General features: G+C 37.6%; 1 protein-coding gene across 3 annotated transcripts; it reads right to left on the bottom strand.

Annotated features, from left to right (window-relative positions):
* Window positions 1-24,056: 24,056 nt before the first annotated feature.
* Window positions 24,057-100,217, bottom strand: KLHL4 (kelch like family member 4). Of its 3 annotated transcripts, none has more exons than XM_018070863.3 (12): window positions 100,127-100,217; window positions 60,446-60,860; window positions 41,797-41,967; window positions 41,219-41,355; window positions 40,507-40,703; window positions 37,500-37,712; window positions 36,310-36,496; window positions 32,877-33,101; window positions 30,860-31,022; window positions 27,841-28,053; window positions 26,375-26,546; window positions 24,057-25,678 (listed from the first exon to the last, which is right to left on the bottom strand). In XM_018070863.3, exons 2-12 carry the CDS (start codon window positions 60,481-60,483, stop codon window positions 25,619-25,621), a joined length of 1,776 nt encoding a protein of 591 aa, XP_017926352.1. In that variant the 5' UTR covers window positions 60,484-60,860; window positions 100,127-100,217; the 3' UTR covers window positions 24,057-25,618. The 3 variants fall into 3 exon arrangements, with proteins under 3 accessions (XP_017926352.1, XP_017926351.1, XP_017926350.1); XM_018070862.3 differs by lacking the exon at window positions 100,127-100,217 and adding an exon at window positions 61,502-61,597 and having other exon boundaries at window positions 36,328-36,496; XM_018070861.3 differs by lacking the exon at window positions 100,127-100,217 and adding an exon at window positions 61,502-61,597.
* Window positions 100,218-144,179: the final 43,962 nt, after the last annotated feature.

Consider the following 144,179-nt stretch of genomic DNA (forward strand, 5'->3'; position numbering starts at 1 on the left):
CAGAAGAACATTTAACAGTGGGTTCTACTCAAAGAGAGAAGTCCTTTGCATATAAATGCAGATGTTATGAAATGTAGAGGAAAAGCATGTTTTAGTCAGGAAGTAAATTGCTTGATACTTGGAAGATTTGTTCACTAAACATCAGGGGAAATACATTCTGGGAAAAAAAAGATATAGAGTTACTTATAGTCATCTTTCAAAGGTATCACACACAAGATAGCCATAGGTACCAGAAACTTCCATGTCCAGCAGAAATGGTTGTTTCCACCTCTAGCAAAACAATCGTTCACAAGAGACCTTTTTGTCCACTTTAGAAATATTATTTCTTTCCTTAAGCTTGTGGTTTATGAGAGGAAAGATTGTATGTGGTTAAACAGATACATCGAGAACATAATCAGAGAATGATCTGTGATCCAATGTTTTGCTGTCTGAGATTCCTGACTTTCCCTATTCCCTTCATTTAGGGCTTTCAGAGTCTTGGACTTCAGCTTAAGCTCCCATCCAAAGCTGGGGGTTTTGTTTTCTCCAAGCCCAACATAAGAATCTGCAGCTGTTTCTCTTTGCTAAATCTCCCAGAAAGGGTTGTTAAAAGGATTATGATTCATAGTCCCTCTGCTGTGCTTCGTGGACTCATCACTGATTTCCAATAAAGAGAAGGATGGGCAAGGGAATATTCTGGAAAGGGATTGCTGTTGTGTGTTTTAATTAGTGACAGAAGAGTGGGAAGAAAAGGTAGAGCTGGAACCAAAGAATTCCTAGAGGTTATTTTCCATGTTGTGATTTGAATTTGTAAATTCTTTTTGATTTTGTAGTTGTTATGCAATTAACCAAGGCACTTCACAAGCTCAGCACATGGAAATTGTCTGCAGTTCTCACTGTCTATGGAGAGAGTGACTGTGTTTTCACAGGGAAACCATAATAGCTCAGAGAGCATATAATGATTTCTCCGTAATGCTTCCAAAGGATAACTGATTTCAGATTTGCAAATTAGAAGTTATCTTCTGGATTGCCCTGCTGAATGTGAAAATAAGCTGATTTTGAGCATTTCATGTCACTAAATTCATCATGATTACAGCTCTTACTGACTGACTGCGTGTTTAGTTAAATGAGTTATTTGTTATATTTGACTGAAATTAGCGTCAAATTGTGACCCACTCGGTGTAAAAGGAAAGCTGCCTGCCAGGAAGGTGCTCACATGCCAACTGCATCTCAAATGCAGGTTCTGCATATGAAATTTAAGCTTTGATCCATTCTGCAATGCAGCTTCAGCAATTTGCATTCCCTGTGGAACTGATCTGAATTGATTAGAGGTAAATCTATAGGTTGTCTACTCACTGAGTAAATTATCACCTCAGTGGCCTGGTTTGTAGATCCCAAAGACCTTCTACTGCTCATCATGGTACCAACAGCACTGATTCTACAGCAACTGTGCAAAACAAGTTTCAAGTTATTTTAAAGAATTTTTATCTGGGCTTTTTGCCTGTGTTAAAAAAGAAAGCAGGGAAATTCAGTCCATTATACAACACTGAAAGATAATCAGATATTATAAAGGAAAACAGGAATAGACTTATTTACAGAAAGGTATTTAGAAGAGCAACTTCTTAGGTAGAGGCATGAGGGATGAACAGGAGCGTAGTAGGCATTTGAGATTAAGGCTATTCAAGATTATTGAAAACGTTAGTGTCGCTTTCCTGCTCTTAGAGGTAGCTGAGATTGTTCACACAGAGCATTCTAGCAGAAATTATTTGGAATAAACAGTTCTGTATTTATCACTTGCTAATAAAATATACATTTAAATAATTAGAGAACACTGTCTCAAAGAAAAATGTAAATAGGCACTAGCTATCAGTTAAACTTGTTGAGAGAGAAACAGGAGATGATTCATGCAGAAACTTTTGTAGGTGTTTCATTTTGTAGCCGTTCCTGTTGCTGGAATTTCAGAGAACGTAGAGTTTTGTTAGCAGAAAAAGATGAAGAGTTTGTACATATGGTAAATGTGTAGATCAGGGAACACATCACAGAAATAAAGCCTGTTTGTCACTGAAACCTTGTGCAAATCTGCACACAGGAGCAAGACATATACTGTCCAGGAAACAAAACGTGTCCTCTTTTCAATATGGTTGTTATCTCCAAGGGAAAGTGAGTTATGGTGTAACCAGGGGATTTCAACTAAAGGCATGAAGTCACTGTATAAGCTAAAGCACATTAAAGTTCTTCACGGTGCAAGGGCAAGCAGTAATCCCCAAAGAGTGCTTCCAAAGAACTGCAATATCCATTACTTTAGAGCAGTCTCCCTTCCATAAAAACAGATTTATAAAGTGAAATGTCATTTCCTTGTGTAATTCTTTTAAAATATATTTTAAAACAGTCAACTTCTAACAAGTCACGCCCTCAGCATAATTAACAAGTCACCTTTTTTAGCATCTGACTGTTGCAGACCTGCTGCATTAAATCCAGTTTGATACGTGCTTTTCTGACAACAGAAGTGGAAATGTAGGGGTTGTATAACCACAGAATGTGGGGCTGAGGGAAATCTTGGGAATCATTTATGCCTGAACTCTCAGTGCCATGTAGCCCTCAATACTTCCCAGCCTTTAGCAAAACTTCCTCACAGATTACATCACAACTGACCTGGAGATCCTTCAGGAAAGAGAGACCTGTATCTGCAGAGCGTCTCAAAATGACTGGGTGGATACATTCCTGCAGGGAATCTTTGTGATAATGCTTAAAAACAATTGATCTTTTTCATCTGGGTCATATATTAAGCAAAACATGGGGAAACTATTAAATCAGGCATTTACTAAAAGGCCCCCAGAATTAGTTTAAAAATTGAGTAATTAGACCCATGCTGCGATGGCATTACTTGGCTGATATTGCTTCCAAATGCAGCCCAGTTTCACTGCAGCACTTTCATTAGTTGCTCTATGAAAATTAGCTGGGAAAGAATGCCACATGTTTTCAATTATATTTTAATAGAAAAGAACAAGTTATTTTCTTCAAGACTGTAAGAGTTAGAAGGAGAATATGTAGCGTGCATAAAATCAGCTTTGCAATCATTTTCGTCTGCAGAAGATTGGTTTGCAATAATTTATCTTTGTGAAGGGCTTATAATCAGCCAGATTTTGGATTTACATAAGGTTAGAGTTATTTTTAAAAGTACCTGCAATACAAAGTACAGCCTAGCACCTTTTGATGAGCACTATTAGCTAAATTCTGTACCCTGGATGGGAGATGCAAAGAGACTCTAATGAGAAAGATACTATAAAAACAAATTAACTGATGTCAGTGACTGACAGCAGCTAAAAAAGATTCCATCTTAAATATATTTACTTTGGTACCACCTGAAATATTGAAAGACATAGCAGTTAAATTGTGTTAATATTCAAATTTTTAAAAATAAAACTAATGAAAAATCCTATGGAAAAATAACCAATTACCAGAAATACTTGTGCGTCTTTAACTGTCTAGGGAGGTTTAAATAAAAAAAAATTATATTTCTTTATTTATAAGTGTTAAATGACTGTTTTGTGGATTTTCTTAATTAGATTGGGAATTGTTCAATTTCTAATGTGATTTACTGTCTGTGATTCTATACAATTTCAAATCATTACTCTGTTCTATACCTGTTTGCAGTACAGGAGCTAGATGAGATTTGAAGTTAGACAACAAGTGAAAAGCTGTTCCTGTCCAGGCTGTATCCACATGAACTTTGATAGGTCTCTACCCTTTCATAACAAGTTCATGAAATTTAGTGTCAGCACTGGAATGCACAAGACTCCTATGAGTGGCAGGCCAGTGGTGAGTCTGTAAAATTTGACAGCATCACCTGCAGATGTTTGTCCCATCCCACAGCTGACCTAACAAACAGCAGGATCATTTCTACATAATCACAGTATTATTTTATATTTTCATATATAGCGTGAAATTCAGTTGTGTACCAAAAATAATTCAGCGGATAACCTTTATACTACCTCATTTCCAATAGTTATCACCTCTTGTTCTCTATTTCTCTGCATCACAAATTTCTGTAATCCTTTCTGGTTGGCGGCATCAAAACAGTGGAAATGTTTTCTCACTCTTAAGCACTCAGATAGAAATATTGCCATTTCAAATGAATTGTGCATTCTGTGTCCAGAAATTTTGCTGTACCACTTGAATTAATTGTGAAAAGTGGTTGCTTGATTATCCCATTATTAACAAAAGGGAAAAAGAGAGAAAAATGCAGCACTTACTCAGGAGGAATCACTGGAATACACAGGGAGATGCAGCCACCTTTTACTGTATTGCAGCCCTTGTGTCAAAACATCCAAGGATAATAAACTTCAGCACTTAAGTAAAGTTGACAGATTACACACTTCTGTTGGCACTCAGATGCTGCAGAGCATCCATTGACCTGGGAAAAGTGTGTGTGGGGAAAGAGCACCCCCTGCAAAATGAAATGGGAAGGGCAGAGTTTAATGGCTGCAGTATCAGAAAAGGCAATGATATTTTTTCAACTTGAAGAATTATTAGATGTCAAAACAGAAGTATAAGATTGGTCATCTACTGGAGATAGGAATCTGTTGTTTTAAGAGGAAAGTAGACAGGCTCACTTGCTCAAAACATAACTGGGCAAAATCTTCTGATTTCAGGACAAGGAGAAATAAATCCAAGTACTGCAGAGCCTTACAACCAAAGAAGAAATGGACAAATAATTTCACTTTTGAAATCTTTTTGATAACTTCAGTGGTTTGGACTTACCTGGAAAGATCTTAGTGCTAACAAATATTCACATTGTTTTGTTTTGAGAGACATGTTCCTGTAATGTACAACTAGCCTAGATAAAGAAAAAAATTTAAAAAGCTGGTTTTTCCAGGGACAAAACAAAAGTATAGACATTTGTTTGTGTGTATGTGTATGTGTCAACACACAGACACACATATCACAATTAATAATAATGTTCTATCATTTCTGTTCTGCAGCAACTGTTGCTACTCCAGAAATTATTCCATTACTGCCTTTGTTACAAGGTGGTGTATTTTGGAAAAGTACCTGTGATTGTTAGTGCTGGTTGTAAATTAGCCTCTCTAACACGGTTTTGTCAGAGAAGTAAAGGCACATTTGGGCTTTTCCTTGCTGCCCCACGAGCTTCTGCTCCTCAGTTTTGGGCTCCTGTGTGGCCACCCCCCCTCAATGTGGGTAGAGTTGACACAGCTCGATGTGCTGAGTGTCCAACACTGCCCCTCCCAGTAGCCTGTTCCCACCTTTCCCCTCCATCCTCCCCACCCAAATGGCCATCCCTGCCCAAGGGGATCCTGTGGGGGGTGGCACCTACTCACTTCCGTGGCTTTCACTAACCTGTTCCAACCAATAATTTAAAAATATGTAGATATCAAATCATTTAATTCTACCATCATTTAGTAACTTCTTTTGAGGAAGTCTCATCCCCTAAAGTGAATATCTGCAAAAAAGTATGTGGTGAAACATATGTGGAGGAAGGTGATTACTGATAATAACCTTGTCTGGTTCCCTGTCAACATTCAAGTATTTCGTCAGAAACTTGCTGGAATTTTGTTAGCTCTCACTTGAAATAACTCAATGGATCTTTTTCCCTTGTGGACTGTTGAGGAAGAATTCCACACTATAGAAAGTCAACATACCCTTTTTGTTTAATGTCATTGAATACATGAACTATGGCTACAAATATTTCCCAGCTTGGAAAGTCTTTAAAACACTTCCACTGTTGTCATTGTATTTTTGTCCATTATTAACTTTTAAAGGAGTTCAGTATTTTCTTTCATGATTATCTTTATTGCTCCCTCACTGTGAGCTCTTTTTTTTTTACAATTCTTCCCAGTGCATGTCTTGTTTTCTTTTTTTATTTGTAGATTTCTTAGTTGTTTGAAAATTTCAAACGTATTTACTTTAAAACTATTGAAAAATTTCCACCATAATCCTTCTCTGTAAGCACTGACATTATAATTACTCCTCTCAATGCTGTTAATCAGAATATAAATGCAGACTTGTATGCATCTACATGTATATATAGGTAAAAGGAGGTGTTTGGAAGAAATTTTAAGAACTAATTAAATATTACTGATTTGATTATTTCTAAATGGACATACCTTTCCTTTCATGTTTAGATTTTATATCCTGGAAAACATTACAATAATCCTGTGAGATTATTTTGTGGAGTTGTAAAGGTGCCTTGCCTTTAGGGATCCTTTTTTTTGTTTGGGGGCATGTGTGTCTTATATCTTAACTTGTATATAGGCATAACTGAGTAAAGGCTTTTGATTTTAAATTTGAATAGTTCTGCAGTCCTGTGGAAGTGACTTCTGTGCTGGAAGTCTGGCAGTAAAAGTTCTTTCTTTCATGGTTGTAATTAATTTTTTTTAGGTAATTCCATGAAGTAAGATCTGGAGCTGCTTGAAGCTTTGAAGATATTGATATTAGGAAATTTTGAACCTGAATACTGTCAGAGCGAGCACTTCCTGCGTAGTTGCAGTGCTGTGCCTTGCTGACAGTGCCCAGTGTTTTAGTGCCGGCTCCTATCACCTTTTCTTCAATGTTCTTTGGAGTTAAGCATTAGTACAGTTTTTGCTGAGAGTGACAGAGACAATGGATGGGCTTCGTTCCTGTTCCCTTTGGCCACCAGGTAACAGGAGAGAGCAGAGAGGTGCCCTACAGTTATTAGATCCTTCTCTTCTTTCTGATGGATACTCTGACAAATGGTGGTAAACTCTGAAAGCTCATTTTATCTCTGCTTACATCTCGCCTTGTTCCACCTAGGCAGCACTTATTTAATTCCAGAGCCAATTTTACCTTAATATTGGGCAAACCTTAAAGGATTCTTTGTGCTCTTACCTAATAGAGCTGCTGGGACAGGCACTGACAGAGGGTTGTTGTTGCTCCAGTCTCACCAAATCCATCAGTTCCTTCCCAATTGCTACGAGTCCGAAATGAAGAACAGCAAATTGCTTTTGTTTCTCTCGCTATTTCTTGGTATTGGAACAGGAATGATTTATGAACCTCAGTGTGTAACACTATGGAGCAAATACCTGCAGAAAAGTCCTTTAGTTGCTGCTGTTGTTGTACCTTTGGCCTGTGATGGAGCCTCAGGGTCTATTGTGTCCCGTCCTGCTAATGCCTAAATCTGGGTGAATCAAGCTAACAGTGGTATTGATCTTTCTTAATTATTACTTCTGAATTAAATACTTTAAATTAATAACAAACTGAATAATCAGGAGTTGTAAAAGCGAAGGCTTTTTCAGTCAGTAGAATTGCAACATAAAATATTATATCAAAAAACATGAAAATTAATATTTGATAAAACAAAATAAAGTGAACCTTTCTCTCCAAATTTAAAAAAAAATTAAACAAAGGCAACAGCTGGAATAAAAAGAACAAAGCAGAAAGAATCCTGGTACCAGCTAAAATATCTGAAGTCTTAGTAAAAACAAAACCTGTAGTTTTATCAGTGTTGCCATCGTTTTACCGAATACTTTAGTATTTTAGCTTATGCCACCATCTACTGGTCACAAGCTGAAAGTGTTCAGTTCACTCTCCTGCAGATTCCACAAGGTTTTCATGTCTGTTTCAGGTCTGTTCTTGACCTGGGCTTTAGGAATAGATTTTTAAAACTTCATTTTGCATTGACGTAAAGTGAAAATTGCAAAGAGTTACAAAAATTGTTTCTTGATCAGGCAGGTGGTTCTGAAAACTTCAGCCACTAATATTTCCCATATGCAATTTGGGAGCTGGTGGTTGTCACTTGTTGCTGGACACTTTGATGGTAATTTTGAAAGTTTTAATTAGTGTCTTGAGTGTGTATTTCAGGTTGACAATTCATAGGAATTATACTTTGGCATTAAATCACATAGTGCAAATGCCACATCTAAAGAAAAGGGTTCTGGTGTTAATCTATTTTGCCCTTACCTTCTGGTTTTTCAATAAAATGAAATAGAGAAATGCCAAAACATATATCTCAGAATGTCAAGCCTTTAGATAAATTTCTGCAGAATTCCCAGTCCGTTACTATGAATTTGTGGGTTTGGCAAGCATTTTCACTCACTGCATGTGAGAAATTGGACGATACAGTAGCAAGTTCTGCACGACTGGGGAGGGAATTAGGTAATTCTGGTGATGTATGGATGTATTTCTTGTAAGCTCTGAAGCTCACACACACATACACACACCCCCATGCAAATATAAGTGCCTGTGATGCAATGTCACTTCATCCTTTTGACTGGTGGCCCAGAGAGTCTTCCCCAGCTTTGGCTGTTACTGCCTTTCCTTTTCCTCCCTTCCAGAGACAGACCTTCCTTTCCAGAAGGAGAAACAGAATGAAACCAGTAATCAACCTTCTGGAAAATTTCCACCAGCAAAGCAGTTTGTTAGCCAGAATGAGGTACTAATTGTGGCAGGAATTTCTCTGTAAAATTTGCCTTCCTGTACTGCTTCTCCACGGGTTCAGCATGATCAGAGGATGTTCCTTTGCCCAGCACAAGTCCTGGGTGCTATTCCTGTGCACAACCTGGAACATTTGTCCTGTAGACTCTGATATTCCTGAAGAGTTTGAGCACTAGGCTTGAGTTTGAAACAGCCCCTTCCCTTCTCGTGAGACGATGTGAGCAGCTTTACAGCTCTCACTGGAGTTCAAGAGTGGGTTAAATTGCCACCACACACAGAACCACTCTGGCTTCAGAAGGCCCTCTTGAACTTGAGTCAGTAATTCATTAAAGGAAATGGAAGCCTTTATTACAGACTTTAATTTCCATGCAGCTCTAACCACAAATGAGTGTGTGAGAGTCCATTCAGGACCACGCATGAGTGGCTCCTCCGCCTCTCGCGGCTCCGTCCCTTGGCCTGTGCCCTGGCAATTTGTGAAGTGACAGCAGCCCACGAGCCTGTTATCACTGTGGCAGCCTCCCATAATAGTTTCTATAGTGATAACTTCAGGGCTCCATGGTAATGGACACAGCCAATTAATTTCCTGTCTATCCTTTTTCCTTGCTTAGCTTTCCTAATGCCAAAACTAAATGTCAAGTAGGAAAATCTGTTTTGTCCCTCTAGCCTAGAAACAGTAGAAAAGCAGAAAATCTAAGCCAAACATTACGTCTCTGGAGATTTCACATATGACTAATTACAATTTGGAAGCATATATGCTTTTAATTAAGCTCTATTTTTTAACAGACAGAGCATACTGAGCAGTGCAGTGGTGAGAACCCTTAGGATGTCAGGCTGTGAATTCCACTGTAGAAGTTGATCTGATGAAAGTGGAGGGGGGATATCTCCTCCGTGCTGTCTTTTGCAGGCTTTACCTCAGGGAGAAAATAATCTGGTGTCAGGTCTTCAAGGAGCTGGAGGACATTCCTGCAGTCACACACCTTGCTGGCAATTTGTCCCGTGGTGAATCATGACGATTTGGCATGATAATGTCCTGTCCAGTAACAATTCTGAGACTCTGCAGTGGGAAATCAAATCAGTCTGATGCTGAGCCAGATTTGTAGCTGAATTGTTATTCCTTGTGATAACTGCTATTGCTTCCTATTTGTCACTGCACAGGGCTGTCCATGCATCACTCTGACAGGTGCTCTTTATGGCAGTGTGTCTGGAACTAGGTCAAGGAGGTTGATGGGTAATTTGTGCTTGGAAGACCAGAAAGCAGGAAAATGGGAAGGGAGGTGATTTTGAGTGGTTCTGTCCAACAGTTCATTGATCTACTGGTGGGGATTATGATAAAACATTTTCACAGACACAAAACTGCCAGCCCCACTTACTGTGTTTTTTGTAAAAAATCCCTATTCATGACTTGAAAATAATATTTTTTTTAACTTTCTTTCAAAGAAAATTCAATACTGAATATAGAAAGCTGTCGAGATTTTTAATCACTTGGTTAAGTTCAAGGATGTTTTTTCTGAAAAAGGCATCAAGATATATTAAAAAAAAAAAGAATATTGCTTCATTATTATGAATTTAAGCATTCATTATGGCTACAATAAAAGTAGAGAGATCAGGGAGTATGTGGAAATGGCATTAATGACCCTTAACAGGGTCTGCCCTATCAGGCTGATTTATATGTGTGAATGATTTGCATATAAGTGACAATGATAATTGTTCACTAGTAATTTTGGAATGAAATAAGCAGTATTCATACAATTAAAGCTTTAAGTATGCAGTTGATGAAGTGGGATCAGTTTGCGAAGCCCTCTTGTTTAAAGTGATCAGATCTGAAGAATGAAATCTTTCATCAAATGATTGGTGGGATCATTTGGAATGGCAGCAGAGGTGACTGGAATTTGCAGTGGGAAGCAATGAAATGCAGGTTTGGGAGCTGATGGATACTCTCAAACACTACCTTGCCTGGAGGGCTGCCCAGTGACCAGCCATGGCTTTGTTTACATAATACCTTTGCTACCACCTGGGCCCTAATCCCCAGGAAGCCTTGGGTAAATACACAGGGCTCTCCCAAAACTTCAGTCACTGATCTTCAGCCCTCAGGGCAGACAGTCAGGGCACCCTGCATTTAAATGATATGAACCTAAAAGGAGTCATTCTTTACATGCTAGCAGGAGCATCAGCTGATTTTGTGCTTATTCCTGGGAAAGTCAATGAAGCAGAAACTCACTGGCCTGGCACTTCTTGCAGGGCTGGGCATCAACACAGACAGTGGGTTTAACTGTTCACAAAAAGCTCCTCTCCTTTCCTATTTCTTTTTCCCATCTCAACCCATAGTACAGGTTGTGAATTAAAAATTCTACAGGTCAGAAGATGGTCTTATGAAGATGGACCAATATCTTGTACTGAGAGTGATTACAATTCAGAATGATTCACGAAGATAAAAGAAGCAAATACTTTTTGTCCCCAGCAAGCTTTTAAATTTTCTTTTTCTTTCATTGGCTGCCACAGTAATGAAGTGTTTTTACCAAGCAAATAAGGCAAACAACCCTGAAACGCTGCTAATGAATTTCTAAATACATAAAGAACTTGATCAAAAGTGTGCTATAAATATAAAGAAACATTCTATGACAATTTTGTTTTGTCTTTCATACTGCATTTTTGCTCCTGGGGAAACTCTAGACAGAAGAAAAGCACAAAATCCTCAGAATCCTCAGAGGCTCCCAGTGTGCAGGAATGGATTGAACCAGGATTTGCTCTGTTATTGTCGTGTGTCATCACTCTGTTGGGAGCTTCAGAGTCCAGGTGTGCTTCCCAGCCCCACTGCAACGTGACAAAAGGTGGCAGGGTGTTTGCTGGAGGTGCCTATTCCTCTTTGGAGCCCTTTGATCCTCTTGGGAGCCCTTTCCCAAATAGCCTTTGCAAAGCTTCTGCGAGCAGATCGTGTTTAACCTGAGACATGGGTTTGAAAAACACAAGGCTAGAAACCTCTCAGGCAGTCCTAGACCCAGGCTTTAGGGATGCCCCCTCTGTAAGAACTGAGTGCTGAGTTCATGCTCATCTCTATCACCTGAGAAGTTTTAAGATTGAAAATATATATATCTATTTAAAATAGGAGCTTGCACTAATGAAACAACATGAGAGCAGATAAAATGCATTAACAGACTGCACTGAAAAAGTCTCTTAAGCTGCTTTCACATCTTGGTTTGTTTGCATTCACCTTTCTGCAGGTTAAACTTAAATCTCCTCTCAGTTTTCTAGTGTTCAAAGCATCTTTTTTCAACAGAAAAGAAGAGATAGGTGTGTGGAGAAGAAATAATGATGCATCTTTTGAGCTGGCCTGACCCGGAATGCACCAGCCTCTCACTTTACAGCTATAAAATCTTCTTCCCTCTTTCCTCCATATCTCTGCTTCAAGACGGAGTCATGTCCTTCCCCTGTCTTCTAGGAGGTCTTTGATTACCATGTCCAGTTTGTTTAACATATCCAGACAGGTTGTTTCTTCTTTCACAGGTTTTCAGAAATACATAGGTAGAACTAACTAATAACACCCTTGTACTGACTCTTCTCAGAATCACACAAAGACCAAAGATGAGATCATAAATGTTGACATTTTTCTTCTGAGAGATTTCCTTCCTCTCCTCTACATGCTTTTAAATATTTGATTACCTCAAACAGTCCCTATGTACCATGCCTGTGAGGCTGTCACACACATGGAAGTGCAAACCTTCACAGTGTCATGAAAATAATCACAAAAAAAAAAAAAGAAATTTCCTTGTGTTTTGGTTAAAAAACCTGTGTCCTTTTAAGACATATTAAGGGTAGCTTGCTAATTATCTCATGCTGTGTTTTGGTACAAGAGAAACGAATTCATGAATTATTTTTTTTCACGTTAAATTCACAAAACTATCAGTGAAAGACAGAGTTGGGGAGCAATTGGTCAAATAGTATTATCTCCCTTCCCAGAAAATTATCTAGACATTCTCAGATTCTGAAAAAAAAATGGATATCCTGAATTATTATTACATCATCTACAGATGCGTTTTTATCAGAAATTAGAAGTTATTATAAGTTTAGAATAGCTCATGGAAAATTAAAAAGAAAATTGTGTTACACAAGAATTTTTTTTCAATTGTCTCCTAAGTACATTTGTACATACATATTTCTTTATGTGTTTCTATCAAGTATCAGTTCACTGAACCGTGATTTATTTGTATGTATTTTCACTTGAGATATTCTGATCTAATAAATCTTTCAGAAGTGTTGGAATTAGAAGTAATCAAAGGTTTAATTTTCAATCTTAACATAAACTTTTCCTTCTAATCACCAAGAGTTTCAGAATCATGGTTATCCTTTGAACAGAATCAACATTTCCCGAAAGAAAAGCTTCAGAAATTATTATGAAGGAACCATAGGGCATATTCTGAATAAGGTATGTGGAATGAATTAATCTCTCTCAAACTTTGGTGACCAGAAACTATTTTATTATATCTAAGACATATAGTATAATGCCTGTCAGAACAGAACATAAATTCCTTTGACATAAAATTACAGTGTTTAATGAAAATAAGCTACAGATGGATGGAAACTTCTACTGAATCCTCTGTCAACCCCTGGCAATTCTGAGAATAGCTGGCAACAATAAATATAGAGAAAAAGTGAAGAACTCTTACTCAATTTTACACATCATTTACTGTTCCTGCACCAATTTCCTTTTAAAAATGGACATTTTCCAATGTCACATACAGTGGTTTGGAGGAAAAAAGTTAGTTTGTGAGCTGTTCAAAGTGAGCAGCTTGGGCAATATTGGGCCCACCAATCAATAGCTTATCTTCTCCAATACATGAGAATTGATATCATTTATTTTTAGCCCTATTATTTATTACAGGACACATATGGAAACCTTCTGTTTCATAGAGCAACTCAATAAATAGCCTTCATTTTATTTGTCACATAAAGATTTTACCAGTGAGACAAAGCTTGTGCCCAAGTTGGCTTATTTTAAAAACATTTATCTTATAAGGAAATGTCAGGTAGTTTTTGAGTACATGAAGTATGTTTTTGTGTGTCTGCTAAACCTTCCTTTCATAGGCATAATCTTTAGACACTCACTCCCTGTTAAAGCTACTGGTGTGTTAACCACCTGCTAGTTCCCAGAGTGCTTGAGGTGTATTCCTAAATATAATTCCATATTTATAGTATAGCTGGTTGAATCCTATTATGTGGGAAGGAAAGCCAAAAGTCTGACTTTCATATGCCTACATTTTTCAGAGCCATAAAATTAAATGTATATGAGAATATACTCATATATAATGAGTATATTGGGTTTTTCACCCAGACTGCTTAGGGTGAGGACTCAAAGACAGCATTTTACAATGCAGCTAAATGCATTTCATTGCTTCTAATACCAGACATTTGGAATGTCTTAATACTGAAATCATCTCCATTTTTCACTTGTTATCTCTTAAGGTCAAAATGTCAGGGGGAAAAAGAAGGAAGGTCTTAATCTGGGTGCATATTAATCACCTGTATTGTGTTCTAGTTCTCATAGAACTGCTTGAAGCTTTCCTGAGATGTTGATATTTGTATTTCAACTCATTTAGTATATTTTTATTCTTTTAAAAGTTCCAGTAATGCCAACTTGATATGTGTATCAGTATACACTTTGTGAAATTGTTGAGCAGTCTTGGTATTCTGAGCTTGAGAAAAATCCTCTGCCATGTCTGTCTTTGTGGAGGGACATGTGGGTCAATAATTATTGAAAACAAAATCAAACTGCTGCTTGACAGGTGGGCTTTGAAAAGCAATGTTGGTGATAAATATAAACATCAATAGATATCTCACCATTGATTCACAGTCTTTGTTAGCAGCAAAACACCTTTGCATGAAGCCCAAGAGGATTTTTTTACAGTTTGGCTTTGTCAGGTTGCAAAATATATTTACATATGACATTTATTTGAAGATTTAGAAAGCTGAGAAAGGTGAAATATTCTTTTGGATTTAGCTTACTTTCTGTTTGTTGATTAGATTTCCGTTTCTGTAGTACATTTTTGGGCAGCAGAGGGGGGAGGGTAAGGGGTTTTTAATAGTTATTCATTTTTTCACCATCTCCTCCTTTTTAAAGTGTCAACACAACTGCAGTTTAGTCTTCCTAAAAATATTGTAGAAAAATAAAAGATACTGAATCACCTTACTGTTTGATGACCAGAGCATGTTAATATGTCACAACCTAGAATTTAAATCTCTACAGAACACTTGGAATATTTTGAGATCAGAACTGATTTTAAGTCTTCTCACCAGATCATTCCTTTAGTAACCAACACACCTGCTACAGACACAGATCTACTATGGAAGTTTCTTTTATCTATTTAGTTATTTTTGCCATTCAAAGTTATCTTGGATTTTTTTCCATCCCCTCTTTTTTTTTTTTCTCTTCTTCCTCCCATATGATTTTGCAAGTGAATTACTCTAAAAGCTGAAAATCAAATTAGTTTTCTTGCTTCAAGATGTTTAATTGATTGTTGTTGGGGGGTTTTATTAAAAATTTAAAAATCGTATGAAAATTTGTTTGTATGAAAATTGGTTTGTATGAAAATTTGTTCTTACGAGTGTTTCCAAAATACTTGATGAATTGATGACAGATTTTAATTCACAGATTACATGTGCACATCATATTTACAGCATCAGGCTCTTGGGTAGAAAATATTGCACATTGCCCAACTGATTTTGTTCATCAACGTGTTTTCATCAAGGTTTTTGGTTCATTTATATTCCTAAGAAAGGAACAGTGGAACTGAACCATGGTTTTGTCTTTCAAAAAAATAGCAAATTTAAAGCAGTTGATTGAGTTTCATTCTCAGTGTGCAGTTCCACAGAGGACTGAGACTGGAATTCCAAAGCTCGGTTGTTTCTGCGACTTTTCAAAAATTTGCCATGAAGGAGGGAAGCATTAGCTGAGCACTGAGATTCTGACTGTGCTGTAATTTATGCCACTAGAAGGTCTGCAGGAGCATCAGTGAGCTACTGCTAAGTGCTAAGGTCAGTTGTGCATTTCATACTTCAGCTGCAGAGGCAGAATTTTATTGCTTTTCACAGTCATGGTGCACTGAAAATGTGCTTTATGATGCTACAGCCAATTAATTGAGGTACATTACCTAGAAACCAAAAAGGTCACACGTGGAACATAATTGACACCTCATAACCCCTATTAATGATTACCGAAATGCAAATTAGTGCCTTTCAGTACCCAACGAATAGCATAACCCTTCTCCAGCTTTGAATTATGCTTCCATTTGCTTACAATCTTTACTGTTTAAAATGTTTAATTTACCTTTTTTTAAAAGTAACCTAAGGCTACGTTAAAAGTTATACACTATATAAATTATGCTATTCATAGGAAGTCTATTAAGCTGCAATTATTTTTCTGTGCAATAGGCAGAAAGAACTGATACAAATCACACGTGCAATGCTTCAGTAACCTCCCTTCGAGGCTACATGTGCTAAAACCTTTATGGGGTTGCAGAAAAATGTTTATCCTTATGAAGACAGACTTGTAAATCTAACAGAATTCCATGTGCTAAATGATAAATTATAGGTTTATTTAGAGGTGTTGTTATGTTATTACTGTGTACAAAAGGAGAAATCCCAATACAGAGGATGGGGAGATGTTGACTTAGTTACTGAGCTTGCTCCATTCTTTATGTCCAGTCATATGTGGCCACTTATAAGGTTGGTGCACCAGAGGTCAGATCCTACTGTTTTTACTCTAATATTGTGGTTTATTGGTACGTTCTGGGGTTTGTATTAAAACCTGTATCATCACAGCATGACATCATGATATGTCATCACTGAACTGTGAGATTTCCTTCCCTTGTAGGCTGTAGCATTTTTAGAGCTGACCAAGACCAAAGAAACATTCTTTGTGGAGTGTGAAAATTCTTTGCAATAGAGTTTCATTTTAATTTTTTTAATATCTTGCTGTTGTTCCATCTGAAACTTAGAACCTCTGCTGCTTTCCTGAAGTAAAGACTCTGAAAATAGAGAACTTTGGTTTTGCTTGGGCCAGCTTTGTCTGGTGTATCTTTGTGTCTTTCACAGGCAGTGCAGGTTTGATTCCTTTTCTCCTGCATTCCCAGTGATGCCATTAGACTCCAGCAGACCTAAATGTAGTCCCCAAGCACCTTTTTCATGGGCCTGTTGGCACTGCAGACACAGTGAAACAAATGTAAAGACCAACGTGGCCTTTCTTGAACTTTCTCAATATTTCCCAAGAACCTCTAAGGACCGATCAGCCCCATCCAGCTCTCCAGCCTGACTTCACTGTCAGTAATTAAAGAATATGGATTATAGACTGACCAAATTATTCACAGAATTTAAAAAAGACAAGCATATTTTTGTGTTGAAACACACTTAACTCTTTCTGAACAGTGCCTTGCTGGTTCTACATGTGGTAAGAACTCACTGCACCAGTCTTCAGTTCCAGTGAACTGAATAACCAACCAACAGTGCTGAGAAAATCCCCCATTGGGACTGTAAAGATCATCTTCAGCAGTTGCTGACCTTTCCAAATTTTACCTTGCAGAAGCATTTCAGAACAGGGCCATTGATTTATTCTCTTTTGCCAGATGACTGGTATGTTGATTTATAAAGTCATTTGATGGAAGAATTGTTTTCTAAGAGTGTCTAAACTGCAGGGTTGTGCTGGAAAGAATTTGTTGGTTGGAGTTTTAAAAATTGCATGTATATTTAAGAGTTTAAAGCAGGCATAGCCTGCTTTAGCCTTCCTTTGTAGCTGTTTATCTTAGAATGTAATCTGAATATTAGAGGTGAACGATGCAGAACCGTCACCTCAAGTGTTGGTAAATAGGCCAGAACTCCACCATAGCTCATTTGCCATTTGGTTCATTGTGTTCTTTTCCCCCTTATTTAGAAGTCATGAGAACATGAAAGTGTCATGAAAGCATCAGTTAAGGCCCTTCAATCATCTGTTGCTAAATGAAATAAAAACCTCTTGGCATTTAGTCACTCTGCATTTTAACTCCATTGCTGTATCTGCGTGTTAGACAATTGAAACGTGAATATATACACAATTTTCATCTCTAAGATACCAAGTATAAGGTGAAACACATTCCAAACACCATGTTGCTTTCTGATCTGACAAAATGATTTAGTTTGCAGGAAGAAAACAGGAAAAAAATCGGTAGCAAATACTCCTGTATACACTTAGAGCTTCATTGCTTCTACTTTCCTTCAGTCCTTTTTACTTCTTGTAGTAAATCATTAAATGAGATTTTTATATTGTATTTTATTATATTTAAAAGATGAAATGAAATTTGACAAGTTCCTCAGAGAATTTCTAATCCATCCACTCTAGTTTATTTTTGTTTGGGTTTTTTTTTACCTATTCTGTACTGTCTCTTTCGGCTCTCAACCTCTTCTCTGAAATCTTTCTCAGTTTTACAGAATATTGTTAATGAAGTGTGTACAACACTGCTTGGGAAAAATGTGCCATAGTGATTTTTCTTTATTTTTGCTGCATGTTTGATTCCATCTAGCAGCTGCAGGCCCCAGTTTTCACAAAAGAACCTGATTACTGAGCCTGATTAAAATGAATTTTTCTTTATATGGCACTCTGTTTTCCCCAACTGAATCATTCCAGCACATGTTTTTCTGAGTGTCATGTAATACTTAAGGGTGTAAAGACACAATCATCACAAGACTTTTTATTTACTATTGTTCAATACAAACAGTATAGAGTGAAAGAAACTAATGAGGTCTTTGATAATCAATTCTTATCAGAAACGCCTTGGGCAGAATGTGGTTTTTCAATTATCATCAGTTGTTCAGTAGCTGTACATTGGCTTTTTTTTATTTTCATCTAGAAGTGCTGATTTTATCTTTATTTTAAGAAAGATTAACTTACATTTGAATGCTTGAAATTAAAACTGCTCCTAGTTGGACTGATTTCTTGACAACTGGAAATATTTTCTCATGCATGGTTTCACATGTGAGGAGTGTAACATAACCACTGAGCTAAAGCTGTAGGAGGAAAACTCCAAGATAGGAAAGGCAAGTAATTATTGTGTAGGGGTTTAGGGAATCTGAGGGCAGGTTTTTTGTTTTTAAGATATTTTTGTATGTATTTTTTGAGAATAAAGGAGTGGGTAATGCACAGAATAGTCCCTAGGGAAAAGATGCTTCCAAATTTTAGAAGAAAGCTCCTGTTTAGTGATGGGAGGGAGGGAAGGACTGGTTATGTAAAGAGCTGCATCCAAATATTCTTTCCAGCTTTTGAAAGAGACCAGTTGGAGACTGAGCAGTTTGGGCAGCTGAGACAATAAATCCATTTGGATTTTTGACTCTCTTTCCATCTCTACCTCAGAAATAAAGAGGTTTACTTTAGGGGTTTCTTTTGTCCCACAGTTGTAATTACTGAGACAATGTCTCTGGTGGGAAGTGGGTGTCCTGAAAAAGCAAAACCAAATTTTGCCATGTAATACTGGTAGTTCATAACAGATTATTGATATATTTGTGGTGTTTCTGCTTCTCTAGATAGAGGCAAAACTCTCTGAGCTCAGACTTACCCTGAGTTGACAGAAATCAGTCAGGAACAGTTATCCCTTCAATTAAAGTATGCAGAGGAAAGGGTTGGTTTCAAGTGATGTAATACTTCACTTTCCCCAACATTTTTTAAATTATTATGTATATTTAGAGCTATCTTATAAATTGCATAAAGCTGGTTGTAAACTGCTCTCTATTTTCAGTAAGAAATATTTCATAAGCTGTAATTTTTTAATGTTGTGCTTCAGAACCTCTTTCTGAATTCTGGAAGCAGTATCACTAGACTATATATTAACTTGAGGTGACAGGGACAAGTATACATGAAAGCAAGTTGCATCTCAGTGTTTTACAGAGAGATGAGATGAGATTGTTTAATCCTGGAAAAGTTGCATCCAATATCTGGGAGGAGTCCCTGCTGCAGAGGAAAGATGATGTCCTGCTTTTTTTCCTTGTAGAAAGACATGTTAGGACTGTATGAAATTTCATTGTATTTCGTGTTAAGCTTGTTGTTTTTACTTCTGGCTCCCTTTCATAACTATCCTAATATGGAAAATGGGGAAACAGAAGAAAAAACACGTTATATTTACAGTCTTAACATCCATGTAGGTATCTTGTATGTTTTCTAAAAGGCAGAGTTTTATAGATTATACCCCATGTCAAGGACTGCATCTTAAATATGTCTGGGTGGTCAGGGGAGGGTGGTTTGGCTAATTGATGGGGCTAATGAACCAGTTGGAAAATACAGGTTTCTCTTCCACCATCTGCCCCTACATTTGGGTTTTCACCCTGAACCTCTGCAGCCAAAGGAAAGGGTTTCATGATTTGCACTCAGGGAAATGAAAAAAAAGCAATTTTTGATTTCAATGTGCCAAAACCCCAGGACAGGCACGGGACTAGTGATAACAGCTGTGGTTTTGGGAATATTTACAGAAGGGGTTTTGGTGTGACTCAGTAACTTTTATTCCAAAACTGCTCTTAGGAGGTCAGCAGTGTCTGTGTTTGTGCACGTGGTGAAAATTTACATAAGGCAGTTCCACTGACAAGTGTAGTGGGCTCCTGAGAGTAATAAACAGTTGATTTATATTTCAAAGATAAATATTACTACAAGGTAGACCCGTGTTCTCTTAGAAAGAGCCAGGATTCTCTAAAAATTGTCACACAGCACCACCTTCTGAGCAGCCCCTGAATGGCAACTGAGCTCATTCAGGGTTTCACTGTACACTCAAGCAATAGGAGCAAACTTCGGTGCTCAAAACCTGACTTTCCAAGCACTACATGATGAGAAAAGTTGTATCCTACTTGCTGAGGAAGAGCACTCGAATTATTAAGATGTGGGGGTGTGTTTAAGACGTTCATTTCTGCCTTGACTGAAAAGTTCATGGGCAAACCTCAATTAACCCTGAGGGAATTCACAATGAGAAATCCTATGTAGAAAATGTAGTGTGTGTGACCCTCTCAATCAAATGATCTCATGTTACTGCACCAAGTAAAGAAATGTTGGACAAGTTCCAATAATATTGAGTATAGGCCATTCGGCCCTTGGTTTATGCAATTCTAAAATATCTGGCACTGACCAGTTGAGACTGTGGTTTAGCAAAACTGCTTTATGCAAGAAATTAAAAATTATACTCTACATTTTGCCTATTTTATTTTTGTTCCTCTTTTATGCATTAATTTTATTATTAAAAATGTTTTCTGGGTAATATCTTTGGTGATACCTTTGGCAATACCTTACAGGGATATTGCAATTTTGCATAAATTATTTGGTCTAAACCTTAGAGTATTTTCTTACAATTCATGTAAACTGAGGCTTTATTGGACCTTGACTTAAATTAAAACAGATTTTCTCTCATTAAAAAGAAGAAGGGGAACAAAAAGTTTCTTATATTAAACTTCCTAACACACTTTCAGATATATTTTTTTTAATATTAACTGTAAAAGATGAATCTATACTTAAAATATCATATTTAAAAGATCATTCCTGGGCAATCATTCCCAAGTGAGTAGTCCAAGCAATGAGTGATGGATATATTTTCTTAGTCATGTATGGTTGGCTGGTGAATTTATTACCGTCCTCTTCTCTACATTCCATAAGTATTCGTGTACAAGAGGACAAGTTTTTTAGTTATCTTTGCATATTTAAAGTTGCAGTGGAGCAAAAAGTCCCCAGGGATGTAGATCTGAGGAAGAAAAGGTGTGGAGCCTTTAAGGACTCTGTGTGTGAATGATGTAGTGGAGCTTTACTGAAAAGCAGGAGTGGTTGAACACAGCACTTTGCTGTCAGGTTTCTTTGGCAGGAGAGGAGGTCAGAAGGGATTTCAGAGATAAAAAGAATACAGCTTTACTGGGGGAAAAAAATGCAGACCTGCCTCTTTCTGTGAGGAAGTGCAGTGGAACAATTTCTGCTCTGATAAAATTCCCCCCTTTCCTTGTAAGAAGAGATGGGGAGTAAGAGGTGAGGCTCAAATACCAACTGCAGGTACTCTCAGCATACAATCTGTTAGAAATGCTACCTCATTGTGACCACTACAGAAATTCAGTTTAACCTCTTCAGCAATTAACTCTAATTAATAAGAAAATTCACCGTGGGAAGGACTCACTCTTAAATGTACAAATAAATTCATTGCAGTTTATTTAACATGCAAATTTTGTGATGTCTGAGGTCAGAGAAAATGAGGTAATTTCAGTGAACTATGTTGCTTTTGAGGAGTCAGATACTGAAACCCAGGTATTTAGGATCTATTCAGCATCATGCACCTCATCTCTGAGTCTGGGGTCGTGTGGGAAGCCAAGAAATGACATCGTGTGATGACATTGTACAGAAACACACATGTAGGAAGAGACAGGATTAGCCCCACGTGACACTTTACTGATTCCCTTCCAGGAAATTACCTTGGACAATCCTTCCAGACACAAAAACCAAATGTCCCTTTTTGTGTTAAAAGATTCTTTTCACTCTTAGAATTGTTAGGGTTGGAAAGGACCTTAAAGATCTCTTGTTGCAATTCAACCAATTGAGCCTGTACTGCAGAAAAGCTGGTTTTGTAAGTTCCTCAGCCAAGAAGGGACAAAAAGAGAAGGTAGCAACCAAAACTATTGATTGGGGAGCTCAAATATGCTTCAAATTTCTATGTATCTTGTTGGCTTAGTGAAGAGAGTATCCAGAACAGTCTTAGCTTGTTAACTAATCTGTGTGTTGAAATAACTGGGCCCAAATCCTTCCCTAATATATTTATTCTATATAAGAGAAACAATTTATTTTTTCTGTGACAGCTGTAAATAGCTCTAGTAGAGTTTTCCTGCCTTGTAACTGTGTTATGAGGAATGCTCCAGTTGCAGTGCTGAAAGTATCACTGATAAAGGGATTTTTCTGGGCTAGTTGGTTCTTATGCTCTTGGCCTAAATATCTCCAACTGGTAGATAGAGACATGACAGTGGTTAAGCTGCATCTTTAATCTTTTCTAGAACTGATTTTGCAGGTAAGTGGTGTCCCTGCTCCCCACACATTGTGTTATATAAAGTATCATTGCTGGTGCAGTTCATGTAGAGATCACCCAGACCAAAGAGGAAAAAAGGTGTTATAAGGACCAGGACTTAAAAGGCAAGAAAATACAATGGGCAAATAAGATTGGGGCTCAAATCTTCTTTGGGCCAAGATTTGGGCAAAGAAGAAATAGCACAGATAATATCATTGTTCCAGCAAGAGTCCTGATAAGAAACCCAGAGCAGTGCAAGGTTGGGATGAGAGGGGATGGCTCCCTCTGGGAATGGGTGCCCCTGGGAATGGCTCCCTGTCACCCTGTCAAACCAGCCAGATGTGCTGCAGCTGTCAGGGGTCCACTGAGCAAAGATGCTGCACAACTATTGCACCCACTCACGTTTGGAGAACCAGGAAATGGGAAGGCAGGACACCTCATCAGAGAATATCTCCAGCACTTCCTCTCACCTAATAATGTCTAAACATCTTCCAATTCTCTCCACTTTTCTTGTTTTTCATCTCCCTGTTAGGTGTCTGATTTCCTTTTGTGGATTGCTAGTTTCCTTTCACGTGATTTTTCACTGTTGTACAAATAATAAGGGAAAAAAAACAAAAACCTTAAACAAATTTCAGTACTAAAACCACCAAGGAACTTTTTTCTGTAAAAAATTCAATCATGTCACTTCGTTGCTTGAATTCAAATATCTGCTCAAATTTTACGTTTATGTTTTCTAACACTTAATATTTCATCTTGTCATAGTTCTTGTCAGGGTTTCATCCTAAAATAGATTATTTTGAATTAATTCATGTTTTGAGTGTGAAATATTCCTCTTACTCTTTACATGTTGAAATGAAGTTTAATATCAACAGCTTCAAACAGCCTGTGCACAACCTGATTCCCAGCTGGTATTTCCAGACTCCCAGTGTCTATTTTGATGTGTCTCTTGCATGTATCTTGACATTAGTTGTACATTGTTTGTATAATTTGTGTTTTAGAGTCTTAAAAATGGGCATTTGATATCAGGGCTTTCCAAACAAGAGTAGAATATATGATGTTGCACTGGTTCCTGGCAGCAGGGATGTGCTCTTATAGGAGAACAGGAGAAAAGCAGGATTTAGAGCCTGAGTGGCAAATAATAGTGACCCTCTCTCTCTGTCCATACAAATCCTTATTTCTATGAAAGGGTGCACGTGGCTGTTGCATGATTGAAGCAGGATGGCAGCAAAGAGAGAAAAAATGATGGATTTTTTATTAATAATGCTAAAAGTTAATGTTTGCTGCAAAAAGGTGTTCTAAGTAGGGGGTTGGACAGGATGAGGGAGAGAGAAATTTAACATCCATCCTGAATTCCCAAAGGTCTTACTGTGGGGATTCACTGTCAGTTTGGTGGTTGGGTCCTTGTGTTTGCTTCAGATTTGATTTAATGGGAAATCAAAGTGCCTTCCTTCTCTGATGGGAATTCTGGAACCCATGACCCACGAGCTGGCTTAGGGTTTGTTCCCCATTTGGTCAGTAGGGGTTTTTATGGATCTTTTGCTCTTTTAAAGTACAAAATGAGATTGATCCCTCTCTGTTTCCTGGTTTTGAAAGGATGAAAAAAAAAACCACAACGTTGTTAAAATGTAGTCTAAATTTTCTTAGCAGAGAAAGTAAATTTTATTTGAATGTAGCATGCTATATATAAACATAATTCATTTTTAAAGTTAAAAATGTTCTTCCTTTTATAAATATGCTTATGACATTTCATCTTTAGAGGCATTCAATAGGCTTAATACTATAAAGTCTTTAAAATAGCATATTGCTGAATTCTGATAACACAGTATTCTATCAGGAAAGTTACTCTACACATTCAAAGATTTTTCATCTCTGTCCTGAATTTTCTGACAAAAGAACAACATAACAAACACTAAGGTGGATACTGACCAAGTATTGTGCTTTACAGCATAGAATATCTTACATACATTCTTTTTCTAAAATACACTTTCAGCATTTGAAATTATATATATATAAAATGAAATTAATGCAAAACAAATCAAAACCTTCCTTAGAAATTGGCACACAAAAAGAAAATATCATGCATGTGGAATATCATGTGGTGTTTTCTCGTTTAATCTTGATTCTTAGCATTCCCCTAATTTCAGATAAAACATAAACATGTTTATCTAAGTGGTATATAATGTCACACAGTGGATGTGGTTTTTTCCTTACCATATTTCTACTGTACATGAGAGAAAGCTGGTAATCTTCAGCTGAGGTCAAAGATTGTCATATCAATATGATATAAAAATTTCATTTTGTAAGTTATATTCAAGGAATGTAATTATGTGATTGTTTTAAAGTTTAATGCATGGTTATTATCCCAAGAATAGTCAAATTAGTTCAGCACATACTGACAGATGGTTGTGGGCAAAGAGAAATCCAGGAATAACCTGACACCCAGAACAGCATTAAAATATCACATATCTGTGCACAGTGAAAATATTTTAAATTATATCAGCATTGTGTTTTGACAAAAGAGATTTCTTTCTGTTGGCACATATTTAATAGCATGAAGGTACCTTAGCCCTACTATTTCTTAACTTGCATTATTCAATTCAATATACTGCTAAAAATGGATATTTTGTACACAGTACTACCAAAGCTGGATGGTAAATAACAACCAATTCTATGCTTCTCTGATTTGATCTTAAAGTTAATTTAGTAGTTTTATTTCTGAATATAGAAATTAAGCTGCTCTGTAGAGAATATTCTGTTGCCAGTGATATTTATGAGCAAATATTTCCTTCTGTGCAGTTCTCTGCTGAATGTGTTTCTCAGTCATTTTCATTTGCTTAAAATATAAAAGCTCTTTTTATAAACATTTTCATTCCTGCCAACATAGAAAGGAAAAAAAGTTTATGAAATCTTATACACCTGTTTCTCACTTTACTACTGCATTTTATAAATAACAGATACACTTTTTTAACAAACAGGAACCATTTGAACATGTTACTGGATTTTTTGTTTTAGGCATAATAAAATAATTCAGTTATGCAGAACTGTTCAATTTTTGTGATGCAGGAAGACACTTTTGTGCTCTAATAGATGGCTCAGTTATTGTCTGTTGCAGAGGGTTACTGAGATGTGTGTAGTCTGTGCTGCTCTCTGGAAATGTTTCTTCTGAAACTCCACTCACTTTAGTTTTGGGATATTTATAGTCCTCAGGGCAACTTCACCACAACAACACATGCTCCAGCCCTTCCAATGTTGACAGGAACTTCCTAAAAATGGAAAGAGAAAAGAAAAACAAAAAGGAGGAAACATAGGACTGAAGAAGAAATTACTTCCAGGTTATAAGGAAAACAATTTGTTTATTCAAATTGATGTAATACTAAAAAAAAATTAGATTTACACAGGGCTCTAAAAAACACTATTTGGGCTTTTTGACAAAATTCAGTAAGTGCTGAGAGTTACAGGAGTGTAGGGTGGTGGTGTTGCTGTTAACATGTGTAAAAGACCTTCTTGTTCTATGCTCCAAAACAACAGACTGTGTGGCTACAAAAATACCTAAAACTACAAAGCGTTAGATATTTCCTCCTGGTCTCAATTGTGACAATCATAAATATGAAAATTTGAAAGTGTCTCCAGGAGACACCACTTATGGCAAACACACACCAGCTCCAGCCATGGCAAATTTAAGCACTTAAAGCCCCAAATGATTTGTGCAACAGGATTCACTCACCCATGTACAGCCTCCACAGCCTCCACCCCTTAGTCTGAAAAGTTTTATCCAATTCTTTCACAAGACAGGCAATGACATTTAATTCAAGCCCAATGCAGTATTACTGCATCCTGATATGTCATTTTTCTCAACACCAGTGATAACTTTGCAACTTAGTTTTGTCGGTTATTTGGACAGAATTATTCCTTGCTGCAGGAGGAATTCCTGCTATTTCCGAGGTGATTCTTCCCATTACCTCTGTCCACTCGTTGTTCTGGGCATCGTAGGACTCCACAGTGTCCAGGTAGGTGTGGCCATCGTACCCCCCCACGGCATATAACCTGTCCCCCAGAGGGCAGATCCCAACTGCATCCCGAGGGACACTCAGGGGGGCCACTGTTGTCCAAGCATCTGTTTTAGGATCATACCTAGAAATTTTTGATGATCAAATGTAGATAAATACATCATAAAAACACATTTGAAATTTAAATTATTTTTATTTGCTTATTTTCTCCTGTATTGCAGTTCAGTTTATACTGGGAACTAGTAGAATCGTTATGTGAGTCAATATTTAATTCGGCCACTAGAGGGGTCTTCAAGCCCATGGAAAATGCCCATGTTTTCACTTTTTGCTCTGCAGTCTCTCCATTTCAATCCCATTAAGCAATCAATACATTTTAAGCATAAATGGGACCCGAGGGAATGATAACATGGCCACCAGTTGAGTCAGCGAAGTTAATTTCAATATATTATTTTTCCTTCTTCCATAAAGCTTTTGGTTTTCTCTTTCTTGTCAGAGCTAATGTTTTCAGAAAATTTCACTGCAAAAGAAGTTAAGCACCTCGTATAGTGGACCTAAGTTTGTCACACAAAATGCATGGCAGGATCTTACATCAGTGTGGATTTTATTTCTGATCTACTCAGTCAACTTCCAATGTCAATTGAAGTGAATTCCAGGGTAGTTCCTGTTTTACACCATCTAACTGAGAACAGAATCCACTTTATTCACACCAGGGGGTTGGATGCTCTCTCAGTTTTCATCTTTTGTCCCCAAATGACACAGGAGTGTCAGTGGATACCCCTGGCCCGTTGAGAGCCAGAGGAGTTGCCCTCACTCATCCTGTTCCCTTCTCACCCAGGACTCAAGTGTTCTCTATCCTCCTACAATGTGCCACGTGCCAAAGCAACATTTAAAACACAACACTTCCCAAAAGAAATGTCCAGAATTTGCATTTTTCTTAAGACTCTTCTCATCAGTCTCCTCATCAGAAAATACCTGTGTAGTGAGTACTCCCTGTTCAGCCTGTGATAATAATTTTACTGTAAAATTTACCATCAATATCAGCAAATTATTGGAGGAAAACACAACTGTAAAGCATTTAACTCTTACAATATAGGGTACACTGGGTTTAGGTTGGTTTTGGCACTTTCTATTGAGGAATAGAAAGATCACATGTTGAGTTTTTTTTAATACTTAAGTTGCCTTTGCCTGGTTCTTGGTCAGCTGAAGCAAAAGGGGGGAGTTGAGGGGAATTTGCTTCTGAGGTTTAATTCTTTTGTTCTCACTACAGTATTGGAAACCAGTCGTTCTGCTCCAAATATTGTTTTTAAAAAGCAGGATATGTTTTTTTGCACACATAGCATTCCAATTGTGAAGAGGTTTTATTCTATATTTCCTTCCTGGAATGTAAAAAAAAAAAAAAAACAAAAAACATTCCTTACCTTTCTACGCAGTCGGAAAGTCGGGAGCAGTGGTTGGAAGCAGGTGCATCGTGACCTCCCACAGCATATAAGAACCCATTGTAGGTTGCAACACCGACTCCACCTCTTCTCTTGGACATGGGGGCACATAAACTCCACTTGTTTGTATGTGGGTCAAAACATTCCATGGACTTCAGGCAGGAGCTCCCATCTCGTCCTCCAACAGCGTAGAGTCTGGGATAAAAACACAAACAGGCAAACAGCTTTAGTCTTCAGCCTCTTATTTTAATAGGAACTTTATTGGGTTAAATTCATTCAGAACACTTTCAAATTGTCATTATCCCCATTATTTGCTCTCCAACAGCTACGCTCTGGAACTTTCTTTGTAAAAGTTTTTTGCTATTTGAACTGAGTTATGTTCTCCATTTTCTGTGCAAATGGTCAAGCAGTCACATGTGAAAATTAAGCTTAAAAATGCATGTCAGCTTCTTTAAAAGTGAGGCACAGAAGGAACTGAATTGAAAGACACTACATATGCTTGAAATATATGGATAATATTCCTTGGCATGGGCTCATGGAGTATTTGACATCTTAGTGTCACACTAAGTGTTTTTCCTGTGCTGTTAATACATAAAAGAACTTAAATGATAAGAATAGATCTCAAAAACATATATCAAAATTATATTAAATATGTTTTCCCCAAAGTTTGTATTTAAGAAAAACTGCTGGACAGGAAGTACCATCCAGGCACCATCTTGTCTGTTCAGTCCAAAGACACTTAGCAAACCACTGGAGATGTAAACAAATGATTCCTACAACAGGTAGGAATTAATTGTGGAAACCCACATTATGAAACATGGGGGGGTTGTGGCTTTCTGTCAATGAATTTTACAAGGCCTTAATTTTTTTGTGGTTTCAAGGTGTCCAGGATGCTGCTGGACTGTGATAGGATGTAACAGTAGATGTGTTCAGATGTGCTGGTTTTTATGTTCCCTTTCAAACACTGGTTATTATTTTCTGCCATTAAATTGAATTTACTCATTACAACTACTTAGAGACCTGGGGAACAGTGGACTGGCCCAGAATAAGTCACCTAAACCAGATCATCTGAATTTTCCTTCAGAAGTTCCTGTTTCATTCCAGTGACTGAAAAAACTTTTAAACCACTCTGCTCCATATTTTAACTAGAAGATTCTTGACCACTGCTAGAATAATACAAAATTCCCAGCTCTCTCTCCCGATGTTCAGTTGATAAAATTGAGTTTGGTTGTGCAGTTTGTTGCCTGATCCATACAAAACTTGAGGCTTTTATTTGTTTTCTTTTCACATCATGCCATTAGATACTGACTGCTTGTTTACACAGCTTTCACAGGGAGAGGAAGTTGCTGTATATACAAACAGATTGGTTGAGTTTCTTTGTTTTCTCTAATGTGTCTATAAATATGGTATTGTTTCCCCTTCTCTAAGGAAAAGCCTAAATATAACATTATTGCCTGATGTTCTCAATGAACCACTAATTGATCCAAAAGTGCTGCTCCACAGAAACGTAAAGCCTTTTCTGGTGGAGCTGAATAGAAAAAGTCTTAGGGCAACAGGAAAAGGAGAAGCATTCTGCCTGGTTAGACCACTGAGTGATGGACATTTGATCTCCTGGTATGCCAGAAATGACATCACTAGACTAACAGACGTGATTTCAGCCAGGCTGGAGACAGCTTTGTATCGGGAATGATTGAGAACAGAGTCAAGCTTGGGCTGGATTTCCTCTTTGACAAAGAGGTTTCCTGCATGTTGCTGTGGAAGGTACCAACAGTTTCTGGTGGAGTTTCTGCTGAGAACATTTCCTCTGAGGTACAGCAGGGACTTGGAAAGGTGGTTCTGCTTCTCTTGGACTTGGGAGTTAAAGATTTGAGTCATGCCCTGTTTGAATGCAGAATCCTGACCTGTATGTCAAGAAGTTTTGCATTTACAAATATCCCTTTGCTGACAACTCTGTTTCTGCTCTTTATCCTCCTCTTTCTCTGGAATTTACAGTGATCAGGGAAGCCAGTGAAAGATGTTCAAAGTAAATGCAATTCTCTGCCTGTATCTGTGGCATTCCTGACCCCTACAAACTGTCATTGCTAAGAGCTTCCCACAGATTTAAATAAGAAGGAAGGTTGGTTCAAGCCATCTTTTCTAACATAGGGGTCTTTCACAAGGCTTTTGTATTTCCAGTACGAGACTGTGCTACTGAAGAAGAAAAATAGAATTTTGATAGGCATTGATTTGGAAATTGTTCTTCCTCACTCTGAAACACAACTACATTCAAATAAGGATTTACAACAAGGTGTAACACTGTTCAGTACAGGTTGCACAGTAGATTCACACAGATGTCTGCTACCATACAGAAGTGCTTGAAAGGCTTTAGCATCTTAAGAGAGTGTTTAAATACATTAACACACATTTTCAGTGTATTTAACAGAGGAAGAACAAATCTGGGTAGGATAAGATTTACAGAGAGCTGTTTATTCCATACCTAATTAATAAACTTGTCTTCCTTCCCTTAAACACACCATACAGCCTTAACATTTTAAAAATTATTCTTGACTGTGAATTTGTATCTAAAAGTTGTAGATGCATGCAGGAGATGCAAAATGACAGAGGAATGACTTCATTTCTGTACACGTTCTTTCAAGTGGCACTTCCTTAGACACTCTGGTTTCAAAGTGTAAATATAAATTTGGAATATTTTTTAAAGTAGCTGATTCTGTATCCCCATAAGTTATGTTCTAGGTAAAACTCTGATATGCATGTAATAACATTTTCACATTGCTGTAACTTAAAAGGTCTGAAATATGTTTAAAACATGACTACAAGTTGGAAATCAATTTACCATGCAGCAGAGGAAAAACCTTTCCTCTCTTATTTCAGTGCATTGTGTTTTCTCTTTGTTTTCTTGAGGCCATTAATTACTATAAGATGGAAAAGCAAATTGAAGAGACTGCATTTCCAAGGAAGGAAGCAAGTGAAAATGCAAAGAGAGGTTTTCCTGTTGACATACTTGCTGTTTAATGCTGCAACCCCCACGGTGCTCCTGGGGGTCGACATGCTGGCCACATAATTCCACTGCCGTGCCTGGGGGTCCCATCTCTCCACAGTGTTGAGGTAACTCCACCCATCGTGGCCACCAACAGCATACATTGGTCCTTCAAGCATTGCTACTCCTTAAAAGATAGAATTAGGGACAAGTTATCTCATCATTTCAGTGACCAGTAGTGTCTTCATACTTCAATCCCCTGTGCGCAGATAAGCAACTGCAGCTGGTATTAAACTATCTGAAAGCTGCCTTTTCACTTGGCAGAATAAACAAAGATAAAATACTTCGTGTTTTCTAAATAACCATTATCTTTTGCCAAAAGATTAGAGGAAAGCTGCTTTAGTTCTGATGTTCTCTTGGACTTTTATCTCTTTCGCTTCTGCTGACCTTGTTCTGAAACAAATTTGAGACCCTAAATGAGAAACTATGCTATTCATTTAAAGAAAGGCAAAATTTGAGTCAGGCAATGAAAAACATGCCCAAAACCAATGATTTGTCCTAATTCTGAGCCTGCTGAAGCTCTGTAGTCCTGCCAGCACAAAGCCTGAGTGGGTGGGTGGCTGGCTGTCCTTGCCAGCAAAAGGACCATAACACATTAATGCCTTTAAGAGGAGTACACTTTTGGATAAAAGCTGGTTGGTGTCTGCTGTCCTTGAGGCCCAGGAGAGTGAACTTGGCTGTGTCTGCAAAGCTCTGTGTGGACATATCCTGTGCCATTGTGCTTCTCCAGAGAGAAGGGCTTTGGTGCCTCCCCTTTGGGAGCTGCTGCTGCTGCCCTGCTGTTTGTTCCCTTTGTTAGGTAAGGCAAAATGTTGGAGTCTGGCTGCTTAAAAGTTTTCTAAATCTGTCTTTCAGGCCTAAATATACATGTCCTGATTTTTTCAAAAGCTCTAACTCTCCCCAGAATCACACTGAAGTTAATAGGGGCTGTGAGTGTGAGGGAGCTTTGCAAACTAGGCTGATGCACAAAGAGAAGCCAAGCTTTGGACACTCAAATTTACTGCCCTGACCTACTTGTTGAGTAGAATTTTGTCCCTGAAGTTGGTAATTGTAAAGATTTCGATGAAAATTATTTAATCTGTTTTGTCTTCTTTCCCTTTGCTACCTACCAGTATTTGGTTTTATAAATTTTGTGGACTAGCTGTTAAGAACCCTACATTACACTTACCCCACCAAGAAGTGGAGAAGGTGATGTAGGCCACAAGGGTTTACCAAATAATTCTGGGTCAATCTTTCTCTATTATTCAATAAAATATTCCATGTCATTTGAACTTATAAATGATTTCTGTAAACTTTAAAGAACCCAGCTTTTTCATAAGAACTGTGATATATAAATCCTTCAGAAATCATCATATTCTCTCCATTAGTCTCCTCAACTGTAAACTTGGCCTTATTTTTTATAGTTCCAGAAATAAATTCTAGATTTCATATTCATAGTATTCCTTCATTCTGAATCATAATAAGGATTATTGTGCACTAAAGACCCACAGATACTAAGCTGTGGCAGAACTCTGTAAAACTTCTTGTAATTACAACATTAAAACTGGTGAAGTCGTACTTATTTCCATGCTGCAATGTTTTCTTCACTGTGGGCAATGTGGACCTGAATTACACAGGTGCTTGGTACATATGAGCTTACCTCAAGTCATAATTGAAAAAATAATTAAAATCAGGTTGTTATAGTATTGTAAATGTATCTTTTGACCATTAAATCATGTGAAGAGTTGATTATTTTCATTATTGCTTAGCTTTTGGAGTTTTCTACAAGCAAAACTAACTCTGGAAAACCAGTGTCAGGTGAATACTAATTAATATCACTGTCATAAAATATGATGATAGACAACTCTGTCTTTGAAAAATGTCTTTCACAAATATTTCTGCATGTTATTCAAGGCTTTAAAAAGTTATTCCAGCAGCGTTTGTGTCAACCAAAATCCATTTGTCTGTGCACTGTAAGGCATTTGCAAAGAGCACCTCTTACCTAGGCCGTGCCTGTGTGTGGACATGGGAGGCATTATGGTCCAAGCTTTGGTGACAGGGTTGAAACATTCCACAATGTTGGAAGTTTTCAGCCCATCTCTGCCTCCCACGATATAGAGCTTGTTGTCAATCACTGCCACCCCGAACTGCAGCCGTCTGCCGTTCATGGTGCCAATTTGTATCCAGCTGTTAGTCCTGAGGTCGTACTTCTCAATTGTAGTGGTACCTGTCAGAGATAAAAGTATTATGGGATAGCCGTGAGGGGAGCTGTGCCCAGCAGTCAGCACAGCACAAAATATGATTAAATTACAAAATATGGAAATTCTGTGTGTGGAATTTTACTGTCACTCCCCGGGAACTTCAGTTCTCATGTGAACCTAGTGAGGAAGAAGCTTTAATTGCATGCAGACAAGATGGGGAAATCTATGAGAATATGCTGGGGCAAGAAGATGGAGAATTAAGTTATGGCAATTTTTTGTAGCATTGAAAACTTCAGAGACAAGTTAAATCTGTTATTAATTTAAATATAATGAGAGTAGGGATTTTGTGATTTGGTTTTGGGATTTTTTTAATATTCCTTATGAATATGGTATCTCACAACAGTCTACTCTTTAACCTAAGAGTTTAGGCATTTGTGCCTAAACCATTACTGATATTAGGATTAGATATTAGGAAAAAGTTCTTTACTGTGAGAGTGGCAAGAGACTGGAATAGGTGTCCCAGGGAAGTTGTGGATTACCCATTCCTGAGGGTGTTTAAGGCCAGGTTGAACAGGGCCCTGGTCTAGTGGAAGGTGTCCCTCCCCATGGCAGGAGGTTGGAACTGGGTGATCTTCAAAGTCCCTTCCAACTCAAACTCTTCTGTGATTCTATGATCTCCAAATCAGAAAAGGTTTGTATCTGTCTGTCTGAGGAACTGGACATGCATCTTCAGTAATGGGTTGGGTATTTTCCCTTTCCTGATGGAGTCAGGCAGAGCTGTGTGCGAGTACACGTGTTGTTCCCACAGGTGTCCTCCCTGAGGTTCCCCTTTGCAGCAGCCCTGCAGTAGCTGCTTGTCTGCTGTAACATATAAGCTGTATTTTCCATTTCTTCAGGCCACTGAACTTCCAGTAATGCCTTCACAAGGCACCAGGTCCCTGCCATTCAGAACTGATGCTTTCCCATGCACTGGCTCCCATCATCACCCAGCAGCTGTAATTGCTCCTCTGAGAGCTGAGAGAGCCCAGCAGGGACAGGGCTGAGTCAGATCCCAGGCACGAGAGGCAATTCCCAGGGGCACATCCAGTGCACCCTGGAGCTCAAATTCAGCTCAACCAAAGGCAACCAGACAAGGAAAATAGGTTTTCTGATTTCCTGTTCTTTGACTGGGATTTGAGACGAGAAAAGTAGTATTTTGAAGATAACAATAGGCAGTTAGTGGCTAAAAAATTATTTACAACAACAAAACAACCATGCAATAAAGCTGAAATAAAAAGATAGTGTTTGGTTTAGAGATCTGTTAGAGATCACTTGCTAAACTCCAGAAATATCTGATATGTCATGATATCTTTTCTCTCTTCTACGTGCTTTTGCACATGAATAAACTGGAAAAGAAACTACCAACTCCATCTGCAATAAAAGAAAGTTCTACTTTTTCCCCTTTCCTGTCATCCTTTATTCTGAGCTGTTGGATTTCTTTGACTGTTCTTTCCATCCTGTTAGTCTGTTTGCTCCTCTTCGCTTTGATTCCTTCTCATTTATTCTATGCTAATGTGAGAGTGCCCCAAAGTTCTCCACTTCAAAGGAAATATCTCACACACTAACTCAAAAACAGGAGAAATGCAGTAAGGTATAAATGTGTTCAGACATACCCTGTGGGCTGTAAATTTTACAGAGGCTGGAAGATTTGAAAGTTTCAAAACTTAATGTGGTTCAGGCACATCCACATTTTTCAAAATTCCAGCCCAAAAGTAAGTCTTTGATCTTCTTTTGATCATTTGAATTTGAGATTTGACTTCACATACCACCTGAGATAAGCACAAAGCCTGGCATTGCCTGGAACACCCAACCTGGTGTGTCTGCCTTTATCACAGACAGCGTGTTATTGCCAGAGGTGGAAGTTGCTCCTCCTCAGAGCTGTTTTTCCAGTGCATCCCAGTCTCTTTAGTCGCTGTTTCCTCTATCCTACAATCCAGGACAGGCTCAAAGTGTGAGTCAGAGCTGTAGAGGACAGCAGGGAGGAGAGGAAGTGCTGTTCATCCTACCCATCAAAAGGCAAAAGTTCAAACAATTGGCTTTATTCCAAGGTAAGGAGTAAAAGAGGCACCAACAGGAAGTGCAGATGTTGACTGAAATAGCCCTTTCTTTGCACAGCCTTAACTAAGAAAAGCCCATTAGAAAATATGACTCTTATTTTGGTAGAATTTAGCTTAAAGATTACTTTATTTATTCCTAAATACTCAGTATCACTAATGAATCTCCACTAATTGCTCCAGTTAACTTCACTTTGCTAAATTGTCCTAGGAATTAGTGGTTTTTCTGTTGTGGTGGTTCTGAATGTGTATTTCACACTTTATTTGATTGCATGGAGATAGTGAGGCAGCTCTGCAAGATCTCAGATGGGAAAAACCTATCGTCAGCAGCTTTTTGCAAACCATGAAATGGATTAACTTCTTTGTGATTCTATTAAAAGTGAACTCACACAGCTAAAAGTAATACTGTTCAGCAAGCTGCAAGACTTTAAACTAATTACAGGTCTCTGGCTCCAAGCTCTGGGTTTGAAGTTAAGGTTCCTGGAGAAAATTATTTAATATTCTGCCTTCTAAAGAGAATAGTTCAATGTGTAAAGCTGTAACCTGATTGCAGTTGTGAAAATCAAATCATAAAAACTGGAATACAATTATAGTATTTACCTTTCAACTACAAACCTGAAAAAAAAGCTGTGTATGAAGTCTTGAAGAAAAGCTGCAAATATTGTTCCACTCATGAAAAATGCAAGTCTTTCCATTTATATTTTACAATAAGGATTGATAAGCATTAGCTGAGTTCTCTGTAGTTTAGTTATGCTTATTGGATTTATTGTTTTTCTTCTTTAAAAGTTTTTCCTGCCTTCTGACTTTGTCAGAAAATAGACCACAGGGTTCAGCATTAAATTCATCTTGAAATATTTTCAACTATATGCACAAATTCCTACAAAACTTTATTTTAAAATCACCACCTGAATCAGACTTCTCTAGTCTGCACTTCAAGATATATATATCATTTACAAACCTCAGATTCTTGCAAGGAGAAAGAACTTCTAATACTAAGGATGCTGTTTTGTGATTTGCTTTTTCCTCTTTTTCGTCCCTAAATTGCTGCTTCATGAAGGGAAATATTCAAACAATTGTCATATATTCTCTGGATATCTGTAATACAGTTAATTAATACAATGACACTGAGTCCTGAACTTACCTTTAGTGGCATCCATACCTCCCACAGCATAGAGTGCACCCACGGTAGATTTTCTAGGCTTGGTGCGAGGACTCTGCATCATGGACCGTCTTTCTGGTAGCAGGTGGTACTTCATGGCCTCCATGAGAAGTTTCTGACACTCAAGGTCGTCTGCAAACATTGGACTATTTTCTAGATCGGCCAGTAACTAAGGGGTGAAAAGTGAGGATCTTGACATAGATTAAATCATTAAAATTGCAGGTATTTCAGCAGTAAAAGTATTGGTAGCTTGAAATACTCGTTTTAAGTTCATCACTCGAGCTTTGCTGGAAACTCTCCTTTAATGAAGCAAAACTATATAAAGGTGGAGGGGGAAGATCTTTGAGTATGATGTCTTTGTTTAATTTTTTTCCTACCTCTTTCTTTTAACTTTTAAAAAGAGTTAAAATTACAAATGTAGTACTGCATCCTCTGAATGCAGAACTCGTCTTGGTGTGAGTAAGCAAGTCTAAGACAGAGTGCTGGGCATCTCTGTGAGTATTAGAAGATACAATTTGTATTTAAAATTAAGTGTGTACAGTACTTTTTTACTTTATCCAAAGTAGAATATTTGCAGCTTCAGTCCAACCATTTCTCCTTTCTCCAGTCATGGAGATTCATAAAGTGGCTGTAGTGACCTTACTGGCAGTCTTGAAATTCCTGAATGTCTTTCTGATGAGTTATAAAAATTCTTCTGTGACACAGATACTTTAGTGACACCTTTCTATAAAACAGTATGTCCACCTCTGGAACTTCATTGCTGAAATGTCTCTTTCAGTCTGAAGGGACAAGTAATGTCAGTGCTCAGAATAGTCAGCAATAATTTAGGCCCTTTTACATTTGTATTGTCACTTTCTATGGCAATAAAGAAATAAGCAGTGGGTTTTATTTGTCCTGCAGTTTGATAAATCTAAATAGTTATCTTTGCATGGTATTTAAGTCGCTGTGTTATTAGAGGAAAACTATTATTATTGCTACCCAACAAAGAAAAACTGCTTTTGGAACACACTGACATTTTTAGAGGTAATTCTGAGCCAAGTAATTACACTCGCATCGTGGGATTTCTCTTTACCTGTGTTTAAAATTATAAATATATAGATTATGCAGTTTAAAAAAAAAAAAAAGAGAGAAGAAAAAGGCCACCAAAAAACTCCAGCCCTTCATATTCATACCTGGGGTGGAAGCAGGGGCAGTCTAATGTAGGAAAGAAGCATTCCCAGGTCTCGTTGCCGGTTTTCCAAGTCGTGCCTCACCCACATCATCAGTGCCTGGAATATGGCTTCTTCATCTGGCACGTTGATGTCATCACTAGACAAGAGCTTTGCAATTTCATTAGCTGGGAGCAAAAGAAATTCCTGGTTTTTTATTACTTCTATGAAGTGCTCCTAAAAATAGAAGAAGATTTCAATGCACTGATGATTTTCACACATAGAAATAGCTTTTTCTAAGATAATGTAGGCTTTGCATATATTTCATTCCTGTTCCATTTCACAGTATAGGGAAGTGCAATATATAAATGTCCTTCTGCCATTTAAGGGAGATCTTGGTTGTTTTTTGCTGCCTTACTCTTGCAGAACTGAAGAGTAATGTTCATTTCCACACTACCATGCTATAGTTGTGTTTGTCAGGCTTCTTGTCAGTGTGTCCTGGCTTAGGGATTTGGGACTGGCAGGTTTGTCCATCAATATGATCTTAATATGCAGCTTTTGAACATATAATGTGTATTTTAAGAATGAATGCCAAGTGGGCATTCAAAGAACTGTGTACCCTCTATTCAAAGGATTTGGGCCAATTACATTGAAACCTTCCAATCTTTTTGGAACGAGCTGTGCCAGCTGTTGACTGTAAGATCTGCTCTTAGTAGCAGAAAATACAGCAACTTACTGTTCTAAGTACTGTTTGGGCAATAAAATTTGGAAAAGTCCCAACAAAGAGCTCTCTTAACTAATGCTATGATAAAAGTCACCAGCTCCAGAAATGGCCATGTGTATTTAATCCCCAGAGTTTACAAAGAATTATTTTTCATAAAAACAGTATATTGTAGAGTTGAGTTACAACAATATTAGAGTTGATATTAACATTTATTTAGTGTGCTTACTTTTCTAATTCAAAGGCAAAAAAGAAATTTGGTGAAGAGAGATGGTGGCTTAAGTTACTTGCAAAAAAATGAATATAGGAACTCATGTCTGCATTTCAAATATAATTTCTATTTCTGCACCTGGGATTAATATATCTTCTTTGGGAACCAGATTGAAATAGGGCAGATGAAGAAATTTTAGTGATTGATGTGCTGTTTGTTTTCAGTGGTTTCTTTGCTTTCTGTATCTCTTCGAAGATGTAAATACAGAAGTGATTAAAGGAGATGTCAACTTTGCTCTACTGTGCATATCCTGCTTTAATATTTTGTGACATTCAGAGAATAGGGACAGGAAGGCCAGTCCATTCTTAGTTACAAATATAGCACAAGATGTTTATCATAACCAGCTCTGTCTGCACAAAAAGAGACCAGGCAGGAAACTGTTAATACTTCACATCAGTGGTCAAAGTGGTTGAAGGGGAAGGCCTCCATTGTGTCTGGTTTTGTTGAATGGGTCTGGTGTTTATAGCTCATCATCTTCTAAAAATGTACCAGTCTCTATATTTACAGTACAACTTTCCCTAAGGTACACATTTTCAAGTGGTTGAGGTTGACATGAGACAAAACAGAATGTTTTATTTATCCTCCTCCACAACACTTGTGTGTTTATGCATTGTGATCTCTTATTCTCCAAAGTTATTTGTAATTTCGCTTCAAGGGTTTGAAAGAAAATTTTCTTTACATTTATTTCAGATTTCAGGTGCAGATTTCCTCTTCTGTCTCTAAGCTGTCAGGAGCTGCAAACTTGGTGGGTGGGCTTATGGCACACAAGGTCCTGTTTCATGGCAGCATTCTTGGTCTGTGTTGCATGAAAGGTGCAGGAGGTGGTTCTAGAGGTGGTAGAAGTTGATTTCAGGAAGAAGCAATATAAGGCTTATGCACAGTGCTGCTGAGTGTCATAGATTCATCCTGATCCTTCACACTAGAGAGTTCTTACAGACCCAACCGCCATTTCTGTGACACCCTGTTTCAAAGAATAGTAAAGGTTTGACTCCCAGGAAAGACTGGAGGATCCAAAGGGTTAAAAAAAATAGGAACAAAAAAGGATCTCTTATTAAGTTATTAGGTTGTTAAGTCTTAGCATATGATTTTATTTCAGCTTTGCAGAAATCTGACCCATCAATTTTAAATGCTTACAGCTGACACTCGTGCTGGGGCTGCTGGGGGAAGAGAGGCAACAGTAAAGGGGGGAAGTTTCTCATTTTGGCTGGTATAAAAAGGTGTGGAGCTGCAAGGACAACACTGTTATGGACAGGCTGAGTGAACATCTATCTTAAATGCTTTTTCTCAAATCTTAAAATATAAAAAGAGAGTAGATTGCTGCTAAACAAACCATTCATTACTGTGACAGGAAAGAGGACAACCAGTGCCCTCAACCCCCACACACCACTCACTTACTGCAGCATGTGGACGTGTACAATCTCTTGCTGGAGAGCACTGCATATTATGGAGCCTCTAAACTTGTTTTGACATACTGCACTAATATTTCAAGCATAAAGCTGCCATGTGTCTCCTAACAAGTAGTTCTTTTTATATCTATTTAGCTGTAGCAGTTGCTATTCTTCTTGTGTTTGAAGCTGTGATAGCACATCTTGTTGCCCTGAATATTTATCCCTCGATTTGGTTTCACAGCAAGTTATCTCGCTTTTCTGTTTCCCACGCTCTGAATATTCATTTCTTGCTTTGAGCCAGAGGAGGATTATGTTCCAGTCAAGGATGTGCTGCTTTTTAACATTCCAAATCTTTCCAATACGTTCTTTATTTTGACTTTTTTTACATCTGTCTCACCTTAAAATCAGCTTTAGAATTTTCTTTGTGTGGAATAAAGAGCGTAAGAATGGTCCATTGCTGTTTGACTCTAGAAAATAGCCATTTTAAGGCCCCTATTACATTTTTTGGCAGAAATAGGTACCACTCAGACTGCAAATTAAAGTTTGCTAAGTATGCCTTTACACAAGGCAAAATTCTGGAAAGGGAAACAACAGAAGTGAATATTTCTTTCCCTAATTATAATTGGAAAGCAACCAGCTTGTTCCCCTTACCATAGTGTACGTGTGTGCCACCTTCAGGAGCTCTGTGCAGCCCTGGGCATCTCCAAAGGAGCGGATCCCCAGGCAGTTGGAAGGATGGAGCTGCTTCATGAGGAAGTTGCAGCACACCTCAATAACCTGGGAGAGCTGGAGAAGGCACGCTGCAGACAGCAAACTTTCTATAGTGTCTTCTTTTAACTCCAGGATACCTGTGCAGTTTCCATACAGGGGGGAAAAAAAATTAAAATGTTAAGTGATTTTCGTTGTATTTTCATTATTTGGAAGTTTGTCTCTCCCCAGTTCTTCTCTGGAAAGAAGTGTCCTGTGGTTCACAAATTCATTTTCCTTTCTTGCTGAAGGATCCTCTAAACATATGTTTTAACAGACTTACAGGATTTGGTGGATTTTGAATACAGCAACTGGAACTTTTTTGTTGGAATTTTAACAGTGTTAGATCTGATTAGGTTGAAAAAAAACCTAAGTAAAAAAAAAAATAAAGGTGATTAGAGAAAAACCTTTCCCAAAATGGGGCTCTGGGTAATGTGGTCTAGTAAAGGGTGTCCCTGCCCACAGTAGGGCATTGGAACCAGATGACCTTTAAGGTCCCTTCCAACCCAAACTATTCTATGAAAATTCGTATATTAATTCATAAAAATATATGTAATAAGTTTGTATAAGTTCAGAACCAGAAGCTGGGAGATCCCAGGGAGGGAGGCAGAATTACCTGTGTAGGCGTAGCGCACCAGAGCTTTCAGTGCCTCGGGATCCACTCCCTCCATCTTGATCTCCTCCTGCTTTGCTTCTCTCACATCGTTAGTGAACATGGCAGCAAAGTAATCAGACACTGCACTTAGAACCAGCCTGGAAATAGAGCAGTTTGGGACAGCAAATGACATCCTAATCTCAATAGCAGGCAGAAAATTCAGTGTTGTTATGTCATAAATAGTGTGCACAACAGAAACATTATATTTAGCGTAGTATTCAAGTCTTACAGCAGCAAGTAATAAAGTTAAGAGAGTAATTAGTAATCTAATTTTCTCCCAAAGTGCTTGTTCAGGCAGATTTTCTTCACTGATCTTGCTGTAGTGTGACAGCAGCAAGAAGGGAAGACAGACAATGCCAGCGGTTTGTACTTGAGTTTCTTTCTAATGAAAATAAGAGGTATGAAACGTTGATTACATCAGATTGTTCCACACCAGTTAGTTGATGTCCTAATTATAGCAACTGCTCACTCATAGCTAAGCAGGGAAGGCATCAGCTGGAGATGTCATGAAGCCACATCACCCATCCTGGGGGACGTACCTGTGCGCTGGAATCTTCTGGTCGCCGGCGATGAGCAGCACGTCACAGAGCTGCTTCTGCTGCAGGTAACTCTCCATCTTGCGGAACGTTTGCTCGGCGTGGTTCGTGCACTGGAAATACTCATCGGAGCCATTGGAGGGCATTCCCAGGGAGCTGCTGGTCGTGGACAGCCTGCCAGGGACAGAGGCACTATAAAGGCTCGTTGCGTTGATTTTTGTTCAAAAGGCAGCACAGCAATCATTAAAATTATAAAGCACTCCTGATTCTGGTCTTACCGTGCCGTCTTCCACCTTTTTCTGCTTCATGTCTAGAAGTTTTCATTCATAAGGCTGCACATAAACTGTAGTTTACTACACTTATCTGTAGTAGGTTGTTCCACTGACTTATTTTAACAGTTTTGCATCAGTGATCATTCACAAACAGAACACATCAAAACCAAACCTATTTTCCTGTGGTACTAAAAGCTAAAATATCTTTTGGTAGGAAATATTGGATATTACATGTCCCTGGGTCTTATTTCTCTTTCTCTTCTTACTTTGTGCATTAAATTACATTACTAAATAACAACAAAGCTAAAGATAATTTCAGGAGGAGCATATAATTCTAGACAAATCACCAAACTAGAGGTTGATGGAATCAGTTCATTGTATGGCCTTTACTATCTGAATGTAAATAATGAAGACAAAGTTCTCTGCCTTTCATGGAAATGTGCAATATAAATATATTCCTCCCACTCTAGAATTCTGTTAGCTCTTCCATTTATAAATACTCATCTTATTCTCTTCCAAACACGATTCCTTACTGCTTTTTAGTATGGATTGGATTGCAGATTGAAACACCTTTTTGACATTCTCCTAGAAAAATATTTCTCTTTCTATTGATCTGTTTTTAGTAAAATAATAATGTATTTTTGATATAAATGCATTATATCACATGCATGTATATCACACATCTTGAAAATGTTGCAATATTCAACACTATTTTAGCTAAAGATTATTTAGACAAACATGTTGTATTTAATTCAAATGTAAAGCACCTGTATTTTTTAAATTTCCAAGCCCAACTAGGATATAATGGCAGCTGGTTGACTAAATTTCCTGATTGTCTTTGATACTATAAATGCAACTTCATAAGTGATTAGAAAAGATCTCTTAATGAAATTAATGTATTAAATTTAGCAGAATATTGGATTACATCCACAATTGAACATCTAGTTCAGAAAACAGAGGAAAAAAATGGTAAATAAAGGGGGTAAATCAGGTTGAATCAGTATTATACTTTTAATTACAAATACATTAAGATAGACCAAATCAGAGCTAGAAACTCACTGTCTTTCTTTTGAAGCTCTTTATTAGCAATTTCAAACCCATTTTATTTTGCTTTATTTTTAAAGAAAAAGGGGCACACCAAGTTCACCTATAATGTGTTTCCTTTGTACTTTGTGGCTTACAAAAATTAATTTGTCTCAGTGTGTTTAATGACTCTACTTTCTTATTTGTTTTTCTTCAATGCTTCATTGAAAATGAAGAAGCTGCAAAATTGGATTATATGCTCATTAGTTTTGCATCAGCTACTTGATGCCAAATTCATACTCTGTAACATTCTTGTTTTGCTATTTTTCTCTTAAGTTTTCTGTAATGATTCTCAGAAAATTATTTTTCTAAAAAATATCTCTTTCAGATTGATTATATCCACTCCTAAGTGTTGTATCTAAGCCTTGATGTTTGCAGAAATCAACTAAAATAATACTCAACCGTCCCTATTGCAACTAGACAGGACTAGTTGTGTGAAATCAATAATTCCCAATAGTCTGTATATATCTGTGGTTAGAGAATCATTTTTAGGGGCCTGAAAGTTTAATTATTTCATTTAGTCCTGGGTACTTTTTTCACATGTTTTGTAGAGTCACATTTAACTACAGCAGAAATACCACCAATATAATGAATTATTTCAAAGGCAATGGTCTTCAGAGACTGAAAAATACTGGAAGCAAAAGAAAGTGCTCAATTAATATTAATAGATATTAATATTATAATTGCTGGTTTATCTTCAGCAGCTGGTTCAAAATGGTAGGTAAAATATATTATGGAAGGGGAAAATCAAATTCAAAGATAAATATTTATTCTCCTTAGTGTATGACTGTCAAACTCAAATATTGACCTTCAGAATGTGGTAGTGGGTACCAGTGAACTAAAGAAGTCAGAGATTAAAGTATCTTAAAGAAAGAAGCCAGGAAATGTATCCTTGAGTTTTTATGTTGAATTTTATTAGTGGATGTAGCACAAAGACAGGCAAGGGAGCTCCAAGTGGGCAGGCAGGAATCCCTTTGCCTGTCAGATCCTGTTCTGTGTGGGATGGATTAATGTGCTGGGAATGGCACGTTAAGAGGACTCAAGGTTTCCTACTCAGAAAGGAATCAGGTGGCAGGTAGAGAAATGTCTGTTTCTGTGAAATGTGTACAAGTTTGGACAAACAAAATCTGAATAAATATGAAGAATAAAAGTTTCCTACAGTACATTAGCAGTATGATGACCGAAGAATTAGTTATCCACACAATCAAGAGGGAAAATTATCAATGAATTGCTCTGAAGAATCAGGAACCCAAATTTCTTAATGTCATTTTTGAGTTAGTGTTCACTAGAACATGGAGTTGTGACAACACCATCAGCACTGGTAATAATGGCTTAAAATGTGGTTTAGCCTAGAGAGAGAAATCTATATTTAGATTATTCCAAAGTAGCCAAGTTCTATGAATTTCATTTTAGGTAGAGAGCCAAGTGAAATAATTTCAGAGTTTTCCTGTAAGGATTTGTGAAGGATAGTGAAAATACGGTCCCATTTTTAAAAAGCAACATGGATTTTTGAAACAGATGATACAAACTGAAAACTTGAAGGGATACTCAAAAAGCATTAAGCATCTAGATGATAAGAGGGACATAAATACTAGCCAGCATGGCTGGTCAGAATGAATCATGTCAGAACATTGTAGGTATTTTTTATACAAAATACCAAAGCTTACTGGGGAAAAAAAAGGAGTTGTCAAAAGTCATCTCGCCTTTTGGATGACTCCTGACACTATTTCACATGACATTTTCAAAATCGAGCTGGGATGGCATGTTTTAAGTGTAACAAATATAAGAGGGATGAATAACTTGTTTATCCATGCTTGAAATTTCTCAGGGATTCACTTCCAAAGGCAGACAGAGTGCTGAAAGAATTCCAGGCAAATCCTGCTCCTGATGCTGCTTCATAGTTTTATTACAGAAAATCATATGATAGAAACAGAGTTTAGTTGTTACATGGATATATGATAGCAACACATTTAAATTCAGAGAGACATATTTGCCTTTGCCTCATTGACCTTTAGGTAAATTTTTACTTTCCCAAGACCTGCTCCCACCTGTGTGTGAGTGTGTAATTACTTAAATGAAACACAGGTGAAGAAATGAGAGGTAACTGAGATTACACTGAACCTTGAGCAAGCTGGGACTCAGAAGTCGTGTGAGGAGGTAAAATTTCACCTTTTCTTAAGTCAGAATTAATGTAATGAGTTTTTTGATTCATTCTAGGCCTACAATTCTTTAAGTTTCTGAATTATGTAAAATTTATCTTCTGTCTTTGTGAAGTACTCTTCATTAACCAGCAGAGCACTCTTCTTTAATCAGTCTATAAAGGATAAATTCACATTTCCTCATTATTTAATTAGAACGTGATAAAACATAAATGCCATTTATTTGCCATGTCCTTTTTTAAATTCAGTATGTTCTAAAGTGCCTCATTCGGTGTGACTGGGGCCAAAACCAGAAATTAAACCTGATGATAAGGAAGCTTAGAAGCCTAATATGGCAGGAAAACTGGGTGATTTGTTGGAGTGTTTTAATTTTGTTTTTGTTGATAAGGCTATTATTTATGTTTTTACGGTGACCACTTCTCTTCTTGGATATTTGTTGAATGGGTATTTGTTGAATGTATCTTTTTAACCTGCTATGATGTTTGTGAAATTCACTTTGATCAGATAACAGTTCAGTTACTGGTGTCACTTCCAGATTTGGGGTTGGGGTCACCTTCCCTCTGCACTGTCAATCCCACCAGCAGCACATGGGTACCAGTGAGGGACATGAGACACCCTCCAGACTTTATCACAGCTGGAAGCTTCAATGTGACTCCAGCAGTGTGGGGCACTGTTTGTGCTTTAGCTGTGACAAGGCCTGAGAAAAAACTGCACCTTCATCAATTCAGTTTGTTTGTGCAGCAATATATACAATGCAACTCATCATTTTCCTTTTCTCTCATTTATTTTTGCCTATATAAGAAAAGTGCAGCCCCCCCCCAGACAGCTCTGTCTGTGCAGCTGTGTGAGCTCTGACCCTCTGTCTGCTGGGCAATGTCGTGGGGCTGGAGACTCAGAGATGTTTTGCTACATCAGTGATAGAGCTGCAACATCTGTTAGAGACAAACCAGCAGCTAGCTGAGAAATAAAATATTCCAGTTAGGAAGCCATTTCTGAACACAGGAAAAGCAGTGGTATAGTTGATGCACCTCTATTAATTGGTGCTGATAAAATTGTACCACATCAGTAATTGTCCCAAACTCTGCCTTGACATTTCTACTGCATTTGTCTCCTTTATTATTTACTCACTGCAGTGTGAAGGTTTTAGGGTACAGGCAAAAAACTTTGACCCAGAAGAGTGTGGGAAATTGTACTGTGTGTTGACAACTGATTTAACCATTTCCTGTAGAAGCCAGAAGTGTTTCCCTGCATGGTAAGATTGTGTGTCTGGCATGGTGAATCAATATCAAGTCATTGTACACTGGAATTTACCATGCAAGGAATGTAAACCCTGAGGAATACTTATTGTCTTGGTTAGCAGAGATTCCAACAGCACAACAGCAGTCATCACTGCAGTGCATGATTTCCACTTTCACATTTGTATGACATGAGTGTGTTGGAGGAAAATTAAAAGTCATGAAGTAGAAATTCAGTAAGGCTGAGCACTTCTTGCTCAACTTCCTTGTAGCCAGTGATAATCTTTCTAAAGAACAAAAAAAATGACGTGACCAGAAGGCATGATATAGCACTATTTGGAGCTGTCAAAATGTACAAAATGAAAAATAATGGCTAAATGCTGGATAGGAGCCTTTGGCATTTTTAGTTAGAGGACATAGAAAACAAAATACAAGCCAATGGCAGAAAAACTTTGGTTTTCACTCCAAGCCTGACTATTGACAGATGAAGCTAATTAACTCTGAGTTTCTTACTTCATTAAGCACCTTTCAGAAAGACTCCTGATGGGAGAGATTGTGGGGAAGAAGGCCTGCTTTATGCTCTCCCCTTTTACTGCTGTTGGCTAAAATGGAACAAAGGGAAGCTTGAGAGATACATTAAATGTACCCCCACCAGCTGAAGGCACCACTTCAGGTTTTACTCTGTGACACTTACACAGTCATGTAAAATTCTATGGGCTTGTCCCAAAATATCTCCTCACCTGTTTCAGCTGATCTGTACCTCATTCAAGGCTAAACACTGCTGCAATGGGGGGAAAATGTGATTTTTAACCTACTCAACCAGTGTGCTCTGTCCTAATTACAGATTTATTAGAAAAGAGTGACAGAGGTGTGTAAAGGTCTGCTCAGCCTCACAGGTAGAAAGAACATGTGAGAGGTAAATGAAGTGTTCTATTCTACCAGGTTTTGTTTGCTACGTAATTTTATCTGTGGTCAATTCCTTCCTTCTCCTATTTGTGTAATTGTATCCTGTGTTTCCCTCTGTTACAGCCAAATATTTCTATGTGTTCATAGATACAGACAACCTGATAAGTATCCTCCAGCTCATTGTTACCTTCTTGTTTTCTGTCTCAGAAAACATAAATATAAGTCTGGGAAGATAATTGAATAACTTACGCTATTGTATTCATTTCTGGCTCAGTTGAGGGGATTTTCTTTCAAATCAGTACAATCCAACCAAAATTCAGTGAATGCCCTTCCATATTTACTGGAAGGAATTGTTAATGTTATATAGACTATTGTGCTTTATCTTTTCTTCTTACCCTTTGTCACTGACCTTCACTTTTTTTACTACCTGAGAATATTCATTATTATGTGCATTTTTGCTAATGTCAGGAATTAATATCCACTGAACATCTATTGTTCTTGCTCAGAAAAGTAAGTTTTTGAGACAGTAACTTACAGAAATTTTTTAGTGAGGAAACTTCTGTTCATGAGTCCACAGCACCTTTCTAAGACAGAAGGAGAATTGTCTTTGCCACCTTTACAGATGGGATTTTAGGTCTGCTTTTATTTGACAATATCAAGTGTATTTAACACTGTTTCTGACAACATGTCTTAGTAAAACCTGTATTCTTAATGCCATTAGTGGCATTTATCCAAAAATAGTGATAACTGTTCCAAGGAGCCAGGTCTGTGTCAGCCTCAGCTCACTGAAATTGAATTGGAACAAAAACATGAAATCTAAATACAAGTCATACACTAAATCAAAAGAAAAATAAAGGCTGAAAGTCTGTTATTGATATGAATTGTGGAAAATATTGTTTATAGTATTATTATGACAGACTTTTTTCTGGAGTGGTATTCATTATTCTAGGCTGGAGAGAGGCAAAATTGCATTGTAATGTGATCTTGCAGAAAATAACAGAGCAACTTCATTGCATTTATTCAATAAAATATGTCTTACAGCTTTGCTGAGGTTGTAGTATAGCAATAACTAAATGAAGCATGTGATAATATGCTATAATATCTAGTCTGGAGAGAAGACACAAATCTTCCCTTAGATTGGTTTTCTGCCTCCTGAAGGAGGAATTGATTATTTAGGCTGCTTGCAACCTGTGTTGTTTCAGTGAAAATATGTTGCAAGATATGCCTCAGGCTGTTCCCATGTTTTAGGATCTCCATCCTTAGAGGGTTATCAAGACCCAACTGGACAAAGTTCAGGGCAACCTGGGCTGATATCACAGCTGGCTGTGCTTTGGGCAGGGGTTGGGCTGAGATCCTGAGATCCCTTCCAGCCTGAATTTTCCTATGATCCTATGGTCATGGGAATCCCAAAAATTTAAAATCTGAATGAAGGTATTAATAAATTTAATGAGGATTTCAAATCTAAAGGAAAAAGTCTTTAAGTAGTTAAGGCAAACACTTATCTGTTCCCATCTCAATGTTTTAAGGGTGGTCTGAAAGCACTGATGCTCCTTTCTGTGGAAATTATTATGCTCCAGTTTCTCCTTTGGAAAGTTTCTGATACAGTTTTCTCTTATGGTTGTAGGAAACTACTAATAGTTATTTAATCTTTGTGCAATATCATATGTTCTATTGTGTTACCACTGGCTCTGTTTCCCCCAGCAAGATGAAATGAGAGCTAATCAAATATTTTAGAGGTACTCAGCCTTTCCTGCCACCTTTTGCTAAAAAGTGTCTTCTGAGAACCTCTTCATTGAATAAAATTGATTTTCCCTCCAAATTCAATGTGAAATTCAATTATTAAATTGAACAGGCAAAGCTGTAACTGTATTTCTGTTACTTCTGGGTCAAGACCCTTTTTTACTGGGGTTTTACCTTTCTGTCTTGCCATGAGTGAACAGACCACTTACTACATTGCAAGTCCTTCCTCCAAGTAATCTTCATTAGAAATTGGTCTTCCATTAGAGAGAGTACTTGGGATATAGGAAAACTGAAAGGACCTCAGCAACAGTTTATAGAATAAAAAAGTAACAGATGAGAAAATTGTAAATCTATAAATTAGAAGTTTCACATTTAAGCTATTTCATTCTCCAAAATTATTTTAAATTATGGTTATGATTGCAAGCTACTCATTAGAAAAGGTAAAAAATTGTAGCTTTTACCATCAATTGATTTACGAACTGTCATAGCAGTAGCCAGTAAAAGTGGAATCACAGCCTTTATTTGATGGCTTGACATATGGGGAACAACAAAAGATGTTTTAGGAACTCTAGAGACTCAAAACAACTTGTGAAAATTTCAAGGTGACATATGAGCCTGATGTATTTTGTTTAAATATATAAGGAAATTATTTCAGATGGAGAACGAAAGCTCAGTAGAGTGTTAGTAAACACAGCAGAGCTCTCCTGCTCCACTGAATAGGCCAAACTGTCCCTCCAATCCTGATTTTGTTCTTTTATTAGTTGTGGAAAATTCAGCTTTGGATTCATTTATAACATCAAGTGGAAAAGTGTAAGGAAACTTTGAACAGCCAACGACTAATTGAGCTCCATTTGAGTGAAGCAATAAGAGACACACAACTCTCCTGCTTTGTGGCATCCCATGGGAGCTTCATGCTGAGCGACTTTCTCAGCATATTGTACCAACAGGCCATCCTAAATTTTGTTTATAGGTGAATTTGGGATCCTTCCAGTGAATGAAAAAACAAATAAGATGAAAAAAATTAGTCCTGAGTTACAGCTTTGTTCCGTTCTGTGCTTGTCTCACTGATTCAGTGTGTTCTGATTGAACAGCCTGGCTCCTGCAGGATCACCAGGCTGGAGCTTCCCAGGAATCTGTCTTACACTGCTGCTAAATCCACTGTGACAAGCTCTACCAGCAGACTGTGTTGGCTGCATTGCTGGGGGATTTTACTGGGTCAGGCATCTCAGACAGAAAGATCAAAAGTCCATCCTAAGCCTCTGTCCCAGCACACAGAAGGGGGTGAGGGTAACTTATGGCACAGGAGAGAATTTCTGCCTTTACAGGGAGCTTTCTGTAAACTGAACAATGAGCTGGACAGACTGGAGACAGTTTTCTGTGAGTGACCCCTGTGAGACAGTCCTGAAAATCATGACCCAGAACAAGCATTTTCATCTTTAAATGCTTTTTACAAAGTATTGTTCTAAGAGTACATTTGGTTTAAAACTCTTGATATAATCATAGTACAGCATTTGCACATGTTCTGATTTGCATTTCAGGACCCAGAAAAGCACAGAATTCCCTGGTGTAAGGGGAAAAATAGAGAACTTTCTACAGAAAGCTGTAGTTGGGGTCTGAGCCCTCCCACCCTCTCGACAGAGAGGTAGGTGCATCCCTGATCCCAACAGGCTGCAGCTGCCCCCCATGCTGGCACCTAGCTGGGCACTGAGGAGATAAAGCAGGGCACTGTGACAGTAAACCCTGCATGGAGCAGGTTATAGGATATGTTTTGGCAAGTCACATCTGCCCCAGGGTCAAAAGGGTGGCCAGAAATTGTGGTATCAGAGCTGACCTTTCTCCTTGTACTTTCACTGCGTAGATGGCAAAGGCAAATCTCTTGCTCTGTGTAGATGACTGTCTAAAACATGAACTCAAATGGAAAAACATTAAGGTAATGTTCAAACAAATATCTTCAGTCTAAAAACAGGGATTCAATTGCGCAGCTTTTGATTTCTCACCGTAGTCACATCACAAACAGAACAAGCTTCCACCAAAGACACTGAACATGACTAAGATAGAATTACAGGGATATTTTTGTCTACCTATGTGTATATGTGCATCTCTATTTCTTCACCTTCTACAGTGCTCTGAAATGGTATGACATGGAGACACAGAGCTTTCCTGAGCATCTGTGCTAAATGAACACTGTAAAAGAGGTTTCCCTAGCAACACAAACCATATGTAATAGCCTAAAATAGCTTTTCTCCAACTCCTAGGATTTCTTAGTGGTTTGCTCACAATTTCCATTTAAATCAAGGTGTATTTGCCCAGTTCAAAAAGGTTCTTCATTTTCTCAACTTCTATTAAAATGAACAGGCTTTGAAAACCCTTATTTCTTGCAAGAATGCCTCCCTTCCTCTTGACTTCTAATTTGTCAGGTAAACTGAAGCATGGCAAATGGTGACAGTTGTAGTCCACTTTCTCAAATCTATTGCCTTTGTTTGCTGTTCAAAACATTTTATTATAAGGATACTGATGTCTACTTAGTGTAGCAGGAAAGTTCCAGTTAAAGTAATAGACTGATTTTTGTGATATTAGTATAATGAGAAGATAAATTGTGCAACTATAGAATATAATGAATCAGTCATACTGCACCTGAATTCCACTTTGCATCTGTGTGGCAGTTTGCAGTCAAATTCAGATGACTGAAAACCCTGCTCAGTTCTTACTGTGTCCCTTGGAAAATACTCTCTTTAGCATGAGTAAACAGTGATACCAAGAGGTTGAGTGATTTCTCCAAGTTAACAGAAGAAGCAGGTGAAAATTTTGGGATATAATCCATGGATACTGATTTTCAGATCCTTGTCATAAAGTTTAAAAGGTAGAAATTAAATCAAGTGTTAATATACAGGTAAGAAATCTAGATTTTTGTCTCAAGGTTTTCAACTGAAGAAAGGATCAGGTATCAGGTATCGCTTCCTTTGCCACTAGATATGTTTATTTAGCCTAAATGTGTTTTAGTTGAGAAAGCAAAAGAGCAAACTTTTAATCCTGTGCACTCCATGTGTTGTTTCAGTGCTGAATTAAGGCAGCCTCGTGCAACTGCAAACCACAGCATGAGAATACAGTACCCATTTCCTGCCTAATATTTTTAAACTCTAGTCATTTAGATGTTATATATTTCAACCTCTAATGAAGGCAGGGTGTTCCTTTAAATCTTTTTAGTTCTCCTCCTTGTTCCCTGTGAGCAGCAGGCAGGACAAATTCTGATTTGTCCTATAGAATGGAAACAGTTACTACAATGAAGTCAAAGGTGTTTTATGCTCCTAATTATTGGATAGACCCAGGCTCTTTGCTCTTCTTCTTTCTATTCTAGTTCACTTTGAACTGAGCTCTCCCTGTTAAGTGTTTGCTTCCAAAAGGAGGGAAGGGGGTGGGCTGGGAGCAGATTTGCTGTCAGAGCTGTGTGGGACATTCCTGTGCTGGTGCATCTGTTGGTGGAGTCACTGAGGTGGAGTCTGATGTCACAGAGGAGGAAATTTGGATAGAACTTTGTTTTAGAGATTTTTTCTGAAGTTTTTCCTGTGCTTATCTTAAGCTCTTTCTGTGAACCCCAACAGTACTTGAGCTTCATTTTTGTATCTATTTTACCTGCATAACAACAGGTATGCCCTACACGAGCCATATTCTTTATATTATCACCTGATATAGTCATTCCCTAAATATAATATCATTATTTTATCCTAGCAGAATGAAAGGAGCTAAACCAAACTGGTCTATATTGTGTTAACTTTGTTGTTTGACTGTAACAAACAAATCCCTTTAATTTTGAAAAGTGAAAGATTTCAGTGATGTTCATTATTAGAGTATTTCAAAGTAAACAATAGGCTCTTCCAAGGGTGAAAATAAATAGTTCCTTTCTTTCAGAACTCTCTGGCTACAACTTTCAAACCCAGCAAACCCTGTCCCCCTTTTCCAAGAATGCTTCAACAGCCATAGATTTCTTGTTGATCTTTCAATTGCATGTGCTCAGTGTGTCTGTAAAAACTGCTCTGCATGGGGCATATGTGTTTAATCATCTCCTTAACTTTTTCTGGAGACATTAAGAGGCGATTTTAAGACCAGTAATAACTCTTTAAAAAGTAATTTAACAGCTGTCTTTGCTGAGAGGGAGCTCTATGGAGTGAAAATGAGAAGATAATTGAATCATAAAAAAATTGTTTTGAAATGAATGGAATTGTCCTACTTTCTTAAATTACTATTAAATGGTATTTTTTTTCCCTTGCCTGTAATAACTCATCTTTGAAAGCTAGGTATGTTAAATGTAGGCCTGTAAAATATTGTGTGTTTCTAGTAAGCCATATTATTTCTCATTTTAGCTTTCTTGGTGGGTGAACAGAGTTAGACTTGATGACATTCAGAGGTTCTTTTCAGCTTAAATTTTTCTATTATTCTATTTATGCAGCTATGGAAAAAATATTTTGAATAAATATCCACTCCTTCTACAGGGTGAATATAACATTAATTTCAAAATACAAACCTACTTATCCCTTTCATCTTTAATAGTGTTTCAGCCCACTTAGATTTCACGTACTTTTTGCTTTTTCAAGTTCTTCAGAAAATGTCATAATAGGAGATGAGAGTAGGAATAAAATCTGAGGATGCCTTTGAGACATATTGATTCTAATTTCTGTAGCAAAAGCTCTTGTATGAGGCCAAAGAGTTTGTTAAGTCAGAATCAATTCATTGGTCACTTCATTGATTCCTAACTGCTGGGAAAAATGTGTTTCTCCTCTTAGATTTTAGTGCTGCATCAAATACCACTTACTATAACTTTATAGATTTTCTACAGTTAGCAAACATTAGATAACGAATTTTCTTGGTTACTCCTGCCCATAATTTTCAACCAGTTGGGAGTGGATTTCCATATAATTCTATTAAAACTCAGCTTGATGTTCGCTGAGTACCTCGTGTGCTACACATGCCTTAGTTCAGTTCAGACCTACAACCAAAGGGATCTCTGGCACTTGCAGATGCAGCATCACAGTGATTCCAGTGGCTGTTCCCCAGTCACCATTCCCTGGAATGTCCCCTCAATCCCGGCTGCCATCAGCTCTTCCACCCCACTAAAGCCTTGCAGGGCCACGTGGACTGTTCTAGCAGCACCTCTGAGAGATCAGCTACAAAATCTTGCATAATCCATTTCAAATGCCTCCAGTTTCAAATTCATATTTTGACCTTCAGCTAAAGATCATTCCTAGAAGACAATTAGTTTTTCCTTGTCCCCTGGGTAGCATTGAAGCATTTTGGTTATCCACAACAGACTTGCATAAAATCACCTTTTATAAATATACTCCTTAAATAGGCATTAAATTGCTATAAGTGCTAAAGAAACTGCAAAATTTTCCTCAAGACACAAACATAATTTCTTTTTCTAGTTGTTAACTCTTGCCAAATTCTACAGTTAAAAGTAATATAATTATTATTTCTAAGCACTGAGAAATAAGAGAGAAGATTAACAGTCAGCAAGAATTTGCCAAGAACAACATGTCCAAGCAAATTGAAGGGCCTCATTAATAGGTTTTAGTAGACATTATGGAGAACAGAAAAGAAGTGGTTGCCATTTATATCTTGGGCATGAGAATATTTGACACTGTCTCAGAGAGGACTAAGTTCAACCTGAAGGACTGTTTGGAGTAAACCATTACGGAATGAGTGAGAAATTGGTTTAAAATCATGCTACTAAAGTAATTATCAATGGTTCATTGATAAATAGGGAGGTAAATCAAATGGGGTTCCTAAGGAACTTAGCACTGAAGTTCCACTACAACTTCTCATAATGTTTCTGAATTACTTGAAGGGAGGAAGAAATAAAGAGATATCTCTGATAGGAACTGTATTACAATTGAAGATCCTGCCAAACTGAGAGCTGCAAGTGTATTTGGGCATAGGATCAGAACTGAATATTAAATCAGTAAATAAGAACTGGATATTAACTCAGCCAATTGGAGACATTATCTGAAACATGAAATGAAATCCATTTGTGCAAAGTACTGGTTTTGGGAACAATAATTGCAAAAATGTACAGATGGTTTGGGAACAGGTCTTTGGTACATGGGCAGGAGTTTCACATGAATCACAAGCCAGTCATGAGCAATAGCAGCATGTTGTTGAGAAAAAAACCCAGAACAACAACTGAACAGGATATTCAAACAGATTTTTAGTCAGGATGACACATAAGTAATCCAGCTCTGCACTAGAATTGCCAGACTCCAACAGGAACACATCCAGATCTGTCCCCAGTACTGCAAGTGCAGACAGACAGGCTGGGGACACACAGGACAGCAATGAAAATATCCTGCCTGTCAGACATGGGGCTTCTGAAAAAAGACTGCAAGAATTGCAGCTCTTTAGACTTACAGCAATTTTCAAACATATGAACAAATTGTGTAAAGAAGGATAGCGTGGGAATAAAAGGCATAAGGGGAACAATATGCTACCTATGTCTATCAGGGAAAGATCAACGAAATAAGGAGCTTAAATTGTATTACAGATAACCAAGGAAGCACCTAAACATAGCTGATCCAACTTTGTCACAGTGCTGTCTGACTAGATGTCCAACATTATTTACATTTTTAAACCTTTTATTTGTTAAAGTTGAGGTTTTTTTGAAAGCTTTCTTTCAAAATGCTGGAGATTCAGGAAAAATAAATCTGAAGTAATTTTGTTTTAGCAACAAAGGCCGCTGTGCTGTGAGATTAGGAATCATCAGTTCTAAACTTTTACTTTGTGCATCAGAGATGGTTCATGGAGCTGAATTCTTACTCATGAGGGGGAAATAGTGTCATGATGTTCCACTGAATGCAGCACTCTGTCATCTCCTCTGCACAGGGCACATCACAGTCCTTCCAATCCCTGGGGCCTTGTGATTCATTGTCAGTCATTCTCATGTGTAGGTGGTAGGACTGTGTATTTGGATACCCAGAACTGTGCTCTTAGTGCCAAAAACCTGCTTGGACCAGTGGTTTCATAGAATAATTCACACATTCCACTCTCACCAGGAAAATTATCACCTGTTTTCTTTTTTGGAAGCTGTCTTTTGTATTGACAAATTAGGCAGGCATTGCTTCAATGAGCATCTGTTGCCAACTTTGGAGGACTTGGTGAGTGTGGACTCTCCCCAGTAAAATGCTCAGGAGAAAAAAAACCTTGACAACATCTGTACCCTGTGCCACATTAGGTAACTGAAAAAACAGCAGCCTAGGAGCAAGAAACTGGGGTCAGGTACTGCACACTGATTTTTTTTTTTTTTTCATTTCCATTTTTCAGTATCTTCTAGGATACTGCAACAACTGAAAGGGTATTTTTCCTAGTGGTACCTTCATTTCACACTAGAACGTGAGCCAAGACTGTCATCTGCTGCTGGAATTAAAAATAGAACTCAAGAGAAAACCCTCACATAGGGGATAACACCCAAAATAGTCATGTACACGTATGTGTGTGTATATGTCTGTGAGAGACAGTGAGGGAAACAGTCTGATAGCTATTTTCATATGGCTAAAAAAGAAAGAAAAAACAAGAGTTTTCAAGCCTTAAGGTGAGCTATCAAATAGCTGTACACCAAAAATAATCACCACAGAAAAGCATTGCCTTTGGGAGGATACTCCTCCCAAGTTCTCTCTTTCCATGTGCATCAGTACCAACTGCTTGAATTATGACATCAAAAGATTCTATGACAATTAATTAGAAGTATATTTTGTCTCATATGGAAAATTAGAAACCATATGTCTTTAGCAAAACTGGAGTTTGTCCCAAACTAGAGTTTGTCAGCAATTTTTCAGCCATAAAATTAGGGGGAAAAAAATGCATAAGAGAAAAATGATGAATGGATGATCCATTCATTAGTGAAATCTAACTGCCTTTGGGCAACTAGGAAATGAGCCTCACACATACTTCACCAGCACACATGGTGTACAATAGTATAGTTATGGAATCACAAACCTAGCAGGGACACAGAAATGGATGTGGCAGAGTAGCAGAATGTAATAAACGCTGGGCACAGTCTCACAGGCAAAGGTCAATACAGTCAGGCCTGTGAGTCCAGACTTTATCTAGGGGAGTAATCAAAGTAATTCATTTTCATGATTCTTCTTGTCAGGAGGCTCCAGTTCTCTGTCAGTTTGTGTGTTCAGTGTGTGTTCAAGTGTTGCACACAAGAGCAAAGTTTTTGTCGCCTGTCAAGCAAAATCTAACACTCAAATCCTCCCAGTTCATGCTGATGTCTCTGGACACTGTCAGATCACTTTCTTTGAAAGAAGTGGGAATGCTTCAAGGTCTCCCTGATAGAGGAGACTGAATCTCAAAAGGTTGCATCCAGAGATGGTCCTCAACAGCTAAAATGCACAACCCTTCACAGTTCAGCCCTCTGAACCAGCAGTAATTCACAGGTTATCTTCCATGTGCTCTTTCAGAGTTCACTAAGCTCCTTCTTTAAGCCAAATCTGAAACCTTTGAAGGTTTTCACTCTTCATTGACATGGCCATACTCTGCAGGTTTAGCTTTATGATCATCCCAGTAATACCAGAAAATTTTATAGTGGGAAATATACTGTACAAATAAACAAAATTATCTGGTAGCTATTCAGGTTTTAGGCAGTTGCTGTGTTTTTCACCTGTGTACAGGTCCTAATCCTCATTCAAGGAGTAGATTAGTGAGAATCAGGTCAGTAAACATATCTTGTCCACTGCTCATCTTTTTTCCAAACTATAGATGCAACTTCCATAAGGGAGCAGGTCCTATCATTTTAGGTGCTTCTAGTTTGGTACCTGTTGAGCCTGTTCCCTGAGCAACACTGACAAGACAGTCCCCAGGCACACTGGGAGCTGTCCTTACCCTTGTGCCAATAAGACATTTATTCATCTGTTATGACTTAGCAGGTATTGGTTAGTCACAACTGGCTGCTGTTTGGACAAAACTAAGGAGTTTTGGTCACTTAAGCCCTCATTTATTTGTTATTTGTCATGGGAAATTATTCATGAGCAAGCCTATGGGTCAGAAGGGTTCCTTTAAGTCTTGCACTATTTAATTTGGGTACAGGAATACCAAACTGGATTGAAGAAAGCAGAAACAAGCATATTGATGATCAGGTATGCAAAATGGAACTGTTGTCTGGGACTTTTTCCTCCTCAATCAACAACCCTTATTTCATCAAACCCCTGGGTGCTCTCTCTGTATCACTGGCAGCATTGAATCCTAGGGCTTTTAGAGAAAGACATCTCAAGTTTTCTGAAGAAATTCAGAATACTGGTTTTGTGTTTCCAAAGTTTTTTCCTAGGAAGCATTAAGCTGCTAGAAGAAATCGCTTTCATACTCTGCTCAAGTCGAGGTATTGGCCAGATTTTCTCTCCCTTTCTACTATTTTCAGTGTCCAAGTGACACACAGCAGTGTCCTGCTGTAGAGTCCACCTGAAAATGAGACTTCTAGAGGCAGAGGCCACCTGTTTGTATTGGAGACAACCCCTTTGAAGGTACAGTGCTTTCATGGCATAAAAGGCAAATATGTCTTCGTTGCCCTCAGGTCTGGATGTGAAAGAGCATTTGGCTGTAATAACTCATTCTGTGGTGTCTTTAGTGGTGAGAGAAGAAGGATTCAGGGGATCCTGCAAATGCCTGATTGTTCAGTGTGTTTTAACGTACAACACACACAGAAAGCTTTTACTGAAAACTTCAAAACACCCCTTATTTGAACAGAACAGTGTATGATATACACATTCCCCAAAACTATTCTAAAAGCTGCACATTTAAACAGCTCAAGAGCAGAACTTTAATTTGGATGAATACGAAGGCACAAAACTTAAGGAGATCTAAGCAGAAACTTTATATATAGCTGGAGAAAATGTCACATCTTACTTTAGAAGACAGTGGTTTATTATTACCTCCCAAACTGAATTGATTAGGCTTTTTATACCTCCTTCTTCACCTGATATAGAACCTTGTTTTGTTGAATAAGTGTTCCTTATTTTTCTGTTCCTTATTTTTCTTCAAGCTGAATTGACTTTCTTTCTAAGGTGGTTAAAATTACCTTTATTTCAGGGAATTTTTACTATCATCCAGAATGGTGTACTATGAGAATGCTGCTTACACATTCCAAACTAGTACTCTTGTAAACATACAGAACTCCCACAGTCCCACCTCACTGCTTTTATTCTGTAATGATTTTATCCAGTACATATTGACTGCTAGGACTGTTTTCCAAATGACATTTTGGAATGCAGATTTTTCTGTTCACTCTGCAGATGTTCCCTACAGCAGATGCACAACTTGAAAAATAATAACTGCTAAAAATACACAAGCTGCCAGCTTGGTTTGCACTGAGAGAAACTATAACTTCAGCTAAGATAGATTTGTATTTAAATGCAATGTAAGAAATTTTAATTATTCCCAAAGACTAGTGGCAATCTCATCAAATGGTGCAAATAATCACATTATAAATGCTTAATTTGAGTCCAAGGTGGGGTGAAGGTGGGGTAAAGTTGTTGCTGCATAAGCTAAAAATGCCAAAATAATTTTGTAAAAGAAATAATAAAAAATGCTTAATCAAACAGCTGGTGTTAATATGTTATTCTCTGGTATTCACTACTTAAAAATAGCTCTTTGTGCTTACACCTTTAAGGTCTCATAGCTGTAATGTTTTTTCACCTGACCTTGCAGAAAATATTTGTCTTAGTATACTAAACAAGCTGTGAAAGTACTGAGATTTCAAACAAACCTTTAAAAAAAGCAAATAATGATGCTTCCTTTCCACTTAGTTCAAGGTTAATTTTACTTGTCCGGAAGGCAGTGAAATAAAAGCAGTGAGAATTTTGAGAGATGGTTGGCAACCACACACCCTGTGCACCTCCAGCAGTTCCCATTTGTCAAAGTTGCACCCATTGATAAAGTCAGAATGAGGACAGGATCTCAGGAGGCTCCTTTTTTCATTGCACTTACACATAATATATCAAGAGAAAAAATTAGTATGCTAATTTGACAAACTGGCAGATTATCTTTTTATGGCAGAGTTATGAAATGAGGTACCTTAAGCAAAGATCAAAATTTCATGACAATGTTTCCGTTCTTTTTTTTAACGTGAAAGTGTTCCTATTCATTTGAGTGTGGGTGTGCACATATATAAAGTGAGATTAATGCAGTAAGGAACTCTGGCTAAAAACAAAGACAGTTTCAGGGAATAACTTGGATACGAGTCTGTCTTTCTAAGAGCAGACTTTAAAACTCCTACCTCTCTGCAGATTCATCTGTATTTTCTTCTGTGATCATCTGCAACTCCTGTGAGGTTTTACTTGAATCTTCTTTACCACAGTTTTCCTCTGTGCCCGTTTTGGGAATATCCTCATTTGCTCGGAGCTGTTCTATGAGGTTTTGTTGATGCCAGGCTTGAATAGATCGGTGGTGCACCGGGGTTGGACCTGGCACGGGGGCCAGTATGTTGTGGTGGACAGGGCTGCTGTTCTTCTTCAGCCCATTTCTGTCCCGAGAGTGGTTCTTCAACCTGTTCTGCACCGGTGTCCCTCTGTGCTCATATCCTTCCTGCTGATGGCAGCCCCCCGTGCCTGTGGAGCCTTGCGAGGGGTGACTGAACCACCTCCAGCGGAGCCTCAGGATCTGCTTCACATCAAACTCTTTCTTTCCAGATACTGACATTTTTTTCAAGGAAGGAAAAAAAAAAAAAAAAAAGACAAAAGCCTATTCTTTTAGGAAGGAAATGGATTCTTTGTTATCTCTTGTGTTTCAACTCCTCTTCTTAAGAAAAGGCAACAAAAGAACAAATACCGGTAGCTCTCTCCCTCTCTCTTCTGATTAATACACTGCAAGCTCTCCCAGGCGATGCTGAGCTGCTGCTAACTGTATAGGTGGGAATCCATACTGACAGGATGATGAGGTCAGACCTTAAACAAGTAAATCAGCTTAGCACAGGAAAGCAGCAACCATAACACTACCCAGCTGCCAGGCTTACACACTCCCAGCACTATAGCGCGGCTCTAATATATAACCCAGCCTCACATGATCCTCAGGGATCCGGAGCTGCAACTTAAGATGCAGGGAAGCACATCCAAATAAAGTGACAAGACTTTCTATCTACCTCACAGCGTTTTCCATCAAGCCTGCTAATGAGAAATGCTGCATTCCACAGAAGATTTGGAGAGGATTCTTTTAGGCAGGTTTTTGGTAACGAGTCACTGTGGAACTATCCTGCAGCTCGTTTCCTTAAGGGTTTGCATTTGTTTCTCTTGCTATGTAAAATTCCTACAAATGGCCTCAGTGTGGTAGCACTTACCTAAAGGAGAGGCAGCGTTTGAATACATGGTGCAGAACTGGATGTATTTTCTCACCTACAGAAAGATTTCTCAATATAATTGCAGGGGGATGAGAAGAGAGGGAGGGAGCTCAGGAAAATCGGAGATGTGCTCCCTGAATGACTGTATCTGTGGAAAACACAGTTTCCTGGCTAAGTGCCTGTGTAAACACCCTTTCCCATCCTGCTCTCAATTTCTCACGGACACTGAAATGCTTGTGATATTTTTTTGAAAATACCTTTCTTTGCTTTCTTTTGATAGTGTACACTGTAACATGTTTCCAGCAAATTTACGAGAGGATATGTATTCCTTCCCATCCCTTGGTTACTAGGCAGGGCTCTGAGAACTGTTCCCGTTGTGTTTGGAAATAATGTACACAGAATGTTTGCATGTGCAAATTGAAGATAAATAAACGAACTGAGTTTTTTTTATTATGTTATATTCTCCAAGGTTTGCTACTGATGACCTCCCCAGCTGCAAGCAGCAATAGAAAAAACTGCAACACAGAGTCAATAGAACAGGATTCAGAGCTAAAGGAGGGTACCCCTTTCTAAGATATCTTCTTACTTCTCCAGATCTTTTCATGATAACTTCCTTTTTCTCTGTCTTTGCTGTGAATTTTTCTTCTTTTTTTACCTCAGCTCTACTGACAGGATGTTGAACCTTGAAATAATAAAATCTACCTTTCTTTTCTTTTTTGGCTGCATATAATACAAACAGAGAAATGTGAAGTAGAGTTTTGAGGGGGAAAAAAAAAAGTGTAGGACTAAGGAATCATCAGCCTTTATGCTGGGCTCTCCAGCTCCTGTCCTATTCATGGTTTTCAAGCAAATGATATGCAGCATTATGGACTGGATGGATGTGAGAGAAATTGCAGGATGAGGGAAGAACAGTAAAATAATTGACAGGTTTTATACTATATAGATACATAGAGGGAAAGACTTTGTACAAAAGAAAACCTCTTTGAAGCAGTTGCCCATAAAAGGCAGAAAGGAAGAAGTTGAGGAAAGATTTGACAGACGTAGTCAATGCATATTTGTTGCTAGAGAGAACATTGAAGCTGAGCTGTGGCAATTAAATGTACATTACCCAGACTTCCCTTTATGTGTTATGGGAATAGCTAGAAACTAGAAAACCTGTTCAACTTCTAATAAGTCATATTAAGGAGAAGGTATATAAAAGCCTGTTCATGCATTTCGTATGGGGGTTCTATTTAAGCTTGTTGAGAATATAAGTTAATAAAGAAGCCACTCCCAAACTTCAGGGATTCAAGAGAATTTACATGGAGTGAATGGATAAGTAAAAAGTCTGGGCATTGGGTAAGAGAGATTACCATATGTCCAGTAGTCAGTGTAAAATGTTTTTGAGACATAAGTGTTTCAGGTATTTTTTGTTGCATTACGACTGTAGGTATTTAATGCAATGTTCCCTGACTTTTCAATTTCAACCTACACACCTATGGAGGTTATTCTTTTCAGCTTCATACAAGTAATGAGACAGTGGTATCTATATATATTCCTCAGGATTGCCTACCTGGCAATCTGACATCTATTTTAAGGAGGGAATCTCTATATACCAAGTTAATGAAATAATTTATGATGAAGTCTTGTAGAGGTGGACAGAGAACACGGTTTCTCGCTCCTATTTAATCAGGTCATTGAGCTATCTCAGCAGCTCTGTCAGCTCCTCTTAGCAACAGCTCTGATACATTTAATCCATATTTTTTCACCATGTCACAAAGCTTCTGTCATTTTCCTTTCCTTAAATCCCTTTTGCAGAAGTCATCTTTTACTCCAAGATATCATCAGAAGTGTATTTCCTGAATTTTACTGGAGAATGTACAAACAGCACTTCTTTTTGTTGAATTCCTGCTAACTCAGTACATGTTTTAGCAGATGTAAAGTGTGTTTAGCTAAAATTAATATAGTAAAACTGGACATTTGCTGAAGAGACTGTCTTACTCAAACAGTCAGCTTGAGTCAGCACAGAATATGTTTCAGGTAGAGCATAAGTAGATTATTTTTCACCCAGCTTTTTACTGTTCTGGCTAAAATTTCAGTGTGCTATACTAGGACAGTATAAATGATTTGATACCCCAAAACTTCAGGCCTGAAATTATTAGAAGTGGGTATGTGGCATATATATGTAGAAACCTGGTGCAGCTTTATGCCACACACCTGCTTTTAATCATTTGGGTCTATGTTCTGGTGAGCAAACTAATTCCCTGCAAACTGAATTCAATGTGAGTGTTTTACTTCTTGGCAATTTCTTTATAAATCTGTCATACATTTAGGTGTTTCTCTGACTGGGTTCAAGCTGCTAAATGGGAAAATTTATATGATTATTCTGTTTTTATTATTCCTAATTCAATAACTTTGGTCTCATTTAGATGAACAGCAACCATAACAGCGTTAATTTTTCCCCTCGTGATTGGAAGTTTCCAAAGAACAATATTTTTCAGGGCTACAGCAAATCCAGCCAAGGCCACCAAGAGGGTGAGGCAGCTGGAGCATATGATGGATGAGGGGAGGCAGCTACAACAGGATTTGTTCAACCTTATGAAGAAAAGGCTCAGGGGCATTTTATTGTTGCCTCCAGGTACCTGATGGGAGAGCAGAGAGCTGACAGAATCGGGCTGTTTTGGAGGTGCCCACTGACAGGACTAGAGACAACAGACATGTGTTGGTACAGGAAAAAATCTCAGTAGGTAGAAGAAAACTTTCTACCTGTGAGGGTATCAAGCAGGTGGGAGGAGGTTGCCAAGAGAGGCTTTGGCATCTCCTTCAGAGAAAGAAGGATCTGCTTAGGGTGGTGAGACAAAGGCACAGATAAAAGCTGTGGCTGCTCCACACCTGGAAGTGTCCAAGGCCAGGTTGGACAGGGCTTGGAGAAACCTGGGATAGTGGAAGGTGTCCCTGCCCATGGCAGGAGGCTGGAATGAGATGATCTTTAAGGTCCCTTCCAACCCAAACTGTTCTATGATTCTATGACCCTAAGTGGATTTGGTTACCAAGTTACCCAAGTTAATTGGTGTAGTTCCTCTAACTGGGCTTTCTTTGAGTAGGTGTTCAGATTAGATGAACTCCAGAGGCTCCTTCCAACCTGTTCTTCTGTGACTGTGTGACATGCCAGGGAGTTTTGGAGATGTTCATCTCATAGCTATGGTAGAGCCAAGTAAACTCACACCATTGTCAGCTGTGAAAAAGAAATACATCTCTAGAAATCTCAGCTCCAGTTGGGGAGCAAGGCAGCAAAGCATCATCACCTGCCAATTGTTCATCCAATTCCTGGCAGTCTGAGGAAAGACAAGTCTTTATTCTCTGAAAACCCTCCTTTCCTTTCAATGGGTACAAGCTCTTGAGGAAGATCTTTGCTCACATTAGGAAAACACATTAAATATGATGGTAGACTGGTACCCAGCAGGAAAGTGGGAATAATTTTTAAAGGTTTGTGTAAACATGTTGAACTTTCAGATAATTTGAATTATGTGTATTAAAATTAAAGGTTTAAATAGGTTTTTATAATCATTTTAATCTTGCAAATGTAAATACTCCATGCTTCCCTTGATTTAGCAAATTATAAAAGTATATTTGTCATAAACAACCTATTGAGAATTCTGTCACAAATCATGTTTTAAATAGGCTTCAAAATTTACTTTTAGCTACAGCAGCCTCCCAAGTACATCTGCCACCAAAACATCTAACAGAAAAAAGTTCCCTCTCTATCCAAACCTTTTGTTCCACAGTTTGTGTACTGAGCCTCTGCACTCACACTGCATGTCAGGCCAGACACAGAGAACAAGAAGTCGAGTATTTTTATTACCCTGTTTTGAAAATAATGCTTCAGGAGAACTCCCATTAGTCCATCCTTTGTGAAAGAGATATTCCAGGAAACATCTGCATAGCACAGCACCAGCATTACAGGAGTCAAAGTTAAGTGGAAAGGAACACGAGAAAAACAAAAACAAAGTTATATTTAAAACCTGCAGGAAAGTCCAACTTTCTTTTAAGAGAAAACTTTGAATTCCACAAACACAAATGAGTTTAAGACAATCAGTTCCTTCAGATAATTCCAAACTAAAGGAGGCAGGAGAGATGATCCACTTAAGGGAAGGTGTTGACACATTTAAACGCAGTTGCTTCCTCAAATAACTGGGAGCTGTACTACAGATTGCAACCCACCTACAAAGCTGGATGCCAAAATTGGAAAAAAATCACAGCATTTCCATAAGATCCAAGGAAAAGGAATGTGAGACATGAGCCTGGTATAAGTAAGTCTGGTTAACAGGAGCAATATCATCACCCTGAAAAGGAAACCAGAATGTTAGAGAGAAATAAGAAAGAGAAAATATCCATTTTACAGCCAGCTGGGAAGGATCTCCCATGAACAGGGACTGGAAAGTGATGCCACTAATGCAGCAAAAATAAGCTTAAACACAACTTGAAATACCTGTCACAGGTCGACAACAAGACATAAAACAATGGAAAAAAAGTGGATTGATGCAAAGATGTATAAAAATAGTTTACACTGATTTTTATTCTATTTAGTAAAATTTGAGACATCTTTCTTGATCTTTTTAAAAGCAGATGTGCTCAAGAAGAGTCAATTGTTATGTTAATTATTTCATTGCCTACTGGTAAAAACCAGGACCACAACACAACATTTTAAAATTGCAGAGATTAAAAAAACATAATAACAATTAAGAATTTATTGGGGGGGTGGGAAATAACCTTTTATCATACTTATTCTGCTGTATACAAAAATATTAAATCAATTACCCAAGCTGTCAAGTGTTTTCAACCCACCAAAACACACCTATTTATTGGCTGTCAGGGACTGAGACAGATGAGAGAGAAAAGATAATTGCTGAGAGATTTGAATAATGAACAAAGGTGTCAAAGGGTTAGAGGCAGGATTTCTCACAATTATTGCTTATTCTGGATGCCATATTGGAGAGATATGAGAAACACAAACAGCACTTCCCAAAACACAGTTATTTAAGGGATATTGTGTTGAACAGCTAAAAATACTGTTTGGCTTTGAAAATCTCATCTAAATTTCATCTTTTCCCTTTTTACCATGGACCAGCTGACCCTTCCAACCTCATCCCTTCTGTGATTCTGACCCTGTCCAACACTAACAAGGCAAATGAACTGTAAACATGCTGGCAGTTTGCAGCATCCGTCTTTCCCACCTGCAGGGAGGTGGGACAGCTGTACCCAGCCCTTCTGCTGGAGCAGGGACTGTTCCAAATCCCTGCCAGTTGGGAGAAGAGTTTGGAAGCAGCTCTGCTGGGGGCGGTTTTCCTTCAGCACCTTCCCTGGTTCCTTAGGAAGTCTGCAGGCTTTCTTGATACAGCACGTGGATGAGCACGTGGAATTTTTACTGGGAGGAATTATGTAGAACTACTGCTTTTGTAGAAAATCTGCCCCTTATGAATAGCAACACTCCCAACTATCAAGAAAAATTAGCAGAGGCAGAAAAAGGCAATCCATAATTTTACATGTATTATATGTAGAGTAGAAACCCAGTAGGGGCATTTTGACTTCCTAAGAGCCCATTTCTAAGAAAAAAAATTTTCAAGTGAGTTAAACAAGCAACTTTTCTTTTAAAATAACTTTAAATATACTCAAGATGAAAAAATTCTTACAACCTTTCCAAAGTGAAATTTCAAACTTAATACTGATCTTCTTTTGAGGCATAAAATTACATCCCTTTACCCCTATTAGCCCTGAGTAGCACACAAACATCACACCTCCTAGAAATACGTGCAGAGTTGAGTCATAATGTATCTACTGCTGAGTCAGAAAGAGTCTGTTTGCTTTTGATTTCTTGGTGTTTTTGAGGGTGTATTTATTTCATTGTTCTTGAGGTATCCTTTTAGTGCAAGTACTCCAGAACAAGTTGTTTTCATTCTTCTCTCTCTGGCCCTTTGTTCTCTTCTGCAAAGCATTTTCTATAGCATTTGGAGTAAGCTAAGCCTTTCTACTTTAAGAAAACTGATCTGAACAGGTCACTGGCAAGTAGCATGAACAAACTTGTTAGTCCCTCATTGCTATAACCATGAACCTAAACCTCAAACCCAAGGTAGGCAGCTGTGATCTAAACATAGTTTGTTACTGCTCATGTAAAATGCCGTTTCTCAGTAAAAAACAAAAACCAAAACCCAAACAACCAAGCAAAAAACACCCAAACAAACAAAAAACAACAACAACAACAAAAAATACACTAACCGAGCAATTGGAAATGTAGAGATACACTGTGAAATATAAACTGTTGTATGTTTTAATTTGAATGCCATTCTCCTTTCTAACAGCACGTATGAGGTCAGAGCAGGTCACTCAAGGTTTTATCTACTTTTGTCCTGAAAACCTCTAGGACAGAGATGTTGGAACAGCTCAGGAAAACCTGTTCCAGTGCTTGACTGTCCCAGTAGTAAAAACAATTTTCTTATAACCGGTCTGAAACTGCCTTGTTTTGATTTATGCCCACTGCCTGATATCTTTCCTCCTCCTCCCAAGCTCTATGAAGAGCCTTGCTTGGTCTTCTTGATGCCCTTCCTGTAGACACTGGGAGGCTGCTGGAACTGCCCCTTCTCCAGGCTGAGCAAGCCCTGTTCCCTCAGATTTTATTCTCTGGGAGAGTATTTCAGTCCTGAACCACTTTGGGGACCTTCTGCTGAACTCACTTCAGTTTATCAACATCTTTCTTGTGCTGTTGGGGCAGGACCGTTCAAACCCAGCAGTATTTATATGTTTACACATATAACATATTTTTATATGCTCTGCTTACCTAATTAGCAGCAGAATGGTTGATGCAACTTGCATTTATTACATGTAACAGCTGTATCAAACAATAACTGATTCCTAGCATATGATGACATATATTCTGTAACTGTAAAAGGATCATGACAGTTATGTTCTTATAGGAAATACTTGAATTTTCTGCTTACTGATAATAACTCCTATTTAACCATCGATTATTATCATTGGATATGAAAGAGAATGGAAAGGATCTGGCATACCCTCAACAAAACCCAGTATTTAGATTTGACACTTGTCAGTATAGGTCTGGATCATCTGCCATCTCAAAGCCTTGACAGAATAAGGACTTATGCCCAAGGTCAGTCTTCTCTGGTAAGTTTTTGAATGCTACTCTGGTTCATTGTCTCCTAAAAAGTAATAAATGATGCCTTTAATTTCAAGAGAGGGAAATCCTTGAGGCATTTCTGCGCATTGTAGACTATAATAGTTCTTGAAAGTGGTTTTTAATCCCACAAATGTGTTCTGAGGCTCATGAAAGGTGCTGTACATCAATAAAGGCTCATGAAAGGTGCTGTATGTCAATAAAGCCCCCTCAGAACGTGTGGTCCTGCATCTCCCCTGAATCATTGACACCAGGGATTAGAGAGCATTTCGATTATTCATGAGGAAATGACCAGCCTGGGGCAGGTGTTGGAGAGGGTTGAGACAATCATTTCATGTCCTTCTCCTTAATGACTTATCTAACTTCCAGTACACATATTGATTGGAACACAGACACACACGCACAAGTTCACAAAAGGGGGCTTGTTGTATCTGCAAGGGTGGAAAGAGGCATTCTGGAATCCTTCCCATTAACACAGGGAAGAGTACAATCTTTTTGCAAGTTGAGGTTCTTACTGTTGAAGTTTATAATAATCCATCAACCTTTTCCCTACCTTCAGTTTTCCCTCGGTTGTCATCACTTTCCCTACCAATTTTCCCAGATGCTTCTCTCTCCTTTGTGATTCTCTAAGAGTACAAGGGACAGAACACTTTTTAAAATTATACTTTATAAGCATCACAGTCAAAGCTCATCTGAAAAAGTGCTGTGAACCAATATACTTGGGATCAAACTGTCTCATAGCATCCTAACACTGTCCTTTTTGGTCATGTCACCTGTAAAAGCACACAATAACTCCATTTTTGCTTTGACAAAAAGCCATACAGATCCACATCATGATATTATTGTTGTTCAGCCTGGCTCTAGCTGCTGTCAGCTGCCAAAATACCTTGAGGCTGCACTTTTACTCTGTGATACCAGCCCAGAATATAAAAACACAAACCCACATTTAAACCACTCAAGTCCTATCCTTCTCATGAAAAAAACTTTGGTTCTGTCATGTTTGCAATTTTTAGAATAGTCAGACTCAGCATCTCTATTTTAGTGTGTAAGAAATTTTGAGGAAGTGTTTTCATATTTTCTGGGGAAAAAACATAAATGTAGGTATGAGCACTGCACCATGAGATGAAAACTGAAGAACTGATATTATAATATAGTATGTGTTGTCTTCATATGCATTTCATAATAATAAAAAAGGTACTGAACAACACAGTGATTGGATTTACAAGTGAGAGAAAATTTCAGGGAGAGAGGAATGACACAAAACCTCCAAAAAACACAGATTACTCAATAGAACATACATTATTCTGAGGCAAAGCCTATTAATGACAGAGTCCCCATGGACAAGAGATACACAGCCTGCTGAAGGGAAACAGAAGAACAGAACCCAACACATTAAATCTGATTATTAAGCATCAAATGGTTGAAAAATCCAGTTATGGCCTAGGAGAGGGATGTGACAGAGAATAGCATCTCTTGTTTTAGTGCAGATTATGTTGTATTAATGTTTTTCAGAACTTCACCCAATTGTCTTATTTGACCCAGTCTCATGTCTCTTAATCTTGAACCTGAATTTTGCTGTTATTTATGCCCCCCCAAACACCAATGATGTGAAAGGAGTTTCTGTGGGTGTAACAGTCAGGGTTTCTGTGTTAAAAGCTGTAGACAAAAACTTTAATTCCATTTTAAGTCTGCAGCTGAGTTTTGGGTGCAGATAGCCAGTCCTGCCTGGCTGGGAATGGAACAGCACTGAATTGGTCTGCAGGAATTTCTGGTACTTGGGTGACAATGTCAAGTAACACCATTTCCTACAAGGTCCATTGATGAACAGCAGAAATGGATGCAGGACAGAAACACCCATCACTGCTGGGTAGGTGTGTACTGATGAGATCTGGCAATGCAAGGTGGCCCTTTTCTCTTTAATTAAGGAAAATACTGGCAGCTGCATACATTAACTATAGAAATTCTATAGCAAAGACAGCTCTGCTGTGATAAATTAAATCATTTTGCAAATACACTACTAGAGAGCTGTTTCAAAAGAAATTAAACCTAGCAAGCCTCCTGAGATTAAGCTTCTGCTGAAATAAATTGGTAATATCTAACTAATATAGTGCAGCATATGTCACAAACAAGAGAAATGCTCTTGGTTGATTGTGCCAATTTAAAAGGCTGTTTATATCCAATAATTTTGAGGTCTTAATTTGTGCATCAGGGGTTATAAAGTACTTTAGAACACATTTTAAGGTGCTTGGCACAGTTGGAGTTACAGAGTTTGGTATTTTGTTTTACTGAGTTTCCTAAATTAAGTTACTGCTTATACCTCTTGTTAGTGAGTGGCTGATGGCTTTTTGCCTTCTTAGCATTTAGGAATACTGGATGCTACCACTATTTTCACGTAAAATACAGTTGGCTTTAAAGAAAAAGGTCTCTAATTGAAATGGTGTTAATGTGGAATTAATGATCACAGGAAAAATATACCTGCCAAATTCCACTGCTTTAAAATACAAGATTCAGCTAACCATGGAAACATGCAGAAAAGCCTTGGACACGTGATTCTGTCTTAATCACTGTTAGCAGTTGATTATTTTTAGTGCTTTATTTCATAATTTTATGTCTGACGTTAATGAAAATGTTATGGGAGGAAGCAGTGGGAAATGAAAAGCTATTTGCCTGTCCTTACTTACTGACTCCTTCTTGCTGATCCACTGAGGTATTTTTTTCCCCTCTGAAATTGCTCTCTGTATGCTGGAACACACCTCATTGTTCTGCTGGTGACAGTCTAATCATTCTGGCTTGCAGACCCCTCAATAACATACCAGCAAGTACATGCCACAGAAAAGGCATTGCTGTATTACTGGGACATATAGTCCTCTTGAAAATAACACATATTTTATCTCTGAAAGGAAACTATACAGAAATTCTGAGAATCCATGATGTGATTCACATCACTTATATATTAGGATCTTTAATCACGTTCTTTTCAGGGACTCGTAAAGTCCAAGGTTTAATAAACAAGTGAAGATTACTGTGCCTATTTTTTTAATACCAGGACAAGAATTATTTTCTTTCTGCAACAACTTGCAAAATTACAGTTGCCTTTTCAGCTCAAAAATGGAGAATTCTTTAACTCAAGTATCTTATTTTTGTCAATATTTTGATTAACGCTGCAGAAAACTTTATGTAACACTGTTGATATTTTTTTCCAGTTTTCTTTTAGTTTTTAAGTTCTACATATAATTATATGCTTATAACCCATTCATATGAAGCTTTAAATGATCACAGAATCATTAATGTTGGAAACGACCTCTTAGATCATCAAGTCCAACCATCAACCCTGCACCTCTGCCATGTTCCCCACTAAACCACATCCTCAAGCTCCATATCCAGATGTTTTTGGAAAACTTCCAGTGATGGTGAGTTCAACACCGCCCTGGGCAACTTGTTCAAATGCTTTACAATTCTTTCCATGAAGACTCTTTCCTAATATCTAATTGAAACCTGAATCTAAATCTAATATTTGAATGTTGAAGAGACTTGTCCCCTCTCGGTAAGGTTCTGTGGTCTGTGTCCACCTTGCTCTCCCCATACATTAGTGACTGGGCTGATGCTTTGACATGACCCCAGGTGTTTTCTTTTAGATTTTATTACATGTCTGAGTCTGACATCATCCAGCTGAGGCCTTGTGGCTGGACCAGCCATGGCCTTGCTGCCCAGAGCCCTCCAGTGCAGGGAGTGTGTGACAGCCTCACTGCTCCTACTCGGAGGGAGGAAAAGAGGCTTCTCCACTCCTGCAAAAACATCTCTCCGTGCCACCCACCACTCACTGCCAGCACACGGGTGACTCATTAATCTGGACACACAAATCAGCTTTGCAGGACCGAGAGCTAAACCACGAAAAGCTGCATCCTCAGCTCTGGGCGTGAGCAGGGACACCATGAGGGCTTTAATGTCAGAGGTTGCCTCCTGAAAGCCAGACTGTAGAGTCCTTGCCTGGCTGGGTTGGAGCAGGACAAAGAAGGATATATTTAGAACAAATACAGTGTTTGAATTCTCAGTATGCAGGAACTAACAGTTTTACTCGGTGCTACCGTGGTATTTAAGGAGAGGCTTTGCTTTGTGTCACCCTTCTTAGAGCTGTTCCCAGAGCTGTTTGGAGACATTATTCACGTGTGATGCTGGTATATGTCAGTAATATATAAAGGTAAAGAGGGAATGAGGCAAAACAATAGGTCTGCACTAGTTCTTACAGATTTTAATTAGTGTTCATCAACTGCTGCTGGTCCTCAGCTCAGCTCAGGTTTTGTGAATTAGCCCATAACACCCACAGAGAGCTTTGCAGTGAAGGACACATCCCAGCTGAGCCTCTCAGAAGGAGGGAGGTGGGTTTGAATGGCACAATAAAGACTTTTCAAACCATTGGGCACGGTTTGTGTGGCACCTGAAGCCGTCACCATGCAAACAGGCTCTGCCTGGGGGAATGAATTGTGTTAGAAGTGCTGCCTGGGCCCCGCCAGGGGAGCTGTGAGGAACAGGTTTGGAATCCTTTCAGCCCAAGGATTAAAAAAACATGCTTAGAAAAAAAAAAAAAAGGAAAAAGAAGAATTAGATTTTTTTTGTTGCTGTTGAAGCCTGTTTAAAATGCTGTCAGCAGTGTAAAATGGTGTAAAATGGATCAGAGCTGCCACCTCAATCTTTAATGAGATAATCTGAAATGGGAAGATCTCGGGCACCTAGTCCAGGTCAGTACAAAATTGTCCTTATGTGATGTTCTCTTTAGTGAGCTTTAAAGTACTTGGAATAGATCACCCATTTCCCTGTAAAAGAGACAGCACTGAAGTAATTTTCATCATTTTCTGTGAAGAGGCCAGCTTTAACTGCAAACTAAACTTTCTTCTTTTTTTCTGTGCACAGTTGTGCTGCCATTGCTATAAAGAATTCAGTGCTGACTTCCATAGCATGACTAAAGCCTTTCCCCACTTTATTTTGTTTTTAGCTAAAGGCACTTTATTTTATTCTTTATTTTCCCTCTCCCTGATTTTCCTCAAAGCCAGTTTTTCTATTTTCCCTGTATTATGTATCCCTAGGCTGAATGCACATTTCCCACCTTTTTAATTTAGCAGAGGAACACAGGTAGATGGAAATTCCTGTGTTGTGTTATAGAACCCACATAGTTCCTTCCATAGCCTACCTAATATAAATAGGGCCATTTTGAGTTTGGGAGTCTCCTCAGTTCCTTGTTTTTAAATCAAATAAACATTATATAGAATGTTTTTTAAAAATGCCTTAGTCAGGAAATCGTATGATCCGCCAGTAGAGTCAATAAGTTTGGTGAATTCTTTTTCAGTCCTGTCAAAAACTTATTAGGTTTCAGTGGGTTCTCCCCAACACATAAATCTTGCCAGGCATCTTATTTCCTAATTACACAGCCCAGACTGTCAGTTTGCAGATGCTGTACAGTAAATTAAATTGTCAGCAGTATACAGTGAATATTTGTGCTGCTGAAGCTGTGGTACTGAACTGTAAGTGCTTTTTTGGCTACTTTTTGGTACAGCTTTCATTACTTACAGTTGTGCAAACACTTCTAGGTGGAGAGAAATAAGCATATTCAACAGCTATAGACTACAATTTGCTCTGTTTTATCAGCCATAAAAGTAAAGATAATGAGATACTTCCCATACTTCCTGGTATTTTTAAGTATTTGGGGTAGATTTCAAAGTCACTCTTGTCTCCTTGTACCAGTACAAAGTCAGGTCTGTGAGTGTGGGCAGCTACAGATAAGAAACAATTCAATTCCTAATAAGCAGAAGCAATCTATCTAAAAAAAAAAAAAAATGGGATTTTTCTGACAAAAACTGTCACAGTATTGTCTAGAAGTTACAATGAGATTATGTACTGGGTAATTTTTCCTTATCTTTGACCTAAAGTTCTAAAAACTTCTTCAGAAATCTTTAAACGATTTCTTAGAAAAGCAATATTCCACTACCTTTGTTTTACCATATATAAATTAACTTCATGCTCTTTGTGACTCTTCTCTCCTTAAAGCAGGGAACAGAGAGCAGCTTAACTCAATAATTAATTTGGCCTGACCATTTTCCAGGTCCAAGTGTGGGTGTCATGCAGAAGGAGTTATCTGGGACAGATAATATACTGACCCAACCAAAAAGTGTCCATGCTCTTATTCCAGATTCACATTCCAAAGCCAATCCTTCTCCATTCTGCTTCACTAGGTAACCAATACCCAGCAAGGCTACACCCCTGAGTAGAATAATATCTCAAAAGAAAGGAATGCAGTGCAATATTTCTGTCTCATCAGTACACTTTGGTCGTGGCACTGGGGAGAGTGACTTCAGTGGAAAGGTCTTTGGGCAGGATATTTGATTTACTGGAAAATAATGCAATGAACCAGAACAGATGAGTGCAACTGTTAAGCTACTTAAATTTTATTCTTAAACAAAGATACTCAAAGAACTGTTCGTTGCTTTTCTTTGACTAGAGTATATTTACCTAATAGATTTTTGTATTTCAGAAAATTTTGTTGCCAATCAATTTATCTGGGTAAATCTCTCCCCTTATAGAAAACATGTGTTCAGGTATTGTTTTTAGTGAAATGCAGAAAGTTGTGCAGCTTGTCAGGCTCTGTGTGTGCTTTCAGAGATGCCAATGGGAAACACAGTTCTCTAAACACTGATTTAAAGTCACTCTTAGCTATGAGAGAGCAGAAATTCAAAGGTTTTGTGTATTTTCATCAACTATTGAACTGATTCAAGTAGTTAAGTAGCTACATTGAGTAGCTACAAGTGGATCTGAGATGTATTTTCATTGTCTTAAGATCAGAACCACGAAAATAGAAGAGGTATTATTTTGTTTCTACTAAAAAAAAATAAATCTAATTTCTTGTTAAATCTCCAAAGTTAGAAGATGCTTATTTCCTTTTGGAAATGTGTTTTTCTCTATAGCACTTATACTGCATATAATTTATGTGTATTTTAAAACTCTATGTCTTAATCACTGCTGTACTTTGTCAGTGAGACACTGGCAGCTGATTGCATCAGTCATGGGAGAATTTTCAAAAATGCCACAATTTTAGTTCTGTTATGGGAGAGAATGGAGAGGTTTTTGCTTTGTAAAGCCAAGACTGAAATTGCTGAAATTTCTACTGATCTCTACTCTGGAATTAATTTTTTAAATGACACTGCAGGAAATTTTTTTGGCTTGAACTCCGGATTATATTCTGGGAGTTTTTCACAGAACCATAGAATATCCTGAGTTGGAAGGGATCCATAAGGATCATCATTGTGCAAACACTCCTGGAGCTCTGGCAGCCTTGGGGCTGTGCCCACTGCCCTGGGGAGCCTGTTCAGTGCCCAGCCACACTCTGGGGGAAGGACCTTTTCCTAATATTCAGCCTAACCTTCCACAGAGACCAAAAAAAGCCTGTATTTACAGTCACACTAGTTTGCTAAAACACTCAAGCTGAAACTCCACTGTCTTCGAGAGAATTTGGCATAATTTCACCAGTTTGCTGAATATTTCCAGCCTTCTAAACTGGGACAGACTCCAGTAGCACTTGGGATAATTTTTTTAACTCAGTGTATGTCAATTTAAAACTTTCTCAAGAAGATTTAAGAGATAAGGAGGAGAGAAGAGCAATTTAGGTTTTTTTGTGAATCTGTTCTTAAAAGTTCATTGGTTTTGAGCATCCCAGGGCTCCTCTCAGCCCCTCTGCAAAACCAGGCCCAGACTCTTCCCCCAAGATCCTGAAAACCCACCAGAGCTGTGAGAAGGATGGAGGTGGAAAAGGGATGCCCTGGGTGGGGGATTTACATCAATCTGTCCCAAAGACATTTAATCCCTGATCTAAATCTATAATTAAATCTAATAATTAATTATTTCATCTATAATTAAATCTATAATCTAAATGCTCAATAGCTTGCAGGAACATGTGAAAACTGTGAGCGCTCCTTTGTCATTGGGATTTATAAGTACCTAAATATTTTACAAAGGTATTAAAGACAGAATCATTTCTTTAAATTACTGCAAACAATGGGTCTTAAAAAGTCTTCTGTCGTATTGCTTGTGTGTTTGGAATGTTATCCATGAACTTTCCCCCAACCATTCCAGCGTGTTCTATAATCTGTTCACAATAAGCACATTTGCAGATGTGCAGACATATAATGATAGGAAGTACAAACAAGACCTCTGTGTAAAGCACAGCACAACAGGGGGCCAGGAAGGTTTATGATTCAAGTAGTTTAAAAGACTTTTTAATAGCAGATGAAGGAGATTCAGTTTGCTTTAGGAGAGTACATACAATAATAATGCACGCACTTAGTGCAGAAAGAGATGAAGCAAAGCAATTATTCTGCTCTTAGCTGATGTTATTTGTGTAGTAAACCACCTGGATGAGGTATTTTATCAAGATACTTGTTTAAAATATTTTGTCAGGCAATCTGAATTGCAATTTATGCATGAACCAGCCAGACTTGATGAGCTTTATGGGTTTTTTTTCCCCCAATACATTGCTTTTGCAACAAACAGATCTCCCAAACATTTGCAGAAAGCTTTATGTATCGCAACATGAAAACCTTAAAGGCATCTTCCTCATGCTTCTTAGGATTTCACCATTCATGTAGTGACTAAATTGCATTTATCACAACCAGAACACAGTTCTGGCCTGTGCAGGAGGATTTCCTGGCTGCTGAGCAGTGCAAAGGTGCAACACAAGTATTTCATTTCTAGCATGGAAAAGTGAGATGTGCAAGGCAGACCCTGTGTATTGAAATTCTACTTGACATAGGGAGAATTACATATTTGCTTGGCAGAGAACATTTTGACAAGATCCATAGGCATGTCCATCACTCAGAGAGGTTTTGAAGATCTTTCTTATCTGAAGTGCCAGGGACTGTTAAACTGCATCTCTTATTTTTAGCTGATTCCAAGTGTAGGTCCTTTTTGAAGACAAAGTGGAAAGAGATTGACATTCTTAGGGAAAAAAAACCTTATGTACTGTATCTCCTGGCATTCTCTCTCTGTACAGGATGTGTGAGTTGTTGCAGATTCCTGGTTTTTTTCATTGTAATGCAGTTTAAATATATTTTATCTGTTTGAGAACTTAAAGCTGGGGGTTGGAAACCCAGATTCAAATGCTCTACCAGTTGGAATATAATGCTAGAATTGTGCCATCACTGCAGTTTTTGAATGACATTCAAACTCTCTTATAAATTTAACTCATTCCTGTGTTACCTTCTGTATTAATAAAACCTGTTTGTTAGGTCTAGAGTTTTTTCACAGTGCCCTATATTTCAGAAAACTAGGGCAACCATTTCTACTGCTGTTTCAGATCCTCCAGGGAGCTGGCAATTAGTTATTGGGAAAATCCTGGTTTGAGTTCTGCTGAGGTTCACAGGGCAGTGACCAAAGGTGATTTGAAAACCCGCGGTAACAGAACTGCCTTTTAGACTCTGCTGCTTGCCTAAGAAAAGGCATTATTATCCTCTACATGTTTGAGCAGAAGTCTATAAATATTGTATGCTTGATCTTAAGCCAGGCAAATTCATAGTGGAAATATAACATTTTAATATAAGAGGAGCCAATACTGAGGTCAGGAGGGCTCTGGAAGTAAATGCCAGAGCAAGGACTGCCTCCTTTTATATGTGGGATGGATTTCTTCGAGAGGAATATGGTGGTGTGTTTGCTTTTCTTAATAAGAGCTTAGAGATTTTTTGGAAAAGGACCTTGGTTTGAGATCAGCTTTTAAACTTGAGCTCCAGAATTTGGCAGCAGGCAGGAATGTTGCCACGGCAACCCATTATCTAAGGCAGTGTTACTGAACCTCCTGCCAGTTCATCCACAGTTGAATGCTGAAGGCAACCTTAGAGGTTATTATATGTTCTGTCCTGAAACAGTTCAGCAGGGCCTTCCAAAAATAGACTGGGACTTGAGAATATGAACAGCTATCTGGAAAAAAGAGAGGGGAAGACTTTTCCCTTTAAATGCTGAATGAATACATTCTGTCTTGATGGTGAGTTTTCATCATCTCAGCGAAACTGTTGGATGTGTTAGGGTGAGTGAAGGCAGTTCACAGGCATTCTAAGTTAGAAGGATGATTATGAATTTTGTTCTAGAATAGCCTCTGAATTCAGGATGCTGTCATCTTCATTTCTCCTACATCAAGAGTGCTGATCTGGGAAGTGCTTCCTTAAGGAAGTGCATCCAGATCTGTCTCTCAGGGTGCCAAGCAGATGTGGAAGATGCTCCCTGAGTTCCATGTGCCTTAAAGGCTGTGTGTTGGCCACCCCTTTGGTACTGTAACTGAGTTCTGTTTGTAAAATCAGCCAGCTGGTTTCAGTGAAGCATCCTCAATCCAGCCAATTTTTAATATCTACAGGCCTCAGCATCATCTGTTCATTCTTACATTTTTTCGCAAATAAAAACAGTGCTGATCACCAAAAAACTCCATAAAATATAGAATGAATTGCATGACTTGGGCTCATATCCTCAGGTTCCAAATCTCATGGACTGTTTCCCATGTATTTGTTATTGCTTGGGAAATATTTGCCTCAGTTTTGGCATTCCACTCTCCAGACTTCTGTGTGAAATTAGCCCAAACACCTTTCTGCTCTGCATTTCTCTGACTGCTTCCCAAACTGTTTCTAAACTGAAATACTTGTACTGTGATACATTTGTCAAAATGTGCTTGGAAAATAAGCCCCAACTAGAAATACATGTCAAATAATGCAAAACTGACAGTTTCAGTCAAATAAATGATGACCGATATTTGCCACAAGCATAGAAGCTTCCAATAACATTTTCTTGCTGGCAGCCAGAAAAAAAATGCACTATTTTATTTAATTTTTTTTTTCCATTTGGTAGTATAAAATGAAAAAGGTTTGGTTCATATTTCCACAAATTCTTTTGTTATTTATCTCATGATCTAGTTAATATTTTAGTTAATCTGTTTAACAAAATACTACATCCCTCATGACAGGAACTTGTCTATTTTACATCTGACAAGCTGAAATATTTATATGTTTATGATATATATAATGTGAATATTAATACATTTCATATTACATAACGTGTATATATATATAAATCATATAAATATATGTTTCATATATGTCCATATCTATAAATTTCAATATTTTAAAGTAACTTTGTGGGTGATTTGTGTGTGGAGGAGTAGTGTTGGGAATTTATCTTTCAATCCCTACTACAAGATCACTTCTTAAGGCTGAGAGAGAGCTGTGTTATATGTCTGAGACTGGAGCAGAGGAGATACCAACCACAATTTACTGTCAGAATTCCTGTTTGATTACAGGTGCTGTTCACAAGAAGTCCAAACAAACCTTGACTTTTGATGTGAAGGTATTGCAGTAGTAGGAGGGATAGGAAATTTCATTGGATTTCACTCTTCTAAAAACTTTTAAACTGATGAAATATAAATTCCACCTGAAGTTCATTCTCAGTTTACTTCTGCTACTTGGAAACTGAAAACCTCAGTGGCAAGCACTCCTTGCCAAAACTGGAATATTTTCTCTGAGCTATTGAAGAGCAGGTGTGTTTAGTGTAGTCTTAGTTTTAGATCCTTCCTTCTGCAGGAAAAACAAAAACTGGAAGAAACATTTTATTGGTTTTTGGTTTGGTTTTTTTTAACGTGTTCTGGAAAATAAGTGTGAAAATAGAATTTTATTTGCCTCTAAGGTATAGAGCTGCACCTCAGCTGTGCTCAAAGAGTGCTGAGCAGAGGCATTAAATCCCCCTGTGGCTGCTGGGGTTTGAGCCTGCTCAAAGCTCAGTCTCCTGCTCTGGATTTGGCCAGGCTCTGGGGGATCCCAGCAGTCCGAGGGTCACGCTGCCATCCTGCAACATCCACGCTGAGAGTGAGGGGCTCAACAGCCAGAGCTGCTTATCCAACATCAAGGGATCTCCAGCTGACCCAGTAAGGCTTCTTACACTAAAGAAAGCAGCCAAAAGAGAAGCCAAGGGCTGGCAGGGTATAAATCAAATCACACTTCTCACATCAGCCTTGCTTTATGGTTTTTTTCCCTTTTTTTTCAAATGACTTTTAAAATGGGCTGTTTACTACACAGCTGGGGTGGCTCAACTACCAACTACCCTCTCATAAATTCTGCTTGTGCCTGTTAGGAAACTGGATGTATGGATTTTTCTTGCTCCTTTGGGCAGCTGGGGATCTAAAAGAAAGCGACAATCCGTTGTAAGCTTGTCTTCCTTTAGCCGCTCTTGAGGGAGAGGTCTTTTGTCTTAGTGAGGATTATCATATAGAGGAATACATGGAAAAAATAAATGGACTTACTGCCCCATGGGAACCAATGCAAGCCTGCCAAATTCAGCAGCTTTCATAATAAATTTAATGTATGTGTGGTAAAATACAATATAAACCCCATCAGGTATTTTACCTTTTTAAAAATTTACTCTTTCAGATTCTGTAGCAGTTTGGATAGCTCTGGATTTACACCCAGGGCACAGCATGTGGTGTTTGGTCTGGGAGAGTCACAGCTGCACAGATGGAAAGTAAAGGACATCTCAGTAATTGCCACGGAGCAAAGAGCTTTCCCTCTGCACTGGGGGTGAGCAAAACACTTTGAAATGCCAGCTCCTGTGTCAGAGGGTGTCCTCCACACAGCCCCCTCTGATTCCATGGAATCACACAAAAGAGGTGCTGAATTCTGCTGGTCCTGGGCAGTTTGACACATCCCATCCCTCCCTGTGCAGTTCCTGCCTCCTCGTTTTTGGAGTAACAAAAAGGAATTTTGCTGTTTCCCTGCTGAGGGGCTGAGCCAGCTCTGACACAGGGAGGATTTTCAGGTGCAATAATAACAGCTTTTAGAGGAGAGAAAGGCTGAGGAAAACTTTCCTCTCCTCTTGCCCACTAAGACAGAAGGATTGTGTGGGGGTGTAATATTTGCATTTCGTTGTTTGAATAAATTCATGTTTAACCCAAATGCCCAAGGATATTTCAATTATTTATGCAATTCTTACATTTATTCAATACCTACCAGGAAAACTCCTGTTAAAGACAGGAGTTAATCCGGGGTAAATGTCAATTACTGCTGGGCTACTTTAGGTCTATTATTTGATGCATTTGTAATACATTTTAATATTTAGCATTTGAAAATTAGATTGTCAGATTTTTAGTGATTTTACTACTAGTTCAGCTGTTTTCCTGTTGTCAAAAATTAAAAACATTTCAATATTTAAAATAGCTATACTGTTCATTTTTGGGCATATGTTACTGCATATGTTTGTAGCTCTGTTTTTCTGAATGTGTAAGATTTTTTGGCATATATTGGTATTTCATTCTGAACCTGGGGGAATTAATGTTTATAGTCATGGTTTGAATTCATTTTAGGTCTGATTGTTAAGAGCTCCTCTGGGAGTAAGTGAAGGAATCCCAAGGAGGTATAAATGGAAACAAAGGTAGGAGAAGAAAGAAAGGCAGATGGTGGAAACAATAGCACATCTTTTTTTAGATCATTGATCTAGTACAGAGGAGAATGTGTGTTATAAATCCTTTATATACTCCACACTCATTTTTATTGATAGAAATACCATATTTTCAAATTTTGAGCCACAAAATTTAGCTAATATAAAAACTGAATTAATTACTCCAGTTAAAACTGTCTTTTATCATCTTATAAAAACATGAGCATCTGAAACTCCACAAAGCTGCAAAAGTAAACTGAAAGTTTTTCTGCACCAGCAGCAAACCTGTGATGCTTTTGAGAGACCTTAGGTTATTTTGTTTATTTATTTATTTATTCATAGCATCTTTCATTTCTGTGGCTTGTTATTAAATTGATTCTGTTTCTGTGTTTGAAAGGTATCAGGTTTTCTTTCCCAAATGAACAATAGTCAACAAGCTCAGAAAGGAAGAAAAATAAGCACCCTTAGTGGTGAATTGGTGAGCACTGAATAAACTAGTTTGGTTTTGCCCTGGCTCCAGTGTTTTTTCACCTGTTAAATTCTGGTAAACCATCTGGTGATGCCTTAAAACCAAATTATCAATGCACTTAGCAATTTGTGTAATAAATATTTTCACAATCTTTTCAAAGTGACCTGACAGGGGATCACCACTCAAAAGAGAAAGTACCCTGTAATTAATTCAATAGGAAATTATTCCTTCTTACACCCTTTCAGAACAGAATTAAAATTTAAAACATGTACTTTCAGCAAAAATATTTTGATGTCAATGTATCACTCAACATTCCTTGCCTGTTAACTGTATTTTTTCCAAGATAAAAGAGAAAATCTCATAGATAGCCTTTAGCATTTAAAAAACAGATTTCAGTTTTTACTTTTGCAAGCCACTTCAATGACTAAATTCCATTTTCAACAACTACATCTATATTCTGACAGGCAGAAAAGCTGTAGGTTTGTGTGTTATTTTTTTTCCCAGATTCTGCCCGTTCAATCAAAGGAACTCATTACTGAAGTTGATATAGAGTGGTTATTAATACTAAATGTGTCCATTTCATATTAAATGTATTATTCTGGCACAAGAGTATTTTCATCTCCAGATCATAGCAGAAGCAATTAAAATTCAAGGCATTAATTATACTTTAATTAAACCAAACCATATTTCATAGGATTGTTTTGGCAGTGTGAGGAAGAAGTCTGTCTCCTCAAGAGCTCGTGAGCTGGTTATGACAAATTATAAAGTCACTGAAGCCAAGTAGAATTGTTCCAGTCAATTAAGTGTGTCTGTGAAGGAATATCTGCCCTATGTAAGCAGAGGGAAGAATATAGTGGTATTTTAAAGTTTTTTCAGACTTAAGCAGCCATTGTTTAAAATCACAAATATTGAAATTTGTTCTTATTTCTCGCTGTACTTCTTAAACTTCTCATACTTCCTAAAACTGTTAAGAAGTCCATTGGTTTTGGTTGGACCAGTAATTCTGTTACCTGTTAGACATTAATGACACATTCAGTGATCCATTAATTTAAGTTTCTGTAAATTACAATGACTCAAAACTCTGTTTCTCTGTATGAGAAAATGTGTTTAAAAGCAGAGAACATGCCAAAACTCATGGCACACAACGCTTTGAAACTTAATGGACCTCTATTTTGTTCTTCTTTGCCTTCATTGCTTTCTTTTTAAATATTTTTGCATCCAGATGTAGATGTGATCTATAAATGTCTGTGATTTTGTGATTAGAATTGAAATTATAACTTTCATTATAGCTTCAAAAATATTACTTAGTTTTGGGAGGCTTTGGGGAGGGTTTTTTGTCATTTGGGGGTTTTCTTAGGGATTTTTTTTTTCCAGAATGTGAGCAAGTGTTAATTGCAAAGCTTTATTATTACTACTATAGGCCAGATAACACAGCAGGCAGACAGATTTCCCAGGTCTCCTGCCATGACACAGAGCATTGGAGCAGAGTTATGGTATGTGCTGCATACAGACAGACACTCTAAGTGCTTTCTCAGGTGCCTCTCACCTCCATCTTTTAAAATGTAAACTTTTGTGAACAAGAGATATAAATATATGAATTTTTTTTGTTGAGATTTGCACTCTCTTTGGTTAGTTGTGATCTTTGTTTTTAAAAGATTCCTGTAATGGTTGGCATACAAATAATAGTGGGCACAGTGAGCAGACCTTGGTACAGGCTTTGGTCAGTAGTGCAGCATTTCACATCTTTTCCACAGGCTTAACTATTTGTAGACAAGACTTGGGATCTGGTAGTTATCAACCTTCTATATTTTCTGAAATCAGTGAGGTGAATAATTTATACTCAGAGGGTTACATCTTTCTCTTGTATATTAAATAAATTAGATGTTACCAAGGCAAATGTTAAAATGGCAGGTTATACAAAACTGTGTGAAGTGTGTGAAAAGTATTGACCAGGTATTGGTGAGGTCATGCTTGAAAATCTGAGTTGGAAGAATATATTTAACTTTATTAAATAGGAATATTTGAGTCAGCATGGGCCTGTTGGGGCATATCCAGCACATTTCAGCTTTCTTTCTCTGTGGTGTCAGTGAAGTTATGGAACTCAGTTTGGTGCAAATGACTTTTTTAGTCGTGTGGATGATGCTTCCTGCAAATTACTTTTTCATGGGAAAAAGGACTGGGCACTGCCAAAGGTATTTCTCATTAGATTGGCATGGATATTTTAGAACTCTATATAAAATGATTTGAAGGTGTATCAGCCACATGTACAGCCCAATATAGCTGTATGTAGCAGCTCAAGTCACATCTGAACTTTAGTCTTCAGTGCATGATCCAAATGGATCCATACCAGGGATCCTCCTGTAGCTGCATCAGAATAAATATTGTCAGAAAGTCATGGGGGAAAAGGACAAGTGGCTTAGCAGAGTGTTTGTCACAGCTCACTAAGTGCTTCCTGTTCCTAAAACTTCCAAGAAATTTCTAATTAACATTTGCATACAAGTTCATTAGAAGCCCTGCATGATGTATGACAATGGCTGCTGAGGGATTTGAGCACTGATGCTCAGTAATATGAAAGATCCCATATTATGTCATTGTAATTTTTCATAATAGTCTCAGTTATTTCCCAAGTTTCTCATACCTGAAAGTACTTAATGAGTAAATCTTGACTCTGTTCAGTGGAACAAGCTTTTTTAAGTGGAAATTGTACAAAAGATGCAAACTGAAGTAAAGCTTTGGAATCTGATATGATTTTTTTTTTCTGTGAACCTGCTATGTTGTTGAACTTTGATTCAGTCCTCTTGTATGAGACCCAGACTCTTAGTTTTATAAAAAAATCTATTTTTATTTTGGAAAAGGAATTGATTAGCTCAGAAAGGTCAACAGATGCTTTGCAAGTTGATCAGTTACTTAATCTGTTATGTTTTAAGCTATAGAGCATGGAAAAAATCATTATATTACATCATATAAATGCCTTCTCACTAGCATTCTATCCTGCTGTGTTAATTTAGAGTATAGTTAGTGAACATTTAGAATCATAGAATCATTAAGGTTGAAAAAGACCTCCAAGATCACCAAGTACAACCTTTGCCTGAATGCTCCATTGCCCACTAAACAACGTGAAGTGCCACATCTCCTCATTTTTTGAATCCTTCCAGGGATGGTGACTCCACCATCAGATTAAAACCACCCTGTTTGAAAGTCCTGGTTATAGAAAATTCTCATAAACTTTTAAATATCACCAGAGAGAAAATCAAAATACACAGGTTGATTGAGTACTAGACTTTTGGGCGAAGCTTTTTAATCATGCAGATTAATTATGGGAATGAACTTTTAAGTTTAATATTTGGTGACTTAGTTTACTATTGCTGGCTGCTACTCCTTCAAGTGCTGTTTATCTGCTGGAGATAGCTCCATATTTATCCCTGACTTTTAACAAGTTTTTCTTTAATAATATTGCTTGTACAGTGGAAACACACTTAGTGGATTAATTTAGCTATGGAGTTGTTATTCTGTTCAAGTCCTGGGCTTTTTTTCCCTGCAAAATCTTACATCTCCCATTTAATTCATACACAGAACACAAAAGTTCCCATGAAAGAAAATGTTTGAGGTTGCTCTTCAAGTCTCTGAAATATTGAACTGAGGGTTAAAGGGGAATCCTCAAAAAAGAAACACAGAGAGGGCTGTGAGGTCTTTGGCCACGTGAGAACAGATAAAAGGCTATTTTAGAGTGAAAGCCTTTCCAACACGTGTGTGAGAGTGTGTTAGCAGGACTGCAATGCCTCCTTGGATATGACTCACAGAGCTGTTTCTATTTAATTAGACAGGAAAATTGTAAGACTTTACCCTAGAATAACAGGAGTGTGGAGCAATTTGCATTGAATATCAGAGCTGTTGCAGAAGGGAAACTGAAGCATAAACATGAAATTATTTATCTTTTATCAGAAAATAGCTTTTTTTTCCTTTTTTTCTTATAGTATATGAACCTTTACTATTTGTTATACCATTATTTCAGTCCTTTCCTTCCTTCTGGTTGTCTCTTTCTGGCCAAAGATAAAACCGCCTGTGAAGTCAGCACAGCCTGTTAAATAAGCTGTCAAAACACGATCCTGGGAGCTCAGTAAGGAGGACAATTTTATACAACTTAAAATTAAAGTCTTTCAGTGTCACCTTGTCGGAAAGCCTGGAGATAGATTGCATGGAGCTCCTGTTCATTATGATGCACCTGTAGGCTATTCAATTCAAATAAGAAATGAGGAGAGAAACATCAGAGTCACAGCAAAGCCAGCGTGATAAAAGGGAGGGTTTTTCTTCAGGAACATGTTTTAAATTAAAATGAAAAGATTACAAATGGGGTTCATAGTGTTATAGCAGGATTTGGGTAGAATCATGTCAGACATCTCTTGGTGTGGTAGAGAATCCTGAGTTTCAGATATGTGAGAAAATAGCACTTTGAGTGAAAACTCATGTACTTCAGAGCAAGTGTTCAACCTGCTATCTTAGCACTTCTAGCAAGGGCTCTCTTCTGAAGTCTGACTAAAGTTAACTTCTTACTTGATGAGAATTTCATGTTAAATCAATTCCATGTGTAAGCTGCATTTCATTTGCACACATGATAGTGTGAGAACTGACTGAAAGGTACAAAAATTAAATACTGGTTGTAACTAGAAGAAGCAGGTCTCATATTTATTTCAGCAGGAATAGTTTCATCTTAAAGCTAAGAGCTCTGACTTTCTTTAAAATTCAGCTATTAAAATCTAACCCTGGCCACATGGAAGTCGAAGGGCAAACTGAGAATAAGGCTGTCCTGAGTTCTTATTTACATGTTTGATTTGAACAAGTTTGCTCAAATGCCTCCAAGCCAGAGAATATTAACAGGAAGTGATATGTAAATATGTTTCTAGATCAGTAGTTCCTATGACCAAAGGAAACTGTTTGGATAATGAAATACTTGCAAAAGCATTATCACTTGGAACAGTGATAGCTGGAGCAGTCTGTCTTTGCTGAAGCACTAATGAGTACTGACATCCTAGAAATTATCTAATTATAGAGCAGGGATTCCTTGTAGAAGTTTTGACATTTGTAAATACAAATAATGCCATTTGGAGTAAAAATGCAAATGGTATTGACTTCTCCAAAACAAACTTCTCAATAGAAATGGATATTGATTTTTAGGAGAGACGTCTAATAAAGGGAGAAAAACCTTGCTGTTGGCTACTCATGGAAATGGCAGTAGAGAATAAGGGACAAAGCTGGAAAAGAAATAATGAACATTAACCCTGTGGTTAGGAAGTGGAACAACTCAGCTTTCTAAGAGCCCACAAAAAAACAATTCTAGTTGAATTTGGCTGTTTTGTTGTTCTAAGAGGCTCCCAAAATCACTTGGTACTGAGCTAATACAGCCTTTTGTCCTATATGGGGCATCCTAGCACTGAAAACTACTCCCTTTTGGTAGTTTTGACAGGTATCTGGATGCCAGAATTAGGTATCATCAAAACAAATGTGGCAAATGGTGAAATGTGGCAGGGTTTTTCCAGAATATTTTTCAAGGAAAGGCCTAGGTAGGCTTTACAAAGCAGCAGGACCTGATTCAAGATTACATTTGCTTTGGAAATACATTAATCTGACGTTGCATCTGAGGTGAGAAAAATTATAATGTGACTGATGAACAGCATTGAAAGTCTTATCTTCCATCTCTAACCAGAGGAGCCTCATTTCCCATGTTTTCTTGTCTGCTCTATCTGTCATGCAGCACAGTTTCTGACTGATTACTCATTTTATTCTTACATTAAGCATTCATACAAGCACCAATAATTATTGAATCCCTGTGTTTTCAGCTCCTGCTGTTTGTTCCCAAGTGCCTCATCTGGATGTTTCCTGGTCTGCATATCCTCTTGTGACATGTGATGAGAAGGAAGGTACATAAATGGATAAATAACTGGCTAAAGTGAGAAACCAGAGGTAGGAGTGCAAGGTCATCTTTAACCTTGAGGGAAATCATTAGTGGAGTTACATGAGGCTGCGTGCTCAGAACTTTGTGTCCAGCATATTCATAACAATCTGGTAAAGGACTGAATTATAAGTTGGTAACATTTCCTGATGATGCTGAGCAGCGGGATAACAGAGTCAGGGCCTGGCAGTGGAGATTTGAGCAGAAAATCAGCCAAGCCCAGTAACTGGGCAGCAAAATGGCCTGTGAGATTCAATACAGAGAAATGTCAAATTATGCAGTGATGGAACGATGGGCTCTGAGTTGTGAGTAACTGCTCAGGAGCACAATCATGGGTTAGGATTACAGTCTCACAAAAATTTAAAAATTAGCCCCCACCAAAAAAGATTAAATCTCTAAGTAGTTCTGGGGATGTTTAGCTGTGTACTTGCTCTGCTTTTCCAAGCTTTCCAACCTTTGGTCAGTGTGGGAAGAAATCTTTGGTCTCCCCCCAGTGATCACCCTCATGTTCTCCCACTGGCAGTCCTTGCTCTGAAGGTAGACTTGAATACAAGAACTCTAAAGCAGTGTAAGACAAATGAAAAAGAGTGTAAGAATACAAGTAAATGAGCAAGTCTTACATTTCTATCTCGTTTCAGACTGAATTTATGGAGTGAAAAGAGGAACTCGCAGCAGATTTCTCTGCGTAGAGCTATTCATTTAACAACCAAAAAAAAACCCCAAACACATGTTGAATTCTTGTTTTAAAAAAATGGACCTTGTAGTTCTCAGGTCCCTGGGTGTAAGCCATTTACATTTTGTAAATGCACACTGACAGAAAAAGTAATTAGATTGAGCATAAAGATCTATGCACAGCCTCAATAATACATCCTAAAGCAAGAAATATATGTTAAAAAACCCCACACAACATAGCAAAGGAAATATCAGAGGTTTCTTTATTTTTTTAAACCCTTCCCTCCTTGACTTCAGAAATAGCCTTTATAAATAATTTCCCAGTTATATTGACATTGTTCCAGCCAACAAAACCAAATGAAATAGAAGGATGGCAAACAGAATAGCTTGGAGTACTAAGGCAAGAATTCCTGCTATTTTATATGCCTTTCAGCTGAGTTCAAAGATTAATGCTGTAAGCACAGCTAAAATGTATCAACAGGTGGAAAATTAATTATGAATGTATTTTAGTAGAGATTATTGAACTTCAACAGTTTTTAATACTGAACAAACAGTAATGAAAATTATTATCATCATGGATGCCAAAAAAAGAAAGACATTTAAAGGACCTGAAAACAGTCCATGACTGTGACATGTTCTGTGTGGATTTGCCTAAGAAAATGAGACCCTTTCGTTGCTTTTCAGGAGTAGAAAGCCATTGGTCCCCCATGGAGCTAAAAGTAGATGGGACTTTAAAGGCACTATTTTCACTCTGAGAGGTTTTTTTTAAGTTAAATTTAATTTTCAGTTTAGGTTCTGAGCATCACCTGTAGTTGATCTGCTAGTTGGCCTTGGTCAAACCCCTTAGGGTTGCAATTTTATTGATCTTCTTGATGAATGTCCTCCACTATAGGGTGAATTGCTGTTTAACAAATAAATACCTTTAAAAATATATTCCCTATAGTGAGTGAAGAGTGACTTTAGGGAAGACTAAAAAAACTTGACAGCTTGAATGAATTTGCAAGCGTTTGTTGCTATGGCTGTAATTAAAATCCTGAATGATAATCAAGCTTTTAGGCCAACTCATGCCATCCATAAAAAAACAAATACCAATTTATTTCAAAAAATAGTCTTCAGTTGTTTATCAAAACAAATACTGATGTAAACACTGAATTGATTTCATTAATTACATTCCCACCAATATACCAGAGAACATTCTCTCAGAATATTAATTTCTTTATGCAAATTGAGAAAGGGATTTAGAAGTAACTTTGCTGTTGCAAACCATTAATTTGTTCTATGGTGTACAGAGATCCAATTTCAACTGATTTCAGGATGGTAATCCTAGGTACTATCACTATTAACTGGTTCTTTAGAAGGGAATAAGTTTTGTGGCCTGCAAGACTTGTATTTTCAAATGGAAAATTTTTGTGTGGACCTCATTCAATAAATGCTTAGAATTTCCAATTAGAATCAATTCTCATTCTTGCTTTCATCAGTCCTGTGCTCACAGGACTCATTGTTGGGCTTGTCATGCACTTTCCCATTCACATTCTCTTCACAAAAAGAGAGCTTTTGGTTTTTTTCAGACCAAAATGGAGAGGTGGCAAAAACATGGTCTGATGAACAGTTCTTTTGTTCTCTGAGAAACAGTTTTTATTCCATCTTTCTGTGGGCATTCATCTTGTGGGCTTACAGGCTGGCATTTTTTTAGCCCACCAAATTCATCATGATGAAGGGGAGGTTTTGCTGGGTCCATTGCCAGGCCTCTTCCCATACCAAAATATTCCTAAATGACTTCCAGGTAGAAATCAGAAGAAAATGTCAGTTTCTCTGTCCCCAAACAGGTTACTTTCTAGGAAATCCTACAACTCCTGAAACTATCTTTCCTTTGGTCTTTATGTGGCAACAAAGGCCTTTCTATTTAAGGATCTCTTGAACTGGAGGCTCCTGGAGCTCCACTGGTCACCTCCTGGTGTGGGAATTGGATTAAATAGGGGACAGAAGGGGATGGGGATGTAATAACTGAACAGTCCTGGGGTTTCATCTGATTCTCATAAGGATCCCTCTGCAGTATTTGTAGTACTGAAATACTTCACAAAGTCTTAAGTATTTAAGGAGGAAAGTGTGTCATTCCCCAGAAGTCCCTAAGCAGAAGACCAGAGGTGGACATTTCATATTCATATGGATAAAACAGAGATAAAATTATAAAGAACAATTAGATCTCTGCACTTATTTGTTAGTATTTGCAACAAGGAGGCAAACTGTTCTCTTGGCTTCACTCCAGTGACAAACAGATTTTAGCTCTACTGTGCGTTTCAAAACAATAACCTGCAGATGCTTCATCTTAATAACTGTACTCTGGTTTATAAAAACAGTTTCTTGAGGATTATGTGGCTGTCTACATAGGAAACACTGCGAGATCAACTTGAAGAATTTTTAAAAACAAAAAAATATAATCTAGCTGTTAGTATTTGTATTCATGCCTTTGGAACAACTACAAAAGCTTGTCTAAGTTTCTAGAAGTAATTAAATAGATAGTAAGTAAAATAGATAAATATTGCATTTTAAAAACTATTTTTCCCCAAGTTATTACATTATATTACAAAAATTACTTATCTCTGACAAGAAGGAAATAGCAGTCTATTTTCACATGGTTTAGGTTAATCATTCCAAGTTCAAAGGTGTGTAGTGCACAGTACATTGTAGAGAAATTGTTGCCAGGTTTGTACTTTCAACACAGTGATGATGTTTGTTGTGTAAGATTTGGTGGAAAGCAAATCTATCTAATGAAACGTTCTTGTTTGAAGCATCTGTATACAGCAATACAATCAGTTCAGAAATAAATCTACAAAGCTGCTGAGACAAAATTGGAGGAAGCAGAAAATTGTTCCAAACGAGCCATCAGGAAGCTGTCGTGGAGCCTTCGAGGGAAAGTGTAAGAAACACCTCAAAGGGCCACCGAAGCACAGCTTTGGCTGAAAAACAGACCAGGTTGGAGGAGGCACAGAAACCCTGTCAGCTTAGAGACAGGCAGGAGGAGATTTTAGGGAAAAGGGATCTCCAAGGTGCAGGACGAGGTTAAGTTACTGTTGCATGGATGCTTTACACCCTTTGCCAAAGCAAGGGCGAGGGCACAGTGAGGTTGTGTTTGCACCGCGAACAGCGGAGCGGCTGAAGGGCTGGATTTATGAGCTCAGCCATGAGCTGCTCACAGAGCTTTGTGTGCAGCACACTGTGCTGTGAGCGCAGCAGAACAGAGCACATTAATTCTGGGGGATGGTAATGAACTCTCCGAGCAGGGCAGGAAGGGGATGAGGGGCACCTTGGGACACACGGTAATGGTTTCCTAACCGTGGCTTTCCCGGGCCTGCACTGTGTGTCACAAAGACATTAAAAGAGATTGGTTCTCAACAATGAGCTTTCTGAAGTGAGCAGATCTCTTTGAATATAAACTAATTTTTTTTTCCCTTTACAACTTAATAATACCAACAAACCTATTGGCCCCTCTTAAAATATAGTTATAACATTTATAAATCTATTGTGACATAACGCTTCCCCACAGCAGGAACAGCACTGGCAGTCAATTAAAATGCTGAAGGAGAAATTAACTGTGGGAGCAGATGAACCAAACAGATGAAAGATGTGTAATTATTTCTTATCTAGGAAATACTTCTTCAAACAAAATAGATTTGAAAGAAGTATCACTGAGATGTTTACATGGAGAGAAAATGGTTCCTTAAATGACTGACTTCTTATTTCTTGGATTTTAAAATAAGGCCCCCAACTGTTTGATTCCCCTTGGAAGCTAATTCTCTTTCAGCAATTCAGCAAGAGATACCAGGAAAATAATTTTCAGTATCTATTTAAGTAACATGAGACTTAAATCTTCTTTATGAAGATGCTTCTAAACACTAAATTATAACAAGGAAGTAAATTTCATATAAAAGAGACTCCTTCTACTTCTGTCTTTTGGTGAATAAGGAAAGACAACTATATTTTCCTCATTCTTTAATTGCTGTAATTTTTATTTGACTTTGAACACATAGAGCTAATGGCTTAACAAAACAATTCTGGGATGAGAATAAGTATCCAAGAGCCAAGGATAATTGTTCCTAACTTGCTGTTAAAGCATTTAGTGACTTTAGTAGGTTACATTATAACATGACTTATGTATGTGATCTCACTTCTAGGAGGAGAGTTTTTGTTACTAAGAATGGAAATGGAGATAGTGGTTTCATTTCCTATGTTTTCCAATTCTACCAGTTCTGCCCAGTCCCAGTTCTGTCCTTTTGCATAAGTCTTTGTGACTAAATAAATGAGCTCTTGCCCTGTGCATAGTAAGAGATCTCACTTTGTGTACAGCTTTTCTAGTACATTAAAAGCATGTTCAAAAATTAATTATTTCAAGTTGGTATATTTAAAAATACCTGTCATCAAATTATGTCAGTAATACCAAATTAATTTTCATGGCCCTTTTTTTCTGACTGTCTCAAATAATACTCCAAAATGCGTTAGGATTTAAAGGAATTCGGTTTTAAGCCTTTTGCGGTCACGTGTTTACTATTTTTAGACAAATACTCAAGTTAGACTTCATAACTTAATTGCTGAAATAACTTCTTTGAAGCATGACCTGAGTTTACTTCTATCTATGAATATTATATGAAAGGATTAAGACTGGCCTTTGGAAAGCAATCCTAGTTCTCTTACAAGACACCATCCTTTTTTCAGGCAGCTTTGATCTGCTATTCTTAAAAAGCTTTTTCTTTCTTTAATAGAGGTTTTGTACTGGATATCTGCTTAGGAAACTAAGTGATATATTCAAATTCTTAATTAACATTTAGTGAAAGACTCTAATCCATAGAAGATGTATAAACAACCACATATGAATAACTTAGAATAACTCATAATGATAATAACTAACTCAGAATAACTGAGTAAAAGATGAATAATAAATGCTGTGCTCCAAATGGTACAAATATTGCTGTCAGCAAAGAACAGAATTTCTGAAAAACTACTCAAACCATGTTTCAAAAAAAGCCTCCAGACTTTTTCTAGGGTTATGTAAAAATTCCTGCTTCTGTATTTCTCCCTCTGCTCAACCTTACTGTCACATTGCAAACCACTCTCATCATCTCCATTCCCTTCACTCACATCAAAGGCTTTACTGTGGCCAGGAGTTTGTAAAACTGTGAAGTGAGCAGAAAACATGGACTTTCTGTCCTGGCTCTCTACTCCTCTGCAAGCTGCTTGTTCTCACTGAGGGGCAGCGGGAAAGGAGGAAAGATTTTGCACGACCTATAAAGAGAGTGAGGCAGGTAAACAGAGAAAGGCAGCAAATTGAAAGGTGTGACAGCCAGGAGTGTTGAGGGAAGGGATGCCCTCAGGGATTTGGGATGACAAGGTCCTGAGCCGGTGGAATGGAAAGAATTTTTGTAAAGTCTGAATGAAGAACAGTTAGTGAAATGCTGAGAAAAAGGAAATAGTTTAACTGGTTAGGGAAAAAGAAATAAATAGGTTTATCATTGTGACTTTTACCCCACAAAGCATTCGAGTGTGTTTAGCCCAAGTCCCACTGAACAGTCATGTAGATAAAATGAAAAAGCACTTTGATGACTTACTGATAGGTGGATTAAGTCAACATTCAAAAGTGGCATAGGGAAAAATTTCTAATATTCTAAGATACTTTTTCATTATGTTTTCCAAAGCAATAATAGAAAGTAAGACAGGATCTAAACTATTTCAAATGACTTGTAGGGTACATCCTCAAAGGGGCAAAAGTTCTTATAGCCATCCCAGATTATTTATCTGCTATGGGTTATCTTGTCTGCTCTACACCATTATCTCTGCCTATCACTGCTCCCTGCTTTATGACCTACAGCATAGAGTTTACTTGCTGGATTACATGAGTAGCTTCAATATGCTCCTGGTATCTCTTGAGACTCACTGTGTGTGATATCAGCTCTCACAAGCTGATAACGGTGTCACATGTTCTTTTACATTTTGATGGAGTGTAATACAAGCTGTTATACAAGTTTTCATGTCTCAGGCTTTTAGATACAGTACATTTATTTTGTAATTCTAAGGGTTCTCAGACACCAAAATGAACCAGAGAAGTGTTGACAGCGTGAACAGTAGGCACAGGGAAAAAAAGCAAAAACTGGAACTGAAAGAGAGAACTGGATTATAATTACAGTTTTTAGTATCTGATTTTTTTAAAAAAGACATTTTTATAAAGTTAAGATGCTTAAATCCCTCAAACTGAAAGTTGAACTATTATCTGCATTGCAGTTGGGTTTTCTCTTTGGATTTTACTGGGGTTGGGAGGTGTTGGTGGTCCTTTGTACCAAACCATTTCAGACAGTAAATCCACACTGAATCCTCATGTACCAGGTTGCCTGTGAGTCACAGACTGTTTTCCTCTCCCAAATGTATGACCTGTGGTAGTTCAAAGAACAGGGAGAACATTTCCCTCTGGTAGAAATTTGTCAGTCTTGTCAGCCTACATCCAAATTGTGATATTGTCTAGCTATTTTCTCTACTGTTGATAAACCAGACTCTGCAGGTATGTGTCTGGATCAGACATACAAACCTTGATGGATTAAGACCTCCAGAGGACATTCCCAGACTGACTTATTCTGTAATTCCAGATTGTTATACATGTAATTGCAAAGATCCATGGAATAGACTGTGACAATCCAACTTTGCCCCAAGAGACAGGACCTGCAGAATTGCTGCAGTTAAAGGAGTTTATCACTTCTTCAGTGACTTTTGAATCCACTCATTTATGAATATTGTTATTGTTTGACAGTAAAGTTTGAAAAGAGCCTTAAAGATTCTGCAATCTTTAATCATGTTTTATTTACTTTTTTTATTTGTATTGATCCAGTCAACTTTAAATTGAGTTACAGAGTAAAATCAGCCCACTGCTCAGTTCAGAGCATAAGAATTCCTAGAGTTTCACCAACACTAAGCAGACGGCTGCCTTAAGATGCTGACTTTTTATTTGCTGCATATATTTGCAGGTTATTTATAGCACAGTTATTTGTGGTGTACACTCAGAGAAGGTGCTATGTTGCATTTGCATACAGGGAAAAATGACAGCACCAGCCAGACTCTGCTGCTCTGCCAGATGTGTGCCCATGTGCTTTGGGAAGAGAGAAGGGAGAGAGGTGCCAGTTCTTCCATCCCATTGACCTTGTTCACTGAGCCTCATCTAGATCATGTTATACCAGCCATCATCCACTTGGATCTGGTTGTAAATATGATATGACATACAGACTTTGATGGAGCTGATTTCCCCTCCTGGGTGTTTACACTCCAGTCTGTGGGCTAAATTTGGGGGCCTTTCTGTCTAAAAATTCTCTACACAGGATATGCAGTGGAGAGAGTGAGAAAAAAAAACCACCAAAACTCCTTCAAGGGGTGGTGTTTCTTGATATTATTATTCCTTGGACATTTTCCATGTAATTTATAGTATCTTCAGCTAGCTAATGGAACAGAACTGACACTGTGTTATTATTTGACAATCTAATTATCCAGCATGTAGTAAACAAGATTTTATATAAGAACTTCATATTTTGTTAAAAAAAAAAGAGAAGTAGACAGTCCTGTTCTTTTTCTGAGCAAAATGTTCAAATGTTGCACACTTCAGACTATGCAATTTTATTTCTTGATATTGTAATCAAATAATTAAATCCTGCCTCTGAAGACCTGTTGCATCACCCTTTTGAATATAGCTGCTGAACACATAGCAAGTATTAATTTATCCTGGTATGTTTTGTGGCCAAACTGCTAAACTTCTATAATAATATATAAATTTATAATAGCTATATATCATATATGTGTGTGTTATATAGAGATAAGTCACCTTTTCTGTGCCCCAGGAGTAAGCTGGATTTTGTTCTCTAAAATGGACATCTGTGGATTCAGTTGTTTCACACATTGTGGTCTCACTACCTATTTTTATCTTCCATATTTACAGAGAGTATACTTGACCCCATATAGCTTTAAATCAATTATGTCTCAGCAGAAGAGGCAGAGTGTTAAGCAACCTTATTCTGCACGGCTGTAACTGTGTTAAGAAGCAGTTTCCAAATGGAAACTGGACAATTCCCCAGGAGTTAGACACTTAGTTCCTGTTTCCCTGCCTCAGAGCATACTCTGTGAGTACAGAATACTTAGCAGACATGGTGTTTGCAAAAATCATACTTAAAATGATGCATTATCTTGCTTTGTGCTGAGTATTTTCTGAGGAGTATTTTTTGTTTGGTAGTTTTTTGACAGTAAACTTTAAGTGTGAGTAAAGGCAATATGTTCTTGTTGCAGCCTGAAATTGGTCAGATTTTAACAAAAACAGTTAAATCTCTTAATTCTAGGACTAAAATGCAATAAATATATTGGCTGTTTTTCAGTAGGTGGCACAATATATCTACCAATAATGATAAGTAGAAATCATGAACTGTTTGAAAACAAATAAAATACCCAGACTGGTAGTTCTTACAATCAAACCCCAACCTTCTGGATATTCATGCAATATTTACAGGAAGAGGAGGAGGATTAAAAACTTCCTCATCACTGTGATATTCCCAAACTTATCCTCCAAACCTGATCCAAAGGGGGTCAGCTCTCCTGCGTAAGGGAATTAGGTAAGATTAGTGCTTTTTATTTATGCTGCCAGCAAGGTGGTGGAGGTTTTCAAAATGAACCCTCCTAAAGAAATCATCTGAATCTGATCTCTCACTTCACATGTTTAGTCAGCTGTCATCACTACCTACATAGCTGTAGGATACCCAGTGCTTAAAAAAAGCATAGAACTATCTAATTATATATAAAAGTCATGAAAGTCGGAAGTAACTGGATTGTTCTCTACATGTATAAAGCTTCTCCCTGTTTTAACTCCTTCCTCCCTGCCAAGCCATTTGACTTATCTAATAAAAATAAAAAGCACAGTATAACAATTACTTCAGCATCCTTTTCATTCATCCTTTTCATTCACAGCAGAGCTGTGATACATGTTGGCACCAGAGGCTGAATCCAGGCTTTGGAGCAGCCCCTGGGGCTGTCTCTCACCACTCTGCTCTCCAGGCATCCTTCTTCCCTATGGTAGGAAACTGTGAGGTGTCCTGCTCCACTGTGCACTCAGGTTTCCTTTCAAAGGAGCTGTTGGAAAACAAGCTGGAATTATGGTAGTTCAGTCAGTCCCCAGTGTGTGTAGTGGGCAGGTTCAGGGCTCTCAATTCTGCTTTTGAGGTGCCTCCAGGATGTGTGTCCTGGAGCCTGGATGCCAAGCCCTCTGCAGAGTATCCAAACAGGATCAGTGCATGCCCAGAGATCCAGCTCAGGGGACTCCTCCCAGTATTGCAAAGTGGAGCACAATGAATTACAGAAATAAGACCAAGCCTACCGAGAACATCTTCAATGCTTTCTGATGTGATCACGTCTTGCAACGAATTCATGTAATGTCTTTTCTCTTTCAACCAAACCCAGTTGAAATTTCTTCTGTACTTGTGTCCTACTCTGCAGTTCTGTTGCATTCTCACTGTTTTACTCTCACATTTATCTGCATCAGCCGTGGTCACTTTACCACTCTTGTTGTTATCAAGCTTTTTGAATGAGATACTTTTAAACTGTTTTTTCCTCACTGAGGAGACGCTTTGTAAAGATCCACTTCCTCTGCTCACAATAAATTAAAGCCTACTTCAGAAATGTTGTAAGCATTTAGGCATGTGAGTACACTATCTAGATGAATCCTCTTGGTGAAGTCATTTATTTATCTACATTATAAATTAAGGAAATGGTGAGGAACACATGGTGCTGTAGTTTAAACCAGAAAGTAGCGTGAGGGGAAAGATATGGAGAGAGAACAATGGAGACAGGAGGGCAGGTAGACAAAGACAAGCACCCAACTGAGAGCAAGATTGCAATCATGCTGATTATTTTCCTTGTGTATTGCTTCTTCCTGGCTTGAAATTTTTTTATATACTCTCTTCACCAGCTCTTGTACTTTGGTACCACGAGCCCTCTGAGTGCAATCAGAACTATGGCTCTAATTTGGTTGTCCCAAATCACCCTCTGGAGGAGGCTTTCTTTTCTGTTGAAGCATCTAGAGAGTATTGTTTCATAATACTGGTATCTGGAATTAAACAGTGTGAATAGTCCATATAATGAACTTCTCTCTCTTTCCCACCATGTTTTCAGACAAGCCTGGAAAGCATCTCTCAAACCAAGGGTATTACTTCAGTTTCAGTAATATTTGATTGAATAAGAACTCAAAGGTGCCAGAGTGCAAAGGATAATGCAACACTAAGTGCAGCAGTTATGATTTCTAATGCTCATTTTTAACTTTGAGAAAGCTTTTTGTTTTAATCAATGTGAAGGATATAAGATATGGCTGAAGGAAGGATTGTTAGTATATTCCCCTGTATAAGGACTTACTGTTCTATTCATTTGACATATATTATTATGATAAAAATATCAGTAGTTAAATGTCAATAAGCATCTATTTTTCACTCATATAAGCAGCTTTATGATGTGTAATGAGGGTATTCTTGTGATTAGGTACCTGTATAGCCAAGTATTTTGGGGTTAAAAATGCGATGTTCAAAGCACAATCTCTTTTTATTCCCCCATACAAGTTCAGTGTTGCATATGAGCAGTAGGTTTCCAAAAGCTCTGCTCCACCCCTTGTCCAAACTCTGGCAGGCTCAGAGGTGACACCCTCCACAGAGGTGGACTCTGTCCTTCTGAGACTCCTCCAAAATTTTGGCTGAATCACTGGTATTTTTCTACAGGCTCTAAAAAGCCCTAAAGTCAACTGCTACAACATTTCTGAGATGTATTGTTTCCGTGATAAGCTCATGGTTTTCCTATGAGTTATTCCAAAGGCTCAAATAATAAACATGCAAATGATAGGTCAAGATAAGAACAGAATTAAGCTTTTTATCCTACCTTTAAGAAGTTTGGATTGGAAGTAGCCAGCTTTCAGATAATGGCACAATGCTGCAAACAGATCTTGACTTGTGGAAGGCTTTAAAATAAAAGAAAAGCCAACACACGAGTCTGTTTTCTCACATTTCAGTGACAGATTATTTCAGAGAACTCTCTAGCCCATTTCCTATTTCCTTTGCCCTTGGTGTGCTGAGTAATATTTGCATTTTTCCCTAAAACAGCACATCTCCTCTCTGGACGGAATTTTCTGATAAATGTTTTCCGTTGAACTTCCTTCAGCATCTACATTAAACAAGGCCTTTGCCAAGGACCATTTCCTGAGGCCTCTGCTTTCTCCTTGCTGAACAACACGTGGCCTCAAGAACGTGTTGTGCCTGCCACTACCACTGTGGGGTACTTGGGATTGCAGGGAACTCCCCAGTCTTTAAATATATTTGTTTCAAATATCACTCCAGAAATTTTTACCTTACTATTCCTTGAGCCTAACTAATTTTAACTTTAATGTCATTTTAATTTACACTTTTAAATAATCCTATAATACTGAACGAAAAGCCAGTGGCAATTTGGGAACTAACAATGGAGATACTTTCATTGGAAAATGCTGAAAAAAAGATGATGCCAGAAGGGAACTTCCACTTATTTTTTATTGCATGTTTCCAGTTTGGTTGGAAGTATGTTCCACGAGGATATACTGATGTAAAAATTTATCCAGCTAGTTTTGGTCTTTGGAATATTGGGCTGTAAAGGTTTTAACATCATCACTGTGACTTAATTTCTCCATGAGAATATGACACCACTTTTCCCTTGCTTCCTGTGGGAGGGCTGTAGTGTTGGTGTGCTCTGTAAATTAGTGTGGCTTTTTCTCAGGAGCTGAGGTGATTGTATAAGAAATGTGATAGAAAACTGTGTGTACCTCTGACCTTTTATATCTGTTTGCTTAAAATGTCTTCTAGATTAACATAGTCAGGTGAGAAAGGTAAATATAGCCTTGAATTTCATCCCTGCTTTCTGCAAAGCATAAATCAAAAAAGTAAAGCAGCACTGGTCAAGCTCAGGATGCCAGATACCTTAGTTTAAAGTTATCAGACACAAAAATGGACTAGAAAATCTTACTGGAGCTTGTAATTTGTTTATTTATTCCTAAAATTGCACCAAAAAGCCTAGTGAGGTGAGGAATCTTTCTACAAATTTTTGTTCTAAAGTTTCATATGTAAACTGAATTTTGCAAGAGAAAATTGGTGGAAATCAGCATGGCTAGCTATATAGGCTGCCTCCTTCAATTTTCATTTCCTTAAAATGTGAAGAGAATTTAAATCTTTATTTTTAAAGTGAGGAGCCATCAATTCCATCAGTTATTGAGTTTTGAAATTGGGTTGTAGATGTCTAAATTCTGCCAATTTTTATTCACATTTTTATTTTCCAGAAATCTGAAAATTTTGATTCTGCTTTCCCTCATTTGATGTCAATACTGACTTACATTCAAGTCTCAAAGCAGAAGAGACTTTTATTAAACTCTCACCTTTTGAAGGGTATATTTTTGGGATATTTCTTTGGTATAGTCTTCATGTTTGCAAGGAAAAAGTCAGTAAGCTCTCGGATTTGGACTTGAGGGATCCTTGTCTGGATTGAACTCACATTCAGTGTTGAGAGGAAACCTTGAAGAAATGTTAAAATCTCGGTAGAACATGAAGCTTTCTGTCAGAGGAGCATTTGCACATTCCATGGCAGTTCAGAATATCAGGATGACATATGTGTCCAGGGGAGTTACTGTGTAGGCAGCTGACGTGGAAAAACTCATGGCACAGCCACTTACTCCTCTATGGACACTCTTGGTGTGCACTGGGGAGCCTTGGGAAAGGTCACACAACCCCTTTGAAAGGTTGGCCAGGTTCTGCCATCATCACATTATCCAGTAATTCATCCAGGAAAAGCTGAATTGAGCCATGAGATGTGTGAAGCACAACACTGCCCTGTGTGAGTGGAAGAATTCAGTTTTCAAGTGAAATGGCAAAACACCTTAGCAAGGTACTTCCAGTCTCCTTGAAATGATAAAAATATTTCCTACCAGATAGTTGCAAGTGCAAGAAAGAATAATTCTTGAGCGTTACAGATGGACTTTTTTATTTTTTTGGAAACTAAGAATGTCCTTTGAGGAGCAAGATGAAGGTAAGATGTTCTGTTATTTTATACCCTGTTATTGATAGGTGATTTAGTATTTTAGGAGACCAGTGAACACAGTGAGATGAATTATAGCGAGGCTGTTTGATAGCACTTCCATTTATTTTACAAAATAATATTCAGCAATATCCCACCACTTCCAGCCTGCTGAAACCACTTTCTGTTTAGGCTCTTCGTCCTCTGAGTCAAATGGTTTAATAACATTTCATTTATAACATTTAAGATTCAGGTTTTTATGAGCACCTTTCAATGGCAGTTAATGATTCATTAGAGTTTTACCATGAAAATAAAGTTGCTAAGTGAGCCACATCCATAATGGAATTAACTTTAAATTTAAAAATCTTTTAAAAGTAATCTTTTCAAGATGACATATAAAATAATTAAGACTAAGGTGGATCTTGCCTTTACTGTGATATTCACTAAAAAGGCCAGTCTTGAAAAGCTATTTTTTGCTAAAAAAGAAGCATTACCTACAGAATAACTTTTTCCTGTTCCTAAATTTCTCATTTCTCCATATATTGCCCAAGTTTTGGAGTGTCATCAATGAATTTTATCACGAAACTTACATCATTTTCCTCTACAGAAAAAAAAATATGAAAAATTCACTTTTAAATGTTGTCTGTGAGCACATTTTTCATTGAAGACTTTCACAAAGAATGACACCCAGTGTAATGTATTTTAGTTCATATATTGATGCACATATTCCCTCAAATTTGTAAAAACTGATAAAAAAAAATCTGTAGTGCTGGTTTACCAAGAATTGTTTTCAAATCTTGGTAATTTATCTTGAAAGACTCTATAATCAATACTATATAGCACTGTGAGCCTGCTGCTTTATTATCTTTTTTATTCAAGTGTGGAAAGATAAAGTATTGATTTTTGTTTGCTTTGTGTGCTGTAAAAACAAAGGAGAAATGTCATTTCTGAATGCCAAGGGTATGTGAGTATTGTTTTATTGATTTTAAATTAAATAAAAGTTATGTAAGGCAGCAGCTGACATTGCTTTGGGGGAAAAGAAATGCTATTGAAATAAATTTTAAAAAAGTCAAGCAATACTATTGAAAATAATTTATTGAAAGTTCATCTCCCCAGCTGAGCTTTCAAACACGGTTTTGCCATCAGATTCAGAGTAGTCCAGGTAATAGTGCACAAACCTTAACATCAGTCGGGGTTGACACAACTAAAAAAGAAGAGTATAATTCTCTATTTTGGTTTTTTATGGTTTTGATGCTTTATTGTGATGACAGAACACATTGCAACTGACTTCTCCAAGAAGCAAACTCAGATTTCATAGTTCCTCTACCCCGTTTTCCCCCCCCAGTATTAATACTTTATTCTAATATTTTTATTTGCTAGTTAAAGCAAATTTTATCCATTCAGAAAGGCCAATTGTTGAAATCCTTGGTGTCTTGTAGGATTAAGCTCTTGAATTTTTAATACAGGAGGAAGGAAGCCACCTGCTGACAAAAGATAGAAAGTAGTGTGCTGGTGTAAAGGCTTTATAGTAGGGACAGCTTCATAGTAAAGATAATGTACAGGGAGAAATCCTATATTTAAATGCATTTGGAAGTAAATTTGTTATGCCTGTGCCATAGGAATCACAGTGCTCCAAGCACCCTGATGTACTGTGAGTTCAGCTTTTAGCAAATGAGGCATTTTCCATGTCATATTTTCTATATCATAGAACTATTCCAGATCTGAAATGTTCAGCACTGAAGTGCAGTCAGACCATAAGCTTTAAAAAATTAGAAAGCTTTTTTATGGACCTATCGTTCTGAATTTGTATTTTCCTCTCTTTAACTGCACGCTCCAGAAATGTCACGTACATTTAAATTACTAGAGAGGAGTCTCTGTAATCCCAAAGAATTTAGCTGCTTTTACGATGGAAGTGGTGTAAAACTTCAAGAATTAGAAATGTAGACGGACATTTTTACATATATATAGTTATATATGTAGTTACATAGTGAGATATATGCATGTATGTGTTTATATATATATGTGTGTGTGTATATATATATATATGCACTATTTAGAGATCTTCAACTTTCAAGTTTTGCTGACCATATGCTTTCTGCCCAGCAAATTCTGGTCATCTAATGAGGTTTTCAAACTAACTTACAAGTTATAGTGCTTTTCCCTACATGGTGATCAAAAACTCACTGTGTGTCAGCTGGGTAGGAATTAGCATCTGCCATCTGTCTTCAGTGTGATGGTTATCAGCACGGGGGGGGGATAAAATTCCTTTATTGTACTGGTAGATACAATTGGATTTCATTTCTTTCTAGCAGTGCTTTGGAACAGGATACAAAATGTACTAGGAATGTGAAAAACAGGGACTGAGAGAGCCTGTGAATAAAGAACATTTATTTTTAATGTTTTAGTTTTGGTGAAACACTAAATGAAAATTTTATCCTGACAAATTATCAGAACTGTCCTGTCATAAAATAACTCTTGCAAACTGTTTTCTGTTATTTCCCATGTTGCTGTTCTGATACACTTATAGACTTCTCCAGCTTGGCACATGTAATTAAAAAAATATTTCCCCAAGGGTTTTTTTAACTCTAAGTAAGATTTTATATGTCCATCAAAAGTTATGAGAACTTGAAAGAAATAAAATCATTTATTCTGACATCCTGACAATCACTTTGTGCTGCAAGGTCATTCAAGTGTAAGAATGTTTGTAGAACTTGAGTTCTTAAGGTGGCATAAAGGAATGGGTGAGAATTGCAGGTAAAGAAGGAAGGAGCTTCAAAAAAACCTTGAAGAGGAAGGAGATGAATTTTTAGACAAAGGGTACAGTGAAAGTATTATTTTGTGTGCAGGGAAATGGCTTCCCTGTGTTTGCTGTTACTGTAATATCACTGTTACATTAACAAAAATGGGGGTATTTAAATCCTCATTAATAAACAGGTTCAAAGATACACCTGGCATCAGTTCTCTGTCTAATCACAGTATTTACTGGATTGGGGATTTTGTCCACCTGTAAAGGTGAGACTTTTACAGATTCCAGGCTACCTTTTGCTGTGCAAACATCATTTATGAAACATTAATAATGATTGTAATACTTTTTCTCATAGCTATTTTGTTTCTCAAAACCTTATTGAGTGTTACTAGGATACACCAAAGAAATACAACCTGGTTAAATTTGTAATAAGTAGAACCTGATCTACTTTTCAATCTTGCTGTAGTACCAGAGCTGTGCTATTGCCTATGTGGTAAAATAGCCTTTTACATGTAATTAGTACCTTAGAGCATTGTAAAGCACTGGGAAGCAGACAGCACAATAAGCTTTTTTCTGAATTTACCTTTCCAGAATGCAAATTCTGGAATTCAGCTTTACCTCAGAGCTTACCAATTTTTTTTTTTTAGAATAAATGTTCTAGAAACTTGGAGGTTTTGTCATATCTCAGTGTGAATAAGCACTGGTTACAATGGTTTTACCACTTATGAATAGGTAGAAATAATATTCTGGGAGTTCACAGAATCGAAGAATAGAAAGCAGAAAGTTATAAAATACCAAGTTCCTGTGGAAAATTAATTGTTTCTACAACAGCATGACTGGGTAAGCTGCCATGGCAACAATTGGAAAAGACACACTCCCTGATCGCATTTTCCCTCAAATTCAAGATGCATTTAGGAAGTGTTTGCTGCAGAACTGTACTTTCTAAATATATGTGTTTCAGCACCAGTCCCTGACAGGCTTTAATTCCAATGTTACAGGATGAATTCAGACATTCTCTTCAGTTTGACATTGTTCTCGTATGGTCAAATTCCCGTGGACCTCCTGTTTAATTCTGAGGAAGGCAATGGTTTAAATAAGGAAGAGACAGTTTGTGAGATAATTTTCTGCTCCTGACACAGCCCTGTTTCCTATTTTACTCTCAGGTAACATGGCACAATATGACTAGATCATTTTCTTAACTCTAATACTGACATAGTGCTATTTAGCAACTTGGGGACAGTGCTACCAGTCAGCCTAAATAATATGTAATGAATGGTAATCTTAAAATATCACAGCTTATCCTTTTGTTGGAAATATAAGAACACAAAAAGAGATATCATTTTTTATGTTTTAACCTCTCTGTCTTGTATCAGAAACATTGCTAATTTGTGTGCTCTTGATATTTAGACACTATCTCGGACTGTGCCTAAATAAAACCCTTGTGGGTTTTGATTCAAGGGTTGTTTTTTGGATGATTTTTAGTTTTTGACAGAAGGAGTCCCTCTGCTGGCTCGTTTCATAATTCCCTGCAAAGGTTTGGAGGGGTTGGCATTATGTTTAAAATATAAGTGCACCATTAGTGACATAAAGAATTTTCTAATGATGCAAACAAATACTCATTAAATAGTGAATACAGCTGTCTTCATCTGTTTTTAGAAATTTAGTTTTATGAAGACACTTGCAAGAAAAAGAGTGGAGTTTTTTCTAATGATACTTTAATGATAAAAATACTATGATAAATAAAATAAGCTATAACTATATTTGAAGAAAAATATAAGGAGGATATTGTCTCTTTTAAATGTTAAGGATTTTTTAGTATTCTTTAAAAAAATCAAAAAATAGAGTTTACCTGAGTGAAGCAATATCCCTGTCCTTGTTTCGAGCCTAATGCCATTTATGAGTTAGATTGCCTATAAATCTGTCAAAGATATTTAGAAGAGTAACACATGAAATTTTAGTGTTTATCCATATTATTTAGATTTTCAGTGAATATAAGACATCTGTTCCAAATATGAATATTAGCACTGGACTGGGATTTTGAAGATGTAGGTTCAGTTTTCAGTGGGTTTGATCAGAATTTGTGTAAAAAGCACTGAAACACCAATAATAATGTTTGAAATTATAGGTAATTAGATAATGCTTCAATAACATAACATTATTGTGACTTCTTTAACTGTTTTATGGATTTCCACTACCATATTAAGAATTTGAGTGCAACTGCTTATAATGGAAGCGAATTAACTTTTCTTGAAAAATAGGATTATGGAATTTTGAATAAATCACATGGCAGTTTCATTCCATGTATGAAATATATTCAGGTAAAAAAAAATATTTTTCTATTTAGCTCAGTAAATTGAACCCTAATTGCTGTTATTCATAAATGTTCAGCCAGCAATACAAGTGGTGCAGTTCTAAAAAAAAATTATATTCTGGTTCCATGCACAGAGTTCATTGGGACGATCATACACTGTCCCTCTGCAAAGACTTATCTTCCTGCAAGCAGGTTCTCTAATCCCCTTCCATCCAGTTTGACAGCCCGGTGTGTTATAAACCTGCCATTCCCTGATGGAGCACCCGGGGCTGTGTGTGCTCAGGACACCCAATTCCTGGCTCCATCCCGGGGGTTCAGCTGGGCCTTTGTGCAGTTTCCCTGTCAGAGCTGCCACTTCCCCAGCAAATGATCACTCCCCAGCCATCACTCTTCTCTTTGGAGGTTTGATGTAGAGTCTCAGGAGTGTGTCAGATATATACAATTATATCCTCCTCCGCTGATGAGAACACTCACAGTGAACACATTTGTCAGAGCTCAGACGTCTCCTCAGACAAGCAATTGGATCGGGTCAGAGGGCTTTGAGTAGTGTTTCCTTCACATCAGGGTGTTCACACTTTGTTATGTCCACAGTGGCTGTGAGGTTCTCCTGAATAACCACACAGAGATGATCACAGACATTTCCACCATCATTTATTACTAAACTAATAAGGGAAAGCAAGTTCATTGGAGTCTGCTGAGAAGACAAGCTGTGAGTGTAAAATGCCACCAGCAAAGCCCAGTTCTAATCAATTCCCATACTCATCTCTTCCAACCCTCCTGGGAGCAGTTGCAACAGGAATCCATGTCCATGTGAGCAGATCTCTCCCACAGCTCCAACAATTAGTCAGTCTGCTATGGGGTTGTTTGCCCCCAGGATCAAAACTAGGTGTCACAGATCTTGTTAAAACACAGGGTCAGGAATTTCCATCAGATGCCATTCTGGATGAAAAAATTTGAAAGTTTTCTACATGTTTTCCCTTGATTCTCTCTCTTTTGTAGATATGAAATATGTAGAAATTGAGGGTGCATGTGATGATTGGTTTTGTTTCTGTATTTCAGCCTAGAAATACTTTACAATATCATGGCAAATAATCTGCTGGTTACTGTAGAACATGTGCTTCAAGATATTATTTTGCATGGATAGTCTTCACTCTGAAATTAATTATTGTACTCAATATCATAAATATCTAATAGGAACCCAAATGCAGCATTTTTACTGCTCACTGCTTGCTTACAGTTTCAGTCAGGAGTGATGCTTTAGAGTCAGTTGTAAACATAATCATTAAAGATAAATCAGAATAGGCATCTTGAGTAAGTATTTATTACTACTGTATATATATTAATTACTACTATCATTTTCTTCACAATTGGAAAAGAAAACCAAGCCATCATGGCACTTAGGAAAAACTTACTTTGGCTCAAAACTTCCAGGAGGAAAGTGCTGATCTCTCTTTGTTTAATCCCAACCACAAATACTTGGTCCCCCAGTTTTAAGTGTTTATACCTGAATTTACTGGCAGGGCAGGAACATACCAGGAGGGAACAGCATCTGATTGCACAGCTGCACCTGAATCCCATTCTCTTAAGTCTCCTATGAGTTTAGATTTAGAGCTGGATCTCAAGAACTAGTTGATGCTCATTAAAATGCTCCTTTGAACACTCAGCAAGGTACTGTGTGTGTAAAAATTCCTCATCACTGTTTAGTTACACTGGAGAATGCTGCCTTTTGGGGGAAAAGTTGGGCTGGAACATCAGAGAGTACTTCTGCAAATTCCCATTGCTTTACTGATTGTTGGGGCAATGAGGGGTTGCAGTCAGTCCTCTGCTGCTCCCTTCTCCTCACACCTTTACCCTGTGCTGCAGTTCCTGTGAGGAAATATCCACCTGCTGTGGCATGGGATCTTCTCCAGGCTGCAGTGTGGGTGTCTGCTGCCCCATGGTGCCTCCATGTCTCCAAGACCTGCTGTGGACCTGCAACACCTTCTCTCCCTCCTCCTTCTCCCACTTTGCTGTTCTTCCCAGAGCTGTTCCACACCCTTTTCCCCTCACTCCCAGCACCTTTCCCCCATTCAGAGAGACCCAGCAGCTGGGAGGGTGTTTATTTATAACCCTGCCTGCAGTGGGGAGAACGTTCCTCCTCCAGCTCTACCAGGTGTGGGCTCAGCACTGGGGCTGAGCAGGGTCTGCTTGTGCTCCAGAGGATGGGAGAACCGTGCTGAACAGAGACAGCTCCAGGAAGAAGACTTTTCAGTGAGTACCAGTCCTGTTTGTGAGATATTTGTTAATTGTTGGATCCCTCAAGTTTATTCTCTCATCCTCCTCCCTGCTGCTACAGTTTTGTTGTTTAAAGTTTTGGTAATGTTGGGGTTTAGTAGTGAGTTTTGTCTGTGGGGCTTCAGGGAAACAACTGTTTCCTCAAACTTCTGAGAAGATCTCTGAAATCTTAAAGGGAATTGTTAAACCCTTTACACTGTCATTTCTGTAGCCAAGGTCATGTAGCAGAGACATCTGAGGAGATGGGGAGTGGGGATATAGAAACTGTCTTTTTAGAGACTTATGATTCTCATTAGACTTTGCAAAGCAGATAATTACATAAGGAATGGTAAAGAGTGACTAACAGTCTGCATTGTGTGGGTTTGCCTTTGATGCAATTATTTTTGCCCAATTAACTGAATTTAGAGGGGCCTCTCTGAAGCCTCAATACAATGAAGAACTTGTTTAGTTTCAATCACGTTCTTCAGTCCCTTTACGGTTTGTGTATGTCAAAGTGCTAGTTTCAAACAGAGTTTCAGCACCCCATTTCAGACTTGAGCATTATGTAAAATATAAAAATGGTCTGGTATATGCCTTGCAATCCCAGGCTTTTGTCACCCCCTAAAGAAGCTGGGCACTCGAGGCAAACTCCTTCCATTATCTAAATCCACTGCTGTTGTCCTTGCCTTAGTCCTTTCTTGCTGACAAAAGAATAACAAACTCTGACCCAGAGAGGTAAATAGGTTTATATGTCTGAATCAATACACCTAAGTAAAATATTGGCATTTAGATTGAGAAAGTAATTCATAGTAAGTTTGGACTGAAGCTTTAAGTACTCTGTAATGAGTTGCCATTTATCTGTCACTCTTATAATTGAAAGTAGTGACACTTGTTTTCTTTCTGTATTATCCAAGTGGAATTGTTAGTTGTCATTTCCACAAGGACAAAATTATTGAGAAGAAAAAATACGGCAGAAAAGTTGTTTGTACAGAATCAAAGTTGTATCTTTTTATAAACTACAACAGGAATAAAATTGCTAGGGATAAACTACTTCTGAGATCCAAGGTTATTGTGGTCTCTCATTTCTGTTAGTAGCTTCATTTTACACAGGCAGCTGAAGTTGTAAAAAAAGTATCTGAAACCATTCAGTACTTTGCTTCCATTAGAATATGTGTGATCCTACAGTAACAGATGGGATTTGATAAAGGAATTTCAGCACTTGCTGCTCCATGGTTACTATTTTATAGGGTGTGGAATCCCCCTAAAAGATAAATTCCAATTGAAAAGTTCATGTTACTTGAAAAGACAACTTTCTCTTAACACTGCCCATTATATGGACAGTGGGAAGCTTTAGAGATTTGAGCAATTTAAAGTCTGGAAGTTATCACTGACTTCAGCTTGTCAGGACAATATTCCTTAGTTGTATTGAAAGTTGTTTGCAGGTACACACTCTCTAAAAAAAAGTTCACTAGTATCTTTTTGCCAAGAAATATATTATACCTGCTTGAATTTCTTCGAAAAAAAATAATTCTTCACTGTTTAAGACAGAAATTACCAAGATGGGAGGACAGAAGCACAGTAACAAAGTAGGGAAGTATAACATAAAAATATAAGACTTCTCTGATAATAGATTTGAAGTAGAAACAACAGAAATGTTGCTGAATCTGTTGTGAGAAGTTGGTAAGTGAGGAAATGTGAAGGTCAGGAATGAGGAAAAAGATACTTGTGAGGGAGCAGTGGCCCAGTTACCAAGTGCAGAAGTTTTTGGAGGAACAGCAGAGCATCACAAAGATGCAAAATGAGAAACTGAACTTTTTTTCCCAGAGTGACCAAGTCTAGAGAGCCTTAGAGAAAGGAGTTCTGGCTCAGAAGAACTGACTTTGTCAACTATTTCCAGATATGTCCTGAGAGCTGATGAGCTCCTCGGCACAAATATGCAGCTATTTGTAAAATGCTGCCTCTAACAGAAATTGTATACCATAGTAATCAAACAACTCCATAATTTTCCTTTGGTTTTCGATGTTCTGTTTTGTTTGGATTTTTTTCCATTTCAAATAAGGCGAGAAAATTTTATGTGAAAAAAAAATACAATTCAATACAAAACATACAATGAGGGAGGAAATGTGAGGAATGTGAGGAAATGAGCAGCTGACAGAAGTAGTTTGCTGTGATTGAGAGGAAACATTTATCTGCTTGTGAGAAGAGCAGGTTTGTAGTCATATGTCTCAACAGAAGGAGAGCAATAGTGGAATATCCCCCGGAGCAGGGCCACTGGAGCATCTTGAGAAAAAGAAGTATGGTCTTCCCAGAGAAGTGAACACTTGTTTCTTGGCCATTTCACAGCCTGGGTTGAAAGTGATACAGATGTTCAACACAGCTGAATGGTAAATTAATAAACTGCAAAGCAAACAAGTTTTATGCAAGACAGTCTCAAATATCTGTGTGTCTTCTCTGCCTCTGGACTCCTGCAGCACCAGGGCAGTGCAGTTCTGGCCAGGCTTCGTGTCTCAGGCCCTGTGCTGAGCTGCAAGAACTCCACAGAGACCCTTTAGCCTGTACCAAACTATTGAGCACATACACTGGCTTCATCCTCATTCCTCAAACGTCTGCCCTGGTTCTGCAGGGGCCAATCTTTTGGGATTAGGTGGCTTTCCTTTTAATTTTCTAAGCTCTGAACTATTTTGGGGAGATTTGAAGGCAGATGAAGAAATACCTTTACACCCTGAAAATTCTTTCCGTCCTTGTCCATCTCACATTCGCCACTAGAGGGGGGTAAAATATTTTCAACTTTTCCTCCTCTTATTTTGCTTTTTTATTTTTCTTTTTAATGTTTGAGCTGCTGTTAAAACATATACCAATTTTTAAAAAGGCCGTTTAAACAGTACCCTATTCTTTATCTCCAGATCTTATAAGTAATAAGGATTTTTCCTTTTTGTTAGTAGGTCTCTCTTTGCTACCCTTGTGTATAGGAACTTGTGGTCATGGTAGAGGGAGGAAAAGAGGCCATAGCTGATGGTCAACCATTTATTAAGCTTTCCACGGTGGAAAATCTTTGATGATACCATTGAAAGTGATGTATTGGCATGGACAGGTGTCAGCTCCCACTAGAGGATTTAAAAATGAAAGAAAGCTTTTTACATACCGTGTTTCTATTGATGATTTTCACTGTCCATCTTCCTTAAATATGCTGTTCCCTGAACAGCAAAAAGGACTGTGCTCTGACCATGCCCCTGTCTGCTAAAGACTGCATGAAGTAGTAGCTCTTTTTCAGGTAGATTTGTGGTGCTCCTCTCAGGTTTCCCACCAAAACCACACAGAACAGCAACTTTCAGGGGTGGGTACTCAGCAATTCAGAGTCTCCAGGAAACCAAGCCCAATTAAGATACCTCAAGGTGGGTCTAAGAAAAGGAAGACGTTGAAAAATCACAAAGTCTCTCCCAATGCCTCTCTCATGCCTGTATTTAGGTTCCTCTGTGTGTCTGAGCATTCTGGTTTTCATTAGGTGTCGGAGGATTAATTTGGGAATGTATCTTTAGATAGTGGTATTCAATTTTTCTAGCTATTACTTCATGGGTATCCAACACGCCTTTAAGTGAGTTTAATGTCCCACTTAACTATTTTGTAAAGGTAAATAATAATATCACTGAAGAAAACATATATTGTAAACTATGTGATATTCATATTTTACCTGTACTTTAGTTGAAAAATATGGAAGTATGACTTGATGGATAGTTTTAGCTCCAGGTATTGCAAGCTATAAGGTACTATCTGATTTTTCATTCCTTTTGGATCTTCTGTATTTGCATTTAATATCAATTATTCAAGTAAGAGAAGGTGTCCACTTCCACAAATATTAGGTTTCTTAAAATGCATGTAAAATCTTGTACACTCATGAACAATATTTTGGCTGTTGTAATGAGTTTACATTGAAGTCTTGGATAATATGAAAGGCATTTGCATCTAAGAAAAAACATTCCACCACTCAGGTGTAATTAGTCTGCTTACAGCACGTAGGAAGAAACACTCTATGGTTCTTTGTTACCACTTCTGTGGGGTTTCGTAGCTGGGCACAGAAGCAAAGTACTCTTGTATTGTAAATTAACTTACCCTTTTTTAACCTTCACCTGCCAGAATTAGTTGTTTGGGCTTTGCTTTTTTGTTTTGTTGACTGACCGAATTTTCTTTTCTCAATGACTTCTGAATTATTTTGCAAAGCTTTTTTGACTGCTTTATCTCCCATTTCATTTCCTTTAATATCTACACCGGCTGGAATCCATACAAAAATGACATTGTTGCTGTGACATATTACCTTATTATAGACATCAATAATTTCCAAAGCTATTCCTACTCTAGTGATTGAAATTTCTAGGATGATATCTACGGCACTTAAAAGATCTGGAGAAGTGACAGATTGTAAAGGTTGTACTTCAGCAATCTAATTCAGTGCCATCAGGGTAGCAAATAACTCCACAGTATAACCAGGTAACTAATCTAACTGGCTTCTTCAACCTAAGTCTACACATAGGAGGCTCCTAAATCCCACCTCACTGCAATATCTAGAATGAAAATGGAAAACAAAATAGGAAAGGTTAAGTTTTAAAAAAACCACATTCATTAAAATTAAATTATTGCAGTGAAATTTTTAGCCAAGTAAGGTTTTGCAGAGAAGGCAAAACAGTGCAGCAAAACTTCAAAATAAAATTAAACTCAAATGTTTGGAGACCTGGTTGTGCTGACGTAGTGTTGTCACATCACCAGTTCTAAGAACCCTTGAAAGTTGGGCTGAATGATGTTTTCACCTCTTGTTTTGGCTAAGAAAAAATACTGTAGAATTTCTACTTTATGTTCTTCAGAAATTAAAACCTTAAGTGCTGTTAAAAGCAGTTCGGATTATGGCCAACTCAAAAATTGGACTCTTACACAACAACTCTTGCTAAGAATTCCAGGAATTGTTTGTCAGACAAGCAAGTTCCAAGTCTTGAATTCCTCCCCCCATATTACTCACATGGGACATGATGAACATGGTTGGGATGCTCTCTTGACAGTTGGACTTGATGATCTGAAAAGTCTTTTCCAATTTTAAGGATTCTGTGATTCTGTGGATGCTTTCTCCACAACTGTTCCAAATCCTACCAAACTGATCAGTGGCCCCTCATCTCTTCCTGTTTTTCCCACTGCACTCTCTTAATCTTTGAACTGCCAACAATGAAATTTCCAATTTCCTTGGGAGCATGGAACCTGCAGCTGCTCACATCACTTTATTTGTCCTGCAAAGATTTTCTGAAGCCTTTAAGTATCTGATTTTCCACCATATGAGGTTCAAGATCCATCTTTATAGTACCACAAGGAGCTCTGGATGCTTGAATCCCACAGGGAAAGTCTCTGCTCAATAAGGAAGATGCCTGTGTTTTCATGGCACAATCTATAAACTCCTATCCAATATTCCTACCCCTGCAAATATTACACAGACATGACATGATCATTACTTAGAAAGTTCTGAGGAATCCTTTGGTTTACTGCTATTTAAACATTTATTTTAGTGCTATTTCTTTAAGCTCTTCCTTAGTACCCAACCTCTACTCAAAAAGTGATAATCGAATGGCATGTCCAAATCATGAAGATCAACAGAGATCAGCTTGCTAAATATTTGACATTTGCAAGTAATTTAAGTCTGAATTTTAGGTTTTAGAAAGTGAATTCTTTCTCTATGTCCCAGAAGCCTCCTGATGTACTCCTAATTCTTTTTTCCTTCATTGTTCAATTACAAAACTGAATTTGATGACCAAAAGTCATTACTCAGTCATTCCTCTAAATATTTAAATTCTGCAGTAAATGTCATTTTTCCTTATTATTGGAGATATGGAGGTAATGAATTTTCAGGAGCTTGAAAGAATTCATAGATAATTTAAATTACCCACTTCTGTGAATACCTGACCTGAAAATTACCCTGTGCTTGTGCTGAAGTTTGACTGGGCAATGTTGTGTGTTCTGCAGGCCTGACATTTCATTATCTTGTCATATTATGATATATACAATGGAAGAAGAAGAAGCAGTTTTAAAGCAAGGCTTAACTATATATGCTGTTCCACATTAATCCTTCTCTTTTTGTCCTTGTAATCTAAATTGCTGTCTTTGGGTTATGTAGGAACATTAGGATATAGAGGTATGTTAATTTTCAAAGTGAAATACCATAATTAATTTGCACTATGTCCATTACTTGGTCTGCACCTTCAGTTGACCATTGTCCTCCTCACTTGGTCCCTTTATTTGAAAAAGCATTTCCAGCAAACTGTTGCTCTCTTGCACATAAAATATACAGGAGAATGAAGAAACTCATGGCTATGTATGTTAAACTTTATTTTAAAACAATGTCACAGGCGAGATTGTCCCCTTTTAAACAGGACATTATAGTATTTCTCTGTCTATAAATACAACACATAAAGCTCCTTATTACCAAATGCTTTATTAACATCAGCAGACAGTCTTATGACATGATCTATGGTTGATTGATTTGCCTGAAAGCCACTTTAATACTGAGGAAGAAGATTATTCATCTCCAGAAAGAATGACAGTCAACAATAAATCATTTCCTCCATTTTCTTACACAGTGATGAAGTTAAGGCTATCAGATGATAAGAACCTAAATCAAAGCATGATCTGTTGGGGTTTTTTTAATAGGAAACGCATAAGATTGCTTTCTTATTTTTTGATCAACCTAATGCTACAAACACAATCACTGATGAGTTATCAGAAATTTAACACTTAACAAGACAAACATGAGCTTTTTCAACCTTAATTTTAATTTTTACTTGATCTTTAGGATCATTTTAACTTCTTTTATAATCTGATATATTTACAAAATTAACCAAATTGAAGAGTTTTTCTATAATGTCAAGGTTGAAAGTATGGTTTAGTAGGGATTTGGGAGTTTTACAGATCTCTTTCTCTAAAATATTTTGCTGATCCAATAATTGGAATGTTTATGGAGTGAGTTTATTTCTTTGTTCTTATGGTGTTTTCCCATACGTGTATTTTTCCCTTTCTATACTTGTAACACTGAGTTGGGACATCCCATAAATTGCCAAAGTGGGAAAACTGCAACAACAAGATGTTTTCCAAGAACATCCAATGGTGGGGATAAGTCAGCAGAGTCCCCTACTTTGCCTGTCCTCAGGACAAGTGCTCAGTGGTGATCGAAATCCTGAATTTCAAATACGAAGGGATGAGATCCAAGAGCAGGAAGCAAGGTCACTAATTGAATGGGGATTTTCCAGACCATGAGGATCCCTTGGGTAAATCTGTTCATGCCCTGTTGGGGTTGGGGGAATTTACAATGTGGATTGTAAAAGAGACAAAGAGAAGTATTATAGTAATATTAAAAAATATAGAGAGAGAGATGTTTCTGGCAAAATTATACCTGTGATACACCTCTTTCTATTTTTTTGTTAGGTCTTTCCCCTTGCTCTGGAGTTTAGATAATCCAATAAATTAGGGACTTCTTGTTCTAGTTTGCTTTTTAATAAATCCTTATTGGTTTCAGCATTCTGGAAGCATTATTGAGGGTTTGATTTCTTCTTCCTCTGCTACTGTAAACCTGCTTTAGCATTGCCTTATCAAGTGCAACTAATTAACATCAAAGGGTTATTGTTATTCATTATCACTCTATGATCAGTCATGTATACCCTATATGCTGAATTGGCTCTTTGGAATCTCATTCAGTATGCTTGCTTTAAGTTTCTTATAGATTGCCTTCTTCATTTGCACAGTATTACACAAGTTAATATGCATATGCATTTAAGTGGAAAATTACCTTTTCCTGAAGGACCAGCAGACCTGTCTGTTGGCATTTTCTATAAAATAATACTCAAATATTTCACTGCTAAGGGGCAAAGCTTGCCTGTGCTTCTTTATTTCTCTCTTCCCTCTTGCCTAACAAGGTCCATGATCAAAACACAACCTGCAAATTTCTGGTTGATTTAAATTAATCTCAAGGGGTCTGGTTTCTTTATACATGTGAGAATCCACAGGTGGACAAAGGGCTTCAGAGATACCTGGGCCATTTTCTATGCCATTACAGTCTTCTATTGCCATTCTATCTGCACAAAAAATGCTGGAATGAGGAGGGAATTTCATCAATATTGCAGAAAATGCATTGTCTGAAACAAACCCCTCAAACTGCAGAGCTATGGGCATCTTGAACCCATCCTTACCTGTTTGGAGATCTTTCCTTACAGTTTCCCTTTGCCATCTGCTTTTGGTGTCATGGTGTTAAATTCCTCTTGAATATTCAGAAAAAGAATAAGATTTATTGTATAATTTACCTAGTAGTATCCTCCTTAAGACATCATTTCTTTATCAAGTATTGTTTAATTGGCTTTTATTATGTAAGATACCTACCTGGTGTGTATGTTGTGTAAGTCATTACTTTTTTTAACACCCTGTATGTCTATATAGTAAACCAGGAGGTGTCTGAAGTAAAACACTGTAGAATAAGTTTAGAATTCATGCCAAATCATGACTAATATTAGACTCATATTCTTATTTTTCATATCAAATCTTACAAGTTGGTCATATATGTGAGTGTAATCACATGTTCTGGGAAAACAGGTGAACCAGAAACAATTTGTGACATATAAAAGCCTGTTCTTAGGCAAGCTGAGTTCATAAAACAAAAACAGAGAGAAAATGGACAAGGCAAACAAATTTATAGCAAATTCAGCACTTAGGTTTAGAATCAGCATGAAGGTTGAATTTGGAAGTGTAAAGTCATATAAAAGACTGCAGGTGACTTTTGTGACATTATTGCAGCTCCTCAGGAAATGCACACAAGGACCAGTACATCTATGACAAGTTTTAACATCTGCAGGAATTCTATGTCATCATCCCTGGAAGTGTTCCCTCCTGAAGGAGTATGGAAAGGTCAGGATGTAAAAGAGACGTTTCCCTAAAGAGGGATAAAAGCTGGTGTGATTTTGGAGAGGGTCACAGAGAGAAGGAACATGTGTGTCCCCAGCTGAACATTTCAGTGGCACTGAACAACCTGGACAAATGTGGGAGACAAAAATGGAGGAGATGCACTTTTACCTGGCAGGGCTGGGAAGAGGTGGCACGACTGGAAGTGCAGTGGGGACCAAAGGAATCAGACTCTTTTGCTAAAATCACATGAATATTTGATTTAAGGGGCTTTCAGTAGTAAAATATGATGAAACTAAGCAGAGAGTAGCCTCTGTTCATATATAAATATGTATTTATACATACCTACATATATCTCTCCAAACTTTCAAAGTACTAATGTTCTACTTAGGCATTTAAACACAACATCTGATTTTCCATTAACTCCCTATTTTCTCATCTTTTAAACAGCCTTAATCAAAGGCTTGGGCTTTGGATATGTGCAAATCTTTGGAACACAGTGGGCTTTCTGAATTGGATGAGGGTGTTTCATAAAATTTAAAGCTTGTTTAAAAATACATGTTTTCAGTGGCTGTTTTATTGAATTGTTTTATTGAATTGTTTTATTTTCTGTATTTCCATAATTTCAAAATGGTGTAGATAAGGCTTGAAAAAATAACATACAGGAAAGTGTTACTGGAATTATGGAGATTTGTACACAATGACCTTTTCTTGTTAGAGCTGTCCACCTTTGCCAAATTTCATCCCTTATAAAAATCGATATTTAATACAGCTTAGTCTAAAAATGTCACTTAGTAATGCTTATTAACATGAATATAATGACTCCCTTTGGCTAATATATGCTTTTGCAAAAAGGTAGCACCTCACAGCAAAATTGAAAGATAGCAGAAAACTCACCTCTGTTAGAAAGTGTTTTAAACACATGAACAAAACCATTGTGAACTGTCTTTCTGTAGGTCAGCTCACCTAATAGTGCCTGGGGGTGGAAATAAAGATGCATAAAGAGGAAAAAATATCAATTTCTTATTATTCAGTATCAATTTTGCTTAATTTTTATATATATATAAATATGAACTATCAGATCCTGCACTGGAATTTTAATAGATTACAGTAAGAGAGAACACGTGAAACAGCACATGTGGCACCCCTCGTGGTCACGTCCTCTGTTTAAGGCCAGATAGACTTTTTTACACTTAAAACCAAAATACCTTCCTGACTCCTAATTTGGTAACTGTTTCGCTTTAGTCATGCAGAGTCTGACTGTATTGTTTTTTGTAATTGCCACGTTGAAATAATTCTTAATAGATGACAAGAACTCCTCCACCCCAACACTGTAAACACCTTTGTACCTGGTCCACTCACAGCCTGTGCAGGGACTGCTGCTGCTTAATATGGGAGAAAGAAAAAAGTGAATCAGTTCCCTTAAAGATTTTAGTTGTCATAAAAATCTTTTATTAAACCTGCTGCCTGTTTAGTCTTTTTGGGTTTTCCTTAAATTTGGAATAAGTCATCTTGTATTTGGTACCGACTGAAAAATGTAATTTGACATTTTTAAAATTAAAACCGTCATGGTATTTAAAGATGAACTTAAGCTCTGCTAATTCTATTAAACTGCAGGCTGCCAATGAGTTATAAAGTATAATTAATCATTTTGTCAGCTTTGCCTTCTGAAGCTAGTCAATATAAATTTGAATAAATAGGAAGCTGTTGACCCAGGCACCTCTGGATGTTCTGAATAAAGATGTGCCAGTAGTAAAATACTCCAACTATTACCTACTTTGACTGCACCAATGTGGAAAGGAATTATGTGCTAACCACAGGCGTGGTGTTAGTCTTAATTTAAATTATTTATTTGTGGTGATAAATAAAGGAATATGTGTAGTCATTTCTCATGTGTTTTGTCTAGACAGTGGTTTTAAAGATAAAAACTTTTTCGCCCAAGTTTGTCGCTGACACTGCAGTGTGACATGTCACATCAGGTTGCATCAATAGAGCCATGTTATGTAAAAGTAATGAAATGTGACTGATAGAACCCAAGATACTGTAACATACTGTAACATAATGTGTCAGCATTTCTTTAATGGAGCCTTTCAGGAATGCTTTTTTTGGTAAAACACCTTAAAAAATCAGTTACAAAAAGTGATGAGGAGCTAGAAAATATCTGCACTCAGATACTGCAACGAACACATAAGCTAAATAAGAATTATTTCCAGTCATTTCTTAAGATACATATCTCATCAGTAAAGTTATAATAGTGAAGCATATGCATCATCTCAAATAATTCTGTAACTGTATTTTGTGAAACTGATTTCCTGATCCTGCACAAGAGTAAAAATTTACCTGTATTTGACACTGGATTATCAAGATGTTCTGCCCATGGTCTTGAAAGTTCTCCCTATCTAGTAAAAAAACTTATGTTTCCCTAATATATTCTAATGATCTGGAAAACCTCATTTTCACTTAAAAATCCCTCTTTTCCTAAGAACAAAATGATTATTTACACTTAGAGGGGTCGAATTGCATCCGTTTCTCAGTACCTCACTATGCTTTTGAACCTGAAAGCAGAATTGCACCGTGTGAAGGATGTGACAGATAAACCACCATTGCCACAGACATTCTTCTTCGGGGGAGGAGAGACAGTGAACTGTTTGTCTTCAGCAGATTAACAGGGAAGGTTGTTTTTGTTTGTCTGACTGGTCAAGGACAATTTACAGTTCAGTTACTCTGAAGGAAAGACTTGTTGATTTGAGAGCACTCCTATTATAGCTCCAGGTAGAGGGTGATGGATTCAGCCGTCACCGTGATAAACTGCAGCCTGTGAGCCTGCAATGCACAAAATAAATAAAACACTGGTACATCTGGTTGGTTCAGCTACTTAACAGCAAGGGCTGGCATGGAGGTGTCGTTTCTCTGGTGAGGGCAACAAGGATTTCAACATTCCCTTTAGTCCAAACGTATCTTGGGCTTTCTGAAAATATGTAGACTTGCTAAGAGGAAAAATAAGAAAACTAAAAAAAAAAACCCAAACTTTCTTCATGACTCTTCAATCCCAGTAGGTCAAAAGTAAATTTTATGCTTTCTACAAAATACTCTTACTCTCTTTACGCAGTTAAGCACTTGTTTTCTCAATTTTTTTTCCTTATCTTTGGATTTCTGAGACAGGAGTTGTTACAAATCTGATTCATCCTTTGGCTGTGGAAGACTGTTCTATGTAGAATATCCTCTCTTGGAACAACCACTGTGACAGAGAGTGCACAAATTTTCTCATAAGTTTAATTGATCTGTTAGTTCAGTTGCTTATTATCTGGTTGGCCATTATCCTTGATAGCCATTATCATTCCATTAGAGCAGTCTTGTCAATTTTTAATTGCTCATCCTTTCTTTTAAGGCATATTCAATATAGAGAGCAACTCCTGTTTTATTCAGCAATGGGAATTGTTCACTATGCTACTAAGCTTTTAACTAAAAGGAATTTTTCTGCTATGTATTTTTCTCTTGGTGACATGAGATAAATCACTGCTAGCAGTACTAATTCCACCATATCCTAGTCAATTATACCACTACAAAACTATGTTTAAAATTAAAAATCATACACCTAAAAAACCCCTATTAAAACTGTAGAAATAAATCAATAAAAAACTATATTTACCCTCCACTTTCCTGCACATTGAATTTCTTTCTCTCCAGTGCAGGGGAGAGTATATAGTCCAGTATATGTTGTTCTTGAATTCTGTGGTCTATTGTGGTGCAAAAAACACTAATACTGTACCTACAGACCTGCTGATTTTTAATTCAGAAATAGAAAATTGGGGAAAATGTATGTCTCAAACCAAAAATTCAAGGTCCATTTTCCATTAAAAGCTGGTGCTGAGTGCTGCCTGCAATAGCTGAGTGTGTTTGTTCCATATAGTGGTTAGATCAAGGGTTGTCATATCCATATTTCATATTATTTTCATCTTCCAGTTGAAGCAGCAAAGCTGAGATGTAGGCTGAGAGGTCATATGTCCAGTGTCAGTACACTTTACTTCCAAAAGTGGCTCAATAGTTTTTTGTTTTTCAAGATAGGTTTGGTTTTTTTTGAGCACTCAAATTGGCCAAAAGACATCAGAGGTTGATGAAAGCACCTAAAGTTTCCTTCTGTAAAAACACTGCACAGACCTTTTATCATCTTGTGTCCTTCCCATAGTGTGAATGTTATTCTTGAGGTGCACTTTTATCTATCTAAACACTCTGAAATAATAGGTATCCAAATAGGACCTTTAAAATACAGGGAACTGGTGATGCTGCATGAAGGACTTTGACACACAAAAGGCATGTGGCATTCACCTCTTCTGTCCTCCAGAAAGGAATAAGAGCAGAAAACAACCATTCTGCTTTGTTCCTGTCTGAGCCTTGAATGGAGCAGATAACATTATTAAAGGAAATGTTGGACAGTTCTTTCAGCCAGGACTCTTTGTTGGTCCTCTGAGATCATTCTCTGCTTAATATTGATATTGCATTGGTGGTCACAAAATACAGTTTGATAAGTCTTCTTTTCTTTGTTATCACGAGGACCCACGTGGAAAAACACCTGTCACTCATAATAATAGTGACTATTTTAGGGAAAAGCAGGAAGGGGTTATATTGCAAGTCAGCCAGTTTGATAGTGAAGAGTAAAACCAGTGTTAATGTTGTTTTTTGTTTGTAATTTGTTTTTGTTTTTTAAACAAGTGTTTATATTGAAGCAGTCAAATTAAGAAAGCATTAGTTCTATATAACAAATTAATAATTAATAATCTGATATAAATATAACAGTAGCAGGCAATAATATAGGAGATGTACATGCTGTCAAAAGGGCTTCAGTGAAGATGAGCTCAGCTCTGGGACACAGAAGTGTGACAATGGCTCTGGTTTCTGCAGGTGATTTTGGTGCCCTCTGGCATTTATTACAAGGAGGGAAATGAGGACCCAACACTGTAACTTTTTTTTATCAACCAATCCCTATGCTTTCAAATCAAAATTTTGTGTGTAGAACACTTAGAAAGTTTTAATACTGGCAAATTCAATCTTTTCTTGGCTTTTTTAGCAAGTTTTACACAACTCTCTTCTTCTTTTTGTATAGCTTGATTTTTTTTTTACCCTTTCCCTGTTTTTTAAACTATTTTTGGCTTATTTCATTGAGTTCTTAAAGTTTCACTTATCTGTGCTCACAGTAAGCTTAATATGTTGCACTTGCTCTACACAACAGGACAGTAATTACTGGAACTGCCAATGAAAAAGACAACTACAAAACAACAAAATGCATGCTATAAATAAGGTATTGAGTTCTATTTGACTACACAGAGCAATAAACTAAAAATTGCTGAAGAGTCCAATAAACAAGGTAAATGAAGGTGGTGTGTCTGTACAAATGTGCACAGAAACACAAGTTACTTTGTATGAATGTGAAATGAGGTGAGGTTTTAAACTTGCAAGTATTTGATAAATACATTATGACTTGTTCTGAGAGTAATACAAGGGAAACATCAGGGACAATCCAAAAATGGGCTTTTTCTTGACCATGTCCTTCTTTATAGTGAGAATGCACGCAGAGGAATTTTTAAGTAAATTACACAGTTCACACAGGAACCATTCATTGCCTATCAGATATTCTTAATGACTTTCTTGACCAGTATATCAAGTTTTAATGACAGTGTTGAAGAATGGAAATGGTGAATAAGAACTGTGAGTAGGTCTAGAACGTGTGACTAAGCTTTGTCTCTCTGCAGTTCAGCTGCTAAACACGTATTTAAGTATCTGACTCAAAAAATAAATGTTCTGAGCAGCCTTGAGTGTCAATTCCAAATTTTTCAAGGCATTTTTTCCGCTGAAAATTTTATTTCATTTAAATTAGGAGACAGCTGAAAATCAGGTAGTCCAAATGCCATTTAAAACAGAGGAATTTCTAGATGTGTGAGAATCATCCTTGGAAGTTCAGAAGCAAATCAGTGTGCAGTTGGTGATAGGCAGGCAGGTTTCTCACAGTCCAGCTGACATTGGAGAATTCCCACTGTCCAGTGAGACATTTTGATTGCCCCTCCAAAAGCAAAACCTGTACAAATGACAAGATTCAAGAACAAGGCAAATTGGTCACACTGATGTGATTTTAATGGAAGAATTAGCCAGAAATGCACGTGCTGTACCAATTGCATAAAGATATTGTAAATTCATTCTGCCTGTATATAATTTATTGCTTTTTCTTCTGTGATTAGAGAAAGCAAACAAGCCCATCCCTGCACTCAAGGATATTAGGGAATCAATGTCATGGAAGAAGCAACAACAAACAAACAGAGCCTCTACATTAGTGCAGGAATATTCACATTTACAAAGTTGTGCAGGTTAAGCAAAAAAGTTTCTTCTTTTTGTACAGCGATTTTTCATTTTGCTCTACAGGCTTTTAGGGTTATTAAATGTCTAGGTCTTAAAGTGTATTTCATCAAACAAAGCAGAATAGAGGAGCCAAATTTGGGTTTTTGATACGCAAGCAACACTCTCACTAATTTCATTATGAAGTTCTCATTTATATTCAAGAAAGCAGTGTTTGCCTCTACAGTGGTCTGTTGTATAAAATGGAATAACCATTGGAATTCTAAATTTTTCAAAATAATTTTAATGTCCAGAGTGTCTGGAAAAACTCTCCCTAAAGAAAAAAAAAAAAAGATTAGTTATTAGCTAACCAAGACAATCTATACACTTCTAAAAAGGATTCCAATCACCTCCACGGGACAGCAGGGAAAATAGTCCAGAAGTGAACAAAATTCGGTTGTTGGTGTGGAGGAAAGGAAGCAGAAGGAACCTGTTGTGAATGATGGGGCATCATCTGGCATCTGCCTTAATAATTGCAATCCCTTCCCGCCCTTTTGGAGATGCCAATCCCCAAACTTCATGCAGGTTCTCCAGGCCCTCCTGGACTTCATCCACACCTGGAAATGGCATCCTTAAAATGAAGTTGGTCTTGCTTTTTCTATATGACTACAGAAGACTTTTTATGCTTTCCCAGGGCATGTTACTGATTTTACAGCACAGCAAGAGGTGCAGCCATTGAGCTTCCCTGGAGGAGCAGCACTTTGCTGGTGCTTGGCTTGTGGCCTACGAAACCTCCTGCTTTGTTCTCAGATTGGTATTTATCTTATTTATCTATTTCTCTTGGGTATAAAGTCTCAGTCACTTCCTGAATTGGAGGAGAGGACTCAGATATTTCCCCTGTTTCTCAGCATTTTAAATTCCAAGTTTCTCTCTCCATAAACTTATGGGCGCCTACCAACTTTTTCTCACTTGCAGATAAAGTGATTTTTTTCTGTCTTCCATTGCAGTGTTGTGCATGCTTTCTCTCTAATACATTAGCATATTTGGAAGAAAAATAATAAGAAAACATCCTGTTTTCTTGTTGTTGTTTTTTCTCTCACACTTCATGTTTTCAAAGGGACAATTTAAAAAAGAAATAGATGATACAAGCAGTCTTTGGTCATCTCTTTAAATCTCCTTTACTGTTTCAGTTTTCACCATGATGACTGACTGTCACAGGTTTGATAATATTCATTTGAAATTCAAATGATCTTGCAGCATAGCTATCAAGAATGCAAAAAGAAACAGTTGCATTTGGGTCTGTGTTCCTGTTGCTTTGAAGTTTTGAGTTTGAGTTAAAAATCAAACCAAATAACAACAACAAAAGAAAAGAGAAACAGAAAAAAAAAACAAGCAGGAGGAACTGGACAACTTACAAAATAAACTGGCAAAAGGGTATCAGCAGGTAGCTGGGTACACATCTTAGTTCACTTGGTGCAAATGTATTTATTCGGTTTTTTTGCAATTCCTGACTTGTCCAAAGCAAATATAAACAACTGGGATTTTAAATTGTCAAACATCATCAGTTTATTAATCTGTGGTCTCTCCTCTTCTGAAGGCAAATAATGCCACCTGCAAATTCAATAGGGAGGTTTGATCCATGGTGTGAAAGGGTGTTTTTCTAGATGAAATTGTAGCTTTAAATGTCTAAATACCCTAAACTGATGTTGCAAATAGTTATAAGTAAATGTATGTTCCCATACTTACTTAAATTTTCATTTTTGCACCTCAGAAATGAGGGCCACGTGACATTGGGTCAGACCTTCTTCTCAGTAACTGAGATTTCCTTATAGCTATAATTTACAAATATAGAATATTTACAAATATTCCAAAATTTACAAATAATTGGTCTTTGGTGCTTTTTTTCCCCTCTTGCTCTTCTTAACCTTGAAATTATGTTTGATCTCCACTAGGGAGCAGCAAATGACATAGAAATGTCTTTACTTTGTGTAATCCCACTGAAAGTAACAGTGTAGAAAACTGGACTGAGACTTTTTAATTGAATAATCTGGTAGGTTTTTAATTTATTCACTTTCAATTCTTGTTTGAACAGTTGTGGGGGTTTTTTTAAAGCTACATAGTAGCCTCATCTCTTTATATTTTTATCTTTGTTTTTTTGTAATTCCTCCTGTATAGCTTATATTTCAGTGGGTTTTCTTTCATGTTCAAGATGCTGTACAAGGATTAACAATGGCCTAAATGCTTTAATTTGCCTCAGAGGGGAGCTCAGTGTGATTTCTCTTTTATTACATAATTTTTAAGTAGTATCTTTGTTATAAAACAGTTTGAATTAAGGAATATATACATATATGTATTGTGAATATTTAAATGTAATTTTTTACGTTATTCAATTCCTTATCTCCTTACTTGTCTTTGCACCCTGAAAAAGAAAATGAATATTCATTAGAGAATGCACTAGAAAGAAGTACATCACATTTACCATTTTTGGGCTGGTTAAAGGCTAAATACATGAGATAATACAAGGAGAGTCTATATACATGAATTAAAAGAGCAAGCATCTGGGATGGCACAGAGTTTCACCTGGAGTAATGGGATAAAACTTAGGAAAAATTAATTTATTTTTTTTGTGGCTGTCAGCCACTAAACTAGGGAATCATTTTCCAATAAAAGTGATGAATGCTCTTTTTTGGAGTCGTTAAGAGTGGACAGACAAAAGGTCTAAACAATATACTACAGAAAATATTGCTGTGACAGCAAGAGAGGCTCAGTGACTGTATTTCCTTCTCTGATCTGTTCTTCCTTCTTCTGCCACTTAACTGGAATATGTAAATGATGGATATTGAAAACAGGAGATTTGTGGAACAGGTGCATGATTTAAGTTTTCATGTGACTCCTTGGTTTGAGAAAGACATAACTCTGTAGAAATGACAAAGGCATGGGTATACAACCAGTGCTCTTTATATATTTACTTTTGCAGTGAATATTGCTAGATGTTAAAAAGTGCCCCCAAAAACTGACCACCTTCCCAGAAAAGCATGAAATGGTACTTTTGAAAGATAGAATTTTTTTGTCTTTTATCCAGTGTAGAAGAAGGAGGAAAAAAAACCCACAATAACTTCGGAAACTGCTTCCATTTAATTCTTTGTGGACTGGAAAAACCCCAAGGAATGCATGTTTTGAGTATCAGCACTTCAAAGGTGACGTACCAGTCCATGAGGCAGCGCTGATGGCACATTTTGTCCTGTCTCTTTGGTACATTAGGCAGCCCTAAGGCAATTGAAAAGCCTCTTAGGATCTCATCCACCTCACCTTCCTGTTCCTACTCCTTTCTCGTGGCTGTCACACACCCAGGAAAATCAGATCATTTAAATGTTCCCAAAGCAATTCCAAACCTCCCTCTGTTTCTATCCTTTTCTGCCCAGCTTAACTGCTTTGACTTAACTGGAGTCCACGTCTTTAAAACTGCTGAACATATGGCAGGAGCTATATGTAGAGATCTATTTTGTCTCTGAGTAACGAGCTGCCCACCAAAACGAGAGCGCTGAAGTGGTGAGGATGCATCCAGTTTTACAGAGGGTGCAGACAGGGATCACAGCTTGGAGACTGTCAGCTGAAGTCCCCTGGGAAAACCTTAATCAGCCAGATTGAATCCAGCCCAAGAGCATCATCTCCCTTAATGGCACAGCTCCTCTCAGCCTCCACAGCTGTGAGCTTTGCTTTCTTCTGCAGGAGAGCTTTGCACAGCCCGTGAACCACGAGTGGGAACTCCAGGGTTGGGTCTATGGGATGAGTGTTATCAAGAGCACATTTCCTTGGCTACCTCCACCTTGGATGTGGAGAAAAATGTGCTGCAGCGTCACTGCTTTGTCTGCTGCGAGCTTATTTGTGTGCAGGCTGGGGAAAGGGACAGATAGTGGAAAATGAGAGTACTGGGGGTGAAAAAAAGAAGTAATGAGAAGTTACTGAAAGTGTTATGAGTTGATTCTTCACTGACAGGAAAAAGACATTGGAATTTCTCAGTTTTCATAAGCCATGCAGGAAAGTGATTGGGATAATTTACGTCCATACTTATTTTGATAGACAGTGACTAGATGGGTAGTGAATTAAACTTTTTCTCTCCAGCCATCTGTATCCAAAAGCAGGAGCTTTAGGAGCATGGCAGATGATTCTGTTTGGGATGCACCTGTATTGCAATAGAAAGGTAAATACCTGGAAAATACCTGGAAACTGACCTTAAATTTGTGGATTCATTAGGACTGCAGTGAATATATGCTATTAAATTCCATTTAGTCCATTGAATTATTTATGGAGTTGCAGGACATAAGATTTCTGTCACTCTGTTGACTGTGTTATAATTAGAATAACTCTGGCATCAGCTTCAAGTTGCACACAAACCAAAAATAAATGAGATCAATCATAAGATCATGATTTGGAGTGAAAGAGCTAAAGTTTGAGTCCCTAATATATGGAAAAAAAAAAAAACAAACTTCAGCTGCTCTGTTAAGACAGAATGTTGAAGGTGTTGGAATTTTTCCTGACACAATGGTACAGATTTCATAACATATTTAAATATTTTATGCTTCTTCCTTGTAAATCTAACATGGAATCATCAGTAGCTATTTTGGTCAAACTTACACATTTGTCAGTGCCTCAGAGTCTCCTCCATTGCTAAGCTGCTCAGTCTGATTAAAAGCAGTCTGGACTCTCAGGTTCTTCAGTAGCAATCTGCTTTAGTCTCTTGGACCTTACTCTGTAACTAAGGGTAGAATTTTGCCCCAGCACACCTAGTAAAAGCAATCTGCCATCACCTTTTTTTAATGGTTTCTAAGTTTCTTTAAGTTTAGAAACTAATCTTGTCAAAAGCTTTTCTAATGCAAACCTCTGGCCTCAAGAATTTGAATGGATTTTTCATCCCTCTTAAGTAGTCATCAGTTTTCCTACAACCAGTCTCTGTGTTTTCCAGGATTACTTAGTGTCAGCAAATTTCCATTCTTTTGATTTGCTTTCCTAAGTAGAACTTCTAGTAGAAATAAATTACTCTATAACTAATCCAGCTTGCATATTTTATCAGCATTCTTTCCATCATTTGTTTTCCTTGCATTTATTTTAATCTTGCCTGTTAGAAATAATATAGTGATTTAAGGATCCATCCTGTGCAGAATTGTTTGTGCTACTGAAAGGTAATATCTGTCAGAATATGGAAGCAGGATGGGAGCCTTTTATGCTTGATTTTACCTGTGGTTATTCCCTTTAAAAAAAGAGCATGGAAAATAATTTGTGATACACACCAGTGAACCAAACCCCAGTTCCTTTTTGCACCATGTAATCCATTACTGTTGTTTCATATTCTAAAGAATAGCAAACATAGAGACCTTAAAGTGGGATTTTTAGAAGTGCTTTACTTTGCCCCAGTCCTATTTAGGTTCCCAGTGATATGCCTGCAGTGGTATGACCGTGCTCTGAGTACTTATATGAACTCAATATTTTTGTCCACATAATGAACATCTGGTGACAAGACGCTCAGAGCAACAACAACAAAAAAGAAAAGGGGGGGGTAAAAGAAGAGGAGAAGGAAAAGCAAAAGGCAGTAAAATCTTTTGCATGCCTGCTACTTTTATGGCTTAAAATATTTTTCCTTCAATCAGTGCATCCAGGGAAACTTTTTTTGATGTAACAATCAATTTTTAACAAGGAAAAAAGTCTGAACTCATAAATATTGTATGTATTAATTGTGAAGCTTAATGGAACACTTTGTGTTTCTGAACAACTCGTTTACATAATTAAAATCTCCTTTGATCTGTGAGTAAATGATTTAATCTTAATGCTCATTAGGCTAAATGGGTCTTCTATTCAATTGTATCAAGATGGTATGGAAAATTCTCAGACCTTTAGAAAATATTTGTTAGTTGTTAGGTAAACAGCAACCTATCTGTGAACAGATATCTTTTATCTCTACAAAAGAATTTGACTCTAAAACTAATTCAGATTAAAGGTTTTTTTTTTCTTTTATCTGACATTTTGGTTTCAAGAGTAGTTCAATGAAATATGGGAAGGGGTTGTTCAATTTATATTCATTAACCACTTCACCACAGAAAGAATTTAGCCCTTGAAAATAAAAAATGACATTAAAAAAAAAGGAAGTAGACCTCCAACTGAGGTATGAATTTTTGTAACTATAGATCACTTCAGGGAAACTGATATTTTCTTGTGGGTCTTGCTCTGAATTCCCTGTGTGTGCAGCAAAGCTCAGTAACATCTGGGAAATACTCAACAAGATTTTTCATCTTCTTTAGGATTCGTGCAACAGCTATAATGCCATGACAGTCTTTATTTGCCAAAGGTTGTCACCTTTAAGTGTCCAAGACACACAGGATCCTTTCTTCCAATCCTTTCTCTCTTAAATAATAAGTACAAAAGCTCTCACCCAGTACAAGGTGCTGGGGAACTTCTTGGAACTTCAGGCCCTTGTCTGACAAACCCATTTCCTTATGTCCTAATTCAGACAAAGAAAGCTCTCAAATTGGACACCAGTGACACTATACTCATTTTTTTCCTCAAAAACCCTAAACCAAATAATTTATTTTGAAAATAGTCTTTTTTCATTATCCCATCTGTAATTTTTTTTTTTTAAAGCCACTTCTCATTCCCACAGGGAGCTTTTTTCTTTTTTAAAAAGGTAAGAATTTTAATTAGCTCAGGTGGTGCAATAAACACAAACATCTGTGTCCCTTTATTAAAGGCTGTTCTCAGTCCCTTCCCTCTCTCAAGAACAAATGTATGGCACAAAAATACTCCAGAGTCACCTTGCTGAGAAGGGAATGACTGGTGTCCACGGGCTCTGCCACTGGGTCCCACCAGCCTTTCCCTCCAGCACTTGGACCAGAGAGGATGCCTTGGAATACTTAAAAAAGCAAAGCAAGTACACAGCCACTCCTGCCTTGTCCCCAGAGACACTTCTAGCAATCTGCAGTTTAGGGACATCTTGAGCCAGAAGGTTGTATCCATATTTAATTTCTCTTGAAAGTGTTATTTTCCGTGAAGTAATCCATGGAAGACACATTAATTGTGCTATTACACAGATGCAAAGGCAGTTGGGATGAAATGCACTATATTTAAATATTGGAAATGAATGTTTGTTTAATACTTCCTATGTAAAATTTGTTTGATTTTCCTCTAATAGGGTTTGAGCTGCTGTATTATTTGTTTCATTTACTAAAAAAAACTCCAACCCCAAACAAAAAAAGCCTGTCAGGATTTCATTTGGATTTTCATTTTCAACAGTGTTGTCTTAAATTACAATTGCCTGTCTTCAAGAGTCACCTTATAGCAAGGTGAAATTTTGGGTTTATGATACTTATTCGGTCTTTAACAAAAAAAACAAAATCCACCTTGGCTATAACCTTGAGTTAATTGAACTGTTGCTGAGCTGAGTTCAGTATTTAATTTAGATTATGTTCTACTGAAATTTCAGATATAGTATTTTTTAATTCTAGAAAATGTGACATATCACTTTACCCAGTATTATCTCATAAGAATTCTTGCATATTTGTAAAAACTACGGGCTACAATTCAGTCTATACACAAGCAAAATACCTATAATTTAGTGCAACTTCTGCCTATGCAAATAATTAAGGCTCAGGTTAACAACTGAAAGGTTTCTTTTATAATCAAAACCAAAATCATCCCTGTGATATCAACTTCAGCTGAAGGAAACAGTTTTTTTTTTGGCTGTGCCGAGTGTTGAGAATTTACCCAGCCAAGTGCAAACATCCCAGAAAACACACCTCTGTCCCTGGAAGGGCTGGTGTAATACATGTGCAAACAGAGCAGGAAACACGGATTTGGCACGGTTTGCTTTGGCATCGCCGGGAGGATGTGCAGCATTTTGGGAATCACCCAAGGGATTTGGGCTCCCGAGAGCTCTCTGTGGAAAAGAGCACCAGTGATGTGTGTGGATGTGCAGCAGCCAGGGCTGCTTTGCGGCTGACAGAACCCAGGGCGTATTTTGGCTGTTACTTGCTTTTAAATTTGAAACAGACAAAGAATTTTAATGTGGAAAATCGACGTGGAAGGGGTTTTTTTTTTTCTTCCCTTTCATGTTTTCGTAGCTTGATTAAGCCTTTCCTCTCTCACTCTATTATCAGTAGTTTAAAAAAATGTGAAAAAACTGCTTGAGCGTTCCCTCAAATCATCGTGTGGACCATGGGGTGGGTATTTCATTTCAGAAATATAAATACAAACGTAGCCACAAATATGGATGAAGTTCAGTTATCCCCAGTTACTGCCTAGGATTTACTTGCAGGGGGTTATAATATGATAATATGATCACCATGTAACTTTGGGAAGAAAACTAAATAATTTGAACTCTATTAGACTGATAAAACCCTAAAAAAAAAAAAGTGAAAAAGGCTTTTCAGCAATAGTTGGTCAGCTCTTAATTTTTGTGCAAATAAGTGGGATGCAGTGCTTTTTGAAAGATTTTTTGTCGGTCAGAGGATTTTGCAGTAAGACATCTGGGGTGATGAAATGTTTTTGAATAATGACATTGAAGTTTAGATTTCTTTCCACTGATCTGTGTGTGGTTCAGTCTCTGTTTCAGATGCCAAGTTACAGCACATCTCCCATGAAACCAGCCTAATGCTTGTTTTAAATGCTATAAATGCTGTAAAAATGTTACAGAATTAACACATAGACATTTACAATCAGCCAATTGAAACATTATCTTGACTGATTTGGATCATGGAGAGGTTATTCTGGAGTGTATTTGTGCTGAAGTCTAATGACCAGGTTGGAATATGTTTCAAACTTTAAATAAGTGCATAACAAGTAGTGAATTTTACTAATGCTGTATTGATGCAACATCCACAAGTTCTCACTTTTAGCAGTTATTTTTCAAATCATATTTCTTCTTTTAGTCTCAGTGAAAGGTTGTCCATAGTTTAAAATTAAATGCACTTTGTAAAAATATTCTGAGTGAAGTTCCACTCAGTGTACACTGCAGAGATGGAATTCATGGAGCACAAATTAAAGAAATGTGTGTTTCAGTAAAGTGTTAATGTATTTTCAGTCTGATTATATTGGTCTGAGTTGAAGTCAGTTATATTTGTAAAGAATTTTAAATATATCCACTATTTTACTGATTTTTACTTACCTAAATTTCTTGAACAACCTTACTACATGATGGATGATTGTCAGAATAATGGCTTGCTTTATTGAAAATCCTATGAAAGATAGGCATGCATGTTATTTCTGTGTACCAGATGCTGAATTTGCTTTGAAAGATCAAATTAGAAATTTTCATTTCTGAACAACTGTCTGTTGGCCAAGCTGTAGACACATCAGTAGTTTTAAAAAATTATTAAATTTATTTTATAAAATTATTACGGTTCCATCAGCAAAAGAAAAGACAACTGGAGAAAATCATCCAGTCCTTCAAAATAAATTACTATTTCTACATTTTAAGAAAAGAATGTGTAAGAATGGGTAAATATGACAATATAAAGGAATAGGTAGAATTTAGAAACCGAGCTGCTCCAGAGGTTATAGTCAAAGACTGCCTTGTAAATAAAGTTGGAGATCAAAGGTGTTCTTTTCCAAATTTGAAGGATTCCTGCAATGAACTTACTTTCTGAAGTATCGAGGCTAAAGTGTTTTGGACTTTAGGAAAATATTTTTACAGGAGATTATGACAAATGCAATTTTTATGCTATTTTATAAGCAGTCATTTGAATACTTGCTCTTTGGAGATCTAAGGCCAGGGTTTTCCCCTGAAGACCAGAAAAACAAAATGGCCCTTTATGTAAGAACACTGGTTCATTCAGGAAGAAACTAGATATCACAGGGAAGAGTGTCAGCAAGCTGGCCAGTAGTCACAAGGAAAATAGGAATAGTAGCAGTCAAATATCTTTTATCTACCTTCACAATTAATGTTTAGAGGGATTGAGACACATATTCTTAGTTAAAAAAAAAAAATTATGGTCACTAAAATTTCTGCTTTCCCTCAGGATTTTCCTGTTTCAGAACAGGTTTGTTATTGGCAACTGAAGGGCACTTTGGAAAGTTAGAGCAGTGTCCATAGTGAGAATACAGCAAGCCCACAGTGACACTTCTCCAGAGTATTTTCGTGTACCAGAGACTGACTGTGTCAGATCCCCATTGTACCAAATTCTCATAGCATGGTATATCCCACATTCCTGATCTGCATCATTCCCAAATTGCAATGCCAGCCTGATTTTCTAACATATCATTAGAATATCTCATCATGTTATCTATTGCTGTTTATATTGAAGTCCAAATTCTGATTAGTGATATAAATATTCTGATTGCTAAGTTTGAATGTAATGCTTACTGAAAGAGCTAAAGAACAATGAAGCTCCTCAGCTTCAATAACCAGAAGAATATTGGAATTTAGTATTAGGAAAAAATTGTTCCAGTCATATTTATTTACATTATTTCTTTACATAACTTTTAATGTTAAATTTTGGACTGAAATTATGGAGCAGATGTTCAGCAGAGCAACTGGTAAATCTTAGAAGAGGAATGTTTTAACTTGCTTCTCATCATTCCCTCAAGAATGTTGGAGATCTAACAAGGTACTTCAGATGTTCTTACCTCAGTGGGCCCATGTAAGGTACCTGCTATACTGATGTCCCACCAGGTCATCTGATATCCATAGAAAACCTCTAAACTGGCTCCTGAAGTCATTCCAACTCCTAAATATTCCTAAGCTATGTGCTTTCCTGCTTGCACCCTACAAGGTCTGTCCTTTCATCCCTCCATCCACCCCTTATTTTCCTTTAATTACTTGTAGAAGCTTATTTTGGCAAGATAAGAAAGGATCTTTTAACAGTATTTTAAGGTTTCTAATTCCCAGTTCAGAATTAAAAATCATAATTAGCATTCTGAAGTAATTTTTATGGCTCCTGATATATTAAAATTAGTGATCAAACTGTGCTTGTACACTGCACTGTCAGCCAGATTTTGTCTCTGGTAAACAGCTCAGTAATTAGGATTTCATGGATCACAATAAGTCCCAGGTTTTACTTATGCATTTTGAGGCTGATATTTCTTCCTTTGGTTATAAGCTTATGTGAAAGGAAAGTGTGGCATTACGGGTATAAAATTGAAAGGGGAAATCAAATTTCCTAAGACTGCAGAGTCAGGTGTCGAGCCCTGACTCAAATACAGGAGGTCCTGACTCCCACCTTTGATGATTCCACAGGCTGCCTCATGATCCAATTGTTCCTTATAAACTGTTTAGAAGCTGGAATTGCAGACTAGAATTTTCTCTATTCACTTGCATTTCAAAGCTGATCAAATATATACATAAAGGTTTTCTTTTATTACCTCATGAGCTGCATTTTGGTCTCCAGACTGTGGTGTTCCAATAGAAAAGAAAATTTTTTCTTTGTATTTTTTTTCATATTAATGTAGTTTCTAAAGCTCTTTAAACTCCCATATATTAGAATTTCAAAGTCTCTTGTCTTCTTCAAAATACCAAGGACACCAAGAAAACTTTGAATGTAACATTTTTCCTGAAATGGAACTATGTATTTTTCTAATGCATAGCACACTATTAAATGAACTTGCAATATTTTTGGGATATTATGATAAAGTATGGACTGTTTTAGATAAATTACTGACATATCAACAACTGAAACACTGAATTTCAGATTGCTTTTGAATATACAACTATTTTTAATCCATAAAGGCAGGGATTATGAAGGACAAATAGCTCTAGTTGACACTGTATCATCATAGGTTGCTCCTATTACCTCTCCTAATAATTCATTCTTTTACAAATGACACCTCAGACCACAACCGTGTCTATCACTCAACTTGACCAGCAAGGTTCATTTCTCATGTATGGATGGCAAAACAGGAATTAGATTACAAAATGGTGGTAGGAAATGTTTTACTAATATGAGAACCTTATAAAAGCAGCTGCCTGGTAAAAGCAGCAGTGACAAATCACAAAATAGAAAACGGGCGATAATTTGCCATAAACGAATGGGAATGTGTTGAGACACTTCAGGAACACACTGCAAGATTTGTAGCAAAATTACACTAACACTTCCAGCTAGCAGGGGATGTTGTTTAAAATGTGACAGATCGAGGGTATAACCAAGAGGGTTTGGGGCTTCTTTATGAAACCAATATATTTGTAATCACTTCCCCTTTTTTTAAATTTAGTCATGGTAACACGATTTCTTTTCCAGGCAAGTTTGCAAGGGGATAGAGTGCTGTTAGTCCCTGGAAATATTCAGAATAGTGTTGGTGCAGGCTCTGTTTGTAGCAACAAAGAAAGCCTTTCCCTTTGCCACTGGAATACGTGGAATCCCTCGTTCCTGAGCCCCTCAGCTCCCACCCAGGTAGTGTGTGTAACACAGCTGTCAGTGCTGGCAGAGGGATGAATCACCTTGACACTTCCACTTTACTACAAACCCTAAATCAAAGGCATCTGTGAGGGGAGGCTGTAAACTGTGTGTCACCTCCTCGGGAGAGATGGGCAGTGAGGGATGCAGATGGCACTGACATTTCCCTCCTAAGAAAAAGGAACCCAGGTAGAACATGTTTAAACCAACATGTGGGTGAGACTTCACCCAAGTTTCCTCCCAGGATTCCTGCCTGCTGAACAGCTGCACTTCTCCAAAACTCCTGCCTCTTTTGATTCGTCTTAATGCTTAAATAAGACTTCATTATAATGGCTAATCTGTAAATTACTTCAATTCAATACCTACCATTTTACTTAAATCAGAAAAAAGGAGCCAAAGGGAAAGAACATCAATATTTTAACAGGCATAGAGCACAGAAATTTCATAAATAAATGACCCCTCGGTACACAACAAATCCCTACAGACTATATGCTGGTGTACAGCTTTATAATTTAAATAATTGACTAAAAGAGCGTTCCTAAAATAAAACAACCTTGCTTAGAGGAGTCTAGAAGCAGAGATTGAATTAAAAAAAAAAGAAAAGTTTGACTACAAGCTGTTTAATTTAAAAAGAAAATTTCTATTCAGTCAGGCTTCAGAGACACATTGAATTCCAGTCTAGGTTTATAAACTAAGATTATCTGTGCAAATTTGTATAGTAAAGGATGTATTTCTTTTAACTGTGAAGTATTTTAATGTTAGGATCAGTATGGGAGAACATTTATATCAAATCTGTGTTAAATTGTTTCTAAAGAACTGCTTTAAAGCTGAGAAAGTTGTTTCATCTAAAGCAAAAATATTTTGTCACTTGGATATCTACCAATTCTGCTTAGGAAAATCTTTTTTTGCAGGAGACCAGGTAGACTACAATTTTCTTTTTAGTTCTTATTAGCCCATGGAGATTCACTTCTTTTGCATTTGTCAGATGATTGAAAGAAACTCATTACTATTTACCCAGATTCACAGGAGCCTTTATACGATAAAAAATGAAACACCTTTCAAAATAGAAACTTTGGAGCTTTCCCTTGTAACAAAGATATCAGTAGAGGTTCTGTAGGAAATTTGAATTTTTAAAGAAATTAAATGGGGTTTTTTGTTTGTTTTATTAGAATTCTCCCTGTCAGGCTATAATTCTTTCTTTCTAATATTTTACCCCCAGAACAACAGAATCAAACCAGAACCACCTGTGCAAAACAAGGAAATATATAACCATTCCCTAATCCTCTTTAACAAAGGAGACCTTGGAAATTTTGTCAGTCTGTATCAGGGAACTTTAAAAACCCACAGCTCATCCCTGTGGAGGGCACAGTGCTGTGTGATGGCTCAGAAGGAGAGATGTGTGTAGTATGGTCGTGGGAAATCTGTTTGGAAAACAAAGAGGGTTGGAACCACAGTGAATTTTCCTGGACTTCACAATTTGAGAATCTGTTTCCGTTATCAAATTTAGCATTTAGCTACAGGGAATAACACACAGGAAATTTACTGGAGCATTCAAGATATTCAACAGATTGGTATCAATCCTCATTGTACGCCGTAGCATTTTTCACCTCCGAGTAAGAGTCTGTTAGAAAGAAGGAATTACTGATTGTCTTAGTTTATGCAAAGAGAGTTTAGTTCCTTTTGAAAACTGGAGGAACCATTTAAAGTCTTAGAATCATAGAATCATAAAGGACCTCGGAGTCCACCCTTTGATCTCGTATGCTTTTGAAGGTTTTGCACTGAAGCTGCTGCTGAGGTGAACTCGCTTCAGGGCTGTACCCCAGCATGTTCCTCACAGCACAGAGTCTGGGGGGCCAGGTTTGTACTTCACCAGGTAACCATGGCAAGAGAAAAAGAAAATTACAGAGAACAAGCCCCCAGACAAGGTGAGGGAAAGTCCACTGGGTGGGGAGTGGGCTGGAAGGCCTTATTTTATCTCTGCATTGATTAAATCTTCCCATCAATGTTATTGACCGAGCAGCAGGTATAGTCTCTTTTACTGCACAGTCTCTTTTTAGTTCTTTGAGGTCACATGAAAAAGAAAAATCAGCTTCACAGGTGCATGTTATTAGACACACAAAGCACTTGTTAACAGAAAATATGAGATAGCTCACATTTATCAAAATTATCCCTGACGTTTCCTTTTGCTCAGCTGAAAACAATATCTTAAGCTCCCAGAGCAACACGTAATGTGCGAGGGGGGGAAGAACAAACCCACAACAATGCTTATGTTTTATAAAGGACACCCAAAGGAATATGTGGTGAATAAGTTGTGTTCGTGGTAAACACCAGAGTTGTCCAAAGAGCCATATTTTATATGTGTTTATTATAATGAAGTGGATTTAAAAATTTTCTATCTCTGCTTCTAATATATTGATGGCTAGGGACTCTCATACTTCTGCAAACATGAAAATCATAATCCTGATAGTCCTGAAAACTACTCTCCTATTAGTGACAGAGTAGACATTGTGCCATAGGCAAGGGAAATACAAACGTGGCCATTATTCTCCCATCTGTGGTATCAGCCCTGTGGCAAAAGAGGTTGCTTTTAGGTATGAACAATCCAACCTCAGTCAATTAGAGGTCCATGTGCTAAAACTGCAAACAGAGGTGTGCTTTAGCGACAGTTTCGTAGATTGTTTTGTCTGTTAATTATTTACTGAAAATTCGGTCTGAAAGAGACTTTTTTCCTCCCTTGAGACTGCTATTGTGATGCTAATAAGTATCTGTATGTACTTTGTTTGTGTGTTAATTAAATGCTGTCACTACAAAATTTAACTTGGATAGCTCATTCTCAAGATGATGTGTATCAATAAATAAAATATGGTACCTAAAACAAAAGCAGTTTTAATTGCAGAGAAAAAGAGAAGACGAGCTTTAAAAAGAAGTCATTTAGTAATTGCATGATTTATTAAGGCTAATAAATCTGCTTAATTGTCACATTTGCCTTAAATTAATAATTTATATCAACATTTGGTGTGGGCAGATATGATGAATATTTTTATGTTGCGATAATCCTGGAAAGTGGCACTTTGAACATTTTAAAAACCAATTAATTGCAAATCCTGTCTGGTTTTACACATTTTTAGTAGTAACTGAATAAACAAAGGTGAGAAAATTTCACAGAAACCAGTAGGCAGGACAGAGCTTAAATCCATTAAAACCCTTCCAGTATATTCGTGGCAGTGATAAGGGGGATGAGTTGATAACGTGACAGGTTGGGACCTGCTGTGGCTGGTCATCAACACAGACTCTTCACCTGGAGAACCTGACCACCTGTGGGCTTCCTGATGGCCAGGTCCATGTGCTGCAGGAAAGAGGAAATCTTCTCCATTTGACACCAGCATGTCTTGGGGAGCTGGTTAAATTCACTCCTTCAGCTGCAGTGATGCCCCCGTTACACCCAAACCTCCTTGCACTCTCTTCTCGTCTCCTGTGCTCACCACAACCACGCTGCAGGTACTTTTTTCATGTTTACATATCATTTAACATAAAGTAAGTGCAATACTTCAAAAATAGTAGTTTGTTTATCAAGGGTTTACTCGAAACCTGGTTTGCCTGGTTTGTGTGTCCCTGCTCTTCCTCGGTGCTGCCCCACAGAAACTCGTGGCTCCTCTGCTAAATGGCCTGACTCTTCTCCTGCTGTTCCCATCCTCCTCCACCTCACTTTACATCTTAATGGTGTACATCTGTTACTGGACAGATTGCACAAGATGAACATAAGGCACTCTTTTCCAGGGTCAGCTAAATTGCCAAGCTAGGTCCACTTAGGCTATTGAAATGTATGTGCAAAATTCCAGAAATTCTACTAATGACAGATATCTCTGTCATATTTTGCTGCATAATAATTATACTTATGCAGGCCTGTGTGAGGTGAGAATAAAAACATTGTTTCAGCATCGGCTATATATTGGTGTGCCTTAGTAATGTGTGTAATAATGTGGTTTCTCTTGTGATTTCAAAAATGGAGATTTTAAAATTTTCATGTTCAAATTTTGCTTTAGAATAACATGAAGGTTGGGAAGTTTGGAAACAGTAGTTTTGGGTTTGGGGTATATATGTCTTGAAGTGTTAGTCTCAAATGCTCTGTATAAAGAGTCAACAGATGTTAACAATTAGGAAAAGATAAAAAAACCTGGGGTACCTCTTGGCCCATATTGTTGTTCTTTGTATACATGGGTTTTCTAGGATTTTTTTTTAACTGTGGGATTAGTGTATAGTAACAAGGCACTGATTTCTCTTGGTTCTGCTCACTATGGAGTCGGACAAGGAACTGTCGCAACACATGGCTTTCAAATGAGTTGATTGTAGACATATTGTCTGTCAGTCAAAACTACAATATTGTAATTAGAGCAGGCCCTGTCTCTCCATACGTGCTTCAGATGGCAATGAAATAATCTCAGGAGTGAGCTGTGTGGATTTGCTGTTCAAAGCTTGTATCCTGCTGTACTATAAGTTTTGACTAATTCACAGTTGGAATTATTGAAAAAATCATATTTCATCCCCTCATTCTTGAGTCTTTGTATTTTTGAAAGCTAAAGAATCAAAGGTATAATCTTTCTCAATAGAAATATATTAAATACATGTGCTGGAAAAGCCTGAGATGCTGAAGAAAGCAAAGTCCTCTCTGTCTCTGATTCTTGTAACTGATTTAGTTGGTCACTCTACATTAGATGGGATTTGGTGCTGGTGCTGCTGAAAAACTCATTTTTTATGCTACAGTTTATATACTAGAAGGCAGAAAGCTTACATGAGTCTATTCCAAATGTGGAAGGGGAGGATATTCAGAACTGTCAATGCAGTACACTAAATATGTAAGAGAAGAGTCTTGTCTGGATGGCCCAGAAAAGAAGCAAACTTTGGAGAAGAGAGGAAATTCTGGTATCACAAAATGCGACTCTCTGATTACAGATGTTATCTGTTTTATTCATTGTTTGGTGATTTATTATGAAAAGCAGATTCACTTCCAAATTCTGCCTGACTCTGAACCCTGTAAGAGTGGAGATGGAAGGAAAATTTTTAATTTAAATAATGTCATCTTACTTAAGCAATTGGTACTTGACCAGTAGAAAGCAGGATTAAAACAGCAGCATTGCACTGGTACAGCTGATGCTGGTGATGTCCCCATTCCTTTGCATAAAACTTACAGAAAAATGCCTAGATTGGATATTTACTGGATCTTGTACTCACATGGCAGAGAGCCAGCAGGGAGCCAAGGAGTTCCAGAAAAGACATACAAAATAAAAGCAAACCCTTGAGAAACTGAGAAAAACAGGGGGGAAAAGGGGGACACAAAAGGAGAATTGAGTTGCTCCCAGTTTACACTGGGCACTTAATGGGACATGGTACCTTCTTCAGTTCTAAGAGGAACCTGAATTATTGTCATGGGCACAGTCAGTGGCATTGCTGATGAGTCAGACTTTTGAGATTTGTGATTTACAGGGAAGTTGTTTGAAAAGTGCTGCCATATGGGATGATGCTTGATTTGTAATTCTAAAAGTTAACAATTCAGTGTCCCGCAAATCCTGAGTCTGTCAGGGATTTCTCAAGTGATGTGCAGCATCGAAAATGTCCACTTCCATTTTTCCATTCTGAGGTGCTTTATAGAAATCAGCCCTGGACTTACTGGTAGAGGACATAAAAGAGCAGGGAGGTACCAAGGAGGTAAAAGCTGTCTCATTCATTGTCAGCACACCCATTCCCACTGATCAGGGTTGCACCCACCCCTGCAAGCCAAAGCATTAGTAATATATTTTTTTTTTAATCCCTGTATGATACTTATGCTTCAATGTTACCAAGTTCTGCATCTCTACATGCATTATTAAAGAGTCAAACGTTGATTTAATACCTCTGTAATAACACTCTTTTTTTTCTGTGTTTCCTATGGTAGGGCAAGGCCTCCATCAAACACTGCAATGAAAGGCAATTCTGTGTTCTCCATAAAGGCAAAAAGTTTCAAAAGCAATTTTAGGCAGCCAATATTTTTTTTAAGATATTTTTGAAAACATAAAGCATTTGAAGACTTCTTGTTTTGTCTTAATACACTTATTAAAGTTAAGATTTTTAAGTTTAAACTTTTCTTGGCTGGATAATTGACTTGGAAATCTAGCTCCTCATAACTGTCTTTTTCTTGGTGAGAAAGAATCCTCAGCCATTTTTAGTCATTAAAATTGCATGAATAGGGATTCTTTAGCCCTGCACTTACAAAATAGATGTCATCTCTGGTACTCTGAAAGCATGTTTGATATCAGAATTAAAACTGTGACTCTGCCAGTGTGTAGTGGCCATGAAGCAGGTGGTGAATGGTGATGAGGAAATCTCCATCCCAGTAAAAGCTCAAGCTTCCATATTTGTTTTGTATAGATATGTGCCTGCATGCTTTAATGTATTGAGCTATCTAAAAATACAATTTTGATCTAAGGAATGAAACCTTGTGTCCCCAACCTGACTCAGTGTGTCCATGTCCACAGCAAAAAGCACCTGCTGCTGAATTCCCTACTGACTTTTGTTGCCTGAGGAGACCTTGGAGAAAAAAGACTCCAGGCCAATTTAGTGTATAAGATAAGATAAAAAGACCAGGTCCTTTAATCAGGCCTCAGGCCCAGGGGAATACACCCAACACACACCCCAGACAGTGCTTCTATGATTTTATAGTAAGGTCCATCCAATCCCAGATTTGTCCACCTCCCAGTTCTGCCCAGTTCTGCCTCCTGACATGCCCCTTTGGGAATGAGGACTGGGATCTTTGGGACCCCTTCTTCCTCATCTTCATCCTCTTCACAGCACTTACAGTCCTTGGAGCTTCTCCAAACTTCTGGGCTTGTAGGTTGCTGTGTCTGTGTGATATCTTCTGGTCCAGGCCTAGGATGCAATGTTCTTAAGCAGACGTGTTTTTCTACAATTCTACCTCGAAAAGAGGACTAAACACACCAATGGAAT

This window comes from Manacus vitellinus, unplaced genomic scaffold (genome assembly GCF_001715985.3).
Source record: "Manacus vitellinus isolate BGI_N305 unplaced genomic scaffold, ASM171598v3 scaffold_19_pilon, whole genome shotgun sequence".
Classification (NCBI taxonomy): domain Eukaryota; kingdom Metazoa; phylum Chordata; class Aves; order Passeriformes; family Pipridae; genus Manacus; species Manacus vitellinus.

Coding starts and splice junctions, on each gene's coding strand:
- KLHL4 (XM_018070861.3), bottom strand. CDS start 61,529: ATGTATTCAAACGCTGCCTCTCCTTTAG. Junction 33,102..36,309: donor AGGTATGGATGCCACTAAAG/GTAAGTTCAGGA, acceptor TATCTCTGACAG/GTACCACTACAATTGAGAAG. Junction 31,023..32,876: donor CACACACAGGCACGGCCTAG/GTAAGAGGTGCT, acceptor CTATCTTTTAAG/GAGTAGCAATGCTTGAAGGA.